The 144,179-nt window shown below is 40.0% G+C and overlaps 2 protein-coding genes across 2 annotated transcripts; both read right to left on the bottom strand.

The window, feature by feature from the left end:
- Positions 1 to 1,363: 1,363 nt before the first annotated feature.
- Positions 1,364 to 8,304, bottom strand: KCNE4 (potassium voltage-gated channel subfamily E regulatory subunit 4). Its single transcript, XM_076005977.1, has 3 exons — positions 8,060 to 8,304; positions 4,418 to 4,646; positions 1,364 to 3,892 (listed from the first exon to the last, which is right to left on the bottom strand). The coding sequence occupies exon 3, from the start codon at positions 3,867 to 3,869 to the stop codon at positions 3,360 to 3,362; it is 510 nt and encodes a 169-aa protein (XP_075862092.1). The 5' UTR covers positions 3,870 to 3,892; positions 4,418 to 4,646; positions 8,060 to 8,304; the 3' UTR covers positions 1,364 to 3,359.
- Positions 8,305 to 74,489: 66,185 nt separating this feature from the next.
- ACSL3 (acyl-CoA synthetase long chain family member 3) lies at positions 74,490 to 141,993 on the bottom strand. The gene is made up of 15 exons (XM_012741942.2): positions 141,704 to 141,993; positions 104,125 to 104,542; positions 97,267 to 97,444; positions 95,750 to 95,859; positions 94,402 to 94,540; positions 92,258 to 92,408; positions 90,825 to 90,948; positions 90,496 to 90,567; positions 89,104 to 89,243; positions 85,827 to 85,999; positions 83,758 to 83,832; positions 82,224 to 82,415; positions 80,756 to 80,870; positions 79,343 to 79,500; positions 74,490 to 75,238 (listed from the first exon to the last, which is right to left on the bottom strand). The coding sequence occupies exons 2-15, from the start codon at positions 104,500 to 104,502 to the stop codon at positions 75,081 to 75,083; spliced, it is 2,163 nt and encodes a 720-aa protein (XP_012597396.1). The 5' UTR covers positions 104,503 to 104,542; positions 141,704 to 141,993; the 3' UTR covers positions 74,490 to 75,080.
- Between the last annotated feature and the right edge of the window lie 2,186 nt (positions 141,994 to 144,179).

Raw genomic sequence — 144,179 nt, 5'->3', positions numbered from 1 at the left:
GAAAGGAATCTCGTTCTCTGTAACATCCCTGCCTGACTCTGACGTACAAAGGTGTAATTAGAACAGCATGCAGCAGGCAGGAGGAGACTTACCTCATCCCTAACATTTAAGTGCTTTGAAAATATGTTTCTAATATCTTAGGTGCACCGGGCCAAATTTCCTTCTCAGTTTTTCACATGCATGAGTAAATCCACACAGACGAAACCCCTGGGGCCTTACGTTCTGCTTAGAAGTTCTTTTTTTTTTTTTTCTTTAAAGAAAACAAATATTCCATTAAAACGACAAAGTGTACTCTGCATATTTTTAGGACAATTAGAGTTTAGAATTCCCTCTCCTTCCGCCCATGGTAAAAAAAAAAAAAAAATTATATTTTTTCTTAACTATTTCCTTACCAGGAATGACATTAAGCTGGGAAAACTCAAAAAGCTTTTTCATCTTTTAAAATATTCTTCTCAAACATATGTTCTCATGTAAAATTCTGGAATAAAATAAAATAATAATAGTAATCTTTTCATCTTAAATGGTCCAAGTACCAACTGGTGGATTGGCATGCTTGATATTACTTGAGGAGGATCCAGGCTCCCCTATACCATTTCCAGGTAAATAGTTAGATAGGTAGGTAGTTATTTGTGAACCTAATGGAAACATTTACTTGAAACAGAAAAGCCAAGCTCACAGAATACAGAAACGTAAAAGTAAGGAGACTTCCTACCATCTGTTGGATTAAAAAAAAATAAATGTGTTATGGGTTTTGGGAACTTTTCCTTAAGCACCTCTGACCATGTATGTGAAATCGTACAAGGAGAGGCAGCAGCAGGCTGGCCATGCCTCAGCCTGTGGGCAAGAGACGCAGCCAGACCAAGGGGGAGGAGACTGTCAGGAGGAGACTAGGAGACGAAGGAGAGTCAACCCCAACTCATGCACTTTTTGCTTCATCGTGTGCATAGGTTCATGTTGCTGTATATAAAACACGGTGCTGCTGGGGCCAACCTGTGGACAATATTTGCCAAGCCAACATGCAAATCAAACAATTTCTCGCAACCAGATTTGGAAGAACATCTTAGCAGCAGTTGCCATGTCATTTCACGTTCAAGTCCAAAGGCTCCACGGCCACCACGTTAAAAAAGAGAAGTGGATATAAGACTGTCTACAGCTTGTGTCCCATTCATTGCGAAGCATATAAAAGAATGTCAGAGCCAAGCCTCACTTTCCCCACGGTCCAGGCAAAAATAAGATATGCCTTCAGAAGAGTCTGCCTTGGAAAGTGAGCAAAATCCAGAGACGGCTTGGGGAAAGTGTCTATAATGTCTTAAAAATGAAGAAAATTATATGCAAGACTCAAAGAAAGAACTCATGATTTCCCAGGGAAAATGTGTTTATTTATTTAAATTAAAAAATGTTGTGAAAATTACAAACCGTTAAATACGAAAAGACAATTCTATACAACTCAATAGAACAAGAAGGAAGTATATACATCATTTTTTAATAGGTGCAGAGAGACTTGCACCAAACTTCAGAGTTAAGCAATGGAAAATGTGACAAGGCACATGTCCGTCGCAGTGAAGTTTCAGAATTCAAGTGATTCCAGGCAAGGGGCCAAATTTAACTTGGCTTCTTTCAACTTAAACAGCCCCCTTTGGAGTAAATCCACACTCTGAATTTTAAAGTGAACGGAGGGCTCTTTTTCCCCCAAACATAAATTTCCCCTAGCTCTGTGTCAACGCAGACTGATAAACCAGCCCCTACACTGTTAACCCTTCCATGGGAACAGTAGTTACTGCTGTGTCTCCAATCCATGCAAACAGAGTATGTTTTTCTATAAAAAAAAAAAACAAAAAAAATTTAATAGAATTAAAGTTGACCTTTCATTTCCTTGTCTTTAAGGGCCTAAGGGATCTACTGCAAAGCTGTTGACCACAGGAATACATGGAGACGTTGGCAAGCATTCCGGAGTGTTTTCTTTTAGGCATCTCTTTCCCTCAGCCGGGAATGTTAACATCCCACCAACCAGAGAATTTCGCAGATGCAAACGGAGGGCATTGAGCTTTTTGACTCAATCCTGGGAAAGCGACAGCAGGGGTTGGTTGGTGGTCCCCCTGCGTCCCCCAGTCACATGGGTTCTGACTCTCCAGCTGCTCCTTTAAATAAATCAGCAGATCCTTTTTCAGGCCCACTGGCCAATGGGGGAGTATTTGGTCCAAGCTTCCTCACACCAGGCTACGCAGGATTTATCGGAGTCCTGAAATCTAAGGACATCCTCCCAGCCCCCTGGGGATGGAGATGGTAGGGCGTCTCATGAAGGCAGGGAGCCCCTGGTCACACGCCCAGGACCACACAGCAAATGAGTGTCAGGGCTCGGGCTCAGGAAGCACAGAACTTGGACGCCAGCTTTGTGCAATCTCCGCCTGAGTATGCCCTTCTAGGTCTCAGCTACGTGACGAAATACCACATTGTGTCCTCTCCTAGCTCAGAAAACTAGGCTGGGAAAGGCAGCAGCAGCAGCAGAGCTAGCGGCTTGGCCTTGTTCAACCCCACCACTACTCCTTCTGGAAAGATCAGGAAGAGTCGCCCGGCACCGCTATTCAGAGTGCAGGTTAGATTCTGGGGAAACCCTTCCGATCAAAAGAACATCATGCCAGCGCACCATGCTGCACGGTCACAGGCCAGAGAGTTCAAAGTCACAGGTTAGACAAAAGGTTGAAATAGCAGATCATCTCTATAACCCCAGCCAATGTTAACAGTTGGTTTAAAAGCTGCTTTTTTTTTTTCTTACAGTGTGCAAATGGGCTGGTTCAGGTCTCCAGCTTTCTCCCATCAAAAATACTCCATCAAATATCCCCCTCTAATCCCAAAGAAGCTTGTAACCAGCTGTGAAGTAATGCCACAGGTACACAGTAGAGATACTTACAACCAATCAGATCTGGAAGAACAAAGCTCTAGGCAAATTAGCAAATCAAAACTAGCCCCTCAGCGTGCCCTCGGCATGTGGCAGCCCTGGGAACGGGCAGGTGCTGCCTGGAGTCACCCAGGGCGTCCAGTGAGAAAATGTGTGACAAGCACATCATCCGGCCAAATTCCAAACAGGAACCCCAGCACCCTGGCCCCAGCGTCAGTGTACACACTGCTCTGGTCTTCGGGGCTTTTTCAGGGGCGGGTCCAAACCGCTGCACGTCGTGGCCTCCTCGCTGCTGCTGGCTCAGGTGAGCCTTGTCCCCTCCCCAGCCCGACTCGGGGGCTTGCCGAGGGTCTCTTCAAAGTGGCAGCTGCACTGCAAAAGTGAAAGCAGACACTTGAAAACTGTCTTCCCTCTCTCTAAGGGTGCTGGCTGTCAGAGCCACCTCCGGACGCCCCGGGGGGTGCTAGGAATTCTGATGGATGTTCTCCGAGGACCCTTCGCTGCTTTCGTTGAGGGGGGTCTCCGAGGTCTCCTCCAGCTCATCGTCCGCCCCCTCCTCTTGGATGGGGAGGTGCATGTCGGGGGAGGAGGACTCGGAGCTGACGCTGTCGCCTTCCATGGAGCAGAGGGTGCAGGACAGCGCGGGCGCCACACTCTCCTGCAGCATGTTGAGCATCATGGGCACCTGCACCGCCCTCAGGCCCGACGCCACGGGCAGCGGCTTCATGGCCTCGCCCCACAGCCGCTCCTCGTCTTTGTACAACAGCAGGAGGCTGGACTTCTTCTCCCGCCTCTTGGATTTCATGTAGCCCAGCATGATTCCGATCAAGAAAATGCCGTAGAAGGACATGACGACCAGAACGTAGAAGTACTCGTTGCCGTGGCTGCCGCCGCCGGGCGCGAGGGACTCCAGGGGGCTGCTGGAGGCGGCGGTGCCCGGGTGCGTGCTGTTCAGCGGCTCCATCTTCAGCATCGAAGCGCTGCCCGCTGCAGGGTCTGGGGAGAAAGCCGCAGGTTAGGGCTGCCCCACAGGTCCACCCTACAGGGAGCAGGGCGGCACCAGGTTTGTGGGATTGCAATAACAAAAAAGCTTAAAAAAATGCATGGAAGAAATAGCCTAAGACGTCTCACCAAACAGCTAAGGGAGGTGAGCTACCAGGGCTTGGAGTGCATGGGGTGGGGGGAACAGGGCGGGAAAGTAAGAAGGACTTTCATTTTTTAGTGTATACATATCTGTCCTATTTGCATTTCATAAATTGAGCATGCATTACTTTGACAATTTTTTAAAAATTTAATATAACACAGGAGAGCATGGAGAAAATAAATAATAAAAATTAGAAGACACATTTTAACTGACGGAGCAAAGTCTACATTTTGCTTCTAAAAGAAAAGGATTTTTAATTCAAAGCAGTTTCCTTAGAACAAAGAAAAGAAACAAAAAGGAGAGAAAGGAAAACCTCATGTATTAACCGTTAGAAATTTCCCTCTTCCGAATGTTCTTTTTGAAGCAAAGTAACTTACCAAAGGCTGACAATTTGTCCCGAGTCCTGAATTCCTAAGTGGTCAAGTCCAAGAGAGTCCTTCTCCTGCGTCCGGCTCTGCGCTCTGACAACTCCGCTGCTGCAGCCGGGATATATAGTCTAGAAATGCATCGTCACGTGTTCCGGGAGGAAAATTTACAACAGAGGTCGGTCGTGGCAGAGTGAGCAGTGAACTCGAGCGCTGCAGTTCAACTCACTAAACTTTGCAGCTGTGAAAAGAAAAAGACTAAGAAGTGAGAGCTGCTCCTCGTGCCCCAGAGCTGAGCCAGAGTTCTCAGGTGCACTCGAAAATGAACAGAAAGAGGAGAAGGGAATATGCCACTCTGGAACCGTTCCTCCAAAGTCCACTCATTGAAAATGAATGCATGTTTCATCCCCGTCTTGGGGAGTGACCATTATGTGGTTGACAGGTTTTCAGAGGCAGTGGAATCCCATAATCTGGAGGGAAGACAGCTGGAAGCAAGTACAGGCTCCACAGTCAAGGAGCTAGGGCTTAAATTGCAGTTCTTCTGCTAACTATGCAAATGTGATGGAGCCTTCCTTCACCTTTGTGCACCTCACATCCCTGATTCATAAAACTGTGGTGCATGCGGGACTCTAGCAGGTAGAATTAGATGAACCATGTGGCCTTTTGAGTCCCCTTCTGCTTAACCATTCTAAGATTTAAGGCTGGCAGATGCAGGTTAGCCCTTTAAAAGCACAGGGAGAGGCTGGCGCGGTGGCTCATGCCTGTAATCCTAGCACTCTGGGAGGCCGAGGCAGGCGGATCGCTCGAGGTCAGGAGTTCGAAACCAGCCTGAGCAAGAGCGAGACCCCGTCTCTACTATAAATAGAAAGAAATTAATTGCCCAACTAATATATATAGAAAAAATGAGCTGGGCATGGTGACACATGCCTGTAGTCCCAGCTACTTGGGAGGCTGAGGCAGGAGGATTGCTTGAGCCCAGGAGTTTGAGGTTGCTGTGAGCGAGGCTGGCGCCACGGCACTCACTCTAGCCTGGGCAACAAAGCGAGACTTTGTCTCAAAAAAAAAAAAAAAAGCATAGAGAGATTCTAAGTGTCTTTCACCTCAGGGTCACAAACCTATTTTTTACAATAATTATTTGAAAAATCTTCCACATTCTCGTCAGTGGCCTGCAGGAAGTGGAAACGTGTCACAGTGAAAGACACTACCGGCGGGTTTCGCTCCATCCTACCACACACAGCTTCTCCTCTGAAGCGCCAGCCAGAGACCATTCCCTCTTCTCTTTGCTGTCCCGGGCAGGTCAGGTGAGGGGCAGCGCTCTTCCGGCGAGCCACCGTGCGCAGTTCAAGTTTTTAAAACCTAGGGAATCCCTGTGTTAAAACAGCTGCTGTGATCAAACCTGGAAGGGAAATCGGAGACTTTGATGTCTGCCCCTCTGTTCCCTGGGCTGCTTATTCTGAGAGGCTTCCATTCTGAGTGACAGGAAAGGGGAGGGATTCTCGGCCTCTGGTTGTCTGTGGCCTGCGACCGGAGGCCAGACTGTCCCGTGGGCCAACTCCACAGGAAACGCCCTCCTGGTTCTAGTGTTGTCAGATGGAAGCATGGGCATCCCTCTGACTGGTTTGGAGCAGACACAGCGCAGGCACTGGAACTTTCGCTGCTGCTACAAGAACCCACCTGGATCAGCACCCGAGACCCTAACTCTAACAGGACACCCACAGGAAAGGTCAGAAGATGCACACATGCTGATGTTTTTCCCACTGGCCCATTGACCTCATGGTCTGGGATCAAGAAATTTATGATATGGCACCATAAGTACCCCACTAGCACTGACGGATCAAGTGCCGACCATTCCGGCAACAATATCATCCTCAGGATGGAACTTTGCTGGCACCAATAGAGACACCCGCACAGTTGCGTCAATACTTAAAAAGCTCCTCAGCCACCTTGGCTATGATAAACTTGGGCTTTTCAACCTGTATCCATCCAGAGCACTGGAAGACTTCCATCTGCATGCCAGCCTACCACGGTGTGTCTGGAACACTAGGACGAGGCAGGCCTGTGAGATTGTTGACTCAGTATTGTTGGTTATGTCCCTTAGGACACATGAGATTAGCAACCCCCTGGGGATTGTCAAGCACAGCAAACTGGGAGCTTTGAAAAGGCAGAGAGGACGTGGGGAAAGGGGTTTCCAGATTCAAGGAGCAGGAAGTACAAAGCCTGGTGCCAGGAAGCCAGGCAGAGGCTGGAGTTTCAAACAAATCCCCAAATCTGAACCAGAAGTCCCCAAGGCAATGAAAGCAAGAAAAGACAGGGATGCAGAGACAGATCTAGAATGAAGTCCAAAGGACATAGCAGCAAGTCAGACACGTAGAGAGAACAAAATTCTTTGTAAGAAGCAGGGAGGAAACAGCCCAGGTGAAATTCTGCTGGGTGCCGGCTCAGAGTCACTGCTGCCTTCGATCCCCACTGCCTGCCTGCACCGGTGTATCTGCTGGGGTTAAATAAACTGGGGCCAGGAAAGCACTCAGCAAGGCATCTGGCAGAATGGGCGTGCCCAGCTTATGCTTTTTGTTGTCACTGTTGAGAGTGGCCCGCTGCTACCAAGGGCTTCGGGTTGCTTCCTGGTCCGCATGTGTGCTCCAGAATTTTTGTCACTGCCCTTTGCCCCTCTTGTCACTTAAGATGTGGGGCTTGTAACTTCATAACACAGAGCTCAATCTCCCACGCCCTCACGCATGACAGTATTTGAGAATGATGGCAGTGAATGATGGCATCAATAATGACGGGGACGGGAGAGCAGCTAGGATGTACAGTCTGTTGGGAGAGGATGGGAACACATAAGAGTTACTATAATGATTATATCTACTCTCACCCACAGTTTTAGGAGACAGAGTCGTCGACTGAGTACTAGTCACACACCAATCCAGTGAGGTAAGTGCTGTTATAATCGTTTCGTAGATAAGGAAACTGAAGGTTGGAAAGGCTAAGCAAGTCACTCAAGATCATGCCATTAGTCTTAGAGTTGGGACTTGACTCCAGGTCTGTGTAACCCCAAAGCCCTTTCTCTTTGCACTACCCTTTGTCTCACTGAATGGATCTGAGAAAGGAACTGAGAAAGGGTAGAGTGAAAGATGGGTATTTTACCCACTTTATCTGAGTCTTCCTAAAGCTTTTAAATATAAATATATATGTATATGTATATATATATATATATGTGAATTCTTTTTTTTTCTCATCCTCTGGTACCCTTTATTGACATCTGAAGATTAAGAGAAAAAAGGAAAGCAGGAACTTCAGCATATACTACTGTCTTCAGGAAAAAAATAAAATTAATGTTTTAGTAAGAAACTACCTAACCTTTTGTGCTGTAAGTGGTTTTCTGAACTTTCTGTAAGAATAGCTGATTACTACAAAAAGAAAGCACCAATATGTTCTCCCACCAACAGTGTTGACAATAGTCAATTTTCTGCATAGATTATGTCAGTCTTTTTTATGTTTGCCAATTTGGACAACAAATGATTTTTTTTTTTTTGCCAATCTCACCCTATATATGAATTCTTAAATAGCCGGATACTCAAACATAAATACAAGCATGCAATTACAAATGATTTCTTCTGAATTCATGCTATTTTAAGTATCAGAGGGTACACCAACCTCAGCATGTTCTGGAAGTTGTCAGTGGAGCAGTAATACTCTTCCTCTGTATTCATGTTATCCACAGTACAACAGTTTCTCTTTGCTCTTATGTACAGCTGCCTTCTGGTCTTGTTTTGATGTGTTTTCTTTTTCTTTTTTTTTTTCTCTGCTTGATCCTGACACACACTTTCTCCAGAGCTTTGAGTACTTTCATTTCCTGGTGACGTCATTTTTACCAGATGACCCAGGAGTCTCTGGCCACACATCTCTGAAATTATGTTAACAGCTTCTGTGACTAAACAAAGTCTGTGCTGGGATAATAGCACAGCCGCGAATCTCATCAGATGAAACCCAAGCCTGGAGTCCAGAAATCTGACCCGGTGCAGCCTCGCCCCCGCTACGTGACTGGCCTGGTTGCATCGTTTGTCTGCGTGTCAGCTTTAGCCACCCTCAGGCATGTCAAGGGTAGGACCACTAATGGTCTCAAGATCTCCAGAAATGTCCCATAATCCATCAGGCTGTCCCCCTCCTGAGCAGACCAGGCTGTGGGCCTAGCAGAGTATTGCAACATGAAACCCTCAGTACCCACCTCTGGTTTTGCTTTTCCCAGAAGCTCTTTCTGAAAAGTTGTGTCTGGGAACTGGAGTGGTAGGTCATCTCTTCTCAGGCTGAGTCACCCTCCCTGGACACATACTTTTTATCATTCCTGGCACTAGGAATAAAACAGGGCCGAGTATCTGCTAGGTGGCTAATAGGGCCCCCAGCCCCTCCCTATAGCACAGCTGTATCTCAGGGATGTGGCTATGAGCAGGTCCTGCTTAGACATCATCCAAAGGAGGTTAGGATGAAAGAATCAGAACTCCTGAAACTCAAGAGTAAATGTGGTATTAACCTTTGTTTAAACATTTTTCACCTGATATTTGTTTAACAAATACTGGCACAATCAGTACCTGATGTCTCTCAGGAACTTCTCTAAGACCTTTACAAATTTTATCTTATTTCATTCTCATTAAAAAAAAATCCATGAGATAAGCTCCATATGATGCCCACTTTACAGGTAAGGAAACTGAGGCACCGACTGGTCTGAGCAGCCCGCCCCAGCTCACACAGCTGGTACCTGTGGAGCCGGCCTAGAGCCCAGAGCTGAGAAGAGAAAGGAGAGGAAGGAAAGGAAAGACAGTGAAGGGAAACATTGCCTCTGCCTCCATGGACCTTATAGTTGGTTGGGGAGACAGACCTAAGAATCCAAAAATTCTATGTGTAAAGTTGCAAGAGTGACTAATATTACAAAAGAAAGGCAAAATAGTGCTTGGAAAGTCAATACTAGAGGGATTTGAACTCCTTAGAGAAAATCAGGGAGGGCTCCCTTGAGGAAGCGATTCTTGAGTTGGGACCTGAAGATTGAGTAGGAGTTAGCCAGAGGAGACAAGAAGGTAAGAGTTGAGGGCAGTGGTGATGTGCAGAAAGACCCTCTGGAGGAAGAAAGTAGGGAGGGCGGAGGGATGGCCAGAATGAGGAACTAAAAAGTCTGGGGGCATCTGCCGGGGCCGCAAGGGGTGCTGGGTAGAAGACAGAGCTGGAGAGGCCGACCGGGCCAGATGTCACCACCTGGGAGGCATGAGGACAGGAGACCAAGGAGGCAGAAGATAGCTAGCTCCTGGCCTCGAGGACCTAAGTACCAACTACAGAGAAAGCCGTGAGGCCGGGGCGAGCGAGTGAGAGTTCAGGACTGACCGGGTGCATAATTGCTGAGGACGCACGAAGTACAAGCTAAGGGTGCGCAAAGTCCAGACATGCCTGTGGCAGTTAGAGGGGCCAAGGAAACCAGAGTGAGCAGTTGATTGACTTAATGAGCATGTTTGCGAACTAACCCCTGGAACCTCGACTTTGCTTCCAAAATTCTTATCAAGTGTTCCAGACGATTTAAATAAAGCTCGCTAATGGATCTCAACCACAATTCTCAAGGGCTATCAGTGGTATGTTTGGAATAATTCCTCAAGACTTGGGCAAGGTGACACAGAACTCCCAGAAGCAATGAGACAAAAGGAACATGTCGGCGTGTGTAGTTTTAAAAGGAGGATGGCATGTCCAGGTGTCAGGAACTCAGGTCGGGTGACTATATGGCACAGAGGGTAAGGGCACAGGCTCCAAAGTCAGCCTGCCTGGGCCTGTCTTGGTTCTTTCTACTAGGTGTCTTCCTAGCTGTGTGACCACAGGCAAGTGTCTTAACCTCTCTGTGCCTCTATAAAAGAGGAGCAAGAGTACTTACCTCATAGGATTGACATGATGCAGAAATAAAATTATCCACTGTTGCACCTCCCATTTAGACTGATCCCCAAGACAAAAATGCAAAAATTACGAGCCCCTTTCCCACACCAAGGGTACAAAAAATAAGGAAAAAGTAGAGAATTTTTAAGAGAGAGTCATTGGTGTTTTCTCTTCCTTCTCGCAGGGAAGGGGTGAGGGGAGGGCTGCTTGCTCCTCAAGTTAAGGGAAGTGAGGGGAACGTCACAGAGATCCCCTGAGGGTCTCAGTGTCCCCTGCAGCCTGCAGCCTGCCGGGCACAGAGGACTGAGGCCAGACCCACGCCTGGGAAAATCTAAAAGGCAAGAAACTCTTCCTGGCCAGGGTTCTGGGGAGAGCTTGCCGAGCGAGGGCAGCCCGTGTGCCCACAGTCTGTCAGGGAAGAGACACAGAAGTGTTTCCCGTAGACCAGTGGCTGCCACGCAGGAGTGCAGGGGGGAGAGCCCAGACCTGGGCTACTTGCTAGTTCCTGTCCCCAAATGGCCAGCCCGGGGGCTGAGGCAGGGGATGCCTTCCCCACGTCGGAGGGAAGTTCCTGGAACTGGGTGGGAAGCCATGGCCCTGCCCACCAAGGGCGTCCAGCCTGCCCAGGCCCGAGCAGTAGGAAGGAGAAGAGAAAGAGCTTTAACTCTAAATGAACTTGAGAAGTTATGGCCGTCGCATGGGACTGGACATATTAATTGCCACACTGAGACTGTTTAGGGAAACTAAACAACCTGGGGAACTTTATTACCTAAGAGTGTCTAGAAAAGTTGTGTGTCTGCCCCAGAGTTTCATCACAGGGCGGGGAGATCACTGGCCCTAGAGAATGAGTGTGAGGAAGGAGTGGGACGCAAAGACAGGGCTGCTTCAGCAGGACGCCCTGCGAGCCCTGCTTGTTTATCATAACGCTTGCGCATGTAAGAGCTTGGATCAGCGCCGAGCACACAGCCAGCGTTCACTTATCATAAATATTAAACAATGTTTAAAAATGCAGAAAGACAACATTTGAGAAACCCATGCATTATCTATCTTAAGTTTAAGGACCACAAGTAGCAATCACTGTTTTATTCCCAGCACCTAGAATGGTACCTGGCCTATAGTAGACCATGTAAAAGAGAATTATTGATGGAAGAACAGAAAGCACGTGCTAAGCATTCTTTGCAGACTTTCAAATTTGATTTTCCCAAGAGCCCAATGAGGGCAAGTGTGAACCAAGCTTGGTGAGTGTGGAGAACGATGCCCAGAACGTAACTCGTCCTGGACACACAGCAGGAAGGAGCAGCACCGGGCGGCCCTCCCTGCCTCCTGTTCAAATCCCGCCATGCACGTTCTCCGTGTCTAGGACACACACTGCTTGTCATCACTGGCCACTTCCTCTGGCCCCAACTAAACAAGAGGTCAAGACGGGAAGAGGATGCTGAGGAAAGGCTCCGGGGTTCCCGCTCGGGAGGGCAGAACTGATACTCATTTTAAAAGAGGGTTTTGAAGGCTTGAAAATCTGTTCCTAAACCTTCTGCGTGCCAGCTGATGACACAGGACCCAACAAAAACTAATGTCCAGTTAGCTCCGACTCCTGCGCATCCCAAAGACAGGTGACTCAGAGAAGGGACGTACCTTGTGGATTTCAAGAGCATTTCTTAGCTTGGGTTGCCCTTCTGCAAAAACAGACTGAACTCCAGACGGCAGGAAGCGAGGATCTCCCTTCCTCTAGGGATTGACTTCCTGTCGCAGTGGTTTCCCGTCACCTTTCCCATTCATCTCCCTCAAGATGCGGAGCTGGGTCTACGGCACAGAGTGGCCCAAGGCTACGGGGCCACAAGCAGGTTCTCAGTGTCAGCCCAGCTGGGCAGGGAGAATGGTGGGGCCGCTCGGCAAGGAAGCTCGCCCCAGCGCCCTCATGCAGGCAGCATTTGCCTGGCAGGTCACACCTGGCTCCCGATGACATCAAAGCTGGCTCTTGACATAGCAAGGAAGCAATGATGAAAGTGGCACACTGCTTCCCACAGGTGACCAAGGGAAAAGGGAGGCCGGGACCCTGGGAGGTTGAGGCTGATACCAAGGGCCATGCAAGAGCCCTTGAGCCCAAAGAGAGCACGTCTTTCCCCTGAGCTTAAGAGAGAACTCAGCCCTGCACACTAGCAGGAAAGTGACATCAGAAATGCTGATCCGATCCGTGCTGGGCAGTGAGCATGAGGACAGGTGAAACTTCCCCCTTCTGCCCGGGTGGCTCCTGTGGGGTGAGGAAGCCACACAGTAAGTTGGTCATTGGTCATTAGTCAGACTCACAGCTTGGTGTCTCCAATTAATATTTCCATAAATGTCATGGTCCTGGCCCCATGCTCTGCCATGCTTAACCTCATTAATGACATATTTATTTGGCTTGTATTGGTTCATTTATTCATTTATTGATTCATTTATTCAAATAAACACACCTGTCATGTGATCCAAACCAATAGATATTTCATAAAATTAAAGGATCAGAACAACAACAACAAAATGATTGCAAAGAAAACAAGTCAAATAAAATAAAAACTGGTGTTGCACAACAGAGGTTGGTGTTGGGGCTTTGTCAGATCCTAGCTTCTTGGCTGAATAATACTGGCATCCTTTTTGAAAAGGACCAAATGTTTACCTACAATGGACCACACTCCAGGACCAAGGCTGCCACCTCCTTCGAGTGCTGGTTCACCGTATGCTGTGGCTGCATGACTAACAACACAGGCTCGACCCATGGAAAACCTGGCCCCCTAATGCAAGTCTCCTGGGAAAAGAACTATGGGGTCTTTTGAATAAGAAAAAAAATCTGAGCCTCATTCAAAACTGTGCACATTCTATGCCTTTGCTCTTATCTCTGGACATTTATCTTCTGTGAAGAAATATATCTATTCAAGTCCTCTGCCCATTTTTTAATTGAGTTGTTTCTCATTTTGTTATTGTGTTGTCAGAATTCTTTATGTATTCTAGATACTCTTATCGCGTATATGATTTGCAACATTTTTTCTCATTCTGTGAGTTGTCTTTTCACGGTTTTTGATAGTGTCCTTTGATAAACAAAAGTTTTTAATTTTGATGGAGTCCAGTTTATCTCTTTTTTCTTTTGTTGCTGTGCTTTTGGCATCATAACTAAGAAATTGTTGCTCAGTCCAACATCACAAAGATTTGAACCAATGTTTCCTTCTAAGCTTATATAGCTTTTACATTTAAAATGTAAATTTAAAATGTAAATTTTAGCTTTTACATTTAGTTCTTTGATACATTTTGAGCTAATTTTTGTATATGATTTGAGGTGTGAGTTCAACTTTATTTTTCTGCATGTGGCTGTCCAGTTGTCTCAACACCATTTGTTGAAAGACTATTCCTTTCCCCATTGAATGGTCTTGGTACTCTTGTGAAAAATCAATTGGCCATAGATATACAGGTTTATTTCTGGGCTCTCAATTCTATATCATTGGTCTGTATGTCTAGCTTTATTCCCATACCACATCATGTTGAATAATGTACCCTTGTAGTAAGTTTTGAAATCAGGAAGCATGAGTCATCCAACTTCATTTCTCCTTTTCAAGATTGTTTTGACTACTCTGGGTCCCTAAAAATTTCATATGAATTATAGCATCAGCTTGTCCATTTCTAAAAAAAGAAAGAAAAGAAAGGTGGTTGGAAGTTTGATAGAGATTATGTTGAATCTGTAGGTCAAATCGGGGGGTATTGTCATCTTAACAATATCAAGTCTCCTAATCCATGAACACAGAATCTTTCTCCATTTATTTGTAAGTTTGATTTCTTTCAGCAACGTTTTAAAGTTTTTAGTGTATAAGCCTTATAAGCGATTTGGTAAATATATCCCTAAGTATTTTATTCTTTGTGATGCTATGGTAAATGCAATTGCTTTCTTAATTTCATTTTCAGATTGTTCATTGCTTTTATATAGAAATATAATTGATTTTGTTGTATATTGTTCTCTTGTATCTAAAGAGAACCATGTTGAACTTGCTTATTAGTTCTAATAGTATTTTAGGGGATTCCTTCAAATTTTCTATATACAAAATTATGTCATCTGAAAATAGAAATAGTTTTACTTTTCCTTTTCTTTTTCCATAGAAGTCTCTACTCAGTTAGTTTAGTGATCAGGTGATGACTGGACAGATTTATTTTACTTAATCTACTAGAACCAATAAATTGCTTAGTCTTTGCCATGGAACTCACAGTGCATGTTCCGGCATATCTTCAACACTCAGATATCCAGGTTACAACTCTACCTTAGCCCTCACTTCCCCCTCACATACACCCTCAAGTTCAGGCAGATACGAGAGCGTAGGACCTACTCAGGTCATTCTGGGTATGCACCCACCTTTATGAACATGGGCAGCTGTCTGGATTCCCAGGAATATGTCAAACCTTTTCAAAGTTCCAGTGAATTTCTCATTTCTTGGTTTGTTTTTTTTTTCTTTTAAGCTTTTGTTTTTGATTTTCCTTGTTGAGTCTATTGTTTGCCCAATAGCTATCCATTGCCTCAGACAACCAACCTAATCAATTACCTCTAATTGTTTTTAACAATGTCCCTGGGTAAAAGGCTTTTCTCACTGGATAAGCTGTGAGTCAAGCAAATAAAGACAGCCTTATATACATTGTCTTCCAGGAAACTACCACAAAGGTAAAACAGTGACAATTCTTCAGGAATGAGGTTTTAAAGAAACTCGAATCCCAAGCTTCTTTCCTGCTGGTGGCAGATTTCAGTACAATTTCATCTTCAGGCTATGAATTTTCAAGGCTACAGCAGAGCCAAAGGCAGGAATGGGAATAGGGCAACTTAAAACACCATTAGAGCATCCCCTTTAAGGCATGGAAGGTGGCCACCCCAAAAGTGGGAGGGGACTAATGCATGCTGTAGTGTCTGAGCTTAGGGAGAAGGGGCGGACCCAGCAGAGCACACTCAGGGACCAGAGTCTGCATGCTTGGTCCCCCTCTCCCCCACTTTGGGGCCACTGCCAATATCTCAGACAAGTGTCTGGACAGGGGCAAGCCCCCTGTGAAGACCAGGGAGGAGTGCCATGCCACATGACTGCCGACTCCAGTTTCTCATGGGAAGCACAGTAGCAGCTCCAGGGCAGGCTGCCCTTTGCTTGAGGTGGTCACTGCACAGCCCAGACCTGGCTAGAATCTTGTGGGCCATCTAGTGGGATTGGCAATTGCCACTTATACTCCAGAACTTGTTCCCCAAAGCATTCCACATACTCCCCAGAGTTTGGCTGGGACTGGATGGCGAGACACAAGGGTGGAAGGAAGGAAACACCAATAGACCCACTTTGAGGCTGGACTGGGACACAGTAGAGCACCCCAAAGGATATAGGAAGAAAGGAAGAATGTCAAAGGAAACGTTGATGTTTGCAGCCTGGGTGAAAAGTTGGAAGGACATCTCATTTGGAAGATAATTGGTGTGTTCCCTTTGGGTACAAGTGCCCAGCAGTCCCCACATTGCCCAGAAAGCTCTCAAACAGCAGTGTTCCTCTGAGCTGCCATTTCCCTGGTTGCCAAACTGTCCACTCTGGAACACTGTCTCTGCACCCCTTCCCCTCCACACCCCACATCTCACCTTCTTTCAACTCTCAAGGCCTAATTCACCCTTCATACCACTTCTCCTCTTCCTTAGCCTATGGACATGTCCTCTTCTGCTCCTTGCAGGGCTTTGCTGATGGTTGATTTAGGGCTCTGAAGATGGGTAGCTATCTATTTTACAAAGCAGCATGTGGTATGTGTCTACCAGGCCATACACCCCTGACTATGCTCTTAGTCATGTTGCTTTCCCAGAGCTCTTAGCCCAGGGCCTGACTATATCCACAGTATTTATTTATTGACCTAATCGATGACTCAATATTCAAACACCTTCCTGGACAAAGAGCTTCCTCCAAGATGACTGGAATTGTCAGAGAGCTCTTATATCAGCCCAAAGCCGCATCCCTGGAACCTCTATTAGTCGCTGCTTTCTCCCTTTTGACCATCTTAGAATATTTTCCTCTGTCCTCACCCTGATAGGCCAACAAATATTTGACGTCAGGATCCATCCCCTGCTCCCCCCACCTCCAAAGCTCTTTTTTCCTCTTAAACATACTCATAGCCTACAAGGGACCACAATTTTGACTCCGTAACTAGACACTAGGGAAAAGGAAAATAAAAAAATAAAAAACAAAAAGGAAAAACTGAGTTCAAAGACAAGGAATGACTTGGATTGGTCTGAGGTTTGGACAGGATCCAGCTCTCTGACTCTGTGATTCATTCTCAGGGAAGAAAGACTCGATGCCATGGGATGCTCAGGGAAAGTAGTGGAACTCTTTCTCCCCTCCTAAGGGCACTGAGGAAAGACGTTCTGTAAGGGATCACAGCAGTCAGGTGATGCAGTTGAGGGTAGCTTTTCTGCACACCGATGCTTACATTAGTGGTGCTATCAGCAGAGACACGAGACCTCACGGAGGCAGGTGTTTTAATCAACAGACGAAGGGGGACTTGGAGGTCATCTGGTGCAGCCCTTTCCAAGGGCTGACGCCCAAAGAGAGGACATGAATTAGGCAGTTACCTACATGTCTGTTCATGGATCTAAATTTCCAGGTCACTAACTGAGCTCACATCTAGCCTTCCTGCAACTATATTTTCAGGCAAAAGGAGAACAGCCCCTCCTTCACCTGCTCCCCAATCTTCCCATCGTCACCACAGTACAGACGCTCCAGATTAAGCCAAGATATGCCTGAAATGATGTCATTACCTCCAGGAGCCACACAGTGGGCGCCCAGAGGTTGGCACAGGTTGTGGGGGTGCTCTAGTTTGCAGGTGGACAGATGGCTTCATGAATGTTAATTATGCTATTTTGATGTATAGCATATACATATGCATACCTCGTATATTTTAATATGTATCAAAAGCAATATTTTTCAAAGAGGGTGAAGGACAGGACGTGTGAGTGACTTTTATCTACATTCTTTCCTTAAAGCGAAGAGGAGAGAGGGAGGCAGAACAAAATCTCCCTGTTATAGTGTTCATAAGGGTTTGTCCAAGCAAAGAGGGGCATTTGGAGAAGTCTCTTCAAATAGTGTTTTTTGCTGCCATACAATATGGAAAATGACACCCAGACCCCTATGCAAGGGGTGAGCATATCTTTTGCATCTATTATTTAGTAAAATGTTTTTATGCTTCAGAGGTTAGTGATGTGCTTTGTAAGCCACAGCCAAATATTGCCATGTCTCCATCATGGTGACCAGAACACAGAGTGCTCATAGATCAGCCACAAACACAGGGTGGCTTTTCCTGACCTCTTGTGCCAATGCAGCTTCTCATTGCAGGGAGGGGAAGCAGGGAATTTGAGAGAAGAAAAAGCAGAGAGTAAAGCAGCACAGAAAGACGGAAGGTTGGAGGAAGAAACTCATCTAGGAAAAAAAAAAAGAAAACACATGGAATATTACATAGAAGTTAAACAGATACACTAGACATGCACGTGTCAAAAGAGACATCTCAAAACATATTAGACATTGGAAGCAAACCACAGAAAGATACATACGGTCTTATATTATTTATCTAAAGTTTATTCTGTAAGTTGTTGGTGTATATAGACGTAATAGTAAAAGTGTAAAATCTTACATAGGAGCAGCGATCGCCCAATCAGGCTGGTGGTTACTTCTCTGGAGGGCAGAAAGGAGGGAACAGAGAAAGGGAAGGAGACAAGAAAAGGATAGGAAGGGGGCTTCAGTCGGATATGTATGTTCTAGTTCTTAAGCTGGGAGGTGACAAAATATGTGTTTGCTATAGGATTGTACTTTTTTGTATGCCTGAACTATTTCACCACCAAAAAATCTAAGTGAAAGTTATCAGAAAAGAATTGGAGCATCTCTCACACTACTGCTTTCTTCCCTCTCCCTCTTCTCTCTCCTTCTATCTATCAGTCTGCATAAAGAGATGTAGATATATGCAGAAAGGATAGGATAAATAGACAGGTAGATAGAGTGACAGAGACAGGCAGATAGATAAGGATGGATGGATGGATGGATGGATGATGGATGGGTGGATGGATGGATGGATGATAGATGGGTGGATGATGGATGGGTGGGTTGATGGAGGATGGACGGATAGATGGATAGATGGAGGATGGATGGATAAATAGAGTCATTATTATGTGCCAAGTGCTTCTCATGAACTATCTTACTTAATCCTTACCATGACCCACCTTACAGATGAGACAACTGAGGCACAGAGAGCCTAAGCTCACAAAGCTATCAGGTGGCAGACCCCCAAATCAAGCCCAGGTGACTCTGACTCCAGCATTATGCCAATTCCCTGAACGATGATGCCACTTGAGATAAAAGGGCCAGGGAGCATATGAAGGTTAAATCCTTCCTTTACAAATCTGAGAGGCAGGAGAGCTTGAGAAAAGAGGAATAAGTAAATAAAAATAAATAATATGGACAAAAGAAGCTGTTCATTGGGCAGACAGGAAAACTGTCCCCCACGAGGCACCACTGTCCCTCTGCCTTCTGTCCACAGGTAAGGGAAGCTTCTGTCGCATGGAGACCTGGAGGACACCAGGTCTCTTCCCACACACAAAGAACTGCAGAGAGCAATGTATTTGTCAGCAGCTGTGCATTACAAATCTCTCCCGTTTTAACTCACATCAGTTGGTGCTTTGGCACCAAAACATAAATGCCTTCCTGCGTGTACAAACTCAAAGTCCTACAAACAGAGACAGGGCGAGTAGGGGAATTTTCTTAAGGAAAAGCCACTTTCCTGGTGGCAGAAGGAGTGATAAACTGTATTGCCCCCAAAGGCTCAGGATCTAACTCCATTATGGGCAGTGAGGCAGTGATTCAGTGGGAAACCTCACCACCCTGGTACCTTTGCATTTAGTTGTCTTTTTAAAAAACCAACAATGGCATGAAGTAGTTGAAGAGATAATTCATTATTAAAAAAATTTGATCTGAGACTGTTTCAAATAATTTTTAAAGTTCATATTCGTTGAAAATATTATAGGCTTATTCTTATTTGAAAATTGCATGTTTTCAAACAAGTCATTTAGGATTAAAACTCCAAAATACATGCTGTCTAACACATTGACTGCCACACACAAAAGAAAAACAGAAACTTTTCCTTGGGGCCACAGTGATTTATTGTGAAAGTAGAATAAAAACCTCGAGTATAATTTAAAGGTAAACATAAAGAGAAAAATTTTATTGACTACTATGCACTTAATCTATGTTTTTTGAATTAAATTGCCAATATTAATTGTAACGATAAATATATCAACAAGTAAGATTTTATATATGCTTCATGCGGTCCCAGGGTCAAAACTAGAGTGAGTTAAATACAACTCTCATGGCAGTTAATGTGTTAACCATCTGCTCTTAGCATTGAAGTTGAGGTTAAATGACACCATTTAACATTTAAATATTTGGAAACATGGCCAGGACTCATTGAGAAAAGCAAACATTCAGCTCCTCATTTCCTCTGACTAGCAGTTTGGAATGATTTTGTCTGTGCCTTTCCCGAAGAACAACATTTAATCACACCAGACAGATCAGTTCCCTTCAATGATTTCAATAACATAAGAAATGAAATGTATATTGCCAGAATATAAGTATTAGAGATGATCTAATCCAACAATTTCATTTTACAGAAAAGAAAACTGAGGCACAGAAAGAGGAAGTAATTCTGTTGGACCTGCATGAAAGAAGCTAAACCTTGCCTGTGCACATTCTCCTGCAGTGCTCTTGAAGACGAGGTTTTGCCCCAAGTAATAACCTGATTGGATGGATAGACATTTCTCCAAGCCTCAAAATATGTCATTTCCTTGGGAATTTTTTTGCCTGTTGCTTTGACTAAGGTCAACAATACCATCAAACTCTTTGGGCCTTAAGCAGTCAAAAAAATTACTTGCTTAGTTAGTGATTATCTAACAACCAAAGGTTTACTGTTGCTACTTGTGGCAAAGATAACTGTACACCAAAGATTTATGTTTTCTTCCCATTGCATGGAGTTTTTGTTGGGAAATGGCTGCCAGGCCAGGATGCTTGGTTGGGTCACGTGACTAGTTTTTAATCAATAGAATATGAACAAAAAGTGACAAGTGTCACACATCTGGGCCAATTATGGGTAAGAAGTCGGTGTGCTTTACCTGCAAAGTAGAAGGGAACTGATTCCCTGGATCACTGCATGGATGGCAAGAGGCCCCTTAACCCACTTTGGACTTTGTATGAATGAGCAGTAAGTTATAGTGTTACTACTGAGGTTTGGGAGTTTAGCTATGATAGCAACTTGCATTGTTACTAAAATGTGGATCAAATGAGAATGATCTCAAAAACATGGTCGAGTGTGGTGGCTCACACCTGTAATCCTAGCACTCTGGGAGGCCAAGGTGGGCGGATCATTCAAGGTCAGGAGTTCGAGACCAGCCTAAGCAAGAGCAAGACCCAGTCTCTACTAAATAGAAAGAAATTAATTGGCCAACTAAAAATATATAGAAAAAAATTAGCCAGGCATGGTGGCACATGCCTGTAGTCCCAGCTACCCGGGAGGCTGAGGCAGAAGAATTGTTTGGGCCCAGGAGTTTGAGGTTGCTATGAGCTATGATGATGCCACGGCACTCTAGCCCGGGCAACAGAGTGAGACTCTGTCTCAAAAAAACCATAAAAATATATCCCACGCCAGTAAATTATATGGAGACCCTGTCTGTATGCTCTGCTTGTTAATTAAGTGATGGGACTGCAGTTCTCAAAGTTATAACATCAGCACCGTCACCTAAGAAATAGCAACCATCCAACTTAGATCAGCCCCAGGAAAACTTCACACTAGCCAGTTTGGACCCTTCTACTGAGTCACCTAAGAGACAGTACCCAGATTGTATCAGCATAACAGCCCCAAAATAATTTCCACCATTTTCTTAAGTGGAATAAAGAATGTGGAGAATAACAAGACACACAAATCATTCTGCTTTAAATTTCAAGAAGTTCTCTAAACCCTCTGCTTTGCCCCACTAAATAATGAAAGGCTTGGCTAAAAATGCCCTTAACAAAAAATTTCTCCAGTTTTTCATGTCTAGACTTTGGTTCCTTCAACTTAGTCGAGCAGGTCACAATTCAGATCAGAAGGAAAAACGTCAAAAAGCCATTGAATTCACTTGGCACATAACCCACTAAGGAAATGGCTACGTCAATACAGCCCTTGCTCAAAGTCTTCTGTTTGCTCAGCTGTGCTTTTTAAAATTAAATATTAGCCCTAACTAGGTCCAATATTTACTATTCAGCCCCCATCCTGCTCACCTGAACTTGGGGTTCTTACTTGCAGAGAAGTAGGGTCAATGAATTAAATGCTTATGAGGTGCTGATACACATTTGAATTCAGGTGAGTCACCAAAAGTTTGGGGTTCAGAGACACTAACCTCAGTTACTTCAAGCCTCAGCTTACCTTGAAGCAAAGATGTAAAATATATCCTAGATCCCAAAAAGAATTTTTTTTTAAATTTTAAGTGTGGTTATTTTGAAAAGGAAATGCAAAGGTCAATCATAGAAACCTACTTTTTAAGTGGTGAAACACTTAAGGATGATCCAGTCCAGTGATTTTCAAACACTTTTTTTTTTTTTTTTTTTTTTTATCCCTGGAGCACCTATTTCTAAAGAGAGCTTACACAGAACCCAAATGAACAAAGTTAGCAAAATCTGCTGTAATTAAAACAGGGTTGGGGGTCCAAAATCCCTCTGCCCACTGACCCTCTTTCTCCTTGGTGTCCCTTAGGACTACTCTTCCAAACCCGTGGACTCCAAAGACCAGATTATGAAAACCACCAGTCTAGTTCAATCTTTTTACTTTATGTTACCAAGAAAGAAACTGAGGCACAGTGATGTGTTCATATTCACTTAGCAAGTTAGTGGCTGGGCCAGGCAGGACTAGAAATGAATTCTCCAGACTCCCAGTCCGGGACTCATTCCAGACACCAGGTTGCTTGTCTAGATGTGTTCATGTAATCTCTGGGTCTGTGAGTTTCCTGCCTATATTGGGAGAATTTCCAGAGACGTTTATCTTCAGGTTCTGAGGTCAACACATGCAGCCACCTCTGCTGCAAACACCCAGGACCCCCATGTAGAGCAATCTCAAGAACAATGGCCAGCACATCCTTGGATGGGGGCTCTCCACATGAGGTGGCAGACAGCCATGTCTGCAAGCTCCCCCATCCTCCCGAGCTGTCACGCCGGTCCTGTGAGCACAGAAGCACCAGTTCTGGGAGAGAGGGGGCTCCCCGAGATCATCTCTGTTCTGGAACAACTGCCCCGTTTTACGAATGAGAGCATTTATGTCTGGCACTTTAAAAACTGGCAAGTACTTTAGAGATATAAATAGAGATATAAATGTCCGGGAGGCCACATGGAACAGAAAGGGGGCTTCTCAGCGTGAGTATGCTGCATGGACCACCTGCAGTGGAATTACTAGGGGTACTTAGTAAAAATGTGGATTTCTAGATGGAGCACAAATCCACATTTTTACCAACCATCCCAGGCAACTCTTCTGCGTATGCCACTGGTATAGTGGAGACAGCATAGTCACTAACGGCAAGTAGACGTGTTCAAAACCCAGCTCTGCCATCCTCTAGGTGTGGGATGTTGGACCAAACCACTTAACCTCTCCCTGTCTTCCATGGCATGGCTGTGATATTCTAGGCGGTAGTGGTAGGCAAACTTCCGGTAAAATACCGAACTAGAGGAAGAAACTTCTATGCTGCCAAGAGGGTTCTCTGGCCCCTTCCCAAATGCACTGAGTCAGTTGCTTCAGGCCTCTGGGAGCAAAACAGAGGCCTTTGGGGCGCGATGACCTGCCTCCCCAGTCAATCACAGCCAGCTCCCTCCCAGAAGTCCAGGGATGGCTCCAAGGTTCTCATGGCCCTTGCTCAGTGTCATCTCTCTTGAGGCTACACTGGCAAAGTGAACTTCTGCACCATCCCTTTTATCCCCTTCTTGCTTCTTACCTCTAACTGCTTTTTAACAGTAAGGCATGCTCGTAAAGAGTAAAGCGCTAGACAAATGTAAACTGCTATTATGATTCCAGTAAGCCACGAAGGGGTTGCAGAGGCAGCTTACAACTCAGCTAGAGAGAAAAATCCACACTCAAGACAGAATGTAAAAAGGAAGCTGGTGCAGGGGTCCCTGTTGAAAAGAGTTGAGACAGGTCATCAATGCCACAGGCAAGACAGATATTTAATCATCCAAAGATGCTGTGGGTTAGGAAAGAGCTCCTGTGATCAGTGGGATGTGGATCTGCAGGGGAGGGGAGAAGGGAGGCAGCTGGCAAGGAGATCTGCGTGAACAAAGACTTGACTTTGGGACTAAGGCCCCACCTGCAAGGAGCAGATGTTCTCATCTGGGGAGTTGGGGGTGGGCTGAGAGCACCGGGGCAGAGAGTCACTCTGTGGGGTGAAGTCACTGGATAGCCTGGGTTCCTTTGAACAGGGCACCCAGCCCCTGCAAGCCTCTGTTTCCTCGTATATAAACTAGAAAAGCAATGGCACTAACGGACAGAGTTACGGTGGGAATTTTATGAACACATACACAGAGCACTTGGCAAAGGAACCTGTGAGTATTTCAGCCTGTAGGGAATGGAGGAGTCCCAGGAAATTAGATCTAAGCACAATGTGCTACTTGAAAGCAAAAATGTAGGAATAAACGTTTGAATTTGTTGGCCTGAAAATTGTGTAATTTTTCCATAATCTATTCATTTCATTTCTGGAGTTCTCCAAATATTGGTACTACTGTTCAGGAACAGCAGTAGGGACTCTTTCTTCTCTTCCATTGGCAATATATTAACCAAAAATTCCAACGGACTGTATTAACATAGGGGCCCCATTGTCAGCTCTTGGAGTGCCTTCAATGAGGTGGCACATGATGTTGGACGTTCATTCAGCAACGCTGGGAAAGGACAGCCCACCCTCCCACCTCCAGGAGGCAGGCTCGTGTAGCCCGTGGACAGTGGCTCTCAAATGTTGGTGCATTAAGAACAACTTTGTGGGTGTCTCAGTCTATTCCTGCTGCTATAACAAAACGCCACAAATCTGGTAATTTTTAAGTACTAGACATGTATTTCCTACAGCTCTGGAGGCTGGGAAGTCTAAGAGCAAGGTGCTGGCAGGCCGTGTCTGCAGATGGCCGTGCTGCATCCTCATGTGGCAGAAGTGGCAAACACTGTGTCCTCACCTGGTGAAGGTGGAAAGGCCAAAAAGAAGATCACACTGTGCCTCACGTGGCAGGTGTGCAGGAAAGAATGAACCCATTCCTCGAGCTCTTCCATAAAGGCCCTAATCCCATCCATGAGGGTTCTGTCCTTATGACTCAATCACCTCCTAAAAGCCTCACCCCAATACTATCGCACTGCCCATTAAGTTTCAACACACAAATTTTGGGGGACCACTCAGACCAAAGCAGTGGGAGGAGGAGGGTGTAGTTGTTTAAAACATAAGATTCTTGGGCCGCATCCCCAGAGGGTCTGATTCCCTTCCATGAAAAATTTACAATTGTTAAAAATATCCAAGTGTTCACGTACATCCTAATAAGGACTAATAACCAGAATTTACAAAGAACCAAGCAAATCAGCAAGAAAAAAACAAACAACTCTATTAAAAAGCAGGCAAAAGACATGAACAGAAGCTTCTCAAAAAGAGAAAGACAAATAGCTAATGAATATATGAAAAAAATGCTCAACATCACTAATCATCAGAGAAATGCAAATTAAAATCACAATGAAATATCACCTTGCCCCAGTCAGAATGGTTTTTATTAAAAGATCCAAAAAAGAATAGATGCTAGTGTAAATGTAGAGAGAAAGGAATGCTTATACGCTGTTGGTAGGACTTCAAGCTAGTATAACCTCTATGGAAAACAGTATAGAGATTGTTCAAAAAAACTAAAAGTAGACCTACCATTTGATCCAGCAATCCCACTATTGGGTATTTGCCTAAAGGAAAAGAAGTCATTTAATCAAAAAGACACCTGTACTAGAATGTTTATTACAGCACAATTCACAATTACAAAGATGTGGAATCAACCCAAGTGCCCATGAATTCATGAATGAATTAATAAAATGTGGTATATGTTTACCATGGAGTACTACTCAGCCATAAAAGAAGATGAATTAATACCTTTTGCAATGATCTGGATGGAATTGGAGACCATTCTCCTAAGTGAAGTATCTCAAGAATGGAAAAACAAACACATGTGTACTCACTATTATGCTGGAACTAACTGATGAGCACACATGTGCACAGAGGGAAGTAAGACTCAGTGGAAATCAACTGGGGGAGGGTGGAAAAAAGGAGGGTAAAAAAAACTGACCTAATGTGTGCTATGAGCACTATTTGGGTGATGGGCACACCTATTGCCTATAGCTGGGAGTCAGGCATTATAAAAGCGATCCATGTAACCTAAAACATTTGTACCCCCTTAATATTTTGAAATTTAAAAATATATTAAAAAAAAAAAACTTTAAGAAGCACTGCCATGTGCTGGGCACCTAGCAGAGCACTCAACACGTACAACAGCGCTAGAAACCTGTCGGTCCATTAACATGATTGAATTGGCTGGGAAAATGAAACAACATTCTTGGAAGTTTTCTAAAACATTATTTTCCTTTAAAGCAAAGGTTCTCACCCTGGGATCCATGAATCATTAGGAAGTTTATAAATGGATTTCAGGGAATGCATGAGTTCCCTGAAACCATAAGTAGTTTTTTACATGGATGTGTAGACCTTGCAATGAAGATTTATTGTTTTCCTCAGATGTGTGACCCAGGGAAAGTGAAGAACCACTAGCTTTGAGGCTAACGTATTAACTGTAAACCGTATAGATTTTCACCCATCAGACCTTCCAGGTAAACCTTTCCCTTGCTCATTTGCCCAGTGAAAGCAAACACACAAGGATTTAAGTCATTTATGGGATCCTGGTTCTCTCTTATTTGCAGAACCAAAGATGAAGAAAGACAAATGATCTGAGCCTGGTACTTCCTTTGACAGGTGAAGAAACAGAAATCCAGAAGGTGTCTTGCCCAAGATCATTCCAACTAGTAATCTATAGCGGCTGGAGGGGTCCTGACACCTTCCATTGTGCCACCTCATACCACTCCCTTGCCCCTCTGCCACCACTGAGATCCACCAGGTTAAAACAATTTTCTTTCTACTAAAATACAACTTAGGTGGCATGATTATATATCCCCATGGCATGGGATGATTCTAGTCCACATATCATTATTAATAGCATTTCCTTCCATTATCAAAAGTGCTCTATTTTCTATTTTACATGGTCACCTAAGGTTTGCTTAGGGATCTGATTATTAATACAATTTTCCCCATTCTCCCTTAGTGTTAAAAATTAATCTGCCTCTCAATCCTATTCTTCATGAATGCAATGATCCCTATGTTTGCACACTGGCTGTCCACAGGCCAGATACTACTTGGAGACGTACTGAGGGAGTGGGGGCTGTGTTTTAAAATTCTTCTAAATGATTGCATTCTTTGACATTTTTAATTTGAGAAATTTCGCCTGAAAGCCTGGATTGGGAGGATTCTCTTTAAATCTTAGATCTGCCGTCACTGAGATCACATTCAGCCATTGCTGTGCCCAGGCTTCCCAGCTCAACCCAGCCCTCACCAGGATCATGTGTTGTTTTTATTTTAACTGCCTGCTGTGATTTCTTACGTATCGCCTCTATACTAACTGCTGCTGTGGGCTTGTGAGCTTGTGGTTCCTACATTATATCTTTACATAACTTTACACAGATGTTGAATTGTGTCCCCCGCCAAAATTCATATACTGAAGTCCTGACCCCCATACCTCAGAATGTGAGCTGATTTGGAAGCAAGGCTATTGCAAATGCAATTAGTTAAGATGAGGTCACTAGGGTGGGCCCCTTGTCCAATATGACTCATGTCCTTAAAAAAACGGGAAACCTAGACACAGAGACATGCACATAGGAGAATGCCATGGATGTGAAGGTAGAAGTCGAGGAGATACATCTACAAGCCAAGGAACACCAAGGATTACGAGCAAACAGACCACCAGAAGCTGGGAGAGGCAGGGAGCAGATTCCCCCTCGGCCTCAGGAGGAGCCAGTCCTTTCCACACCTTGATTCAAACTTTAGCCTCCGAAGCTGTGAGGAAATAAATTTCTGTTGTTCAAGGCATCCAGCTTGTGGTGCTTTGTTACAGCAGCCCTTGCAAACTAATACACTGGTGTAATTTTACATAAATCTGTGATTCTCAGTTAGGGTCATCTTTGCCCAAAGGGGACATTTGGCAATGTCTGGAGACATATTTGATTGTCAAAACCTGGGAGGTAAGGATCCTGTTGTCATCTAGCGGGTGGAGTCTAAGGAAGCTACTAAACTTCCCACAACAGAGAATTATCTGGGTCCAATGGTGCTGAGGTTAGACACTGATATGGATGAATACCACAAAGGAGTTTTCCATGCTCCAGGCACTTGGGTTTTGCATGCATTAATTCATTTAATCTTCCCTAAATTCTACAACAGAAGATATTACCCCATTTTGCAGATTAGGAAACTGAGGCTGGGATGAAGAGAGTTTAATTCACTTCCCATCATTGGAACCCTGGTTTTTTGGCTCAGATACCTTGTTTCAGGTCTATGTCATGCAGCTATCCCAGCAGCTCAGTGGAATAAACTACAGGACAAATGTCCTTTCTTTCTCTGTGTCATTTTATCCCAGGGAGCACCTTCTAAAGCTCTCACACTTTGGTTCAGAAACTCTGAAAATGCTTATTGTAACCTTCCTTGTCACACTGACTGCAGCATGTTCTGTCTGGAACAAAGCATGGGGACTAAAAGGCATCAAGATCCTCTCCTGCGAAATGTCCAGGCTATTCACATAGCATGTCATAAAACTGGAAACTGGAGAAATGATTCCCAGGCTTTTAGCCTGCTGCACTCCTTCTTCATTCAAATTCTTGTAAAGTATATGAGAAGTGGCACAATTAACTGTAAATTGACACAGACTCCCCTCTCACCCCGGTTTCCCCTCAGTACTCTAGGGCACCGTGTCCCCGACATCACACAGGGGACACACTTATATGTAAATAACAGCTGCGGATGCTGGACTCTCAAAGGCAATCGGGAGAGTCCGCCTCTCAAAACAAGGGGAGGGACCTCTAATTTCGTGTCCAAGGGCTTCAAATCAGGGCTCTCCTGTGTGTCCCTTGCCTCTCGCTGCTTCCATTTCCTCCTCTGTAAAACAGGGACAGTAACAATACCAACAGCACCGTGGGGAAGGTTAAGTGGATTAATACAAGCAAGATTCTTGCAGTAGTGTTTGGCACTAGGAAGTGCTCAGCAAGTGTTGGCAACAACTGCTTTCTCCCTGGGTGACCTTGATTAGTTTTCTGATCTGTAAAATGGGAACAATACACACATAATCACTCCTCCACCTACATCAATAAATTGTGAGACTGAAGCGGAAAAATTGATTCAAAATAAATTTGTAAATTGCAAGTACTATACAAATGTCAATGGATTGGTGGCCTGGTTCTATGTAGGGGATGCAAATTGTGTCCTACCCAACAAATATACACGTTAGCAAAAAATTGATACCCAGTTCTACCTCTCAGTTCTCAGGTTAAGTCCTGAAATTCACCAGATGCATTCATCGTGGAGCCTGTCTGCTCTTTGAACCCAATGCTTCCACCTCCTGTCTTGGTCATGTCTCTGTCTGCCTTTAAGATGGGTTTTCCCGGTGCCCTCCCTGCCACTGGGCACTGCTCAGAGCCTCATCTGGCTACCCTGAGAGATTTCAGTAACTGTGAGTCTCAAGGAAAGGGTTACTGGGAGTCTTATTCCTTTCCTCTCAGAAAGCTCTATGAAAATATTCCTACCCTCCCCTGCATTTGCAAACTCCGTATATCATTAGTTTCCTCCACCTATAAATAAAGTTTTGATTCTCCGGATACCCTGCTTCACACTCAGCCCGGGGAAAACCATTTCAGTCCCTTGCAAAGTGCCAGATCCTCTTTCTGTTAAAACCCAAATAAAAACCTAAGCAGTCATGTGAGTAGCAGCAATCCACAGTTATATGCATCAAGCCCTTTGGCAATAATGGCGACTTCTTCTACCTAACATTGTTGATTAACTTTAGCAATAAACATGAGTTTAAAAAATCATATTTAAAAAAAAGATTGCAAAGATTGTTACCTCCCTCCACTGCTCTCTAAAAAGGCCTCCTCAGAAGAAGGGGGACCAGCAGCCTCCTAGTTTGGATAACCCAAGTTCTCTTCTGTAGCTGGTTCCTCGGGATATTTGCTTCTGTGAGAAAACACCATTGGGCTTTTAGTATGAGGCTCTCCCCAAAGACTCCAGAAATAGGGCAAGTGAAACTCGATCCCAGACTCCCAAGGATTCTATCAAAGGCACTCATCATTTTCTTTTAGAAAACCCCAACTCTCAAATCCCCATGAGCACCCAACTCAACCTTGGTTTTACCCTAACTCATGGTGAAGAAGAGATCGTTGCCCAGGGTTACTATTTGGAAAGAAAATAAGTGGAAGTTGGCACAGAAAAAATGCTTTCAAGGAAAACAAGATGCATCCGCTATTACACCATTTGTGCCTTCTGTCTTCTAGGTTGACCCTTCAAGAGAGGACCATGTAGAGTAAAGCTTTTATGACATCCGGCACGTTGCCCAGTTTCTTCTCACAGGACTCGGGCAGGGCTCTAGGGCCTGCTTGCAAACCAGGATTGCACTTCTCCATGGCTCTGGCCGTATCCGAGACAGTGATGGCCTGTTACTCTTTGCTGTGTCAGAACTTGGCAGCTTACAGCAGGATCACTGGAGGAGATGAAATCCCAGTTCTCATGTGCCTGTGCTAGGACTAGTTGGTATTTATCCAGATGTGCTAGAAATGTGTAGAAAAAGGAAAAAATTTAAAAGAACCCTTGGAAATGGAGAGCATAAGCTATGAACTAATCAGGAGGTAAAGCAAATGTAGGCTTCTCTACCTCTGTGTCCTTTTAGCCAATGTAATCTTTGGTTTGTGTAAGAGTGTGTAGTCCACAGACCATTACATTAGGGTTGGTCAGAATTTTTCTATATAGGACTGGCAATTGCCTCTCCTCCCATTAGCAGGTTAGACATAAATGAAGCCTGATAAACCGAAATCCAAAGGAAGACACAAGTCCAGCAGATGCATGTGTCCTGCCAGAGTGAAGAAGAGATGCCTCCCATCCTAACCGTGATCCAGAGAAAAGGGTGAGAGCACAGAGCAACTCTTCAATTCCATCAAATAAAGAGCCTGGCTAATATCAATGCATCTTCCTTTAGTACAGGGCTTGTTTGAGTTTCCTACTGCTAATAACAAACCACCCTAAGCAGTGGCTTCCCTCTCATGGTCTCAGGGTTGACTGGGCTCCACAACGCAGTTTTCACTCAGTGTCTTTCCATGGTTGCAATCAGAGATCATCTTGCAGCTTTGTGTACTTGCACAGCTGGTGCCTGGGCTGGGAAGAAAGAAACATCTGGGGGTGAAACAGCTGGTGCTTCCTGAGCGTCTCTCTCTACTCTAGGCTGTCTCTCTATGCAATCTCTCCCACGTGGCAGCTTTAGTGTAGCTCATTTTTCTTACACAATTGCTCAGAGCTCCAAAGGCATGGGGAAAGAGGGAGAGAGACAGAGACACAAAGAGTGACAGGAAGAGTGGATGCTTTGTTGCCTACTTTTTATGATCTAACCTTGAAAGTCTCGAAGGGGCACTTCCACTGCTTTCTATAGATAAGAAACGAGTCAGTTGATTAACACAATGGTGCTCACATGGCAGTAATATTCTCTAGGGATTGGGGGTTGGAGGGGTAAACTCACAATTATGGGACACCGTGTGCATTGTCGGAGGGGGGGAGAGGGAAGGGCATGCCTCTAACCCCTGCTAGGGATAGATAATGATATAAAATGTAACCAAAATGTTTGTACCCTCACAATATCCTGAAATTAAAAAAGAAAAAAGAAAAAAGAGATGAGTCATTAACCCAACCCATATTCAAGAAAAATTAGATCCACATTTTGATGGAAGAAGCATCAAATCATTTTGCAGGTAGGTTTTAAACTCACCAGAGTGATTTTTAACCCTGCCTATGCATCACAATCATCTGGGAAGCTTTTATACCCTCTGATGCCCAGGCCACACCCCAACTAAAGTGGAATTTGAGTGAAACCCGAGCATCAATTTCTTAACAACATGAACCCATGTTTAAGAACCACTGCTTTAGACAGTAAAGGGGATTCCTGTTTAACATGCAAAATAAACCCCACTTAAAACTTACCTCTAGTGATACCAAGCTAAACTCCCACTTTTTAACTCAGAAGACCCAATGCCTTCTGTTTGTCATAAATATTTTAAATGTCTTCTTTATGTCCGAATTAAAATTCTTAGGTAATATAAGTTGCTTATACACATAAATTCCAAAAATATCTACATCACATTAGCCTGACTAACATCAAATGCAAAATACAGAAAGGTAATTTGTACTAAAATAGTATAAATGTCATGAAGTAAAGGCTTGGGTTAGGCACGATACTACTCATAACATGGTCCGATGCTTGCACTACATGTAGAATCACTGTGAATGCAACAGCTACAAATGCAGACCGGCATCTGTTATGTGGGAGACGCAAATGCAACAAGCAGCTTTAACGCCATTGGCTTGATTTTCCGAAAATAAAGCAATCGTATCAGTTACCTAGGATGTCATAATAAAATACCACCCGTTGGGTGGCTTAAACAATAGCAATTTGTTTTCTCACAGTTCTGGAGGCTGGAAGTTTAAGATCAAGATGTGGATAGGTTCGGTTTCTTCCAAGGCCTCTCTCCTTGGCTTGCAGGCGGCTGCCCCCTCCCAGTGTTCCCACATGGTCACCTCACCGTGCACGCATGTGTCTGATGTCTCTTTGCCCACGTCCTAATCTCCTCTTCTTACAAGAACACCAGTCATGTTGGATAAAGGCCCAGCCTAATGACCCCATTTTAACCTAATCACCTTATCTTTAAAGAAATTAGTAACTCTTGTCTAAACCAAACAAAGGCATATGATCTTCCTTCAATTTTCAAGGTAATTTCATTCCTAGAAAATGTATCTTATTAAAACCATGCCCCCACCAACAACACCCACACTATTCTTAAATGTGCCTGAGTCCATTTGTGCTGCTATAACAAAATACCACAGACTGAGTTATTTACAAACAATACAAATGTACATCCTATGGTCCTGGAGGCTGGGAAGTCCTAGATCAAGGCAACAGCAGAACTGGCGTCTGATAAGGGCCCGATCCCTGCTTCCAAGGTGACACCTTGTTGCTGCATCCTCTGAGGGGATGACCACTGTGCCCTCACATAGCCAAAGGGACAAAAGGACAAGAGAGCTTTTGATCTCAAGCCCTTTTATAAGGGTGCTAATCTCATTCGTGAGGAGGAGCCTTCATGACTTAATCACCTCCCTAAGGCCGTATCTCATAATACTGGTGCATTAGAGATTAAGCTTCAACATAAATTTTGGAGGGGATACCATCATTCAAAGAATAGCATCATGAAAAACAGGGCTAGATTCAAGCCTTAGCTCACTGAAAACAGATTTTACACATATACGAATGGCCCATTGGACAACTGACAGTTGTGCAGGTTGAGAGATCATTTATTCGTGCAGCACTGTTGGGTATTGGAACAGTCGGTCACCACCGGCTTCTCCCCACTAATTGCCAGTAACACCACTTCCATTACTGCGACACCCAAAATGTTCCCTAGAGGGCAGAACTGGCCCCTTTGAGAATGTTCGATTTAAACGAACCCAACGCTTAATCATAACACACATATTTCTCTTGTCAGAGAAAATCACCACCCCCTATTTTATTTGCTAGGTTTTTATTTTTGTTAATAGATTTTCTAAAATTGGGGACAAACTGTTACTGTATTTGATACTTAAGCTTGACCGCAGGGCTATCTGACATGCTTGAAATTACCCAAGTACAAGAAGGATTCCAAACAAAAGTTGCTTTGGTTATTATGCTGTTCCAAATTAGCCAAGCCAATGATCCTGTCAGTTGGTCCAATAATCTGTCTAAAGCCAATAGCATGCAAGAAGGGAGTAGAATTTTTCCCCTTGTTACACATTCTGGAGAAAAGAAAAGCCAAAACTAAATTTGCCGTTGATCAAATCTCCTAAAAATGTTTCAACAGGGATTGTCTACCTTGAATTCAATGTGGCAGGTGCACACGTGTTCGAGAAAGAATAAGGAGCAACATAGGAAAAGGTGTTGCTTAGCTAACAGCGTTACTGTGCCAAGAGTCCCAGAACTAGCTGGTGGTGGAGCCACGTGTCCAGCCCAGGTCTGTGTGACACCAAGAACCTGCTCTCTGCCACCACCCAACTTCACGAGGATGGGATGTCCAGGAAAAGGCCAAAAGCAAGAGCAAAAAAACACCACTGTGGAAAGCCCAGCATTTCTCCAGCAAACCACTGGGTCTCTCTTAGCAGTGGAACTGGAAAGGGATGGTCCCTTCTAGCAGTTCACACTCCATCAGCTTTACAATTCGATTTACCGTGGATGAGGCCAAATTTCAGTCATATTATCAATGTCTGATTCCAGGGGGAGAAGGTATAAAACATACATGATTAAATAATTGGACTAAACCTAAACTTAAAGCATTGAAAAATGTTGACTACACTATTGCTTTAATGGTTAGATAGTAAATGGTCTGGAAATTGACATTATTGTGCCCCATCTCTTCCCGTCTCCAGTGCACAAAAGAGTTCGCTCTGCTGAGTCTTTTGGGAAATGCCAAGGTAATGCTACTTTTGCACAACCAGAGGCAATGCTGTCCCACATTGTGTGGTGCTGTCCACCAAGATCCTGTCTCTTCTGGCTCTCAGCATCCAGGCATTTCTTCCATGGGGAGAGGGGAGAATGGGGCTAAAATCTTAATTTTGTTACCTCGTTTTAGCTGATTTTCCTTTGATCACTTTGAACTATTAATTCTTTTATTGCATGAGAGAAATTGTTTATGATCATGTCTCCACATTAAAAAATAACAGATACCCTCCAAAATATTAGGTAGAATAGTTTCCATGGCCAATGTGAATCATAGTACAAACGTTTACAGTAATGGTTCAGCACATATTTTTGAAAGAATGGACAGATGATATGTATTAAACCATGTATGGCTAAATGACCTGAAAAAGTCAATATGGTCACGAACAGGGCTAGAGTTTCATCTAAACATCATCTTCTAGGGGACAGAAACTGGGGGCTTTATTTTGGCTATTGCTTTCAAAGCCATGCATTTTGGGTAATCCTTTTAAATGTAATCATTATTTATATTTTGAATTATTAAATGATACTCAAGGGTTTTACTGTGGCAAGAAGAGACAATGCTCATAACACATTAAAGGCATGTTCCAATACATTGTATTCTGTAATTTCATCCTGAAATCCCAGTCCCCCGTGTAGATTCTGTCCCTGTGGTATTGAGAAGGCCGTAACCGTGTAGGATTAAAGAACAGGCTCTTTGCCAGTGGTGTGTATTCATGGCTCTCAGAGACCCAGTAGGTTTTCCGGTGACCTTGTACCAGAGGATCACTTTGTTCACATACTAGGCAGTATATATTACAAATGCTATAGGAATTCAAAGATAGCAATTAAATGTAATTGAATTTAACTAATCCCTTTTTCCCTCCCACTTCCATATTTGCGGAACACATTTAGGGACGCCTTCCATAATACATTAGATCATGCAGGCATGATTCATTCATCTGGTCAACGTCATGACCAAAAATACCAAAAAATGTACAATTAGAACCCAATCATTGTCGTCATAATGTACTCAAACTATTATGACAATTTTACGACAGCCAAATGGAATTTGAAGGGTGCAACTACTCTTCCTTTCAGGCCATTTCTATTACGCACCACCCCATTGATTATTTGTCAACTGATTTAGAGGAATTGTTGAAAATAATTTTATAACCTTCCCTTAGACCACCAAGAAATTGAACAAAAAAAAGGAAATATAATGGCTCATTTGTGGGCCTAATGCCCACAGATTTGCAAGATTTTTAAAAATCATTCTTCTACTCAGCATGCATGTACTCAGCTGCTATGTCCCCTGCATGAGATTTTATATCAAACATCAAAAGATGAATAGTGTATATCCACCAAGAAACTCACAGCTGAGCAAGAGAGACATTATACAACAGCCTATAACGTAATGCTAATTGTCCAGTACAGTAGCAGCTAGCCACATGCTACCACTGGACACTTGCAATGTAGCCAGTCAGAACTGACGTGTGCTGTGAATGTTTCACACACTCCAGATTTCAAACAGTTCTTTGAAAAAAAAAAAAAGGAAGTAATATATCTCATTAATAAGTTTTACATTGATTATATGTTTGTGATGGTTAATTTTATGTGTCGACTAATGGGGCCATATGGTAACCAGACATGTGGTCAAACACTACCCTAGGTGTTTCCGTGAGAGTGTCTGAGAATGAGATCAACATTCAAAGGGGTAGACCGAGCAGCAGATTGCCCTCCATAATGCAGGTGGGCCTTGGCCAGCAAGTTGATGGCCTGAATAGAACAACAATCTCACCACCCCCCACCAAGAAAGAGAGAGTTCTTCCTACCTGGTGGCCTTTGTCTTAGTCTATTCAGGTGGCTAAAACAGAATTCCATGGCCTGGGTGGCTTACAAACAATGCAGATTTATTTCTCATAGTTCTGGAGACCGAGAAGTCCAAGATCAAAGCACCAGCAGATTCAGTGTCTGGGGAGAACTTGCTGCCTGGCCCATGGGTGGCTGCCTTGTCCCTGTGTCCTCACATGGTGGAAGGGGCTAGAGAGCTCTCCAGGGCCCCTTTTATAAGGGGACTAATCACCTATCATAGGACCTACCTCTTAATACCATCACATTGGGAGTTATGACTTCAACATGTGAACTTGGGTGGGGACACAACCATTCCATCTATAGCAGCCTTCAGACTACAACTGAAACATCACCCCTCCCTGCGTCTCGAGCCTTCCAGCCCTTGAATTCAGAAGGGCAAGTTTCCCTCCCCAGGATAATGCTCATTTTCTATCTGCTAAGTGTACCTACTTTCATTTAACGAATGAGCAACAATAAAATTATGGAGATTCCCACTCATTTTCAGATTCTGTTGAATTGGCACCGTTTTACGTACAAATTCTTTCCGGCTTTTCCCATTCATCCCTGAGTGCACTGAGGATGTCCTGGCAACAGCTTGCTCAGCCGTCTCACACGCACTTCCTCTGACAGAGGCCCTCCTTTTTTCTCATGCCGTGCTACGGTTGAAAAAAAGCAGTCCACGTGCCCCGGCCCTAGACTTGAATTGCTCATCTCCCTTCCGCTTTCCTTTTGCACAAAGGCCACTGAAGTCTCTTCTGTGATTCCTCTCTTGTTTACATAACAGCTGCTTCAGTCCTCTGTCATGTTTTCATTTTCCCTTGGGGTGGAAAATGCTGCTCTCCTCAGGATTCATGAGAAAAAATGAGGAGTAGAGTTCAATTAGCACTCCTCAGAGGCAAACACTGAAGTGTTCGCAGTGAGGAGCAAGAGGTGAAGCTAGTGGAAACGTTAGTGGAGGCTGAGGAAGGAGACTGGAGAGCAACACCACAACAACAGTGTGGCCCAATAAAGGACGCTAGAGAGAGAAAGGAAAAGATTTGCTTTTGTTGTGAAAGAAATTTGTAGACGAAAGCAGATAAAAACCACAAGGCAGCCACTGGCCACAGACATTAAATTAAGAATGCTCACTGGTTTTTCTTAATCAGATTGTGTCTTTGTTGCTAAAGTCTACAGGGTGATTAGTGGCATCTTAACAGTATTCACAGGAGCCTTCAGAGTAGAGCCTCTTGGAAAGTCATGCACAGCAAAAGATGAAATTGAGTAATAAAGAGAGACATTCAGATTCCAGACATCCCAGTCTATGACTCAAGTAGTGAGACAGCATGGTCTGCTCATAAGGAGAGAGAGGGGATTCCATTCTCTAAAGCTGTGCTCCCACAGACTGGTACTGGTCCGTGGCCTGTTGGAACCAGGCTGCACAGCGGGAGATGAGTGCTGGGTGAGCAAGCAAAGCTTCATCTGCATTTACAGCCGCTCCCCACTGCTCACATCAGAGCTCCGTCTCTTGTCAGGTCGGCGGCTGCATTAGATTCTCATAGGAGCTCGAACCCTACTGTAAACTGCGCATGCGAGGGACCTAGGCTGCACGCTCCTTATGAGAATTTGTCTGAAACCATCACACCCTGCACCCCGGGCCATGGAAAAACTGTCTTCCATGAAACCAGTCCCTGGTGCCAAAAAGGTTGGGGATCGCTGCTCTAAAGCACACACTCAAAAGTATTCAGTGTCATCTCCTGACCAGCCAGCGCATTCTGAAAAACTGGCGCAGAATGGGAAACTGGAAACTACCTCCATCAGTCAGGTTTTGTTTGTTGCAAGCAGCAGAACTTGACTCTGGCTATTATTAAGTGAACAAAAAGAAAAATAATGAAAGGCTAATGAATAACTCACAGAAATTAAGGAAAAGCAAAGAGATCAAAATTCAAAAAAGCCAGGAATCAGGGAAGCTCTGGAGATGCAGGTAGCAGGAACCAGAAGACAGTCTGTTCAGGGCACTGCCATCAGGATTCATCAGTTCAGCCATATCATCCGGATTAGTCCATGTGACATGCACATTCTAGGGAGAGAGCATCTTACCAGTTTACCTTAGATTACTCATTCACCTCTTATCCGGGGAAGACAGGAATCCTTGACCGACAGTCCCCTCAAGCCTGCAAGTGGCAAACACAGTGTAGCTGAGTCCTCCAAAGGGAGGGTGCTGGGCAGGCAAAAGCACCAGGCATCCTGTGCCGATCCTGTGCCCTTCCTCTGTGCACACCCTCCACTGACCGATCCTCCCATCTAAAACCCACCCACCCTCGTGGTCCTACCTTCAGGCCACTTTCTCCCAGAAGCATCCTCTGGATGCTCCAACCCTATTAGCCTGTTTCTCTTCCAAACACAAACAACACAAGTAGTCATTCACATAATCATTTATTCAACAAATATTTTTGAGTCTTCACGATGTGCCAGGTACTCTACGAGGTGCCCATTCTTTGGAACATCCTGATTTTTTTCTCTGTGATGGCCCAGGCATAACCTGATCATATTTGGGAGCTCAAGCAAAACTTTACAGCATTTATCGGTCATTCATCAGTCTTGTCTTTGATCCCTTGGGTAGGTGTCATCTTCGAGCCAAATGCTACAACCTAGATAAATGTTCTGAAGTTGGTTTAATAACCTATATCACAAGACTACTGAAAAAGCCAGAGTACTTAGACATACTTGTGTATCTATTCTAAGTGATATAAAGCAGTGACCCCGAAGTTTCATGTAATTTGTAGTTCTTTCTAATTTGTAGTAATTTGTAGTTCCTCCTTCAATAAACAAATACCGAGTGAATATCTGTTTTTGTATAAATAAAGACATATTTTGCTAAGCAGAGCAGATATTCAGTAGCACACACTAGCACGACCGTGCCAGTCATCAAAACAGTGGAAACTCCCATGCTGGTGGGTAGTCAGTCACTGTCCCCAGCCTCCAGTGTCCCATCACCATCCCTGCATGGCCCCTGCCATCCTCACTCCTATGGCCCCTCCCCGAGGACCCCACTCTCCCACGATCCAGTGACCAAGGTTAATCCCTGGTGCAAGACCTTGCTTCAGCCCATGTCATCTCTGTTGATAAATATTTTTAATATCACCCTGATTCTAAGAACATTGATAGATACGAAAATAGGCAGGGTCTGTCCTTAGAGAACTTATGGATGGAATACTATTCAGCAATAAAAAGGAACAAAGTGAATAAATCTCAAAAATGTCATGTTGAGCAAAAGAAGCCAGACATGAAAGAATACTGTATGCTTCCATTTGTATGAAGTTCTAGATCAGAAAAAAACTGACTATGATCATATAACTCAGAAGAGCAGTTGCCTGAGGTGGACTAGGGGAGGCAGGTATTGACTAGAAAGGGGAACGAGGAAATTTCCCAAAGTAATGGAAATGTTTTATAGTTCAATTAGGGTGGCTTAAAATCTATGCATTTGATTATATATAAATTATAACTCAATAAAGAGTTTACAGTCCAGTAAGGAAGCTGATGCCTCCAAATATCAACCTAACACCAGTCGAAAAAGCTTAAGTCCCAGAAAAGAGGCACAGCTGGAGTGGAGCCTTCATAGCCAAGTGGCTAAGACCATCCTCTCTTGGGGTGCACAGCACTGCCTGGCTTTGAACCGGACTGTAGGCAAGTTATTTTAGCCCCCTCAGCTTTCTCTCTGCAAACTGGTGACAATCATAGCAACTACCTAAGAGGTGTTGCAAAGATCAAATGAGTTATCCGTCTAAAGTACTAATGATTAGAACCTTTGGCACACAGCAAGTACACAACAAATGTTCACTATTAATAAAATTATTGGACTCCAGAAGAGAAGGTTCTGTCCCGCTGAGGGGACAATGAAGAGGTAGCCTTTGAGCTGAGTTTTGTAGAATTGCTTGTAAGATGTGGATATGGGCAGATGGAAGAAAATTACATCCATGTGCGTTCACCTCACTACTCCAATTCTTCAAGAATTATCTTGTGTCGCTTCCTCCAAAAAGCCTGACGTAACCCCTTGGCTGTACTAGGGCCCTCCGTACACAGTCACAGGGCAGCGCATACTCTCTCGGACTGCACTTATCACATCTGTATTTAATTAATAAATTAATCAATTATTACTTAAGAATTTATTTCACATGTATCAGCCTTCTCTAGTAGACTAGAAGCTCCATGGAACTGCGGGCTCACTTTCATATCCCCAGGCGCTGTGACAGACACTTGCAAAATTATTCATTGTTAATATACGAGTAAATAATAAAGACATTATTTATTTTATGTAAATAAAGTTATCCTTTTACTCCTTTCAACTCAATTCAGAGTTTGTTTATTTGAGGAACTGGTAGCCTGGGAGTCCTCCCTGGGTTTAAGTACTGGCTACTGGCTCTACAGATATACCCTTGGGCAAGTTAGTTCACCTCTTCACACTTCGGTCTCCTGCAGGTAGAATAGGGCAGTAAGAGATCCACCTGCATAGATGTGTTGTGAATAATAAAAACAGAATTCTTGGGAAGCATTTTACCCTGTGTCTATCACAAAGCAAGTGCTCAAAAAATGGTAGCATCATTATCATTCCCTTTGCTCAACCTATAGAGTAACATGACTCCACCAGAGATATTGTTATGGTAAATATATGAAAATGCATCAAAACACTCAGGCCTGGCTGGGCGCGGTGGCTCAAGCCTGTAATCCTAGCTCTCTGGGAGGCCGAGGCGGGCGGATTGCTCGAGGTCGGGAGTTCGAAACCAGCCTGAGCAAGAGCGAGACCCCGTCTCTACTATAAATAGAAAGAAACTAATTGGCCAACTAATATATATAGAAAAAATTAGCCGGGCATTGTGGCACATGCCTGTAGTCCCAGCTACTTGGGAGGCTGAGACAGAAGGATCGCTTGAGCCCAGGAGTTTGAGGTTGCTGTGAGCTGGGCTGACGCCACAGCACTCACTCTAGCCTGGACAACAAAGCAAGACTCTGTCTCAAAAAAAAAAAAAAAAAAAAAAAAAAACACTCAGGCCTGATTAAGTGGATTGTTCACTTGTCATCCAACTCCACAACTGGCAAGAGTGTGGGATACGAGTAAGTTATGTTTGTCTCTGTTGTATACACCTTGTCTAAAGATGCATTGCGAAAAAATCTATTCCAATACCAACCATTTTAGCTTCCTTTTCCAACACCAAGATAGTGTTTTCTAAATTCTTCCCCATAGTGAGTTTTGCAAAAGTGTTTTAGCATTTACAGAAATCTTGCACCGACTCTATCTCATTTGACGTTTAGATTGACCTCATTTTTCAATATGAGATTAGAAGATGAGAAAAGATGATAAAGTCTGCCCCAGGCCACAAAGAGAGTAAGGAGTTGAACTAGGATTCCAAATCCAAGTCTTCCAACTCCAAGCCTAATATTCTTTTAGCCTAGATGTAACTTCCAGGAAATGCCTGCAGCAGGGTCCTAAAGAATAAGTGACATTTCTGAGTGTCTTTGTTAGGCTGATGAAGCCCAGTGCCTGATTTCTTCTGACCCCAGGTCTAAACTCTAGGGAAATCAAGTAGCCTCAGATTTTACAATTAAATGAGCACAGCCTGAAGCTCAAGATTTTAATTAGTCATTGGCCTAGCATGAATTTTCTGGAGTGACACCTCAGGTGAGAAAAATCAAATCAACAGGAAATAAATATCACTGGAAAAAACTCCCACATTGAAGAAGCAGTGAAATAGCCTGCCACCTTAGTAAAGAGAATGCATTCTGGAAGAAAAATAAAATCCTAGATGTAAAAGCCCCCAAAGTTTGAATATATGAGATCATCCAAACAATTGCTAGACTCTGTTTCCATTTTTTCCTTCTGTATCAAGTTCTATTCATATTCAATAAGGCAGTGTAAAAAAATATATATATATACATATATATATTCAATAAGGCAGGATAATATATATATATATATGCATGCAAATGTAATTGTAAGAGTAGTTTTTACCTTAATAAAGATACTGAACTCTTAAGTGTAGAAATATTAATAAATGTAAAAGTACCTAGCACTATTCAAGGTACATATGGGTACTCAATAAATGCTTGCTAACCTTGAATCTGCTGAAATTTCTTTTTGAGTGACTTTTAGCTTTTCACAACAAGCACCAAGACAAGCTTTTCTCCTGACCCTACTACGATACTAAATATACCTTAATGCAGAGCTCTTTTGAAACCCTATTTCTTTGCGTAAGGATTTCTGACACATCAAAATATCATTAAACAGAGTTTCAAAGTCAAATAATAGGACTACTTTTTCACCACAAACCCTAGAGAAATAAAACTGCAAACAACACATTAGCAAGGCTGAGAAAAAAACATGTTGAGAGCTGTCCAAAACATTTTGTCACTATTTAAAATTTTCTCTTGCATGCTTTCCCTCTAAATATTGCAAGAAAAAAATTAGTGGCTTTGCACATAAATATGTCTAAGGCCACAGGCTCAAATGTCATGCATGGAAACATTGACAAGCTCCCTCTCTTCGAAAGGAGTATTTTTCCCCCAGAGCTGCCAGTCTGAGTAAATGCCACAATTTTAAAATGAAGTCTGTTTTTTTTTCTTCCACATCCAAAATGTCTTTATTTGCACCTTAGAAATGCTGATGTCAATTGCCTTACAAATTCCTCCCCAAAAAAGCAATTCCAATTAATTGTAGTTGACAAGATTGTCGCATCTCTAATAATGGTAGGCACAGAGCTTGTCAGCACAGGGTCTGTTGCCATAGCTACCTGTAAGGTATGACAACAACTGTAGCTCCAGAAATTAAAGTGTCAAGGAAAACAGAGTGACTGCATATCACTTAGCTAAATGATCCCACATGGTGCCTTAGCTGATTATTAGAGAGGGATACTATATTCCTTCAGGTAAAGCTAATAATCAAGTGAAATAGCCTCTGAGAAATAGGGTTTTCTGAGTGTTTTCTCTCCTAGTCCCCAACAGACTGATAAAATGATCCCTTGATAACACTTAAAAGCTATTTTTCAAACTTTGCTTTTTGAAAAGTTTAAGAATGCAATATCACAGTAATTGCCCAATTGAATCACTTTAGACCTCATAATACCTGCTATAGCCACCACCAAAGAGGTAAAAGCACAGTTGATAAGTGAGTTGTCCTATCTAGGTAGCAAGCAACCAAATTGATCTTGTTCCTTAAATGGCTGGTTTTACTCTAAAATAGTTGTGGAGGGAATCAATCTAAACTGTATATTTCACTATCTAAGTGTATATTTTTCTATCTTAAATGAATTGGCTGATCAAGTTGTTTGAACTGTCTATACATATAGATGTGTCCACCATTTAAAGATTCCTGTCAGAACTTACCGAACACTCCATCTCCCCTCCCATCAAAGTATAAAGTTGGGAATCAGACATAATGGATTTAAGATTGACCCCACTTGTTTGAGATGAATCACACAGAGCCATTCTCAGCTCCTTGGAGGCTCTTGGAAGGTAAGCAGGCACAATAAAGAGTCAAATCTCTTTAGGGAAACACTGCTAACTTTATTATTTATGAAGGAGAAGAGTTAAAGCTTAATGAAATGAAAAATAACGCTCTCCCTATACAAGCCTTAGATTGTGGTGTTAAAAAGAAAGGCACCCTCATATTATGTACCTTCTGTGGTAAGGGATTCTGAGAAGGCAACCACCACTCCTGCCAGGGGAGATTAAACTGGAATTGTAAGATCCAGCATCTTTCCATCCACTCACTCCACTTGTGTTATCTTGCCCTTCCTGCCCTGGGGCTGAGTGTGAGGAAATCCACCTGTAGCGTTCATCTTACACTTTCGATAGAGCTCACAAAACAGAGGCGGGCCCAAGGGGACTCACACAAGCAACAGCAGATTTCCCAGAGAAAGAAGGTTGAGGACTGAGCACAGTGGGATTTGGAGGGAGCTGGAAAGACTGAGAGATTGAGCAGTAAGAACGGGAGAGCATCTACAACGGAGCAGCTCTTTCCAAAGACCCTCCCCAACCCCTGGAAGGTACAAGAGATCTAAATAGTCAGAAAAAAACAAACAAAACTTCCAGTTTTCCTAATCTGTAGTGTTATTAGATATTTACCCAACCCTGTGTCAAAAGAGATGCTTAAACTTCTATCATTTTTCAGATTATATTCCATCTAGAAAAAGTGGCACAGAGGTTAGGTGCTCTACCCCGCGGGGCGCTGGCTAAGATGGCGCCACCCTCCCTCATGTGGGCGGCAAGGCAGAAACGTCTGCAGAGCAGCCAGGCCCTCGCCCCAAGCATCAGATGGACTAGAACACATTTCCCCTGATTCCCTCCTCGTCTCGCCCTTTATGGAACAGCAAGGAGCATTCCAGTAAACATTCTATTAGCCCGACAAGCCCAGGTTACACCTACATAAAAAGATTTAATGAAAAGAAAATATTGTGCTGAAACTCAACTAAAAGAAAAACAGTATGTCATATAAAATGGGACGTCTTAGAGCCTTCGTTTGCTCCATCGACCTTCTCTCCTTTCTCTCACTCGCCCCGTGAAAACAGCTGGAAAGGGAAAGCTATTGATTCAAATTGAAAAGACAAGTCTTAAATTTCCAGATGAAAAAGAGATTTCCCTTTTTCTTTTTCTTTTTTTTTTTTTCTTTTTTTTTGAGACAGAGTCTCGCTTGTTGACCAGGCTAGAGTGAGTGCCGTGGCGTCAGCCTAGCTCACAGCAACCTCAAACTCCTGGGCTCAAGCAATCCTTCTGCCTCAGCCTCCCGAGTAGCTGGGACTACAGGCATGCGCCACCATGCCCGGCTAATTTTATATATATATTAGTTGGCCAATTAATTTCTTTCTATTTATAGTAGAGACGGGGTCTTGCTCAGGTTGGTTTCGAACTCCTGACCTCGAGCAATCCGCCCGCCTCAGCCTCCCAGAGTGCTAGGATTACAGGCGTGAGCCACCGCGCCCGGCTTGATTTCCCTTTTTCTTATCATGAATCCTCCTTCTCTCTTCTCCCACAATACCTTGCCTATCGTTTTTACACACATTCCTCTTTCTTAACTTTGTTTCTTGTTATTATTTTAGAGTGTATTGCCTCCTGTTTTTCATCTCCTAGTCTTCTTTCTTCTAGTTCTCTTTTGCAGCCAGGAGCTTATTTTATTCCACAAAAGCACCACAGCTGTCATTCCAATGTGTTTTAGTACCAGGAGAGAACAAAGCACCATTTGCCACTTCAGGGATAAATCTAAATGGTAATATCATTTGATAATAAGTATGTGCATATGTGTGCATGTTTGTATGTGTGTGTTAAAACTCAGTTTTACTTTGGGTAAATTAACCTGGATTATAAATTCCACAGATGTTGTATTTTCAACACCTATAAAATAAAATACTCAGGTATAAACCTAACAAAACAACACCTATAACATAGGTGTTGAAAATACAACACATAGTATATGCTCAATAAACATTTGTTGAACAAATAAATAAATGAATGTTGACTAATTTGCACTTTTAGGAATTAAAATGATAAGGCTTGAAGATGTCAAAGAGACCTTTGAAGATATGAAAGGTCTTTTAATCTCATATTCTCTAGTTAGTCTTCAATTGGAACAAGCAATTACCTTAGGATCACAATTTTTTCTGATTAAAAGAAGTAACAGGAGATTACAGTTCCATTTAATCTCACAGATTGCATCATACTTAAATGTGAAAAACTGAGCAATTTCCTCTCAGGTCAGAAAGAAGGCAAAGATGTCCATTTTCAGTGCTTTATTCAACATTGCACTGGAAGTTCCAGAAACTGCAATAAGTCAAGAAAAAGAAATAAAGGGAATACAGATTGGAAAAGAAGAAATAAAACCGTCCCTATTCACATACAACATAACTGTCTACATAGACAATCCCAAGAAATTTACAAAAAAAAGCTCCTAGAACTAACAAATTATGTTAGCAAGCTTGCAGGATATATAGCCAACATACAAAAATCAACCGCATTTCTATATACTAGCAATAAACTATTAGAAAGAAAAATTTTTAAAAGATTAAAGTTTATAATAGCTCAACCAAAATAAAATACTCAGGTGTAAACCTAACAAAACATGCACATGCCTATGTGTTAATAACTACTAAGTGCTGATGAAATAAACCAAAAAAAGACCAAATAAATAGAAAAATACATAACGTTCATGGACTGGAAAGCTCAAGATAGGTAAAATGTCAATTCTACCCAAATTTTCTATTGGTTTAATACAATTTGTACCAAAATTCCAGAAGGTGTTTTTGTATATATAAACAAGTTTACACTAAATTTATATGGAAAGTCAAAGGAACTAGAATAGCCAAAATATTTTTGAAAAAAGGTCAAATTTGGAGAATTCAGACTACTTCATTTTAAGACTTGAAATGCAACAATCAAGATAGTTGATTATGGCTTAAGAATAGAAATATAAATCAAGGAAACAGATAGTCCAGACAGACCCACACATACATGATCTATTGATTTTCCATGAAAGTGTCAAGATAATTTAATGGGGAGTGGGTAGTTTCCCCAAAAATATGGCGCTGGAATAACTGGATATACATATAGGAAAACACACACACACACACGTTGAACATTTCCTCACATTGTATGAAAAATTAACTCAAAATAGATCATTTTGATCAAGGTAAAAGCTTAAGACTTAAAAAAAAATGAGAAGGAATCTTTATAACTTGAAGGTAGACAGAGATTTCTTAAACAGGACACAAAATCACTAACACATAAGAGAAAAATTTTAAAAATTGAACTTCATCAAAATTTTAAATTTCTGTTCTTTGAGAGACACTATTACGCAAGCCATTTCTTTGGAGAGATATTTCCAATGCAAATAGCTGACAAAGAACTTATACACAGAATATACATTTAAAAACAAAAAAGACCACATAGGCCAATTATGGTAAGATACTCTGATTTTTAAAATGAACAGAGGAGCCAGGGCACAGTGGCTCAGGCCTGTAACCCCAACACTTTGGGATTGCTCGAGACCAGGAATTCAAGACCAGCCTGGGCAACATAGCAAAACCCCATCTCTACAAAAAAATAATAATAATTAGCCAGGCCTGGTGGCATGTACCTGTAGTCCCACCTATTTGGCAGGCTGACCAGGATGATCTCTTGAGCCCAGGAGTTGGAAGTTGCAGTGAGCTGTGAGTGCACCACTACACTCCAGTCTGGGCGACAGAGCAAGACCCTGTCTCTAAAAAAATGCTAATTAAGTAAAAAATAAAAATATAATGAGCAGAAGATTTGAACAGACACGTCACAAAAGAAGATACACAGATTGTCAAAAACATGTCTAACATCACTAGAGACCGGGAAAACGCAAATTAGATTTTAAAAAGATACCACTACACACCCACTAAAATAGCTAAAATTAGAAGGACCATTGAGGAAGATGTACAGCAGGTGCAACTCTCACACATTGTTGGTGGGAATGGAAATGGTACAACAACATCGAAAATGGTTTGGCATTTTCAATTAAATAAATAGTTGTCATACGACCCAGCAATTCTACTCCTTATGGTTTACCCAAGAAAAATAAAAACATATATTTACAAAAAGACTTATACATAAATATTTGTAGCAGCTTTATTTGGGACAGCCCAATCAATAGGTGAATGCATAAACAAATTATGGCATATTCATACAATGGAATACTACTCAGCAATATAAAGGAATAAGTTACTGATACACACACAATGTCATAGATAAATTTTGAAAACATCATGCTAAGCAAAAGAGACCAGATTAGAAAGAGTGCAAATGGTATAATTGTATTTATATCGAATTGTAGAACAAAGAAAAATAACCTATGTCGACAAAAAGAAGATCAATAATTGCATGGGGCTGGGAGATGAGGAATCACCTGGAAAAGGGCATGAGGCAGTTCTTTAGGATGATGGAAATGTGCTAAAATATATCATAATTTGAGTGGTATTTGCCAAAACTCATTTAACTGCACATTTAAAATGAGTGCATTTTATTTTGTGAAAATTATACATTAATAAAGTGGATTTTAAAACTTTTTAAACCTATACTTCTCTAAGAGGGTAATGTTTTCCTTCTCCTCTCCGATCAGTAACGTTACATTAAAACAGAGAGCCATTATAAGAAATGCATTGCTTCACCTTCTGAATTAGGTAGCGTATCTTTAGTTCAGTTGCTGTGTCCAGGAGCACAAATGGTGGAAATCTGTGCCTCTCAGTCCAGCACACGTATCTGCTTTTCTCTATTTGGTCTCTGGTGGGACAGAAAGGCTTTCTCTGGATGGTGGTACAGTGGACTTTGGATTAGTGTGCTTCCAGCACTAAGACCAATGCAAGATTCCTTCTCAGAAAAATGGAAGAACTCCAAAGAAAGACGGGTCTAGTTCAGGTCACAGGCTCTCACCTGCACCATCAAAGTGGTCAGGAGGATGAGAATTATGATTAGCCAGACCTGCACTGCGTGGCTTAAAGAAGGGGGGGACAAGGCACTGTGATTGGTGGTCCCACCAGAATCGCAAGTCTAAGACACGAGAGGTTTAGTACCTCAGCCAAGGTGTGCAGTGCTGGACATTCTAAACCCACAGATGTCCACCACATCTTCCAAGAGAAAGGGCTCCCACAGTAATTGGAATATGGGAATATAAAGGAAAGATGGAAGGCCCAGATTCCTCAGGAAACCCCACCCCAGAAATAGACAGGAGAGAAATTCTTTGGGGCCAAGAATCAATGTTTTTGTTTTTCATCTACAAAAATCAAAGATAGTTCAAGGGAATAGTATTCTTTTCAAACTGATAAAATCTATTGGGGTGAAAAACATACATACACAAACATACACTCAATTCTACGTATGCATAATACGTTCATAAAAACTAGCATATCATTGTGATTTGGTGCCTCATATTTAGCGAGTCTAATATTTTTGTTTCTATGAATATTTCTCAGCTGCCTGGGATACCCTGGAAGTTTCTAGTCTCATTTCCCTAGTGGTTCTTTGTCAGAGAATGTAACAGAAAAGGAAATCAAAAGCCCTTATTTTCATCAGCTGACACTGGAGGGACAGCAAAGGAATGACAGACTGAGGCTGGCAACCAGCCCCTTTTCTCACAGAGGAAAATTACCAGAACTCTCTGCAGAGTGACTAAGAGCGGCCAACAGTGCTGCCTGGTGTTCTCTTCTCATCTGAGACTGAGCAGACGCAGCTTTGCAAGCGAGATGGCGAAAGAAGCCAGGATTCCGCCCTGAGGCAGAACAGGCCACCTCCGCCCAGGTGGTCTTCCCACCATATCCCTGGACATTTGACAGATGGTGTGAGATGCTAATCGGCAAAACCACCTCGGAAGCTTCCTGGAACAGCTGCAGCTCTGAAAGTCAGCAGAACGGCTCTCGTGATTTGGGTGGGTGTCAGCTTTTTCATGATACGGCTGGGGAGACAGAAGCTCCCAAGTTCCCTGCTGGCTTCCCCAGGCATCTGGCAGATTTGATCAGTATCGAGGCACATCCCTGACCCTGCCTTCCACGTAGCTGGTCTAGGACTGCAGAACTGCCAAGACTCATGGGACTCCCAGGACAGAAAACAGGCAAAAAACAAAACTCAACTGAAATGCTATATTGTAGGGATAACAGAGATCTCAATTTATGCTTTATGTTAAAGTTATGAGCCACATGAGGATGAAGACCCTCTGATGTATTCCCTGCTGCCTTCCAGCTCCTACCAGAAAAACTGGTTCATACGCAAGTGCTCCAAACACATTCAATGAATGAATGAATGAAACACTGCCTACTTTCCCTCCATACCAACCTTAATCATGAAAAAAGCTGGGCTGTGTGTATTTCCACTGAATCCCAGCTTCTGATGTACTAAAGCCCAGGGAAATACGATCTTTTGTCTATGTATAGCTATTTAGATGACGAAAGTAGAATGTGGTCTGGTCAGAATGTCATACTAATTGGAGATTTTGAGTCTAGTGACCCCACAGATACATTATACATTTGAATATTTTAATATTCAATTCTTATTTTCCCTTTGTGAGAAAGAGCCTGAGCCATCTCTAGGAAAGAGCAAATGAGGACAATTTCACCAAGACCCCACTCTGGGGAAGAAGGTTCTTGAGGCACCAGTGAAAGGAGGAAACAGGAAACCGTCAACCAGCAGCTGAACCAGAACTGCTGTCTGACGGTCCCTAAAATGCAGCTAACAGTACCCTCTGAGCACCCTCATCCACTGTCTTCTTACAAACCCCTCAGGTTGCTTGTTATCTCTTTCTGGTACCTTCCCTCAGGAGTACTTCTCCTTATCAGCTATGCTTCCTGATGTTAATGCTTTCACTGCAGTGAGCAAACCTACCCTGGACATTTTCTTTAACCAGTTTTTGTCCATATTGCAATTTCAGGTGACGTATGGTCCCTTTCCCTCACCTTTACCCCTTTGGAGTTACGGCCCTCAAAGGAGAGCCAGTGGTCTGGATATTCTAGGACAGAGAAGAAGAACCACGCTAAGCCTTTAGCCCCTTTCTAAAATCTCCTTCCACTGAGGTTGCCTCTACTTTCAGAGCTAAACACGGGAGCAGGAATTTCTGGAAAGATAATTATCAGTCACATAGGCAGCCAGCCCTCTGTGTGCCCTGGCCTCCCCCACGACATTCTCGTCTTAAGGCCAGAGAACGCTTCAGAGTATTAATACCTTTTCCAGACTATATTTTTATTATTAAGGGTAAAAGCACATAGCTCCAGTTCTTTCCCCAACCCTGCTTCCCCATGGTTAAGCTGGTCAGCAGCACTATTGCTCACTCATGGACAGGGATGGCTACTCAGTCCTGGCACTTAGGAAAGCCAGCATCTGTCTACATGGCTGCCAAGCACTGGCAAGACACTGGACACTGAGCTCTCAAGCAAATGAGTCTTTGGTGGAAGACAATTAGCCTGGCTCTGGGCTCGGGAGCAAGGGAAGGCAGAATGGGCCCCAAATGCCTATTGGGGTTGCTGTGGATTTTTCTGGTCATCTTCAGCTGAACAGGCTGAAAGGGAAGGTTCCTAAGTGCTGTGAGGGAGAATGAAAAGGAAAACAAACAGAATGAAGAGACAGCTGGAGTGTGGATGCTCAGAGTTCCCTCTGAACTTTGTACAGGGAGACCTCACATGTTCTCCCCTCCCTTCTCGGAAGCAGGGACAGAGACGCTGCCCTGCCACATGGCCAGACTGGGAACCCAAGCTCACTTTTTGAAAACCCGTGGGGACTTTCCTCTCTGGAGCTGGACGTGATCTACTAACAAAAGGCAGGGTAGCCTTGTTTTCACTTCCCATCTGTCGTGACTATCACTCTCTGCGTTCCAGTCTCTTCTGTCCCTTCATGGCTCTGTTCTCAGCCCTTCGCCCCATTCTCTCCAAAGAAAATGGGAAAAGAATTCTCAGGAGAGGAGAAAAAGGATAACTTTCTCATCACAGAAATAAACTTTTGGTGTTTATACTTCGAGATTATCTTAAATAACATATGTGTTTTCACTCATTCAATAACTCTATACTCAACCTTATGCAGAATATATCAAAGTGAACTGAGTACAAACCCTGTTATCCTAGGTCTCCCAGTGGTATAATAATTTATGTGTCTTAAGGTTTTCATACAGATGAAATCGAAGTATTACAGGAATACAGTGAAATAAACTCTGAATTGTCTCTAGAGATATCAAAGAAGGCTTCTTGGAAGAAGTGACATTTGACTGGCTCTTAAATGATGAATAGTAATTCTATAGCCAGACAAAAAATGAAAGAGCTTATGAGGCTAAAGCAAAAATCATCTTAAAAGACAAGAAACAAAAAAATAACTTGTGTACTCGGGAAGCTGCATTCAGCAGCAATATTAGAAACAGCACAAGTAGATAAAAGACAGGGCAAGGAGGGTCCTATACTCTATATTTAGTGGTTTGGACATTGTCACATGGAATTTAGGGAAGTTTAAGTGATTTGATTTAACACATTAACTTCCATGTGAGTTATATTTAACTCGGGCTAGTTTTGAGCCCAGGGCCCCGTGAAGCATATGTAACTCACACGTCTCTTTAGCTTGGGAGGCCTGAGAACTATTTTTCAAGTTGCATATAACTCACACACAGAAAACAATAAATAAAAAAAAAATTTCATTAAATTAAGATAGCTTTGTTTTTATGGTTTTCATTTTATTTTTGTAATAAAACACATGGCCCCAAAGAAAAAAAATGTTCCTAGTGTTGTAGTCAATGTGTTAAGTTAGGAAGCATCATGATCAAATTTGCTTATTGAAAGGTCACTCTGGCTACAGTGCCTGGGATAATGCAACTGGGCTAAGGCAGAGGCAGGAAAACTAACAAGGAAGTTACTCAAAGTCCAGGCAAGAGATGGTGAGGGCATGAACGAAGGCAATGGCATGGGCTTGAAGAAGAGGGCTTCTTATTATTTATCACTCCGTTCCCAAGGTGACATTTTTTTCCTGCTTGATATTATAATGTGGAATCAGACAAGAGAATACCTGTGTCTAAGGCAGGGACTGTGGGTTTTCTTTGCTTTTCTTTATTAAAAACTTTCTTACCATTGTTACCATAATGTCTTTTACAACATCCCATCAAGGCTTCCTGCTTTGTCCTTCTCTGGGCTCTGCATATAGCACTGTAGTCAGATGTCCTGGATTTGTACCCCAGTTTTGTCATTTACTCCTGAAGGGCCATGGCAAGGTCCCTAATCTTGTATGCAATGAACCGTTGTCACATACTAGGTTCTAAATGAAGCGTCTGATATCATTAAAGTGTCTCATTTAAAACTCAGGAAAAAAAAAAAAAAAAAAAACTTTCTTGTCCTGAGCCTGAACTAAGCTCTCCCACACAAAGTGAGTGATGGTGGTGGTTGTGGTGGTGGTGGTGCTGAATGTAGTTGTTGACGATGATGATGGTGATGACAATGACAACCCACTTAGAATATGAGAGCAGACTTCAAACTACCATAATTAATATTTGCTATGGGCTGAATGTTTGTGTCCCCCCAAATTTCAGATGTTGAAACTTAACGCCCAAGGTGATGGTATTAAGAGGTAGGGCCTTTGGGAGGTGACTAGGTCATGAGGGCTCTGACTTCGCCAATGGGATTAGTGGCCACATAGCAAAAGCTTGAGGGAGGCTGTGTGCCCCTTCTGCCACATGAGACACATAAAAGCACCATCTCCGAGGACAGGCCCTCCCCAGACACCGAATCTGCTGGTGCCTTGCTCGCGGGCTTCCCAGCCTCCAGAACTGTGAGCAGCAAACTTCTATTGTTCATAAACTACCCAGTCTAAGGCATTTTGCTGTAACAGCCTTAACTGACTACGACAAGATTGAACACCTATTATTCCTTCAAAAGGTTTGAGGTTGTATCTTTAGAAATAAAGACATCATTATTGATTGAGGCTAGTCTTGGCTTCAAATAGGGGATACTTCCAGGTCTGCTAAACCTGCAAACCAACGAACAGAAACACCCACCGTGTTTATGATGTTGGAACTTAAACACAGAGCAAGAGGTTTCCTCCTGTGCCTTCCTGTTGGCATCCCTTCTTCTCTCTACCACTCCAACCACAGCCTTGGTCCCCTCTACTGCCTTTACCCCTCTCACTGAACTGTCACCAAATTTCCCACACTTTCCGGCAGCCCTGGCACATGCTGTTTCTAGTTTAGAGTCTTTTCCTCTTTCTACTCTGCCTTGGAAACTTCAGCTCATGTCTCCATTTCTAGCTCAAAGTTCATTCTGCCCCTTTGCAATCTTCTCTGTTCCCAGAGTGGACTTGGGTGTTCAATATTCCATGTGTTCATAACTGTGTTATAGGGCTTAGATGTTAAGTTGAAAGAAAAAACAGTAACTGAAATAAAGAACAAATAAATGAGAAAAATACAAGAAAAACAGGAAGATAGCAATACAACAAACAATGAAGTACAGATAAAGAAGTTAATGTCCAGTAATTAAGAACCAGGACAAAATGACTTGCGTGTGTACATTTTTCTAGAAAGGGAATCCATAGCCCATCAGATTATCAAAAAGCTTGAGAAATAAAGTATTTGGGAAAATATCTGTTATACACAAAATGAGAAAGAGTTAACATAAAACATTCTAAAACAGGGTGAAATACTTTAATGTATTTCAGTTCAGTTTTGTTATTCAATCACATTTATGTATTAACAAAGAATAGAAATAGTAAATATAAATACATCAAATAAAAAGCAGTTTTTAACTCAAGGAGGAATAATAATTATAAAAGAATGAGTTCTGATCTCAAAGCAGACAAAGCCATACAAAATATTCAAGATCTAATAGGGTATGACTTTAGGTATACTTAAGTGTTGTATGGTCCCAGCAAAATGAAAGGTTTGAAAACGTCTAAAGTATATAAAATTCCATTTCTTAGGATCCCATAAAATTCAAAGACCTAAACATAGAAGAGGAAAGACACGCACATATGATAAGAGCTTATCAGCCGAGTGGGAACTGTGGACAGAAAAATTAAGTGTATAACTTGCACTCAAGGAAGTACATGAAGTGAACATTCCCCTTGTAAAGTCAAGGAATCATTGACATTACAACATAAATAAATTAGCAATATTATCAAGGTCACAAGCAAGAATACAGATAGCCTCCTGGCCTAATTTTGTGCTGCCAATAATGTTAATTGCAACAAAACAGGCATCAACTGCCCAAGGTCCTTGATCTTGGACTTCCCAGCCAGGGAATATGAGCTCTACAGGTTCAGGGCATGGAGTCAAGTCAAAACAGCCAGTCTCTTCTGGCTGTTTTCTCCAACACCCAGAAAACACATTTCTACCATTGCCTTTTTAGAGTACGAACATAGGCTTTCAGGCCAACAGCAAATTTCAATCAACATACCCAGTGCAGCAGCAGAATGGGCCCACAGAGAGGAAGTCTGGAGAAAGAGCAGTCTTGCACCTAGGCAGACTGATTCTTGTGAAATTCTCCTGGCCACCCTCATGGATAGAATCTCCTTCTGAGTCAGCCATGCACTACGAACCAGAGACCCATGATCCACAAAACTTAGATGAAAAATGCAACCAAAGATGAGCTGCACTCTTCTGCAAAACACAGATACCTCTGAAGTCTAGAAGGGAATCCCTCATTTTTATTTCCCTGTGGTGGCTTTATCCTAGAATACAAGAGTATGTGCCCCTGAGACATATGACTGATCAATATCGAATCTCAAAGAACTACATGGAAACACAGGACAAGAAACTACAGAACTACTGGTGTGCCCTGAAAACTGTGGGGCTGCAGATACTAACTGCAAAGTGAGGACTGTTGAAGTTGTCCAGCTGCAGTTGTTGCTGCCCACCAGGTAGGGCCTCCTGCCCGCCTCCTACCTTGATCTTTCAAGTTTCTCTTACAGTAACTGTGAAGAATTACAATCCTTAGAAAGTTATAATTTTAGCCAAATGAAAATATGGATATGAATGGGTGGTGGTTTGTACAAGAACAGAAAGGGGGATAATGAGGAAAGCAGGGCCCCGGAGTCAAAAGAAATTTATATTATATATTCCTAAAACTTAACGATGCTGATAAAAAAGACCTGTGATTTTCTTTGAAAATATATTTTTTGGAAATATATTTTTCAGAAATATATATTTTACCTGCATTTACTGCTTTTGCTTTCAAAATGCATATTTGAGTACCCTTTATAAAAGTTTAATGGGACCCCCTTGCTATAGATGTTTTCAATCTTTAAAATAAAAAAATATATATTTAATAAACATATATTTAAATCTTTAAAATAAAAATATACAAATAAAGCCTGAGTTCAAACTAAGATGGCCTTGGCTACAGGGTTTCCAAGTATCTGTGGCCATGTTAGGACCTTTGAGCACAAGTCCATCTTCTCATGTCTGGGGTGCACCAAGCCAGAGCAGCTAAGCTCCTGCTACTCCTTTCCACTCGATACTCACCCGGATGGGCCCCCTTCTTCAGGTTGCACCATCGTGTAGATCCTTGTCACTCAAATGTGCTCAGACCCGAAGCAGCTCCCCTTGTGAGCTTATAAGAAATGCAGACTCTCAGGCCCCACCCCAGACCTACCAGATCAGAATCTGTATTTTTCTAAGATCTCCAAGTGATTCCTGTGCATATTTGCCTGTGCGGAGTCCTAGTGTAGAATACACACTCAAGGTCACAAAGCTAGTAATCCCCGATTCCCTCTAGGCACGTGGACTCAGAGCTCCACCCCCTGTCCACACCCACGTCATTGCTCTGGCCCGTGAGACAAAAGCAGGCCAGACGTAGTGAAAATAGCAGCAGCTCTACCCACATCTGTAACCAGCTGATGAAGCTGTGGAATGGCCAGCTGGATAATACCATGCTGAAAGTTCAAGGGTGCAGAGAGTCAGAATCACAAGTTGGCTTCGAAGAGAAGGCTATCACTGCTGTATGGGAAGGGACTTCCCTCTGCCACACAGAAATGGCTCAAGGCTGTGATGCAAGGTGGCCCGAGCTCTCCAAAAAGGCATTTTCACCTTTAAAGCACTTTGCTAAGAGGGAAAATCAAAGTTGATATCCTCCTCGAATGAAGCACTCAGATCTACTGGGAGTCCCAAAACAAAGGCATGATGCTAAGTATTTCTCCTCCTCTCCTTCTCACCCTTAAGAGAAGACTGAGCAAGGTCAAGTTTTTAAGGGGGCAGGTAGAGGGGAGGCAGGCGGTGGGAGGTGACGGGTGGAGGAGTGCTAGGAAAGGGCCGCTGAGAACACTGCAGACAGGAGCCAGCGGCAGAAGCCAGAGGAAGTGGTTTTTGCAAAAGATTGCTAAGAGCAACAAAGGTTCTGGGAAAACCGAGGATGCCGTGGGAAGGTGAGTGAACCAGAACTCACAATGTGTCCTCCTTGAGATCAGAAGATGTCTACTCATGGTGACTTTTTAAATCGAAGCCCTGATAGATAAACAAGGCTTTAAAATCTTAAAAATCTTCATTTTCATCAGAATGCAGCCTAATCCTCTTGCAAGCAGACATCTTGTCATGGCTTCAGGACTCTCACTTTCCTCGACTTCAAAGCACAGATGTCAGGTTTCCAAAACAGGCAAGTCTATCTTCGGGATGTGAAGGATAAACAAGAGCAGAAAGAGTTGAAAGACACAGTCTGGGTCTGTCGCAAATGCGCGTTGTTTGTGAGAGGCGCTGAGGTTGCACCAGTTCTGCCAGGTCATGTGTGGGAAACAAAGTGACTACACCCAGAGCAAGAGGCTGAAGTGCCCTCCACCTGCCAAACGGGTAGCTTCTGGGTCACAGCAGAAATAGACCTTGAAAAGAGCTTTCAGAAGTTACTTCCTCTTGGATCCTGGGGTTCAAAGATGTGGATGATGCAGCCAGTGGTAGAAAACTAGCTGACAGAGTTGCTTCCTTTAATCCAAGCTTTTAGATTCGTTTAATATGGGAAACTCTCTCTAATCTTACAACAAAGAGATTTACTTAAAGTCTTTTTGAAAAAATCCCTTAAATTAATGTCTGAGCCACAAGACCATAAACAGAAACATGCTACATTCAAGAAACTATTATAGATTTGTCTTTTGTTTTATCTTGTTTGGTTTGGTTGGCTTTTTATCCTTCACTCTCAATTTTTGTCCTGTTTTCAATTTAAATTTTTATTGGTAGTTTGTTTAGGAAAAGACTAAAGCGTTCTCGTTCTACAGAGGAAGCTGAGGGCAGGTTCTTTCTCTCCAGCATTGGGTGCCTCACCCTGTGGACACAGACTGAGCAGATAGGAGTGAAAAAGAGACGGGGGCTCCCAGGCACCTGGGGACACCCTTAGACACACAGGGAAGAAGATGAGGGTCTCGGGGCAGGAGAGAAAATGGGCTCCTCATCACCCCTCAGACGGAGTCCAGGACACTCTTTGAAGCTGAGTTAGGCGGAGAGGCGAGAGCTGGGTTGGAAGTCGTCCCAGAAGCCTTTGAACACTGCAGAAGCTGCTTCAGATATTCCCCAGGGAGAGCGGCGTCTCACGACGGCCAGCTTCCCTGGTCAGGGAGGAGCTGGCGCTTCCCGCGGGGACACACGCATGCGCAGTGGCTGGAAAGCAGCTCTGCTGGGTCAGGCTGCCCCGCAGAGAAAGCTGGCACGATACTCTGTTTATTTATTTTTTCCAGCTTTATTGAGGTATAATTGACAAATAAAAATGGTATCAGCTTAAGATGTACCACACGATGATTTGCTATATTGCATATATTATGAAATGATTACCACAATCAAGTTAGTACACACATCTGTCACTTACCTACTACTATTTGGGGGGGGGGGTCAAGAAGAAACAAATCAGTAGGTGGAAGAGACACCTGCACTCCCACGTTCATTGCAGCACTATTCACAGTAGCCAAGGTATGGCAACAACCCAAGTGTCCATTGACAGATGAGACTGTGGGATATACACAACACTCACAATTGAATGTTATTCAGCCCTTAAAAAGAAGGAAATCCTGCCATTTGCAATAATATGGGTGAACCCGGAAGACATCATGCTAAGCGAAACAAGTCACACAGAGAAAGACAAATACCGCACGATCTCACTCATAAGTGGAATCCGAAAAGTTGAACTCACAGAAGCAGAGTAGACTGGTGGTTACCAGGGGCCGGGGGTAGAGGAAATGGGGAGACATTGGTCAAAGGTCTTTAAAGAGCGAACTGGATGCAGACAAGGCTGCTAGGCGGTTACCGGTTAAGATGCCTGTGCACAAACAACTGTTCAAACTTCTCAAGTCATATCACTCAAAAACAATCACATTGTTTTAACTTAAAACATAGCATTTGCTTCTAAACTCTAACTTTTGCACTATGACAAAATGATATCATCTTGTTTTCCATTTAAAACCTACAATCTTCAGTGACTTATGGGAAATGTTGGTGTCCAAGGAAGAAAAGCTAATTACAGAGACCCAGACACCCCAGAGGGGTAGGGGCTGGTTTCCCAGGAGCGACGATCCATGCAGAACACTAGGAGTAAAACTTAGACCACCTGGGTGTCATGAGACCTGACTTCCAGTGCAGTTTTTCCATTAGCCGCAATGAGACTTTAGTCATTTAATCTCCTAGGAGAACCGTCTCATTTGCTCAACATCCAACACACATATTTTGAGGCCTAAATACTTTCCTAGGTACAACAAACTGAGGTGGCTTCCAACCTTTCCGGGTATAAAAGACTGTGTCGTCACACCACAAAATTTCCAAAACCTGTCTACATGAATGCCATCATACTTTTCCTATTGCTTCATTTTAGCACCTATCTAAATGGCAGAAAGCAATGGATTCAATGATACTTTTAATACATGTATATTTACTAATTAGAAGAGCATCTATGCAGATCACAAAAGTAGGAGTAAATACATTTGCAAGACGTAGTATTCGTGTGGCCTAAATGCCTGGTACACAGACACATCCACGGTTCCTCACAGAAATTTAAAATTTCCAGGAACACAAGGTCCCATCTCTGCTCAAAGCAGGCAGTGTGAGTCTAGGTGTCCAACCATTCAGCAAACACCAAGGCGCTGGACACTGTGACGTAGACATTGTTTTCTTTCAGGAAAACAATCTCCCCACAATGTTAACATACTATCGTACTCAAAGAGTCATCTGGCAGGAAACAATTCTGGCTATACTTTAACCACCAAAGACTCATCACTGCCAGAGATAGTCTTAAAATCCTCAAACTCCCTTGGAATTCCCAAGCCAATAGAGTCAGCAGATTTGGTATTATTTATATATCTATCTGTAATTGTCCTCTTCCCCCTACTGCAGTTCTCATGCTTAGGAGACACAGCTATCAGTAGGGAGGATCTGAAATCCCCTCAGTTAAAAAGAACAAGTAACTGATACACTTAACATGGGTGAATCTCATAAAGTTCAATGGAAGAAATTCAACACAAAGGATTACATACCGTGTGATTCCATTCATAAGAAGTTCAAAAGTAAGCAAAGCCGGCCGGGCATGGTGGCCCACGCCTGTAATCCTAGCACTCTGGGAGGCCGAGGCGGGTGAATTGTTTGAGCTCCGGAGTTCGAGACTAGCCTGAGCAAGAGCGAAACCCCGTCTCTATTAAAAATAGAAAGAAATTAGCTGGAGAACTAAAAATATAGAGAAAAAATGAGCCAGGCATGGTGGCGCATGCCTGTAGTCCCAGCTACTCGGGAGGCTGAGGCAGAAGGATTGCTTGAGCCCAGGAGATTGAGGTTACTGTGAGCTAGGCTGACGCCACGGCACTCACTCTAGCCTGAGCAACAGAGTGAGACTCTGTCTCAACAACAACAACAAAAAAAGGAAACAAGGATTTATGCTGCAGACTATGTAAGCAAAGCACATCTGTGGTGAAGCATCAAGTCTTCATTCAAGGAAACTTGAATGGCATGTCCTGTCACTGCTGTCAGAACCCAGAATCCATGGCCATTCTTCCAGGCCCCTCACAAATACCCACCCTGTGGCCTGTTTCTGCCAACAACTGTCACTACTCTGCACTAGACAACGGCTGTCCTTCGGGGCCACCAGGCCAAAGGCAGAGAAGAAAGGAGCTGGACGAAGCCTGGGCAATACTGATAAACCACCTACCGGTATGTGAAACAACTTGGATTTTTCAACATTTGTTCACTTGTAGGAAAGAATTAGAATCAGCTTGGCTTTAGGTTTAATAGTGGATTAGTGCCATGCTGGAGAAGAGTTTCAAAAGCAGGGGCTTCTGCAGTGCGTCTGAAAAACGTTGCTTGTGTGAAAACGCCATTTTCTTCTCTTAATTTCTATAGCACTTTGGTGGAAATTGTTCTTAAGAAATCCCTCATATTCTTCCTCGTGCTTATTTTGTGTACTTTTCTTCACCTTAGATTTTCAGCACCCTGAGGACAGAAAAATGGGTTTTTTTCACCTTGCGTCTTCTCATTCCCCAGTGACGGCACACAGCTGGGAGAACGGAGCAGGCGTCCCCTCCTCCTCCTCGGCTGTGGGGAGGGACCTTGGAGGGTGAGGTCCGCGTCGCATCATCCATCGTACCTAATCGCATTGTCCTGAGCCTGAGCGTTGCCCCTTCTCTGACAGACGTAAAAGTAAATTGTTTAAAATTCAGGAAGACATGTCAGAGAAACAGAGACTAGGCGAAGACAGCCCTGTGGCAATAAACTGCAGACAGAGAAGGACAGAGACAGAGAGGTTCGGAAGGAGAAAGACAAGGTCGCCTTGCCCTCGGGTCTCATTAAGTGGAAATAACAGTTATAGGAGAGGAACATCTTTAAAGACATTTGGAAGTTTCCTGAGTGATCATGAAATTGCTGGTGGCACTGTGAGGTTTTCAAAATACACGGAGCGTGGCCTCGGAGAGCAACTGGATTGGCAATTAGGACAATGCACTGGCGTGGAGCTTTTCTTCCCTTCTTTAGCTCTGAGTCACAAGCTGCTGATTAAGAAATCAGCGACATGTCGGGGACTCGATGTTACCTGGTGGGCTAAAGCTCTTGGTGGTGATGACTCATAATATTGGTGTGTTCAAGATTTCATCTTTAACTTGATTTCCTGGGATGACTAGATGATAAACAACAAGATGGTTTATTTTATTCTTTGAGAGATCTTTTATATGGGGATATGGGTAATGCAGTAGAGCAAGAGAAATAAAGAGTTTTATCCTCTTGCGTTCTCCCTCCACCCCCAACCCAACAACAGCCATGTTGAGGCCAGTGGTCTTCACATACAGAGGGCTGTTCCCGGTAAGATGTGCACGAATCTATACTGGACAGGCCCCACCTGCACCCAACATCCTTGACGTGCAGTGACTGTGTCACAAGGTCCTGCAGGGCAGCATGGCAAAGATGTTTTGGGAACATGAACTCAGGGTCAAGCAGACCTTTTTTGACTTCTGCCTCTGCCCCTTACTAGCCTCAAGCAAGCATCTTAACCCCTCTGAGCCTCAGTTGCACTCAATAATTGTACCTACCTCATATGATTGTTGAGAAAATTAAATGAGATAAGGTATGCAAAGGCTCCTTGGAGTGTCTAGTTCCTGATGAAGAGCTAACAGAAATCAGCTAATCTTACCATTATTTTTATTAGCCTCTGAAAATGTCTTATGACTTAACCATCTGTCTTTACAGGGTATGAACCACTTTTCATTACTCCATCCAGGGAGAGAAGACAGGATTCCTCTCAATGAAGGAACACCACAAATGAGCTGGTCATATGAACTGATTTCTACCTGCATGCTTAGAAGAAAACTCTTTGATGGAGGCTAGTTAGGACCTGGCATGGAGCCACTAAGATCCTACAGAGGAGACACTCATTGTACATCATTGTATATGTGTGGTTCCAAAGCAAGTTAAGATCTTTGAAGAGTGGTGATCCATTTGTCTTGTTCTTTCTGTGGCTAGCATAGAAGGATCTCTTGGATTGCTACTGGGACATTGGCATAAAAATAGGAGGGGGCAGACACAGGGCAGTCAGTCCCTCTTCAATCTGACTTTGCATAATTGTTCACATAAAAGGGATGGAGCAGCGGTGGCCATTCACTGTGAAACTCTTGGCCTTTCCCATCCCTGATGAATAGAGTTATCCATCCCTGCTTACCAGGGACACTCTGGAGAGGGCACAAAGCATGAAGTCACTATCACTTCATGTGAATGACAAACACTCATCAATATATACAAACTACTTGGGCAAGCAGAATCTCGGTTGCCGGTTCTGGTCTGGACCCTACCCAGGGTCCTTCTCCAGGGCATCACAGACCAAAGTACTGGAGGACAGTGCTCATTGCCAAGACAAAATGGAAGGAGAAAAAGAGGAAGAAAAAAAAATTGCCGCATGCCCAATGAACATCTCCTTAAAATAAAAAGTCAAAAATCCATTTTTCTCAGCTACATATCAGCTTGGATCTTACCATCTTCATTTAGATGCCAAACTCTTTGCTTTTAAAAAATGGAGAGGTCAAGTTCACAAAGTTTACAGAATCTCTTCCTTGTCTTAGACCTGGAACTTCTTCATTTCTAGTCAAGTGGAGCAAGTAATTCCCAAATGGCAATGTTGAGTCCTGGGGCTAGTAAGAATCCCTTGGGGGACTTTTGCAAATTGCAGGTGGTGCCTTGTGCGCACCCCACGTGGACTGACCCAGAATCTCTAGTGTGAGTCCGTCCCTTGGAGCATCACTGATGATTGTCATGGGCAACCTGCCCTGGAACCCCTGGGATAGGCCATTTGCATGCCCAGGTTTACAGGGCCCGCATCTGAGTGTCTTGTTCATAAATTCGTGCTTTTCCTTATAACTTGCCATCAGCAAGCCTGCCCAGCAAGTTCCCAAAGGATAACGTGACACTGACAACCTGTCCCCTCTACTTGCCCAGCGTTTCCCCCCTGCTCCTCTGCTGGGAAACTGCCTTCCTCCTTCCAAAGTCCTAACACTTCCTATTAAATTACCCTCTACTTTGAGCTGTTTCTGAATCTCCCCCCTCTCAAAGTAGAATCAAGATCAAGCTGAAGACATTTTTTGGTTGAGATTCTTATATAAACAACTCGAGTTTGTCCTCTGGACATATTGGCTAAACAGCCAGAAAAAGAATCCCAGAAAAATAATCACTCCAATAAGTGCTTAGTAAAACCGAATAAGACCAAGGAGTAGATGCTTTAAAAAAATGTTGTATTTCAATTCTCTGTGTGTGTGTACATGTGTGTGTCTGTGTGTGTGAGTGTGTGTGTGTTGGAAGAAAGGAAAGATTTTTCAAATCAAATTTAAGCAAAGCAATAGATTAATTTTATATTCCAATGGGGGAAAAGCAATCTGATCTTGTATGTGGAAACCAGGGGAAAGACTAGTTTCTCATTTATCATTTTGAAAAGAGGCCAGGGGCAGGAAGGTGGGAGGAGAGGGGGGAAGAGGAGCAGGTTTCTTTTCTTAATCAGTTTTTAAATGGTGTAACATATATTGTCATGCCTAAATCTCCCTAAGTAATGTATTTTGGAGAAAAATCCATTTAACCTCCCTCTAGTCTTCCTTTGCTGGGAAGACAGATGTCATGGAAACCAGGCCTGTGCCTAAAGCAAGAGGTGGTGAAAATGATACAAGTATTTCCACGACTATTTCCACGACTCCGGAAGGAGACGTTGATCTCTGCACAGGGACATTTGTCAAGCGTCAGGAATTTTTCTTGGGCTAAGCTGCCTTCCCACCTACCCCAGCTACTCTCTGTCAATGCTCGACCCAACCTTCCGAGTTCAATTCAAAAGTGTCAGCCCCTCCAGAAGCTTCCTCTGCCCCCAGTTAGAAGACAGCCTCCTTCTATGGCACTTGAGCTCTCAGGCCTGAGTTGGAGCAGTGGTTCTCAACCCCTGGAGGTGATTTTGCCTTTCCAGAGACTCATGGCAATGTCTGGAGACATTTTTGGTTGTCACAAGTGGGAGGGAGATGCTACCGACATTTGGAGGGTAGAAGACAGGGAAGCTGCTAAGCAGCCTACAATGCACAGGGCGGCCCTGGACAACAGGATTACCCAGCCCCGACCGTGAAGGTAAGGCAGAGAAGCTTCCTGACGGGGATTCACTGCTTGCCCAGCTGCAGCGGTTGACACGGCTGCCCTCTCCCTCCTCCCCAGCTTTTTTCTTCCTTGGTTTCCAAGACACCACACTCTCAAGGCTCGGGTATTCTGCAACCTCACGGCCCACCCTCTTCCGTCACCAGTGCTGTCCCTGCCTCACCTCCCGACCTCTAAACATTGGAGGGTCCTTGGTATTTAACCTCTCCTCTCCCCAACCTCCCTCTCGTCAACAGACCTGCTACTCTCAAATTTACTTCTCAGCCTGGACCCTGCCCCAGAATTCTAGATTCACAGCTCTAAACAGCTGCACTTGGACGTCTCAAAGGCATCCCAAACTCAGCGTCTCCAAGACTGAGCTCCTGCTCTTTCCCCCAAAAACCTGCTCCTCCAACTCATCTCAGTTCATGGCGATTCCATCCGCCCTGTTGCTCAGGGCAATAACCTTGCAGTCATCCTTGACCCCTCTCTTCCTCTCAAACATTCAATCACTCAACCATCAAGTCTACTGGCTCCAAAGAGAAGCAAAATCTTTCCACTTCTCTCCACCTCCACCGCTGTGCCCCTGGCCCGGCCACCGCCATCTTTCCCACAGAGCCTGGCAGTCATCACCTGGCTGGTCTCCTTGCTCCTGCCTGTGTCCCCTTCTCAATGCAGGAGCCACAATGAGCCTCAGCAAATGCCAAGTCGGGTCATGCTGCACCTCCCTTCAGAACCCTCAGTGGCTTCCGTCAATCCCAAGGCAAAGGCCAAGGGCCCCATACAGTCCTACAAGGTTTTATGTGCTCCCTCTGCTTAAATCCCACTCTTCCTCCAGGGGGGTCTCCTGACCCTTAACCTGCTCCCCCTCCACTCTGCCTGGTGGCCTCCTTGGTCTTCCCTGAGTCCTCCAGGCACCTTCCAACCTCAGGGCCTTTGCCTCTGCTGTGCCTTCTGCCCAGCACGGTCTTCCCCTAAGTCCCCGTGGCCCGTGGCTTAGGGGACTTAGATCAACCCATCAACCCTTCAGATCCTCGCTCGCGACGAGGGTTAGTCCTCCCCTGCCCGCTTTTCACATTCCTCCCATGTCACGCTCCCAGGGGGCTGCAAGCTCTCTAGAGGCTGAGCTTGCTCTCTTACAGTCTCCGCAGCACGGCAGGTGACAGCCGTCCACAGGAAGGCCGGACGTGCCGGACGCCCAGGTGGACGGACGCACACGGCCTCCTGCTCGGGCCTCCGCCTGTGCCTCCCCGTGGGTCGGGTCGCTCGCCCGGGGCCGGGCACTGTACGCGCAGCCTCTGTACACCTTTGTCAGTTCATTTAGTTTATTAGGAACTCAATCACTTTTTAATTGAATATGCAATCGGAATGCTTAAAATATCAGAAGTATCTTCACCACGCAGAAGGCCTCATCCTGCTCTCCAAGCAGGTCTGTCCCTTTCCCAGGAGGCTGGCAGAGGCCACACGTCCCCACTGAGCGGCGCCGCGCGGAGGGCGGCGGTGAGCAGGGCTTCTGCGCCATCTCGTGGAAGGCCTGGGAACTACACCGTGTCCCCACGTGTGTTCCCATGCTTCTGTTAACTTGTGTCTCCTCCCCAGCCCAAAAAGCATACCTTACCCCCTCTCCTCACCAGACCTCCACTTCCCAAAGGCCCTTGGCTGGGAGTGGTTTAAGCTGGTGATTCTCACTCTTTTTCAGGAATAAAAAAGTCTTTCTGGTGGCTGCCTGGCATTTGACTTCTCCCAGACTGTCCTTTTCTTTGCAGAGTCCTTCAGTTCAACTCCCTAAATCAGGAAGCCCCGTGGGTAAGAGCAGCCGTCAGTGTCCAAAGGGGATTGTCATAAGAGGTACACTTTCAGCGGCACAGTGGGAGGCCAGCCCGCCCTCAGCTCACAAAACCCAACGCCCCCTAACCTGTTGCAAGTCCTGTAATCTGCCTTGTATTCCACTGTCAGAACCGGGTTGTAGATGTAAATGTTCCTGGGAGAGGAACGGCTTGATTTCTGATCATACCGACCCAGATGACCAACAGCCAGCCTACACGATGGAGCTGGAGGGCGAGGCCAGAGGAGAAGGGCCACCCACCACAAGAAGGGAAGGGACAAACCCGCACACCAAGGAGCAGGCCCGTGACAGAGAAAGGTCAGCTGAGCTCCAGGTTCAACTTCACACACGTGACAATTCCCCTGCTATTCACCCAGCCCTGCATGGTGCGAGCTCCCTGACTCCCCTCTGAGTGTCAGGGATTGAGGCTAGAGGGAAGGGCCCAGATCAGTCTTCATTTGTGAGAATTCAACATTCCAATAATGTATACAGAGATTCTATCACTCTCAAAACCTTCAAGCCATAGCAACTACAGCCACCAGAGGCTGCCTGAGAAAAGATGCAGAAATAGAACCATGATTTGTGATTAGCGGATGAGTTCTTTGAAAGAAGTATGCACTGCACTCCAGCCTGGGCAACAAAGCAAAGCCTCTAGTCTCTAAAACAAACAAACAAACAAACAAACAAAAGACATTCTGATACATGCTACCACATGGATGAATCTTGGAAATATCCATGCTAAGTGAGATAAGCCAGACACAGAAGGACAAATATTGTATGATTCCACTAAGGTACTTAGAAAAGGCAAATTCGTTGCACAGAGACAAAAAGTAGAACAGAGGTTACTAGGATCTATAGGGAGGAAGGAATGGTGAGTTAGTGTTTAATGAGTGCAGAGTTTAACTTTGAGATGATGAAAAACTCTGGAAATGGATTGTGGAGATGGTCACACAACATTGTGAATGTACTGAATGCCACTGAATTGTACATTTAAAAAAGATTAAAATGGTAAATTTTATGTTCCACAATAATAAATAGATCAATAGATAAATAATAGATAGATGGAAAATAGTGCTGAGTTACTATTCAAAGTCATGTCATTCTTAGCCCTAAAAAAAAAAAAATCAGTGTTTCTCCTACTGTTAATATATTATCTAGGCTGGGCGTGGTGCCTCACGCCTGTAATCCTAGCACTCTGGGAGGCCAAGGCGGGAGGATCGCTCATGGTCAGGAGTTCAAAACCAGCCTGAGCAAGAGCGAGACCCCATCTCTACTAAAAATAGAAAGAAATTAATTGGCCAACTAAAAATATATAGAAAAAATTAGCGGGGCATGGTGGCGCATGCCTGTAGTCCCAGCTACTCAGGAGGCTGAGGCAGGAGGAGGATTGCCTGAACCCAGGAGTTTGAGGTTGCTCTGAGCTAGGCTGACACCACAGCACTCCACCCAGGGCAAAGAGTGAGACTCTGTCTCAAAAAAAAAAAAAAAAAAAATTAAATATTTTCTAATTCTAAATTTGTTGAACTGTATATTTATTAAAATTTACTTGTGCAAAAAGTATGTTGGGTAGATGTGGTGAGTTAATTGGGGTAGTTTATTGATTATTGAAGCACAAAAAGAAAAAAACATTATAATCAATTCTCCCAAATACACCTTACAAAGCAGAAGAGAATTCTCCAGCTTCCCCCTGAGCCGATGCCACCCTGGACCAGCTCTCACCCCCACCAGACCTCAGCGGGGCAGGCAGCTTTTCTTCTGTAGCTCGATGAGAGAAGTCTCCGTGTTGTACTTTTTTCTTTTCCATTTACAGTGTGGAAGATTGGCTTTATTTCTTCCAGTTTTAATTGAGATGGAACATTCCAAGGCCAAGAAAATGTCACGCATTAGCTGATGAGTAAGCTAGACATCATGGGAATGACAGTTACGGGACACAGCTATTTGCCAAAAATGTGACCTATGGGACTTAAGGACCATGTCACGCTGCTCTGTTGGGTGGTTTTTATTTGGACGAGCTGAAATCACCAGTTTGGTTTACTTTTGAACAGAAAAATGTCCGGAGTATACTAGAGTATGCGTGGTGGTGGTGGAGGGGTGGGAGAGACACGTGCAGATGTGCACATCCACGTGCTCACGGCCACAGGGAAGGACGGAAAGAATGTCCCTTGTAATTTGCAGAGAACTCTGGAAATTACAAGAGGAAATAACCTATTTTCCCCAGCAAACAAACAGAAAAGGGACAATGAAATGCCCAAGTTATGTTTTTTAGCTAGAAGGAAAGTAAGCCAAGAGGACTATACCTTTGAAGACAAGTTACAGAATATGAATGTCTCCGCATAGGGCACTTACTCTATTTTCTCATCTTTTCCAGATCCTGCAGAAGTGCATAGTCAAGACTGAAAATATGAAAGGCCATAAAATAGAGATACAAATGGCTCTCTGGATGTTTGAGTCAGTCCTATGAGAAATCACGTTTGTGAGGACAGCCAAAAACGTGAAACACTAAGAGCAGTGGTAGAGCTTACATGTAGAAGCCAACTCCAGTGATAAACATTAATTAAGTACCGACCACATAAAAGATATTGGGCTAGTTGCCATACAATAAATGAAGGTTAAAACATGATTCCTGCCCATTGTAGATTATACCCTATTTGTACATTTTTTTAAAAATCTGGGCCGGGCGCGGTGGCTCACGCCTGTAATCCTAGCTCTCTGGGAGGCCGAGGCGGGCGGATTGCTCAAGATCAGGAGTTCAAAACCAGCCTGAGCAAGAGCGAGACCCCATCTCTACTATAAATAGAAAGAAATTAATTGGCCAACTGATATATATATATATAAATAATTAGCCGGGCATGGTGGCGCATGCCTGTAGTCCCAGCTACTCGGGAGGCTGAGGCAGGAGGATCGCTCGAGCCCAGGAGTTTGAGGTTGCTGTGAGCTAGGCTGACGCCACAGCACTCACACTAGCCTGGGCAACAAAGCCAGACTCTGTCTCAAAAAAAAAAAAAAAAAAAAGAAATAGCCAGAATGGCTGGAGTCTCAAGAACAGGGTCATTATGTTGCCCACTCTAAGCCAAAGTTAGCAAAACTCCATTCTAAGAACACGGGAGTCTTCGTGCCCTGGGGTCCCCTGAAGTCAAGGGGAGAGCAGCCCCACGGTGGGGCGGGGAGGCTGATGGACCACGAGGTCTGTCTCTCTCATCACCAGACATAGTGCTAGAGGCGCAGCACATTGCTGGGTTGTCAGAGCCAGATATTTTATACAGGACCCCTTCCCATGCGCCCCCCTTCCTTTCCCACCTGGCCTGAACCCCCTGTCCTTCCTGGCTTCCCATTAAAGGTATTCTTCGATCTCACTCAGACCTTTAGTCTTCAACATACTCTTGTTCTCAGATTCATTCTAGGTACTCTGAGAGATGACAAGGCCCAGAAAGAATATGGCCATGAGCATTGACAAAGTGGCAAGGCTACAAAGAGTACTGGGGCTGTAATAGGCTTTTATACACAAAAGCTTTGAAAGCTGGAGCATAGAGTTATTTAGACGACACAGCGGTAGGTTTTTAATTGAAGTATTTTGGTGAAGACTACAGAACTTTGCATTTATCATAGAACAAATCTTTCACAGCTGTGTCTTCTAACAGCTATGAATTTTTTTTCTGCATGGGAAGTTGGGAGTGGTACACACCCTCCCTGTGAACCTCCATCCTCTGCCTCTCGCACCTTTTTTTCTTAGTATGACTATGATCATTAAGAAAAATCAAAGTGAGTGACTTACATGCTACATGTTTCACGGGGTAGTACAGACTCTTCAGAAAGAAAAAAAAAGTTTGTGGCATTTAAAACATCAATAGATGTAAGGCACATAAACAAAAGTTTTCTGGGGTCCTCAATACTTTTGTCAATTTCTCTCAGAGCATAAAGGAGTCCTGAGACCAAAAGGTTTCAGAACTGCTACTTTAATCAACATATGAAAAATCGTACAGCTAAGAAATCCTACGATCATATAGTATTGATAAAGTATCTGAAGTCCCTAAAATCTTCTCAGCATGTGAGAGTTCATACAAGTTTAAAAAAATAAATAACAGCAAAAACAACCACCTATGAATGTGAAGAAAGTGGGAAAATTTTGAGCCATGACACACCCTTTAGTTAACAGCAAAGAATTCACACTGGAGAAACTCCACAAACGTGGTCAATGCGGAGACATCTTTACGCGTAGCTTGCCCCTGACTGAACGTGAAGGAACTCGCGCTGGCAAGAGCCCTGCGAAGGCAGACGGTGTAGCTCATCTGTAGGTGTATTAACATCTCGTCCCTCTCAACATAAGAGGACACATTCCAGATTGGAAACCTGTAAACGCACTAAATACGGAAAAACTTTCAACATCAAAAAATTCATACTAAAGAGAAACTGTTTTTATAAAAGTAATCTGTGCAGAAAAATCTTCACGCTGAGATCCCCTTTTATAGAATAACCAAAAGGTCACACAGGAGAATAACCTTTCTTCACACAGAACTGAGAGCTAATCTAAAAAGGAATCACCAGACAGGAGAAGTTGCTTCTGAATCAATTGAATCCCACTCAAAGGCAACGTAACTTAAAGGGATCACTAAGTGCACGAATGGGGAAGGCTTTGCTGACACAAATGTGCATTATAATTTTAACATTTTAATTCACTCAAAAGCAGTTACTGGACGCCTACTCCGGGGGACACGCATGCTCCACATTAAGGCACTTGGTTTACGAAAGTGATTCTGATATGGACAGGCTCTTGCAGCCTTCATGCTTGCATGTGGACCAATCAGAAGGGAATCAGAGTATTTTGTCAGCTTGAAGAAAATGTATTTTATTACTAAAATCAGGCTATATATCTGTATATAACCTGATTTTATGTTGTGTCATAAAAACCTTTCCATGACAATATAGACCTGCCTCATGCTAACTCACTTATGTGGTGTGGTAGAAATATTAAGCTACCAATGTTTAATAAAAGAATAATCTGACCAAATTCAATAAAGAGAAATAAGGCGCAATTATTGGTTTAAGTTAAGGCAAAACACACAGAAGCTGCCAGATGTTTATGTAAAAATAAATACCTGGTTTTGTTAGTTACAGGACTGCATACAAAGACATACTTTCTATAAAAGTGTAAGTTAGTATAAAGTTACATACACCCAGCTTTGCCAGAAACAAACACTGACTGGCAAAGGCAGGGAGAGGTTAGTTTCTGAGATACCACGGTATGATAAAACTTTTCTTTCCACAGTCATTGGATTAAATGTTAGCAAAGAATTTGTATATTTTACTGCTGCTACGATGCAGATTCTCATCCACGAATTTTGATGTCAAATTTTAACTGACCTTCAGTGAATATTTTAAGTGTAGAAAATTTTATCAGCACTGCCCTTCAAATGCTGACAGCACAGCCTTCTGTGCAGTCAAAACCAAAAGGGAGGAATGAAAAACGAGGAAATTCAGAAAGGATTAGGGCAAAGTTCGAATACAAGAATGGTAGGAAATCAAAGAGATTAGTAACAGTTTCTAGAATAAAAAAATTCCCTTCAAATAGATGGCTAGGGCAGGGACAGGGAAGAAAATTCCTCAAACTACTTTTTCAATACAAATTTCAGGAATGTCAATTAAGGTTTAATTTTTATGAGGAGAGATCTTCTTTAAAAACAACAACAAAAAACCATTAGTTTTAATATGAGAAACTTTTTTACATATCTTTATTTTTCAAACTTTCATGTCCAGTTACAAAAAAATAGTCCATACCATGTAGCTATGTAGCTTCTTTATGATGCACACATTTTCAAGCAGAAAACAGCAATAACCAAGAATACATTGGAAACGAACTCACAGTAAATAACCAATTTTACATGTAGAAAGGATGCATTACATTTCAGTGTGGCCCAATACGTACACTGTTGAAAAGTGGATCCCCTTTAGAACATCACAGATGTACATAATTCTTACTAAAAAAGGAACCCACAGAGATTTTTAAAAATTTGTTAAAGTTGTAGCATAGGGACTTATTATTTAAAAACTGTAAAGTCTTGAGTATTTTAGTGGCAAACAAAAAGTTATTCCGGGTTAGTCTATTTTTAAATATTGCTGAAAAAATTACAAGCTTTAGAGAACATCGTGGATATAAACTCCGCTATTTAAAAGCAAAGCAGTATTTAGAAAGTAGATACCACTTTCAGTTTTGTTGTGTCAGCAAAAACTTCTTAATGACCTTTAAGCTAAGATAAATATCGGAGGGTGGGTGGATGGAAGGAGTGGAAGGAGGAATGGAGGTGACCACAGTCTATGTGCTATAAACTGCTAAACTTGCTGTAGTATGAAATGTTTAAGAATTCTTCATATACCTGGTTCTTAGGAACCATTCTGTTAGGATCCACATCCTATTTTCAGATATGCATATTAGATTTAGTAATTTACTTTGAAATTCCTTAAAAGTGTCCTCCCCAAATATCTTGTTAAACAAACCAGTATTTCTTATATAACAGAATTATTAGTAATTGTTGCATGGTTTCCTTCAATTTTTTCTTCTTGAAAGCAGTATTAAAGGTGTTTTTGTTATTCGCTCAAGATTTTTTTGGCTTAGAGAGAAATTTGTTTGAAATGGGACTCTACTTATTTAATTTCATGTTCTACTGTGGCATTTGATACCGGCATCTGCTATTTTAGGACTGAAAGGAATTGTAAACTTTTATCATGTGAGAAGCAAAGGGAACTAGATATAGGTTAAACCAGCCTCATTAGATGTTTCTGGAAAAGCAGCAACTTTTACTCTGAACCGGTGATAAGCTACATATTCATCTGACATTATTTCAAGTCACAATTATCAGTATCTCTCCTGTGGAGCAATAAAGCTTTTCTTTCTAAATACCTTTGTTTGATCATTTGAAAGCAAATAATTATTGTAAAGACAAAGCATCAGAAACAAATTCTCTCCACCTACCCTGATTTAATTTTTAAATCACAGCATCTTGATATGGAGAAGTTCCATTTACTTTCTTTCATATTTCTATTTCTTTTTGGCAGTTATCTCAACTATTATTAAAATTTAAACTATGACAAGAGAAAAGCATTTAAACATAATACAAATATACAAGAATTCAAGAAAAGATGAACACAAAATAAACACTACATTGCAATGTCTCCAGATATGTTTGTGATGTGACCAAAACCTACACGGTCCTGGCTCCTCTCAGCATCCCACTATCTTACCCAGACTTATGTCTGCATCTTTTTATATATATGAATGATGCCTTTTGATGCCTAAAGTAACTGAGAATCAAGAAAATAACTAGTCTGACATGAAAAAATGTGGTGCCTATGATTTTTTAAGTCCTGATTTGAGCACATCTTAATTGGAGCAATATTACTCTTGATAATCCAGAATTAACAAAAGACGAGCAATACATATGAAAAGACTATGTATCATACAATGTTTTTGAATCACAAATAACTCCTACACTGACATAAAAACCCACAAATTAAATCTTAACTCACCCCATTGTAAAGTTAATTAAATTCTCATGTATCTTAGTGAGAAAGTCAGTATCAAACACATTGTGTAGAAAGATTACGACAGAAAGAATAAGGTGCTTTTTTAATAAGCTACCACCCTTGACAATCCTTCTCTCTCACTTACTCATACACACACCATCCCCTCAGTGTAAACTATTAAAAAAAAAAATCCTAATTTTGAAATGATATATATGATTAAATATCTAGACTAAAAGTAGAATAATATCTTGGAGTAGAATTTTTCATGACTGTGTTCATAAATATAGACAATGCAGTGTATACATGGTCAATGAAATAAAGAATAACTTTCTAACTTTTGTTTTTTAAATTCTACCCTAAGTTTCAGAATTGCTTCCATTTAATTTAGATATATTCCTAGTTTCAACAGCTAAATAGAAGACACTGAACATTTTGATAGTAAGCTACTGGAGACTAATTATCAACGGGTGCTACACTTGCTGTGTTTATCTCTGTTACTATTAAACCATAAAACCCTCTACTCCTATTTTGTTTCATGCAGCACCAACCAAACTTCATTTTTTTCCTAATAAAAAATAAATATATAAAGAAGACACTGACAGGCATATATTCACAAGATCTCAATTTCTTAAAACATAAGTACGGGTATATTTATTTCTCTCAAATGCATACAAGACAGTAATTACACAGCAACAAATCTTTTGTTCAACAATGATTTGATTCATAAGCATTTGAAATTTACATAATTTCACATTAATACCCTTGTATTTTTAAATACAGTTAAGTAAAAAAGCCCCCCAAATAACCAATTCTTATATTTCCTATTTATCCCTCTATACATCCAAACTTTAAAAAGTTACAAACTGAACATTATACAGAACATATAAATCATGTTTAAAAACTTGAGGTTTTAAAATCACTGTTTCCCCAATATGATTCGGAAAAATTCTCATACTGACAAGTACAGTCATAGGTGGTAAAGAAAATTGGAGGAGGAGAAAAAGAAAGAAGAGACAGACACAAGTTTGCTGTCTTAATATTTTACTAATCCTGTCAGTTAAAAATGGTGATGTTATGAGAAATAACATTTTAGATTTAATATGAGGAATGGAGTGTGCCCCACAGTTTGAGACAGGCATTTCAAGTATGTTCCTATTTGATCTGAGCTCACTGTAGCAAACAGATGCCAAAAGAGAATAATTACTTTCTTCCATACATTCGCTCAATGTCCGCCTGGTAATGTGTTTTAAGCTCTTTGCGTTTCAACTTGAAGGCATCTGTCACCAGACCAGTTTCAGGGGTCCATGGTTCAGGGCTCAAACGAATTTTTACTGGAATTTCAAACTTTTCCAGACTTGCTAAAATTATTAAAAGAAAAAAAAAAAAAAAAAAGCAAAGGCATTAAAAGTATACAGTGAATAAATAGTGTAACTTTCCCAGTCTCTGAGTACCTATTCAAAATGCACAACCAACAAAAGGTCCATAAATTTCATTTCTAAGCAATCTATTCCTCATGCTCGCTTCAGCAGCACATGTACTAAAATTGGAATACAGAGATTAGCATTTTTAAATAATAAATAAGCAATCTATCCCTCAAAAATACTAGCATAAGTAAAAAAAGATGTATTCTCATGTATTCAATAGCAAAAAACTATTTAACAAATCCCCACCAATAGCAGAATGAGTTAAATACAATATAGGTATAAAATGGGATAAACTTTTGTCATTAAAGTGAGTTAGATTTATACAGGTATCTAATATAGTCATGCAATGCTTAAAGAGAAAAGATATATCCTGGAGTCAGACGTGCTACCATTGCACCATGAGGTCAGTCGAGAAAAGATATATTCTGCATTGTTTGGTGATTTCGTCGTCATGTGAACATCACAGTGAACTTACAAAAACCTAAATGGGATAGCCCACTACACACCTAGGCTGTAGGGAGGGTATAGCCTATTGCTCGTGCACTACAAACCTGTACAGAATATTACTCTGCTGAATACTGTAGGCAATTGCAACACAACGGTATTTGTGTATCTAAACATATCTAAGCATATAAAAGGTAGTGTAAGAATCTGGTATTATAATCTTATGGGCCCACTGTCACATATGAAGTCCGTCATTGACCGAAATGTTGTTATGCAATGCATAACTGTATATTGATAGGTAAAAAAAAAAAAAAAAAGTTACAGCACAGGCTAGATAAATTTAAATACATCTAGATGTACAGGACGAGGAAAATACACACGGAGCTGAAAACCATGCACTTCTAAGGACAGGGATCTAGGAGAAAGTAAAAGAGAAAATTTTGCTTTTTCCTTTACCCCTATTTGTTTTCCTTGAATTTATTATAAAGAGTATAATTATTTCAGAAATTTAAAAAATCATAAAGTTTAAAGAGAATCTTGTCATTAAAGACTGTAAGCTGTAAGCTATGTGGAGATAGGATTCTTGCTCACTATTGTGTTCCTAACACACTGCCAGTAGATTCCTATTAAGACAAATGGAGGGAGGAAGGGAGGAAAGGAAAGCATCTGGGAGATGTTAAGAGGAAGATGTACTTTTGTAAAAGCGTATGCCCTTAGTAGGACTGACTTACTTTTCAAGTATTCATTCAACAAATACTTACTGAAAAAAATGACTAAGTGTAAAGTGCCATACTATATACATTCTTAAAAAATACAAAAAGGAGGCCGGGCGCGGTGGCTCAAGCCTGTAATCCTAGCACTCTGGGAGGCCGAGGCGGGCGGATTGCTCGAGGTCAGGAGTTCGAAACCAGCCTGAGCAAGAGCAAGACCCCATCTTTACTATAAATAGAAAGAAATTAATTGGCCAACTAATATATATATATATAAAATTAGCCGGGCATGGTGGCACATGCCTGTAGTCCCAGCTACTCGGGAGGCTGAGGCAGAAGGATTGCTTGAGCCCAGGAGTTTGAGGTTGCTGTGAGCTAGGCTGACGCCACGGCACTCACTCTAGCCTGTGCAACAAAGTGAGACTCTGTCTCAAAAAAAAAAAAAAAAAAAAATACAAAAAGGAACAAATAGTTGCTGCTCTCAAGCAGCATGCAATCTAAAAAGAAAACACAGGTGAACACCTCACCATAACAGCATAAAAAAGAAATGTGCTGAGAAGCAGATGTCAGTAAAGGAAAACCCAGTCCCTCCTTCCCCCACAGAGACACAGATTTAACAAATATACAGACCTATTTATTGGCTGTGTAAGAAGTTTGGAAACCAGTTAAGAGGTTCCTGCACTCCAGGACAGTATGAAACCAATTGCATCAAAGTCTGGTAGAAAAATATGCAGCATTCGCTTGCTAGAGCCCCTCCCCTCAGCACAGTGCAGAGTAATAGGGAAGAAAACCCAGACTTCTGATTACCCCTTGGAAAAGAAAAGAAGAGGAACAGAGATGTAATGTTCTGACTTCTGGGGTGTGAGAGACTGGTTTCTATCTAGCCTGAATTTAATGCACTGAAAGGAATAGGGCACCACATTGGAGTCTGTCAAGGACAAAGGTGACAAAATATACCAGAGGCTACAATATCACAAATAGACACTAGGTGGCACGCCAGTGCCATAGCTTATTTCATCACCAGTGAGGCCACAGTATCACAGGCACCAGGGCAAGTTTCTGAGTTGAAACTGGCAAACCTCTTCAATTATATTATACCCACAGACCCAGACCATACAACCCCAGAAAAGGCTTGAAATGGCGCCAGAATCTAGCAGCGCTGATTGGAGAAAGAATTCCCAATACAAAACCAGACCACAAAGACTGAGAAAGGTAGATGATTGTCCAAATGCTAAAGTCCCAACAAAAATTAAGACATAATAATGAAATAGAAAAACATGGTCTGTCAAAAAGATCAAATCTCCAGAAACCAATCCCCAAAAAATGGAGATATATGAATTACCAAAGAATTCAAAACAAGTTACTTGAGCAGGTGAAGGAGGGGATCTGTGAACTCAAAGATAGGACTCTTGAAATTACTAAGATAGAAGAGTAAAAAGAAAAAAAAAATCAAGAAAAATGAAAAGAGCCTAAGAAATCTATGGGACACTATCAAGTGAAAAAAAACATTTATTATAGGAGTTCCAGAAGGAAAAGAAAGAGAAAAGGGCAGATAGCCTATTTGAAGAAATAATGGCCAAAAACTTCCTATATCTGAGGAGGGAAATGGAAGTACAAATTTAAAAAGCTCAAAGAGCTCCACTAGGATAAATCTAAACAGAACCACACCAAGATATATTCATAATCAAGCTGACAAAAGCCACAAAATAATCTTGAAAGCAGCAAGAGAAAAATGAGTCATCACATACAAAAGAGCCCCCACTGAACTATCAGCAGGAAGCCTAAAGGTTACAAAGGAGAGGGATGATACATTCCAAATACGAAAAGAAAATACACACACACACATACAGCCAACCAAGAATACTATAACCTATTAAGACTTTCCCTGACAAACAAAAGTTGAGGGAGTTTATCATTACTAGACCTGCCCTACAAAAAAGGTTGAAGGGAGTCCTTCAAGTTGAAACAAAAGGACAATAAACAGTAACATAAAACCATAAAAAACTGCAAAACTCCTTGGGGTAAAGTTTAACAAATAGGAAAATACACAGCTCTGAAGTAATGTAATGTAGATGCATAAATCACATTTAAATCAGGTATGGAATTTAAAAAACAAAGGCATAAAAAGTAATTATAAATCTATGTTAATGGATATACAATAAAAAAGGTGATTGGTGTCATCGATAACAATGGAAGGGGCAGGAATGTCAAGTAGAGTTTTTATATGAGATGGAAGTTAAGCTGGTGTCAGTTTAAAACATTGTTAAAACTTCAAGATGTTTTATCTAATTGCATTGGTAACCACAAAGAAAGCATCTTTTTTTACATTTGCTTAAAATGTAAATTTACATTTTTCATAACCTTATATGACATACCGAAGTAGAATAAAAATGTATGCTTGTATTATACTTAATACTGACAAATCAAAAAACATAGCTGTTTTTATTAAAGCTATATTATTAAACTAGTCTTGAACCAAAAGAAAAAACAGGTATAGGACATTAGTACAATCAAGTACCTGTACCCTAACATTGTATAAAGTTCCAAAATGAGTTCTGGATGGTTCATTGAGGGCTACTGTACCAGGAAACTGAGCAGGAACAGCTGAGATAAGGAGAGAAAGGGCCAACCCAGAAAACAAAAGCTGCAGAGATGAGACCATTCAATATACATGTAAGTCAGTTTGGTGGGAGCAGATGATCTGTGTTTCCTAGAGAGGGGGGCTTGACTGGGGAACTGGTTAAATATGTATCCTTCCATCTACCAGTGGTAGAAACGGTTTCTGAGCACAAAGTGTTGTGCTCTAAGCCTTGTAACAGGTTAAATGGATGTAACTACTCTCTTCCCATCTCAGTTCTTAGAATCAGTTTAACAGAACACTCACCTGAAATAGCAGCTTCAGAAAGTACTTTAAGTACCTCATTTTCCATTTCACAACTGTTACACAGCTCCTCCCAAGTCCCTTCAAGTCCTTTCTTTCGAGCTAGCTCTGTTAGCTCCTTTTGATTTGGCACAACAAATCCAATGACATAAGAATGATAACTGAAATATACAAAGGACAACTTAGATAAGGAAGGAAATGGTATACTATGTTAACTACAGTTACTGATTACAACGACAGTAATTAACTCTTGACTATTTTTAAAAAACACGTGCCACATTTGGTACTAGCATACTTATATCATGCAACAGCTAGTTTTGCTGTCTGATTCACACATAGTATGCTCTAGTGCTTTGGCAGAGTCCATCGTTAAATAAACCTCAATCTCCCATTCCATGATAAATTTCAAAAAAACATAACTATTATGAACAGTGCCATGTATACATGTTTTAAAAGAAACTTACGAATATTACAAAATTCATCTTTAAAAAAATCAGTAATTCATGGCAACATGAATTAAATAAAACTAAAATATAATTAAAAACTAAAGAATCAAAATAATCTGATTATATTCATTTTTGCTTTTGTTACCACAAGAACTTGTTTATAGAGGAACACTGAGTATGCCCAATGAAGACAGATATTTTTTTTAAAGACTATAAAACAATAACTTAAAAAATGGCAGCTGCACAGGAAGAGAAGGATAGTTCTGGTCACCATCATGTAAGTATAATCCAAAACCATAACATCACTAAGGAAAATACTAAATGGCTAATTGAAGGGCAGAATCATTTATAAATCAATGTAGTTCATTTTTAACTTGGGCTGTACCCAAAAGCCTGTTTTTAAATTGGTTTTTCTGATACAAGATTTTCAATAATCGTCAATTGCTGTAAACAGGTTCTCAGCTGCCTCTGTGGCATCATGGGCTAGAGATGCTATGTATTAAGCCACAGTGTAACTCTGCTTAAGGTGGGAGCCCATAACCCTGCCCAGGGTCCTAAGTAGACTCAAGTTCAGAGCAGAGAAGTACTGAACAGTGTACTGCTCACTGATATTTCTTTACTCCCCTTTCCCCTGCAGGGGTTCTGTGAAGCATCCCATGCAGAGAGACAGGTAGCTAGGGATACCAAAGCTGCAGGAAGGAAGATTTTATTTTCTTTACCTCCCAGCCACACAGGACACTGCAGCAAGATATAAAGTAGAAAACAGGGATATAGAGAAAGATGATGAGGGGAAGCATTACAAGGAATGAGTTAGCTAATGGCTATAATGAGGAGGAGACTGTTCCCAGTGATAACATTAAAGAAGGATGAGTTCTTGGAGTAATTTTACAAACAATGTCCATACGGGGAAGAAATCCCTATGACACACCAAATGTTTTAAGTAAAAGTAGCATGAATTCCACTTTCTTACCTATTTGCATATGCACAGATATTATCTATTAGTGGAAGATTCTTCAAAGCTGCCTCTACTTTCCCAAGAGAAACATATTCTCCTGCTTGTAGTTTTACAAGGTCCTTTTTACGATCTGTGCAAAACAAAGGTGGGAAGAGGAAAACATTGAGAAGAATAGTATCAATAATACCTTTAACACATATAAATACTGGCCATTCCCTACATAATTTGCTATCAGATTATTTAAAACTTTATTAAATTAAGCATTAATTGTTATGCTAAAATTAAAAGTACATAATAAAATTAGGCCCTGATTTTTGTACTATTAAATATATTCTCTTAAGAGAAAAACAATTAGCTTCTGCTTAAGGGACTCTGGCATCAGGGCTTCAGGTATGTGCTACTGAGTAAATATGATCCTAGTATCCATTAATACCAGGCAGGTTAAGAAGATACTCAATGCCATCTGTAAGCTCACATTCTATCTGGAGAGATGTATAATGCAAAAACATACTACCGCAATACAATATGGTAGTGCTAAGGGTTAAGACTCTCCAAACTAGATTTGGAAAGAATTCCTACAAGAAAGCCCTGAGCTACACATTAAGGGAAGAGTGAGAGGCAGCCAAGCAGCAGCACAGCACTGGCAAGGGTTAGAAACATGTTGGTTCAAATGTCAGCGGCATAGAGTAGGAGGGAAACAACTGAAGATGGACGTGGAGAGGTGAACAGCAGTCATGTAACAGAGACACCCTGGACTGAGCTAGGAGCCATTAAAAGGTCTACAGTAAGAAAGTGATCCAGTAAAAACAGTGTTTAGTAATCACACAGTAGAAGGGAGAGAGTATGTTTAAGTGGCATCAAGCACAGCAACAGAGAGGAATTTCACAACAGAGTGGCAGAAGGTGCAGGCCTGAGCTACAATCATTGCAAAGAGGGACAGAGAAAAAGAGAAGAGTATGAATTCAATCAGTGGGATGTGAAATAGCTTTAGGAGCTGACTGAAGAGAAGAGTCACCTCTTCCCAGGTTTCTAGGTAGCATGACCGGGGTAGAAATGTCGTTAACTGAAAAAAAGGGGAGAAGAGGAAGGTATTTTTCATCCCATATAGGTCACAGTATTTGAGCTGCCTGGCTTTCCATCATTCTCTTGGGCAAGGCAAGGACAGGAGAGCCCCATCCATAATCTCTAGGCATCAAAAAATTCACAAAAATGAGTATTTCCAATACAAGCAAGAAACAAATAACTAAGTGTAATTTAAAATACCACTGTTATTGAACCATTTTTGAGACCTCATAACATGTCAAGACTCAAATTCCACAGTCCACATTAAACATTTTTATATTCCAGGTTTGATGCAACAGCCCATACCAACATTACATAAAGATATACTTACATTATTAAACATCTTTTCTAAATACATTGTACCTCTTGCATAAAACTATTTAAGAAATGTTCACTTTAGAAAAATTATTAGATGGCTCACCAATAATCTTTAAACAACCATCAGGATCAAATTCTCCAATATCTCCAGTACAGAGCCACCTCTGTCCATTTTCATCTTCAAAGAAATCAGCGTTTGTTTTTGCTTCATTTTTGTAGTATCCCATTGTCACATTTTGGCCACCAATAAGAATTTCCCCCCTAGGGTGTGGTTTATCCGTATTAAAGTATCCACCTAATAAATAATAATTCTGAGTTAATTCAATATTTTAATCCCTATATGCAACATGAAAATTTGAAACTATTAGTTTCTAAAAAAGGACATCTTATTTTAATCCAATTAGAGCTTCCCAAAGGAAGCAAGGCAGACACTAGGAATGAACAAAGTTTATCAATTTAAAACCAGGTGCAAAATTTCAGTTGCTTAACCATAAGCATTTATGCCTTTAAGCTACTACCTCAAGAAAAAAATCACACTTTAAAATACAACATCTGGCTAGGAATGGTAGTTCATGGCTATAATTCCAGCACTTTGAGACGCTGAGGCAAGAGGATTGCTTGAGGCCAGGAGCCCAAGACTAGCCTGGGCAACATAGTAATACCCTGTCTCATAAAAAATTAAAAAATTAGCTGGACATGGTGGCATATGTCTATAGTCCCAGCTATGCAGAAGGCTGAGGCAGGAAGATCGCTTGACCTCAGGAGTTCAAGGCCGCAGTGAAGCTATGAATCCCGCCACTGCACTTCAGCCTAGGTGAGAGAGGAAAAACCCTGTCTCAGGAAAAAAAAAAAGAATGCAACATCCTCCACTCATTGTATACAATAAATACAAATATTACAGAGGTAAATTGTTTAAAATATTCTATAGAGTTTTAAATATCATAGTAATAAACTGATACAAGTATTAAGACATGCATTTAACAACAGAACAAATCTCCAAAAGCATAAACTTATTGAACATTTCTAAAGATAATTGAAAAATGACATTTGAGTCTTAGAATCTTTATCTTTACTTTAAAGGTACATCCCAAAACTCATAGATAATTTGTAAATTTTAATAGGATCAAATGAATTTTTAAAAAGTGACTAGTATTTTAAATGGCATAAGCAACAGACTTTTAAGGACTTTTAAGGAAAATTTCCCTGTGATAATTCCAGGTTAAAGCCCTCAGGGAAAAGGAAAAACATGTAAAAATCCTCAGCTTCAGAGAATAAATTGTCTAATTTTGCTTTTACAAAACAAAGTTATGATCACTCCTAACTTATCGACATTATTCATTTAGCACATTTCTCAAGTTTTTGCCATAAGTCTTATTTGCGTGTATATAATAAAATAATAGGCAAAATAAAAACAAAAACAACAATGGTTCTAATTCTTCAGAACCATCATTGAAATGAATAAAACAAATGCAATTCATGTCGTTCTAAATAAAAAAACATCTACTATAAAAAACAACAATGAGAACTCTGGCTGTTTATATTGTGAAATAAGATAAAGGACATGAAGTACAATTCTAATTTTAAAAAGTTTCAAAATTTTAATATTAATTATAAAAATGCTATGTGGTTAAATTTACCTTCCTCCCAGTTCTTTAATTTGATTTCACAGCAAACTAATGGTGCTCCCACTCTGCCAGTATTGTAGTCCCACACTAAGATATAAACAAGGGAAAAAAAGGATTTGAGAAAAGTAGTTAATAAACTGCTTCATTTTTCTAAACTACCAAAAATGATGATTCATCCCAAAGCTCAGATATCCTAAGAGAATCCTTAAAATAAGTCACAAACTAGTGAACTGCACAATTGTACTGTTTGGTTCACAATGAGTTTTTCTAAAACCTGAATTAATTATTACCATTAAAAAAAATCAGGAAATTTTACATATAAATGTGAACTCTCCAGTAATGACAGGCCAACATTTCAGACACAGCAACAACTGTTCAGTTCCCCTAGAATCCTCACCCGTCACACTTCCTTACATCGGGGCCACTTCACTCATTTAAGTAGCTACTCATAAGTTTGTAGTCCCTACATTTTTTTTTTTTTTTTGAAACAAAGTCTCACTCTGTTGCCCAGGCTAGAGTGCCATGGTGTCAACCTACCTCACAGCAACCTCAAAGTCCTGGGCTCAAGCGATCCTTCTGCCTCAGCCTCCCGAGTAGCTGGGACTACAGGCATGCGCCACCATGCCCGGCTAATTTTTTCTATATATATTAGTTGGCCAATTCATTTCTTTCTATTTTTAGTAGAGACAGGGTCTCGCTCTTGCTCAGGCTGGTTTTGAACTCCTGACCTTGAGCGATCCTTCCACCTTGGCCCCCCAGAGTGCCAGGATTACAAGCGTGAGCCACCACACCCAGCCTGTAGTCCCCACCTTAAAAGATGATGCAGCACAATGGTTTATGCCTATTCCACTTTCTTATCATGCCTCACAGCTTTGCAGTACAAAAATACCTTTCCAATCTTCCCACATACAACCATTTCAAAGAAAGATCTCTGCAGCCTCCCTCACATCAGCTTGTGCTATCACACCCTATCTAAAATTAATACAGTAATAGCTCAGAACCAGGCTGGAGAGTAAGATCCTTGTTAGCTTTCAAGGATCTGAAGGAAGAACCCTCCACTATTACGAATTACTACTGCATTATGTTTCCTCTTCAAACATCATTCAAATATCAAAAGTGAAAGGCTAATATTGAACACTTCAAAGACCTTTATTTAAAACAGTTACTGATTAATCACACATTTAATTTGAATCTTAAAAATAGAAGAAATTAAGGATCCTCAGATGAAATAAACCACACATGCATGTATTTAAGCTTGCTTATTTCTTGCAAAACAAGACTTAGAAGTAGCTTTGAAAAATATATAATATATAGAGAACATAACTGAAAAGCAGAAAAATAAAATAATGCAAAATAAATCTGGCATAAGAATGGTACACAGAAGCACTCAAAATAATAAGGAAAAACGATCACTTAAAAGGTTTAGTATCTATCAGTATTTACAAAATATGAGTAGGAGAAGGATACATAGCTTTATCTACTTGTGGAAGCAAAGTAACTTTCTTCTATAAAAGAGACACAGGAAGCACTATGTAATTCATCTGGAAACCAGGTGGCTGAGATGGATCCCCTCCTCAACCATGTTGCCATGATAACTTTGGTAATAATATTCTCTAGACCTGAATCTAGTTTCTCTCTACACTTTCCCAGATCCCCATAAACTTACCTATACAACTAGACAAAGACACCTTACTTTTTCTACATTAAAAAAAACTAATGTGAGAAAATAAACATATACAAAATGGTCAATGCTTGTTACTAAAGCTTCTTTTCTAGAACACTAAAAGTTTTTAATATTACATATTATAGTTTAATATAAAACTAAAAGCTTTTAATATTACATATTATAGTTTAATATAAAACTACTCTAGATGAACTATTAACCATAGATGCACCTAATACACTCTTAAAAATTGTTATAATATCAATAATCACAGAACCTAGAATTAACCATTATTCTGCTACACAAACACCTTAATTACTCTTCTCCTATATATCTGCAGGAAAAAGCTCCTACCAAAAAGTGCCTGGAGTTGCACCCCAGCCACTGGTGGACGCTCCATTTCATGGACAACACTAACCTTCTGTAATTGTTCCAGCCCCAGCAGATTCAGTAAGTCCATATCCCTGACCAACAGGACAGCAGAAACAGATATTCATGAATCGCTGCGTGGTTGCAGAAAGTGGAGCACCGCCACACAAGAGAATCCGAATATTTCCACCTAGCAAGCTTCGAACTTTCCGGAAAACAAAGCTAAAGAAAAAAATTAAATAGAGAATCACAGAATTTTAAGACTAAATGAGATTTTCCAAATCATTTAGACTAATCTCCCAATTTTGATATGTGAGATTTTCAGATTAAGCGACTTATCCAAGGTCTCACAGCCCATCTGGAAGATTCTCTTGACCCATTACTTAAATCTTAATTTTTAGAATTTCAGCAAGATGAAAAATATATAGTTTCCTCTTATGAACTTTCCAAGGCCAGGCACGGTAGCTCATATCTATAATCCTAGCATTCTGGGAGGACAACGTGGGAGGGTTGCTTGAGGTCAGGAGTTCGAGACCAGCCTGAGCAAGAGCCAGACCAAACTTCTACAAAAAATAGAAAAATTAGGCAGGCATGGTGGTGCATTGCCTGTAGCCCAGCTACTCAGAAGGATGAGGCAAGAGAATTGCTTGAGCCCAGGAGTTTGAGATTTCAGTGAGCTCAACGATGCCACTGTACTCTAGCCCAGGTAACAGAGTGAGAGAGACACTGTCTCAAAAAAAAAAAAAAAAACCCAGAACTTTTCAACTAGTATTTGAATTAGAAAACTATCAGGTTTAATTTTGCATAATGATAGAAAACCCTTTGCTTATGGCCAGAGCAATTAGTTTTATATCATTATTTATATACCATATATATCATTAATATAATACATATTATGTATTAATACTAAATAATCCTGTATCTATCTATATTGAAGTCAAATTATTTTTTGCTTTAACTTACTTCATTAGAAATGTGTACATATTTATATCATCAATCTAGCTGTTTTTAAAGTTTCACTAATTCAAACTTTGAAGCGTTTGTTTTAAAAAAACTAATAAATTATCCATGAGGCATTAAAAAAAAAATTTAGACATCTAATTGATATGTTTCTAACAATACACTAATAAAAAAAAACTGCATACTACCTTGATCAAAAAAGGCAGAGGATTCTTTAAAAACAAACAAAAAATTCAAAAACCGTGAAAACTAAATGGCGATCATTTAAATAAATAATATTAACAGACTTTCTAAAGCCAGTATTTAGTCATCCCTCAGTATCTGGTCCTGCAGATACCAAAATCCTTGGATGCCCAAGTCCCTTATATAAAACTGCATATATGCACGTAATGTACACACATCCTCCCATATACTTTAAATCACCTCTACATTACTTATATCACCTAATACAATGTATTAGGGTTGGTGCAAAAGTAATTGTGGTTTTAGCACTGTTGAAATTTGCTGTTTGATACTGGAATACATTCTTAAATAAATGTGGTTATGTTATATATATCAATTTAATGCACATTCCTCCCTTTACTTTTTTTTGCTAATGACATATTACTTGCTATTTTATATTTATTTTAGACTATAGAAATGATGTTAGACACAAAGCAAATTCCAGCAATTTTCTTATTCCAGTTCAAAATGGGTCATAAGGCAGCAGAGACAACTAACAACATCAACACATTAGGTTCAGGAACTGCTAACAAACGTACAGTGCAGTGGTGGTTCAAGAAGTTTTGCAAAGGAGTCAAGAGCCTTGGAGATGAGGAGCGCAGTGGCTGGCCATTAGAAGATGACAATGACTGATTGAGAGCAATCATCGAAACCGATCCTCTTACAACTACACAAGAAGTTGCCAAAGAACTCAATGTCGACTATTTGGTTGTTTGGCAAATTGGAAAGGTGAAAAAGCCCTAAGTGAGCTGATTAAAAATTAAAAAAAAATCATCATTTTGAAGTGTCATCTTCTCTTCTTGCATGCAACAATGAACCATTTCTCGATAGGATTGTGACATAGAATGGAAAGTGGATTTTATAAGACTCGAGAAGACCAGCTCAGTGGTTGGACTGAGACACCATCTCCAAAGCACTTCCCAAAGGCAAAGTTGCACCCAAAAGAGATCATGGTCACTGTTTGGAGGTCTGCTGCCAGTCTGATCCACTACAGCACTCTGAAACCCATTACATCTAAGATGTTCAGCAAATCGATGAGATGCCTGCAAACTGCAATGCCTGCAGCAGCAATGATCAACAGAAAGATCCCAGCTCTTCTCCACAATGCTCAACCACACGTTGTACAACCAACGCTTCAAAAGTTGAACAAAATCAGGCTACAAAGTTTTGCCTCATCCACCATATTCACCTGACCTCTCATCAACCAACTACCACTTCAAGCATCTCAACAACTTTTTGCATGGAAAACACTTCCACAACCAGCAGGATGCACAAAATGTCTTCCAAGAGTTCGTCAAATCCCAAAGCACCAATTTTCATGCTACAGAATAAACAAACTTATTTCTTGTTGGCAAAAATGTGTTGACTATAATGGTTCCTATTTTGATTAATAGATGTGTTTGAGCCTAGTTTTAATGATTTAAAATTTACAGTCTGAAACTGCAACTACTTTTGCACCAACCTAATAAATCCTATGTAAGTTACTATACTATATTATTTTTATTGTTACTTTTTATTGTTTTTCCCCCTGAATATTTTCAATTCAAGGTTGGTTAAATCCTCAGATGCAGAACACAGATATGGACAGCTGACTGTATATCACACTAAAGAGACAAACAAAGAAAGACAGGAAAAAAAAATTATAAAGCTCTAAATGATATGAATCATCTGAAAACTATATTAGTATTCTCATAACAAATAATTTGAATATCATACTTTCATTTTCTAATTCCTAAACTATTTTATAACAAAACCATAAATCTATGTATTCCATTAACACTACAAAACTACAGGTCTGGAATAAAAGTGGTCACTTAAAACTTTACATACAAAACATTTAATTGTATTTGATTACCGTTTAATATTCATACTGAAATAAATTCCAAAGCAAAGAGAAGCTATTTCTCAACCAAGTGTCCACAGAAGATATAAGCACACTATTAAATAACAGCAAAATTATAAATAAAAAAAATTTTTAAATGACATTGCATTTCTTAAATTGCTCACATTCTTATGCAGGATGGATTTTTAAAGAGTCCCTTTGAGTTTTTAAAATAAATTTATTTCTTATAATTAACTGGGCTATTAATATGAACTAAATGATTAAATTATCAAGGGGAGGGAGTAAGGGAGTCTTTATTTACCTGTCACACAATGGAGTACTACGTCCTTTTGAGATCTGTTCCATTTTGTAATTATAGGCCAGAATAAACAGATTTCGTTGAAAACTACTCATTTCATTCACTTTATTCATGACATTTTTGTAGATCCGATCCATGATTTCCTTGATGTATAAAAATGAGTTAATATAGTTAATATCAGCTGTCTTATACATCCAAATCTTAACAGATTAATACTTCTATCAATATTAAGGCATTTTAAAAGATGTACTCTATCAGGGTAAAAGTTTTAAAACAGAAGCAAAATTAGTTTAAAATGAGGTTTCTATAAAAGCAAGTTTTAATGGCTGAGATATGTCTAGATATTCATAAGAATAGTAAGAAAAAAAAACTTAGGAATATACCATTATTGATTCTTTATATTACTTTGTTTATCATATTTATTCTGATCTAAAAATTAAACTCAAAAATGAAATGAACTACTTAAAATGGTTTTTTAAGATCTCCTAACTTTATCTTATAAAGATATAGAGAACCATATTTGTCGCTCGCAAAAAGAACACAAGAATTTTTTGGTTTGTTTTCTTTGGCTGTTGTCTTTTAATGCTATATCCAGGAAATTGTCCTTGTCAGCACTGCATTTTGTTTGCTAGGTCCATTACTATGAAGTATACTTTCACAATTTAACGTAATTTTTCTCCTACAATTTTAAATTATTTGTAATTTTTAAGTGAACTAAGAATTTAAAGTAGGATACTACTTAGGAAACTATAATTATAAAAACTCTAAAACTACTGATCATTTATTTATATCTGACTTTGGAATAACTATGTAGTTTATGCTTGATGTAAGCACTCAAGTGTCTGACAATTCTAAACACTTTCTAACAAACTCAGAAAGCCTACATTAATTAGCAGGAGCCAGAAAACTACTGCTGTCTTATTTCTATAATCTCATTCGCAGGCCTCTCTATGACATCAGGATGCATAGTACTTCTCACATAACTCAAAGTTGCTCCAGCTTGTCTGTTACTTTTTTTGGTATAGACCAGACTTTCCCTGAGGACTCAGGAGGTTAATTATATAATTTGCTTAGAAGGAGGTGATCTCAAACCTTCCCTGCTATCTCCTGCTGGGCTTTAGGTTTCCATAAATCAGCAAACAGATATAATGATTTTTATTTAATAAGAAGCTATTTTTAAAAAGGGGCTGATAATTTCATATGGAAGCTAAAACTGAATGTTTAGTAAGAATAAAGCTAAAACAAGATTGAATAAATCCTGTAAAACTTAAGGAAATATCAATAATCAATACGGAATAAATCCTACATAATTACCTTATCAATAATATCTTTTTCACTAGCATTTTGTAGATGATACTTTTTAGTACTCAATATTAAATAATGGTCAATTCTTACCGGAACAGCTGCCATCAGTGTTGGTTTCAACATGGATGTATCCCCTTTACTTCCTTTTTTTATTTTTGAAGACTATAAAATAGAGAGAAAAAGTGATGCACATAAAGTGATCTTTATTTTAAAAGTTCAATGGAATTCTTAGATCAAAAAGTATATTATAAATTCATCATTCTAATGTACTTATATTCTAAGAAGCATTTAAAGGGCAAGAGCATATTTTAAAATGATTATCTGTCATCCTTACAATATACTATGATACTGACTGAAAAAAAAGTGTTAAAAATAATTATGATTTTTTTAGTATTTCAAGTCACAGACATTTAATTTACCTGATCTGCTAAAGTCTGTGGTGAAGAGTAGCCAATGCGGCATCCGTGAGAAAGACAAACAAGCTCAGCACTTAATTCTAGAACATGAGCCAGAGGCAAATATCCAATGTATACATCTTCCTCTCTAAAAGAAAAGGGAGATATAAGAAGCAAAGGTCAGATGCTATCTCTGTCAAAAATGACCATAATGGGAGCAAGCTTGAAGGCACACAAAAGGGCCCTCAGAGAATTGTTTTTGCTGGTGGAGTGTATGCGTGTGTTCGTGTTAAAGAGAGAAAGAAACAGACAGACATTGGGGATAGTAAAAACAAAAAAGAAAACTAAAGCTCAATCTAAAACTGAGAAGGCAGGCACTCTCAGGAAAGAGTTCTGTTTTCAGGTCCTACTTGAAGGCACTCACAAATTATGAGTGCTTTGCAAAGTGCGAAGGCAGAAGAAATAGGAGTTTGGAAAAAATAAAAAATGAAGAGTTCTTTTGAAGAACAAATGAAATCATCTGAGGAGGAAAACATCTTTAGATCTAATATACTACCAACCAGAAGAGTCCAAACAGAATCCACAACTCTCTGCCAGAAATTTTACAGAAGGGACTCCTGTTCTGGGAGTTGGATTAAATAATAAATTATATCTTAATATAGAAGAAAATGTGTATGTATATATTTCAAGAAGTACCCCCACACCCAAAATATGGAAGGCAACTGAGGCAAACCTATAAAGAAACTGTTGCTCTTAATTTTTTCTGAAATGTATAAAGACATAAGAAAAATTTCCCCATTCCCAAATTCAATCCCACAGTAACTGTGTGTGTGTGTGTGTGTGTGTGTGTGTGTGTGTGTGTGTGTGTGTGTGTAATTTCTATGCATAAAGGCATCAAACATATCTAACCACTGCAACACGTCAGTCATCAGAATACTGATCTCATTTCTGGGAATGTTTCCTTGACCAACTTCCATTTGGTTTCCTCTATCAGTCTGTTTCCAACTCTACTTTTACCCTCCCCTGCTACCATTGAAGTTTGTTTTGCAAAGAAAAGGTAGAGATTGAATACAGAAGCTCAATAAATACTTACCAGATTATCTGTTCACCTGAATTATATTTAGATATAAAAATAACTATAGAGGCAACAATGCCCAGCTGATTAAGATAATTTTAATTAAAAGCCTTACAACTATAAACACAGTTAAAATTTACACTTTATGAACTTCCATACCAGTGGTTCTTAAAAAAAAATTAAAATTTAATAAAGTATCAACTTTACTTTAAACCTCAAATTATAACCCTTTTGCAATTAATTTTAATATACTTTTTAAAATGAAATGTTTACTATAAACAGTCTCTGAAGAAGTAATTAACCATACTACTAAAATGACACAAATGTTAACATTATAACAGAAAAATATTGAACTACTCAATGTTATTTCACTATGACATACCCCAGTCCTGGAATCCTTTCTGCCATCCCAGTTATGCCAGCAATAATGTTACTATGCGAGATCATGACTCCTTTTGGAAGTCCTGTGGATCCACTTGTGTACATGATTACCGCAACATCTGAGGGCAATGGTTTGCTATGAGTTTGGTTTTCTGTATTGAAGGAAAAAAACAACCAAGCACACTTTTGAGAAATTCAGCCACATCACCAATTTTTTTTAATAATCATTTATTTGTGAACTCAATTAAACAAATATTAATTGACCTCATAAAGAGGTTAACAAAACACATCAAGTCCTTGCACATGAGGGAGATACACCTATTGGGATAGACAAACAGATTAATCTACTAAGAAAAATGAAGCAAGACAAAGTGAGAAGATTATAGTACATATTATTTAGATGGAAAAACCAGGGAAATCCTCTCTGTAGAGTTGTTACTTTAGCAAAGACCTGAATAAAGTGAGAAAAGGAGCCATAAAAACCCTGGAATTGGGAGAAGAGTATTCCAAGTAGAAGGAAATAGCAAGTGCAAAGGCCCTAAAGTAGGAACGTGTTTGGCATATCTAAAGACCAGCAAAGAGTGTGGCTAGAATGGAGCGTGCAAGAAGATGACAAGGTGAAGTAGCTGCCAGGAACACACATAGGGCCTCAAAGGCCATCCTAAGAACTTTGGATTTCACTCTGGATGAAAAGCAATGTTGTTTTGAATAGGGGCATGTCATCATCTGTGACAAGGATCGCTTTGCCTACTATGCCCCTACCTAACTTTAGTAAGGGGAAAAAGGAATTACGGAGACAAAAGGCCATCCCAGTAATTCAACTAAGAAATAAGGATAGCTTGGACAGAGTACCTAGATATCTGCTAAAAACTATTCACTGTTTCATAGTGGCAAAGTTAACTTGGTTACACTCAGAACCCTAGATTAAAAGATAATGTAACCCATTTGCAATCATAAGATTACAAGCCTAAGGACAGCAACCAACATGCTATAGAGGTGGCACAGCAGAAAGACAAAGAGAAATAAGTCATGGATGACATTTTTGATGTGTGAACTACTCTCAGAACTACCCTCCATGTCAACTTCTAAGTGTGAAAAAATTCTTTAAACATGTTCCTAAGAGACTACCCTTTCTCTCCTAATCATCCAGATATACTCTTTAAGAAAAATTGTTTTCATTTGGAAGTCTTGCTTCCAAATCTGTCATTCACTCCTTCAACTCACAGCACATCCTGGAAACGGTAATCCTTATGTCATCTCACCTCCACGCATCAGGTCCTGCCGTACCCCGCCAAGATCTCCTTTTCCTTATCTTCTATGAACCACACACTATATGTTTTCTTCTTTCCTCTATGATTAGATCTCAGTAATCTTTGGGGCCACCCATTCCCTGTGGGGGACCTCACCCACTCCCACTGCTTCTAGCTTCCAAAACTCTTAACTCCAAACTTAACTCCAGAGTAGTAGACTTGTATATGCCACTGCTCACTAGATACCTACATATGAATATCCCATCAGCACCTAAAATTCAACATAACCAAATTATGTCAGTATAACCCTGTCCCTGAGCCCAGTGATTACTTGTAGTTAATCACTACGTTTCCAACTACAGAGGAAATACAGTTCCAGCATCCCAGCAGTTTCTGCAATATCTCTAAATACTTGTATACTTTCTAACATTTTTTGACACTTATTTGAGAATAGGAACTTCTAGAGTCACCATGCCTATTCTAGTTGAAGGATAAGGTTGATCCTTCTGGAAAGGGAACAAGAAAAAAGAGGCCTCCAAGTTTAGCCACTCTACCTGTTAATATTGACAGGTAATTCACATAGGAAAAGTTTAATGTCATTATTTATAAACAAACTTTAAACCATCCAAAATGATCACAAAAAGGAAACAAGAAAAATGAATAATGCTAAAGTATTTTAAATTAATTTCAAATGCTACTTTAGAATACTTATATTTCCTTAGACCTTTCTTTAAAGGCTAAATAAAAGTAGACCTAGAGGGACCTACTTCCCCAACTTACGGTCTAGAAAACTGATGTGTCACTTGATCTAACATTAGGATCAAAACTCGGGCATAATTCTGGAGAACACAGTCATTGGAGAGCTCCCATAAGGCAATAGCAAATTGTGACATACCCATGCTGGCCTTAGCTCCCAGAGCCTGCACTGCAGCCATGGTATGCACAATGACACCCTTAGGGAACTCGGACCAGCTTGGTGGCTTCCCATCAACAGTGATGATGTGCCGTAGGCGTGGAACCAAAGAAACTATATCCTAGAAATACACAAACATTCATCATGTTCATTATTTTTCAAACAGTTAAGCAAATAATTCAGGACTAAGAAAAGTAGCTTACCATATTAAGTGAATTATTGAAGTAATTTCTTAAAAACGCAAGAGGAAAGGGTGCACTGGCATAACTTCACTATTTTCACATGAAAACATACTGGGTCTGAATTAATTACAATTTTACAGCATTAGATTTTCTCTGTCTACCCCTGTCTTTGGTAAAATTCTCATCATCAAGAGTACTGTCTTACAAAATGGGCATATGAACACAGGCTGCCTGAACTAGAGAGAAACCAAAGGCCCCTTGTGTTTTCTAGAGCCTAAATAAAAACATATGGGGAAAGGTGGAGGGAATTCACATGTAAACTTGTTTTTAAAAGAACAGCCCAGATATAGGGAGTTTTCTAAAGACTGAAGAAACCTCTTTTTACCATAATTTCATGAAATATCTCCTTTAAACTTACAAATAATTCAGAAAACTCATAATTACTAAATACCTCAGAAACAAAATAAAGGAATTACTAGTTTAAAATATAACCCAATATTACAAAATTACTAAAAGTGGACTAGAAAATAGATGAGCACAATGTAAAAAAAATAGCTGTAATTCCTTCAATTTAGACAGAGGCATATTAACAATTAATTTATAACTCTGGACTACTTATATATGAATACACATGAAGTCTACTTTTTATTTTCTAAAGGAAAGAAATAAAGCATGACATTCTTTTTGCTTTTGTTTTTTTTTTTTTGAGAACAGAGTCTCACTACTCTGTTGCCCCGGCTAGAGTGCTGTGGTGTCAGCCTAGCTCACAGCAACCTCAAATTCCTGGGCTCAGGTGATCCTCCTGCTTCAGCCTTCTGAGTAGCTGGGACTACAGGCCTGTGCCACCATGCCTGGGTAATTTTTATATATATATATATATATATATATATATAAATCTTTAGTTGTCCAGCTAATTTCTTTCTATTTTTTTAGTACAGACGGGGTCTTGCTCTTGCTCAGGCTGGTCTCAAACTCTTGAGCTCAATCTGCCCGCCTGGCCTCCCAGGGTAAGTATGTATGATGTTTTTAAAAGTTTACAAAGATATTAGGTCTGAGAAGTCATAAAAGAACTAAATATCAATAATCAGGCTCATGACACTGGAAAATTCTAAACCATCAGACAGTTATAAAGTAACTACAGTCCTCACCTTCAACTTTGTTTGCAAGAGTTCTTTACTAGTAATGATGTTGGTCACCTCTGTTTCATTTAATCCATGAACAATTGCTGGACCTCCAAGCGTAGCATATAATGTAACAACTACAAGGAAAAGCAGCATCAAGTCAAATATTCAAACATTTCATGAACTACTACCATATATCAACAAAGCCTCTGAAAATGGATGTGAATCACAATGGAGTATTCTGAACTCTATATTGTTAAATCCACAGTCTGTAAGAAGCAGTGTTGTGTTTTTAAAAATCTTAATACACTAATCAACAGTATATCCACTCACCCTCCCCTAATTTCCTCAAGATTTCCAATATTTCAAAGTAAGATTTTTAAAATTTTATTTCACCTACAGATGTTACTCTGAGAACTATCATGCTGGGAAGGAATTATAAGTGATTTCTAAAATTTCAAAATCTTAATTGTTGGCTACTTGGTACAATGTGAAAAAAGATTCAAAGGTAGCTTGAGAATTAATGTGGAATTGCAGGACACACTGATCACCGACACTTTGAAGGCACTTGCAGCCCCAGGTTCCTCTAGGAGCTATAAAAAAATTATTTTTAAATTATTTATAATAAAAAAGAAAAAATTATTTAAAAATTATTTATAATAAAAAAGTGTGAAAAAGAACATGTACTAATAAGAGGACACACTGAATGTCAAATTTAAATCATATGTCAAGAAAGGAGCATAAACCAGTGGCAGCACTGCTTATTCTAAAGCAGAAATATCTAAAAAAAAAACTCTTAGAAATGCTAAAATTAAATAATATTAATAATAATATGGATTTTTATTTACTTTCTATATAATTCAAAAAAGTTAGATATATAAAACGACTTCTGAAAATTCTTTTAAAGCTTCTCAAAAGAAGCATAATGTAAATACCAACCTATGAAACAAATATGGTATGCATGTTTAAAAGAAAAAGGCATTTACAGCAAGAAATCTGATGAAACTGTATTTCTGTTTCATTTGAAGGCTGAGACAACAGTCACAATTACCATCACATTTTGGCACCAAGATCTCCGAACTTAAGGTTCCAGGACTATCTTGCGATTAGATTGAGCCATCGTAATTACCACCCAAATAATTGCATTAAAATTCTCTATTGTCTAAGCTAACAGCTTGAAGTTCACCAGGTTTGAGTATGTAAGTGTTTTACACAACTGCTATTACTGTCAGAAGTGACATAACAAAATGACAGTAATTTCAAAAGAGGATTCCTGAGAAATGGTAGCAGAGCAATGAGCCCTTAGTGTAGGTCTAGTTCCCCAAACTTGGAAAGTCCCCTATGAATAGGTTCAAATCCCCTCACTACATTGACTGGCACAACCTTTTCCAAAATAAACCCAAAATTCCAAGTCATAACAAAGAGTTCCCCACTAATTGGACACAACGTGAAAATTAACATCAGAATTCTAACCTCTTAGGATTGAAGTATTATAATAAAAAGCTTTAAGTCCATTCTTTTAGAAGATAAGAAAGCCTACGTACGCTGAAAATTATACATAAAACACGCCTGTGCAGCAATCATCCACTCGGCCCTGGTCTCACAGAAGATAGCAATGTTGGTCTTCGGTTTCTGACCCAACAGCTGTAGGCCATTTCCAAAATTAAAAGCTCGAACGAAGACATCCTCATAGGAGAGCCAATTATAGTTTCCAAGAATAACCTGATAAAAAAATACAATTATTTTTTAATATGACCAAAATATTAATTTACAGAAAGAAACCAGAATATGTTCCAAAATTTATGACAAAAATAGAAAGTTATGTTTGCATAGTTATTTTTTACTAATAAAAAGCTAGAAATTGAGTTTAAAGTAAAAAATCTAGTTTAAAAATTAGTTATTTTATGATATCTCAAATCTCATACTAAATCTTTAAACATAAGCATTTTTTTATTTCTTTTTGGTTTTCAAAAATATTCAGAGTTTGATGAGATATTAAAGGTCAACTTCTTGGCCAAATGGTCATATACTAATAACTCACTTAGAGATTTAATTTACTTAAATGATTTACACGTTAATTTAAAATTTAACCTAGTATCAAGTACTACTGATAACAAAAATTTTTCTTTCCCTCTACTCAGGAATGCCCAGATTTCATTAGTACAATATGATGCATAAAGAGAAACTGGCCCTACCCAAGTAAAGAAGTGTTTGTGGCTGTTCAATTTGAATTACTGTATCAAAGTTTGGATAAGCAAAGCAAACAAGTCTACATAACCAGGTGGGGACTTGTTACATTATTCATCAAAGTCCCCCTCTGTTCATGTCTTAAATGCTCACTGGTACCCTCAGGCTTCCAACATTTTGTATTTATCAGAAATACAGGTAACATCAAGTGTGCATTAATCACAACCCTCTTTTAAAGCAACATATTTTTGCCTTTAGGAATTTTCTTCAACATATAGACAAGACCACAAATTCCCAATTACATACAGATTGAATAAAAGGCTCCTCTCTCTGCAAAAATATATAGATAATTCCTAATGTGGCTGTGTCAGTAATATATGTCTCAAACACCTTAAAATCTGACCATATTCATTTCTGAAAATGCAAGCAAAATTCAAGAGCTTCCTAAAAAGAGATTGGATGAAGATAAAAAATAGAAAAAGGATAAATGCTGCCCTCTAGTGTCCTATTCAATGATGGATTTAAGAAATAAATTCTTAATTTTAATGGATAAGGCAACTGTATATAAGATGATACTTATTTAACTTTAGCGGTCCCAAACTCTCACCTTGCTCTGCACCCCCACGAAATGCTCAGCACGAGGAGCTCCAATGACTTCAAAAGGAGCTCTGTGGGGGTGAGAAGACAGATGAGAATTTGGCCAAAACGTGCAGGAACCGGATTACAATTATTAAGAATTTTACACTCCAAAGAATGAGCTACCTTCTAGATTCTAGAATCTAAATGACTGGCTTTATAAATTTCAAGGAATATGTGTGCTCTGAAAAGTAATTTGATATATAATCCAAATGTGTAAACTTGTGCAATGATGCCACCATGTGGCAAAGAAATCAAGCCATGAGTTTAATTCAAGAATAAGGTTTCCTCATATATAAAAAAACAACATATAAACCAAAATCGGAATTTCACTACCATAATTCTTTAAACCACTGAATCTTCTAGTAATTATCTTTCTCATAAAGATTACATTAGAGGACCCTCCACTGCATAATTTTATCCAATTTGTGCTGAAACAAGTTTCTAATCCTAACTTTGGGCCTATGGTTTGACCTAACCCAAGATTAAACTCATTTATTTATTCCCTGTCTATACTGTTGAACACTGCTACAAGAAAAACACCCAACCTTATTAAATACAGGAACATAGACCTCACCACCCCACAATCCTATTATACTTCCCTGGTATATTCATTTTCTCACTCTCTGAAATAGCTTTAAAACTTTCTCTCTACTCAAATACCCTCCATCCTTCCTTCTTTGTTTCTAGAAGATGATCCTGTCTCATACTAAAACCTCTGTAAGCACTTACACTGTTACTTTCACTATTTGGGATAGAAATATTTCAAAATTATATACTTTCCTGTCTTCAACAAAGTACACTTGATTTCATTTAACCTTTCTCTCTGCAACTGCAGATCACTATGAACACATTATTGTAAGAGAGCCAAAGAGAGTGAAAATATTCAAGAGACCTGGATGTTTGTTAATAATTAAGATAATGATGAGGGCAGCTAACCTTTACTAGTGATTACTATGTGCTATGTATTTTGCAAACATTACTAACTTATTAAATTCTCTTTGTAACTGTAAAACTATTAACCCTATTTTACAGATGAAAATACTGAGGCATAGAGAAAGTATAACTTGCTCAAAATCATACAACTAATACATGATGGAACTGTAATGTCAACCCAGGCAAACTCATTCCAGAGTTTAAGTACAAAATCACAATGCTTCAACTGCACTATCACAAAAGGAGCCAGGATCTTATTAAACAGGTGAGGTGGCCTGATTAACAACTATAGAAATATTTTAACTGCTGTGTGTGAGTGTATTATAGCAGAGGGCAAGAGTGGAAGCAGGAAGACATGTAAAACAAAAAAACAAAGGGGGGGGGAAGAGTTGGGGGCTGTAAGGGGAATAAATCAGATACTCCTGCTTTTGTGGTTTGAGCAATTTGGTACATGGTAGTTCTTGTAACAGATAGGATGACAGGGAAAGAAAGAAACAGTTTGGAAGGGGAAACCAAGAGAATAGTAATGTAATAACCACACTACAAATACTGGCCAAGAAATCGACCATTATTCTTTATATAAATTATGATATAAATGTCCTAATAAATCAGAAAATAAACATTATATATATGCAAATAGTAAACAATGTGACAGTGGAATAAAAATAACACAAAAACAGGCATTTAGAGGAAAATAAAACTAAGTCAACTTACAAGGACAGAAATAAATATTTCTATTAACTTTTTAGATCAATTTTGAGGGAATGTCATAGTGAAATCTTCTCTAAGCACTATGATTACCTAATCCCATTTATTCTCTTCTCTCTAATCTGTGTAAAATCTATAAGAAAAAAATTAAAAATGTTTGATAGCTCACAATATATTTGAACCACCCTGCGCTCTTTTCTGTTTCTGCTTTTTATTCTTTGCTAACTTTGTTTGATTTCACATATATTTTAAAGTTGTTCTGAAATCCAATCGTTTCACTATTCTACATTTCAATAAGACATGAATGCAATGCACTTATTGCTAGGAAGGCTGGAATCAAATGATACTGACACATAATCCAGGTTTTAACTCTGCTACAGTTTTAAAAAACCATATGAAACTTAAAAAGATGAGACAGTAGTCCTTAAGGCCTGCCAGGTGCCTTGTGCTTCTCTGTGCCCCATGAGAGAGTCCCATTTTGGTGAAGCTGGTGGCCCCTCAATCCTGGGCATAATTAGAGAAGAATCATCACAACTGCCTTTTCTTCTGCTTATCTTCCTTTGGGAGCTCAAAACAGACTGTTAGGATAAGACAAAACAAAACTTCAAAGTTCATTAATTGCAATAAGGTTTGTGCATCTTTGCTTCAGATACAAAGATACATTCTCAGATACATTTGGGGGTTAATCCTCAAAAGTCTGCCCCTCAAAAAAATTTAGATATTGCTACATCATTAGCTTTCCTATCCAACTGAAGATTATCTTCAAATATGGAAACTATTCAATGACAATACACTTCAAAAATGTCTTCTGACCTCCCTCCTGAGCTTGATCTCCTAGAGCTCCCACCTGAGCTTGAGTAGGCAGTAAGGACAGACGTCCAACAGCTTAATCCAACAGTTGTGAAAAGCTCCTCTTTTTAATATCCTATCACAGTAGATGTCATACAATGGGTCTAACAAGAGACCAACAGAGGAAAGGAAAAAAAGGAGAGCCTAGCCTGTTTAGCATGCAGCTGAGATACCTACTCTCCAGTCTGCAGATTCCTGCCACAGAGGACCTGCAACAGAGGACCAACAGAAACTCAAGTCTTAGCTAGCCTACCAGTGGTACTGCACACTTTCTTCTGGAGTAAGGCCAAGAGAAAACATATTTGTCATTTATTATACACAAAGCCTAAAAATTCTACTTTCCCAATGGACCTAATTTTGGACAAGAAAAATATAACATGTTTCCACGTCAGAGTCTGGATATAGCCTTCTGAACTAAGCTTGATGAACCACAAATGCCAATTTGATCAATAATGCTAACAGTAGGCAGATCTTCTGACATATGGAAACTGCCTATACAAAATAAAACCTCAGAATAATATGCTATAAACGGAAAACGTTGCTGACTAAAAACAGTTTGTCTCACCTGTTAAATTCTATGAGTTCAAATATTTCATACTTGGTTGAATAATCAACGAATACAAAGGCACCATGGTCAGGCATGGCACAGCCACATACACTTAGACACACATAGGAAGAAAAAAAATTTTCCTTGTGTCCATCCTAGCTCCTGTATAGACTATATTTAGGGAACATCTATGATAGCTCTAGGATTTTATTTTATTTATTTTATTTTATTAACCACATGTGTTATACTGACACATGAATTAATTAAGAAGAAATTTCATATTCACTACACAAGCTTTTTTCCTTTTTATATAATAAGGAACTAGTTTGCTGCTGTATGTACTGAATGATGACTAAAAGTACAAGTCACATATAATATATGTGAGATAATGGAGAAAAATTAAGCTTCCTGTAAAATAAGACTTCTATTATGTACACTTAGACTAAAAGTAAGAAAACCTAAACTTTGAATTGAAATATATTAGATCAAAAGACAAAAATGAATACCTTTCAGATATGCTATAAGGAACATAGAGAAGGCAGAAGAGTTGAAAACTTAAGCACACAAAAATGTAGTGTTTTCAGTACTAACAGATCTCTCAAAGACAAACTCAAGGATAGTGTACCATAAAAAGCATCCACTAAATATGACAAAAGCTGACTTCGTTATGATAAAATGGTTTGCAAATTATAAACTATAGGCTAGAGAAGAACACGCGTAACAACATGATTTCACTTTCTAGAAATGTGCTTTATGTCCAGTTAGATCTCAAGTTTTAATTAAGTAGCAAAAAATTCAATTTTTTCTAAGACAGCAAAATATGCCTTATAAGTAAGGTGACCATACAACTTTATCCAAACAAGGGCACTTTTGAGCTTGTCTGGAGGCCCTACTAATGTCAGAATAACAGGTATAAATCAGGACTGTTCCAGGCAAAACAAGACATATGTCACTTTACTTAAAGGCAAGGAAATTTATAGATCCTATTGTTGAGTTAAAATGTTTATAGTTTCTAGGAATTACTGACATCAACTTGCTTGTCATTTCCTTTATGTTTAGAGGAAAATGGCACAGGGAATTTGTATGGTAAGTTGCAAATTAATGGGCCATGAAAGAGGTTAAGCAACATCGCCCTGGCCCTCCAGTAACAAGAGGAGCTCTGAGTTTTTCATTCCACAGTTGTGGTTTGGATTCCCCTTCAAGATCTGAGAGTTTCATCGTGGCTGACAGAAAAAAGGCAGTTGGGGGGGTCAAGATATAGTTAGGATTGGATAAGAGAAAAACAACTTTGCCTAAAAAGGTATTAAACCTATAACATAACCAAACTATCAACCAACTACAGATCGTGCTGCCTCTAAAAAACACTTTATCTTTCATTTTTACCTACCAGAGTTTTAAAAACTGCTTATAAGAAAGCCACGAACCCAAGTTCAAAAGTAACATTTTTATGCCATTTCTACACTATCATTCATAGTAAAGTCCTATTCCATGATGTAAGTCCTTATGTACTCACTGATATAATTTTCCCCACTGAATTCCCAAGAATATAATATAGTAATAATACAGTAACATAACAATGAATGCTAGAGCATTTACATTAGGTAACCACAAACTGTTCTAAGCACATTACAGATGTGTGCAAACACACTCAATTAATCCTTACAAGAACTCTGCAAGCTGTGATTAGTTAAGGATTATGAGTTCTGGAGTCAGAAGGCCTGGGTTGTGGTCTCAGCTCCAGAGAACAAATATAAACAAATTAGCCAGGTATGGTGTCACATATCTGTAATCCCCAGTTACTTGGGAGGCTGAGGCAGGGGGATCACTTGAGCCCAGGAATTTGAGGCTGCAGTGCACTATGATCATGCCACTACACTCTAGCCCGGACTACCGAGCATGACCTTGCCTCTTAAAAAAATAAATAAATAAATCACTTTTCCAAAGTCACAAAGCTAGTAAGCGGCAAATCCAAGATTCAAACCCACAGTCTTGGTCTGGAGTCCAGGCTCTTAATCATTGTTACGCTGCCTCTATAGACATCATCATGTCCTCTGTTTCAAATTAACACTGGCAGGTTCCTCTATATTTGTGAAGAGAAATTTCTTTAAGAACCACACAATTGCCACGACCAAATTACCAGGACATTAAGCACCCACTGCAACCCACATCAAAATCAAAAACAACAGATCACACCCCAAAACTCAGAGCCATTTTAAGCACCTAGGTGCTTCTGGAAACCAAAGAATATGGTTTCATGCCCAAAACTGCCCTAGACATTCTATTCCAAGACCTGGCAGATGTGCAGGTTCAGAAGAGCCTCACAACAGTAGTGCTCTCAATGTCTTTCTGAAAATTCAGAACAAATCAGTGCTGATAAGTACAGAAAGAGATTAGAGCACAGTCTAGTCCCCTTTCTATACTGTTTCTCCTGCAACATCAACAAATTCCAATAAAAGCAGGCTATGCCTGTCTTTTGCTATCATTTCGAAGAGTATACTTTGTTTAGAGGGAATTCAAAGGCAATGAAAGATTATCTTACCTTTTTAAAAATTTTTCCATTTGGTTGTACTTCATCTTCCTCATTTAAAATTTCACGTGTTCCCAAGAGACTTTTGTTCTTAAATTTGTTTTTTGCATACACAAAAACTTTATCTAATGTATCACATCCAGGGTACAATACTGAAGCCAAAGCATCCAAACTATTAACAGATCTGTATGCAGATTCAGGTTTTGAATTTATAGCCTTTGCTTTAATTTTGTTTGATTTTTCTTTTCTTGACTCAGAGAAAAAATAAAATGGAATGTATGTTAAAATAGTATAAAGTGATATTATAAAATGTATGAAATATAAAAGAATGGGGTTGATGGTATGTTTTAGCTTCATGGTAGATGGTTTTGAAGATACGTGGTTATTCATGTGTGCTCAAAAAGTAGAATTAATAGATTTCAGCAAGAATCTAGAAGGAAGAAAAAGAAAAATATTAGTTCAAAATAATTTTAAAATAACTTTAAAGAAAAATTCTTCATACTACATAGGCAAATTATTATTTTTTCAATCAGGCAGAAGCTGGTATACCAGTCCCTTGCAATGTCTTGGTATTTCTAAGAGACTCATTTGTACCATATCTATTAACAATGGAATTACACGGGAAAGTTCTACACCATACCATAAACAGGTGACCTTTCCAACCTAATCCCAAGTATCCACAAACATTTCCCAGTAGTAAAAAGGAAGCAAGCCACAAGAGGAGGAAAAAATAAGAGGCAAAAAAATTACCCATTTCCTATTCTTTAGCATCTCACTGCATTAGGGATGGCAAATACTTTGAATATATGTCACATGCTTCTCTCTCTGGGCCCTAGCAGCCATTGCTAAATAATCTGTATTCTTTCCCTGTGAGCCCCATTCTTACCCTAGGCAGCAATAACCAACTGGAGTAGGCAAACACATAAAATTCATTTTCTACAGTTGCTCTAGATCTTTTTCAATTTAGGCAGGTTACATTATGAAGCAAGAAGGTAGTAAAATTTGGTCATTCTGTACTTTGCATTCATCAGATTTATTAAAAAGATGTTAGATACTATTCTAAGAAGTGGAGACTTAACAGTGAACAAAACAGCCTAAGTCCCACTCTCAAGGAACCTACACATTCAATGGGAGAGATACAAGCAAATATATATATGTATGTATGTATGCATGCATACATGCAAGGTGGTGATAAATGCTGACGTGGTCTCCAGGGTACTACAAAATATATTATCAAAGAAAACAAAGTGACTTGGGCAAAGCTGGAAAGAAGCTCTACCATGTAGGTAGTCAGAGAGAGTATCAAGGGCAAGTGATATCTGAACAGAGACTCATAAGGAAGAGAGAAAGTGTGTCAGGTACCTATGCTGGGGGAAAAAGTATGCCGTACTGCTGCTAGATTTTTGGCATAAAGGTCATGGGGAGCCATTGAAGGTTGTACAGTAAAATGACAAAATGAAAGCAAATGGTCTTGCTACTTTTAGGACATGAAAGTTGCAAAGAATAAATGCATCCTAAAACCCCAGGAGAATGACATTATCTAAGTACTCTCCCCAAAATGTAATTTTTCATGTTTGCATTTTGAAATAAAAATATGATTAAAAAAACTATATTCACAGATGATATGATTGTGTATACAGAAAATCCTAAGGAATTCACTAAAAAACTAAAGAAATTAATACAAACAGTTCAGCAAGATTGTAGGATACAAGATTGTGATTACTGTGATATAATAAGAAATATATTTTTGGTCTTTATTCCTGGTTTCTGGCACAGAGCTCCTAAAAGCTTTGGATTTTTGAGCAATGGGACTAAGAAGAAAGTCTTTGCTGATTAATAATAAGCCCCTTTCAACCATACCTGAGATTTTACTGAGGTGACTCTTAGAGGATGGGGGCTGCTACCTAAAGGAACTAACCATATGATTAGAAGATTGGAACTTTCAGCCCCGTCCCCCAACATATGAGGAGAGAGCATGGAGACTGAGCTAATCACCAATGACCAAAGATTTAATCAATCATGCCCATATAACAGGACCTCCATAAAAACCCTAAATCACCATCCACATGCTGGAGGGTGTCACACTCCCACTCCACAGGAACAGAAGCTCCTATACTCCAGACAGTTCCAGACCTCACCCCCTGTACCTCTTCATCTGCCTGTTCAACTGAACTGTCCATTGTATCCTTTATAATAAACTGGTAATAGTAAATAAAGTATTCCTGAGTTCATTATAGCAAATTATCACACTTGAGGAGGTTGTAGAAAAAACCCAATTTGTAGCGAAGTCAGACACAAGTGTGAGTAATCTAGGGACCCCCTACTTACAAGTGGCATCTGATATGGGGGGGCATCCTTGTGAGACTGAGCCCTTAACCTGTGGGATTTGTGACAACTCTGGATAGTTATTCTAAGAACTGAATTAAATTATACCCAGTTGGTCTCCAGAGAAATGGAGAATTGCTTGGTGTCACACATTTAGTGTCAGAAGAGTTGTGACTAGAGAAAGAGTTGTGACTAGAGAAATAGTTTCTTCCGTTACAGATGAATACAGAAAAATCAACTGTATTTCTATGGACTAGCAATGAATAATCAGAAAATGAAATTACAAAAACAATTATATTTACAATACCATCAGACACAATACTTAGGAACAGATACAACGAAAAGTGCAAAACTTATACTCTGAAAACCATAAAACACGGTTGAAAGATATTAAAGAAGACCTAAATAAAAAGAAAAGCATCCCTGTTCGTAGAGAAGACTTAATGTTTAAATGGCCAGGCACAGTGGCTCAAGCCTGTAATCCTAGCACTTTGGGAGGCTGAGGTGGGAGGATCGCTTGAGGCCAGGAGTTCAAGAATCAAGGTCCCCCTAACCTTGTCTTGCTCTCCCCCCCTCCCCAAGCTCAGGAAGAGATTCTGAAATTTCCTCATCTAAGAAATCTTCTTAAGAAATGCAACTGTCTTATACAGATGGCCAATAGGTATATGAAAAAACGCTCAACATCATTAGCCATCAAAGAAATGCGAATCAAAACTACCATAAGATACCATCTCACACCAGTTAAAATGGCTTTTATCAAAAAGACAGGCAATAATGAATGCTGTTGAGGATGTGGTAGAAAAGGGAACCCTTATAAACTGTTTGTGGGAATGTAAATTAGCATAACCACCATGAAGAACAGTATGGAAGTACCTGAAAAAACTAAAAATAAAACTACCATATGATCCAGCAACCCCACTTTTGGGTATATACTCAAAGAAGGAGAATTCAGTGTATCAAAAAGATATCTGCACTCCCATGTTTACTGTAGCACTATTCACAATAACCAAGATATGGAATCAACCATTGATTGTCCATCAATGGATGAACAAAGAAATTGTGGTGCATATACACGATGGAATATTATGTAGCCACAAAAAGAATGAAATCCTGCCATTTGCAACATGGATGGAAATAGAGAACATTTTGGTAAGTGAAATAAGCCAAGCACAGAAAGACAAATCTCACACATTCTCACTCATATGTGATAGCTAAATATTAAAAACAATTGATCTCATGGAGACAGAGAGCAGAAGGATGGTTACCAGAGCCTGGGAGGGGTAATGGGGAGAGGGGAATAAAGTGGGGTGGTTAATGGTTGCAAAAATATAATTAGTTAGAATGAACAATATTTGATAGCACAACAAAGTGTAACAACCATAGTTAGAGTGTACTTTAAAATAACTAAGAGTGGAATTGGAATGTTCCTAACACAAAGAAATGATAAAAGGCATGAGGTGATGGATACCCAATTACCAATTACTCTAATTTGATTAATTCACATTGTATGTGTATATTAAAACATCATATTACATGTACCCTATAAAGACATACAACTATTATATACCCATAATAATTGAAAAGGAAAAAGAAAAAAAATAAATGTAATTGTCTTAAGACTCCCCCTTCATTAGGAATCTCATCAAATAACCAGCAAAGATCAAGCACCCAAAAAGAAGAGAGACCAGGAATCATCACAATGCCCAGAAAAACTTTCCATCTATTCTTCAGAGGGCAGCTGAGTTTACCTGGAGTATTTCATTTGTATAATAAGACAACCTATGTTCTAGTGCCTTTCTACCCACATTGGCCTATTCATTTCCCCATTTCTCTCTCCTCTATGAAAAAAAAAAAAAAAAAAAGCATTTAAGCCTCAACCATCTGGCCCTGCTTTGAATTTATATTTTCTATGACTCCCATACACACACGTGCACATAATAAATTTGTTATGCTTTTCTCTTGTTAATATGTTATTGTTATAGGGTGTAGGTCACAACCCTTTATTATTGGAAGGAAAGGGATCACCCCATTATTGCCCCTAAATAATCCTTATCATACTCTCAAGCAGAACTGGTACGCTGATCCTAAAATTCACATGGATAGCCAAAGTACCCAGAACCACCAAAGCAATCTTGAAAAAGAACAAAGGTGGAGGACTCCTGTATCTTGATTTAAAACTTTCTATTAATACAAAGCAACAATAATCAAGGCAGTGTAGTACTGGCAAAAGAACAGACATACAGACCAATGGAACAGATATAAGAGTCCAGAAATAAATCCTTGTAATACTGACAAGTGAATTTCAACAGGGTAGCAAGAGAATTCAATAGGAAAAGAACAAGTCTTTTCAATGAATGGTGCTGCAACAACTGACTATGAACATGTAATAAAGTTGGACCCCTGCCTTATATCATACAAAGAACTAAGTCAAAATGGATCATAGGCCTAAATGTAAGAGCCACAACTATAAAACTTCTAGTTAGTATTAATCACTGAGTACAAATAGTGTTTCAGGAATAGTACAGTAACAGGTGGAGGCTACTTCATACATTTTCTGACAAATCTTCTTGAACCAAATAGTAATCTGTCATGATCTTAAAGGCTGAGGACAAGTGGAAGGGAGGAAAGGTGTTGGGAAGTAGGGGTGGGGATGGAGCCATTTTGAAGAAATAACACCATATAATTTGAGCAAACATCAAAAGCAGCATGTGTTCAATAAATAATAAGCAAACCAGCAGAGCAAGGTGGGGTGAGAAGATGAGAAAAATCAAACTGTTGTGCCCTTTTTGATACTAGCAAAAGGAATTTAGTTTGCATTCTAATGTACACAAATACAGTTTGAGAAAATAACTATACGTAAAAGATAATGTGAAGGCAGCAGAAGCTAGAAGCAAGTCAATTAAATAAAAGACCATACCGATGAAATAATTCTTTACTCCTAGTAAAGAATTACTCCTAGCCAGCAGCTTCTCAGAGTGGCAAAGGTTGCAGTTGTTCCTCTAGTCCTTCCTAAGAACTACAGTCTGTGTCTGCCTCATAGAGTGTGGGTAGTTTCTGTATCTAAATACCGAACAGAACTACGTCATGAATTAGAGTAGTGGCAATGCAAAACGAGAAAATGGGTTTTGGTGCCTTCAACTCAGATATAAAAGTAGTGAAAGAATTGGTCAGTGTCTGGATGGTTAGTGGAAAGGAGATGAATAGTCTTGAAAATAAGGGTTTAAGATGTCTGTGAGTCATCCAAATATACATAAACTGCAAAAGCTGAGAGAACAAGAAACACAAATTTTGGAGCCATAATGAGATGAAAAATGAGAATGCCCAAAGAAAACACATGGGAAATCTCTAAGATCAAGTGCAAGGACAGAAAACTTGGGGATGACACCAACCCACAGGACCGAGGGGAGGCAATCCCACTGAGGAGACCAATAAAGCAGGAGTACTAGGAGAGGGCAGTGTTACAAAAGCCAAGGAAGGGAAAGACATGGATTAGGTGTTCAATAATGTCAAGTGCAGCCTAGATACACCAGCCACATTTAATTAAGACATTTAACTTTCCAAAATGTTCTATTTAAAGTTCATGAATTTGGCCAATAGCATATTTCCTAAAGGGGCTGTGAAAAATCTAGAGAATGAGGAAAATTAGTTCTTCAAAAAATACTTTTTTTATGTTACCACATCCTAACATGAGTATAACTTTTAAAAAGTAAACCTAACCAGTTAAATCTGTCTATCTTTTCTTTCACAGCTTGTAGATTTCCAATCTACTTTAAGGAGGCCTTACCCATCCAAATGTTAAACTAATGGTCATCTTTATTTTTTCTAGTATTTGTCTAATTTTTACAACTAGATCTTTAATCAATAAGTTTATTTTTGCGTATTGCATGAAGGTGAAAGCTAATTTCTTTCCTCTCAGATGAAGTGCCTGAATTGTTTATTAAATAAAGTATACTTTTTCCAATTAACAAAAATGTCACCTTCATTAATAACTTCTCATTCACACTTGGATATGTATCTAGTGCTTTCCTAATACCATACTACTCCAAATATAGATTTACAACAATGTTTCTCCAATGTGGTCCATGGGCCAATCATATCAGAGTTACCTCTGAGGTTATTTGAGATTACTCAGACATACCTCCCTCCCCACCTTCCTTACTGCCCCAGTATTGCAGACGGCTGATACACTGATGTCAATATATTTCCCTTAACTTGTAATCAAGATTTAAGTGAAGCCATACCAATTTTCATCCAACAGTTTCACCAAAAAAAGACTGCAATATCCAGAGTCCGCCAAAGAAAGTAATCAGAATTTTTTTTAAAATACACACACCTTTTATAATCCCACATTTGGAACTCTATTCACAGAAAAGCAGGCGCATATTAAGCACATATAATGGCTGCACACATGTATGTACAAAGTAAATCGTACACTTAAAGATAACTACAGTGGCAAATTGTTTATTTCACCACAAAAAATAAAAATTAAAAAAAAGATGAGCCTGAGAATTAATCATTGGATTTGACAATATGAAGGTCTCTGTTGACCTTGGAAAGCACTGTGTTAAGGAACAAAGCTCAAATGAAGAGAGTTCAAGAAAGAATAGGAGGCCAGGCACGGTGGCTCACACCTGTAATCCTAGCACTCTGGGAGGCCTAGGCGAGAGGATCCTTTGCTCTCAGGAGATTGAGACCAGCCTGAGCAAGACTGAGACCTCGTCTCTACTAAAATAGAAAGAAATTAGCTGGACAACTAAAAAAATATATATATACAAAAACAATTAACCAGGCATGGTGGCACATGCCTGCAGTCCCAGCTACTAAGGAGGCTGAGGAAGGAGGGTCACTTGAGCCCAGGAGTTTAGGTTGCCATGAGCTAGGCTGACATCATGGCACTTTAGCCAAGGCAACAGAGTGAGACTCTGTCTCCAAAAAAAAAAAACAAAACAGTGGTTCTCACTCTTTCTTAGTGAAGTAAAGACAAAGGATTTTTTCTAAATCTCCAAATATTAACATAATCTTTAAACAACTTTGAAGATTTCAACTCTGACCCCACATTTTTTACTGCTATATGACATTGCAATGATTCTAGGCTGAAATACAGATTAATCTGTGCAAGTACTTCTTTAACACTACAATAAAATGGTCAAGAAATTCTAGACAGGAAAGTCAATTAAAGACATTAGAAGACTTAGTCATATTACCATCTGGATTAGATGAAGTTTCAATTTACAACTAGCAAGTTTTATGAGGAAATAATAATTTGGTATTTTCTTTTTAAGAAAACAAGCTTGTATGTATTCTAACCTTAAAAAATGAAATTTTGGCACCAAAGATACATATTGAAAGAGAAGGAGGGACATTTAACAAGTCTTTCCCATGAATATATTTAAATTTAAAAGCAGTTTAACGGAACCAAATAACTTAAAATTTCAGTTATCCACTGTAACTTTTAAACTTTTTCAGTCCTTTGATTGTGACAGTTGAAAAAAATAGGAGGACTCTTGAGAATTCTCCTTAAACTGCAAATACAATCCCCTTGATTTCCCCAAACCTGATTGAGACACATTAAAAAAAAAACCTACTTTTATTCCCTCTTCTAGATAAAAATCCATAGGAAACAAAAATTGGACATGGGAATATATACTTTTTTCAGTTTGATACAGAACAGAAATTTTAAACATACACATACACACACACATACACTAGTCTCAACTCTGCCACCAATTACTATAAGATCTTGACCAGGTCACTAAATCTTCATTTGTTCAACATTAATATCAATGTATTAATAATTCAACTGCATCAAATTTAAGACTATATTTTACTGATGCATAAGGGCTCCAAAATCAATTTAGGAATATGGACAGCTATCAAAGAAACAATGAAGATTTAACCAACCTGAGGAATTCTGTCTTCTATACAAAGTACTCTGTAGGAAAAGGAGAGAGGGGGGGGAGGGAGGGAGGGAGGGAAGAGAGAGAAGGAAGAGGGAGGGAGGGAGGAAGGAAAAGGAAGGAAGAAAGAAATCACTCAATGAGAAGATTTCTAAGATCCATTTCAAATCAGATCAAATTAAATCCATGGTGAGCAAATGAATAGGTGCAAGAAAAAGATGATGGGGAAAGACTTCCACTCCTTTCCTCTCTGCCTCTCAAGCGGGAAGGCACACCACTGCACCTGGCTTTTCATTTTTCAGTCACGTGAATGTACTACCTTAACAACAACAACAAAAAATACTATTTAACATACAGTCTAAGGACAATATAATACAGATGATCTGACAATGTGCTGGTGTTTGACAGACTGATCCAACAAAGATGGGATAGGCTCAGACCTGAGTTAAGTTTCCAGACAAGTAAAGGAGAACTAACTGCTTCAAACTACCACCACCATCATCCCCCGCACACACTTACATCAGTTTATATGCATTGGGCACAATCTGTTTTCATGTATTCATCCTGACCTCCTGCATCCTATCCACACAGCTGAAAGAACTCCAGAGATAAGGAAACTGTCAGATGATGCTTCCTTAAGCAGCTAACAATACTTCTTACACACTGAAATACCCCTTCACTCTTACTAAGACTGCCAGATTTAACAAACTCAAATTCAATTTTAACTGGGTGCCTTACATTTTATATGGCAACTTAACTACCATCCCCAATCTACCACAAAGTGTTACAATTAATTAGTATGACCAACCGTCCAGCTTTGCCTGGGACTGCAGGGTTTCCCAGGACACAAGACTTTCAGTACTAGAAACCTGGGACTAGGAAACTCCCAGGCAAACCAGGAAGAACTGGTCACCCTACAATTAATCATCTCATGGAGTCAGCAAACTAATTGTAGCCTGGGCTCTACCACTAGTTCAGTTTTATCTTTTTTTATGAAATAACCTTTTTGTACTTTATTTCCCATATAAGTCATCATTTATTTAATGCACAAAATTAAAGTAAGGATAAAATGTGAAATGTAGTAGATATAAATAGCTTTAGGAAAAAACAGGGGTTATTATAAAAGCTAGTTATTAGTATAGGCAGTTTGGGTACAAAGTTTTGTTTCATGAAGTTTCAAAGCATACAGGTACTTGTTTTTATTTACATGCTTTATATGATCTATTGAAAGTGCTATTATTTGTAACATTAGTTTGACTACATTAAAAATATTCAATAGACTAGCTCCTTCTAGAACTGTAACGATAAACTCTGAGTTTGATGCTGGCTACTCATTTAATCACTGTGTAACTTGGGGGACAAGTCCCTAATCCTCCAGCTTCAGATTCAACTGTAAAACTGGAGTGACAATAATTAATACCTCATGAAACTTCTGTTAGGAACCAACAGGAAAGTGGGTAAAGGTCCTCTACTTGAACTGCAAAATACAATGCATGTCTTAATAGTACTTTGAATTCTGTTGTTTATACAAACCTATGTATACAAGTTGAGCATCCCAAATCTGAAAATCCAAAATCCAAAATCCAAAAAGTTCCAAAATCCAAAACTTTATGCTCAATGGAAATGCTCATTGGAGCATTTAAGATTTCAGATTTTCAGTTTTGGGATGCTCAACTAGTAAGTATATGCAAATATTCCAAGATCCAAAAGAAATACAAAATTCAAAACAAGCATTCAATCCCAAGCATTTCAGATAAGGGACACTCAAACCTGTACCAATATTTTTATTTTATCATGATTATTTCTTATACCCCGATTATGAAAATACTAAAGTCAAAACTTTACTCTTAATGAAACCTTTGGCTATGGAGGCAAACAGACTGAGTTTGACACTGGGCTCAACCGCTTACTAAATATTGCCTTAGAAAAATTATATTTCTCAGTCTCAGATTCCTCATCTGCAAAAAGGAAGAGACTACATGCATTATAAGATTATTATGAGGATTAAATAGAATATGGAAATTATGTAATGCATGCCTCCTACAAATACTCAAATCTCAGCTATTTTCATCATTACTAATTCATGTTTACTACATTTAAGGTTTTAAGGTTAGAAGAGGCTAAAATCATAAGACTATTCATGAAGTCCCTTATGATACAAAACACTAAGCAAAAAGAATATTAATGATACTTAACACATCTTGCATTTGGCATTGGTATCAATCCATTTAGCATCCCTAGCTAGCTAGTTAGTTTTGGAGCTCTTACTCCATGAGAGATCATTACAAATTTATTTTTCCTTAAGATAACATACACACTATGAATACTTTTTCCTGTGTCTAGTATTTCATAATCTTTCTATTATATCCTAAAGAAGTTTTCTCTATACAGAAGCATCACTTTGTATATTAGAATTTTGTTCAAGTTTGATTCATTAAAAGGGAACAGGAAGGAATGACATGTTTCATTGCTATTATCCAAATGAAAGGACAGAGAAACTAGATCCTAGAAGCCCTAGTCAGTATCATTATCTTGATATACTTATTAGTATTACTAACTGGCCAAGACCTTGACACTATTAAGACAGTATTGAATAGAACTCTTTACCCTTTGGGTATTATCCTTATGTATTCCAGTTATTTCCTATAAAATGGTTAATGATAGCCAGTTATATAAGTTGTTTCCGAAAAACATGAACTATTAGATTATATAATGACATCAACCTGGGTAAGTTAATGCTTGAGGGTCTTAATAATTCCAACTCAATCCAGCCAAGTACTACATTTAGTATTACATGAACCTATACCTAGGAGAGTAAACAGACGCCTAATTTTTAAGTAAAGGTTGTTTCAGTTGGATTAACAAATGCATTTTGAATTTACCCGTTTTCTTCCCCAGGGTGAAATAAAAATTAAAGAAAATTCAAAGGCCAGAGGCAAAATAAAATATTAGCAAAAGTAAATATACTTATAATGAGCAAAATAAAGCATGCATGACTGAGAGAAGATGGCTCTTCAGGTAAGTTTAGCCTCTGAGAATGTAAAAGGATTAAAGTTTCTAAATTAAGATTTTCAAGATGATTTTAAAATGCTTATTCCATTTATGAATAAGAACAAAAATAGCTTAGAATAATTTTGTAATCTAAGTCTATCTACCCAGAATACTTTCTCTTTTAATTTCAAGAATTATATATTGTTTACTAAGATGCTCTGGGTGTTTCTTTTTCTCTTCCTCCATTCCCCTCTCCACTCCCCAAAGCCTAGTTTCTTATTTATATTTTGGGCAGATCAGTTAAAAACAAACTTAAGAAAAATCAAATGTACATAATTAGAACTTGTATGTTGTAGAAATGCATATAACTACAGAATAAATTACCTGCATCACAACTGACATTACATTACTTTCATTTGTACTACCTAAAAGTTAGATAGCTAAGAATAAGGCTTAAACACGCAATTACTTCTTCATTCGATATTTAGTATTATATTATTATTTTATTCATATATTATTCATTTTTATTTTTCCTTTTTAAATTTTTTACATACAGTATTTTCTTCTTCCCACAAATTCTCAATTATTTTACCACTAAAAAAGCTTTTCCTAAACAACATGTTTCAAAATCAAAACTACTAAGATAAACAGTTGTCTTCCCTCTCCTCACTTTCATTCTCTGGTGTGTCATTTTCTGGCCTCTACAGCTTTTCCATAAGTGTTCAAAATCTAGATTACACTTTAAAAATAGAAAGCACAGGAAAAAAAGATCCACCTCAAATAGCTATGAGAAATATGGGGCCCAACTCTAAGAAACCTTTTCTTGTTAAACCAAGAGAGTAGCTGACCTGCTGCTGTCCCCATCTCCTTCCATACTTCTAATCTAGGTCACTTTCACATACAAACAAAAATATTCTGAATAATTTCTCTACATTGGGCTATATAGATATAATACAAAATTTTCTGCTACCATCTGAATATGAAACACGGGATCATCAAGATAAGCAACTAAGTCTAGAAAGCCATCAAAACTTGTCTAACCTATAAAATATTTAAATATGAATTTATATCATCAATATAACTAAACATCAAGAAAAAATGAGAGTAATGAACTTGCTACAAACCCATAACAGATTCAAAATATTAAATAATAGCTGTAATAGAAGTTTAAATTTACTAATACATAATTCTATTTGTTAATGTTCTCTTTCAAATTCTATGTCATTTTTAGATGGACTCCTGAAAGCAAGAAAATGAATATAAAATACTACAATCAAAATTTGCTGCCCAAAATTTTTTAAGGAATTTAAAATACTTTAACCCACAATCACACAAAGGACATGTACACATGTGAATCATCTTCAGTTTTCACATCCTTTCTTAAGTCACAGGACTTCTACTCATGGGCAATTCCTAACTGTGAAAGGATTAGGTTTTAAGTTTCAGAATTCAAGACGCTGGGTTCCTAAGTAGTTCATGACATGTCTTTTACTTCATTGTATAGTTAACCTATATAACATGATTATAAGTTTTCTTCCCCTTTTTAGGTACCTGGCCAAGCTAGGCAAAATGATAACAGAGAAAGTTACCTTTATCATGGTACCATAGTGCTTTCCCCCATTCACCACGCTCCTACCTCCAGTTTCTGATGTCTTTCTCCATCCTCCTCAAGTGTCCTAAGTGCCCTATGTTGAGCAAAAGTAAATGTACTACAGCAATTTTTCACTTAGTAATATGCATTTCAGTTTCTTCCATGTCTTGTCATGACTTCATAGCTCATTTATTTGTAGCATTGACTCTGTTCCATTGTCTGGATGTACCACAGTTTATTTATCCATTACCCACTGAAACAACATGTTGGTTGCTTCCTAGTTTTGGCAATTGTGAATAAAGCTGCTATAAACATTCATGTGCAGTGTTTTTTGTTGTTGTTGTTTTGTTTTTTGGTGAATATGTTTTCATCTCTTTTGGGTAAGTACCAGGGAGCATATGTTAAGAGCGTGTTTAGTTTGATAAGACACTGCCACACTTCCAAAGTGGCTGTACCATTTTACATTCCCACCAGCAGTGAATGAGAGCTGCTTTTGTTCCACATCCTTGCCAGCATTTGGTGTTAGTGTTTTGGATTTTCTGTTGTTTTAAACCACCAACTTTGTGGTGGTTTGTTGCAGCAGCCCTACGAAATAAATGCAGTCCCCTCATTGCCACTGTGAGCATATGTTGCAGAAAGTGGTTGAGACATCATCCAGGTCTTTGAAAAGTCGCCTAATTTTTATGTAGGAGAATGACATGATCAGATCTCTGTTTCATAATGTTAAATTTGGTGCCAATGTTGAGAATTTATTGGTGGAAAAAATAAATTAGAAACAGGAAAACCACTTAAAAACTAAAAATCCAGACAGAAGATAAAATTCTGAATTACCAGATATTTGTGAAAAACTATCACTATGAAAGAAGGAGACAAAAACAAACAGCTGTGAAAAGGTATCTCAATGAAACCAGATAATGTAGGAAATGGGAGAAATTGCTAAATATGTGTATGCAATTAATATTCTTAAAAAGATGAGAGGCTACTGCATCTATGAAATAAGAATCGGATGCTATATAGAAGAAATAAAAACAAGAAAAAGCTCTTAGACATTAATACCAGCTGAAATTAATAAGTCAATACAAGTATCAGAAAATGAAGTTGAGAATATTTCCCAGAAAAAAAAGCAAAAACAGGCTGGGCACGGTGGCTCACACCTGTAATCCTAGCACTCTGAGAGGCGGATCATTTGAGCTCAGAAGCTTGAGACCAGCCTGAGCAAGAATGAGACCTGTCTCTACTAAAAATAGAAATTAGCTGGACAACTGAAAAAAAAAAAAAATATATATATATATATATATATATATATATATATATGAAGAGGAGGGGAGGGGAGGAAAAACATCTTTATCCTGTAACTCTATGGATCCAAAAAAGAAAAGAAAAGCAACTGACTCATTTTTTAAAATACGGTGTCAATCCAAGAGATACAAGTTCCACTACAAGGAGTTCCAGAAAGGAAGGAAAAAAAATAAAAGTGGCAGAATTACTGAAGCCTTCTACAATAAAATATCCCAGAGCTGATACACACTAGTCCAGTTTGAAAGGCTAAGTAAATGAATGAGTGAAAAAATAACTGACCTCTAGACAGTCTTGTAAATTCTCAGAGCACAAGGTGTAAAAATAGCCTAAAAGCTTCTAAAAAAACAAAAAGCAGGTCATCTACAAACAAGGTAATAATTCTACAACTGATCAACAAATTAGGATAATTTTCAGAGTAAAAGGAGGTGCTGTTAAAGGTGTAATTTGGGAGTATTCCAGACAAATCAGGATGTATGGTCACCTTTCTTACAAGAGAAGTAAGAATCATACTGCCATCAGATATCTCAGCAACATGGGAAGCTGGGGCAGCTACGAACAATACCTTAGATGTTTTGGGGAAATTTGCTAAGAAATTAACTTTAAAAAGTCCTAGACTATATGCATATAGTCCCTTTGATACAAGTTTTAAAAGACAAATATTTTTAAAGCCAAAATTGATCAGAAGTTTTGTAATCTATTTTACAAGAGCTAGTTAATATTAATACAGTGCTGATCCCAAAACCTTACATACTACACAGGACAATCTCTTTAATGAGTATGAAAAAAATATCCTAAAATATCAGCACATCTAATCCAGCGGAGTTAAAAGAATAACATACCATAACCAAGCATGATTTATTTACTCTGAGTACAGAGATCTTTCACCATTAGAACTTTATTACTATCATTCTCTATGTTAACAAACTAAGTGGGAGGGGAAAAGTGTGATCATGTGAGTATATGCGTTTTTTTTTTTTAAGTACTTAAGGAAAGTAAATATCAATTACTAACTTTTAAAGGAACTTCTTACTCAGAAACAAAAGTAACTTCTTTAACTTAAAAAAAAGTGTATTTATCAGAAACCAACAGTAAACATCACACTGAAAAGCAATTTCCATTCAAGTAAGGAACAAGACAATGAGGCTAACTATGATCATGATTATTGTACATCGTTAAGAAGGCTCTACCTCTGTGCTACCCAATGCAGTAACCATTAGCCACAAGTGCTACTGAGCATCTGAAATGTGGCTAGTCCAAATAGAGATATGCTCTAAATATAAAATAAACATGGAATTCCAAAGACTTAGTATTTTAAAAAATGTAAAATAGCTCAATAAGTTTTATATTTATTATGTATTGGAAATGATAATTATTTTGGATGTATTAAAATCAACTGCCTGCTAGAAATTTAAAATTACTCCCATTTATGGCTCTCAATGCATTTCTTTTGGGCAGCACTGCAGTCTAGCCAATGCAATGACTTTTTAAAAAAGTATAAATACTGAATAAGAAGAAACAGAATCATCACTGCGTGCAGAAAAGTGGTTGTCTGACAAGAAATTCCAAAAGAATCACCTGAAAAACAGACAATCAGAGGGAGAATTCACTAAGATAACTGGATACTAAGTAAATAATAAAATTTGATAGCTTTCCTATATACTATTAATAACCACTTAGAAAATGAAATGGAAAAAAATCTGAATCATAATAGCAAAAGCTACTTTAAAACACAGTCATGTTATACAACACCCATATTTAAGAGTGTGTGTGTATAAAATTCTATTAATAGACACTAAAAAAACCTGAATATATAGAAAGACAGACTTATTCCTGGGTGGGAAGGATAAATACAACTCTGCCAAAATTAACCTGTAAACCAAATGCAATCCCCCAATCAAAATCCTAGTAGTATTTTTCTTACTTAATTATTTTATATGGTTACTTGATAGATTAAGTAGGTTACTTGATAGAGTTAGGCTCCAAACAGCTAAAAATGTAGATTTAAGAGGCATCACTGACTCTATTCATATAACATGAAATCCCTCAGAAACAGTACATCAGTTATACAACAAAGGATTAAGGACAGACACTAGAAGAACCAGGAAGAAAGGCAGAGGAAACAAGAGTAGTGTCCTAGAACCAGTGTCAAAGGCTATAGAGACGGCAACAAGTGGTAATGTCATTGAAATACAGCAAGCAGTAAACCTGGCCTAAAACAATCCATCACTGTCTTGCTGTATCATATAATTTTTTAAGTTGTATTTGTATATATTACTGAACTAGCTAGTTTTTCAAGTACATATTTATCAAAAGTCTATTCTTTAGGAACTCCTGAGTTCCCAGGAATAGGATATGCTAGTCATTCTGATGTGGTATTGTTGACCTTCCAAAATGTTTCTAGTACTATGCTCAAATCTTTCAACTCAATTTAATAAACCCTCAGTGTCTCATAGCCATTACTGTGCTAGGTAGCAGAGATTGATTCATTCGCTCAATAAATATGAGTGTCTCCTATATGCCAGGCACTGGGTGTGTAATAGTGAATAAAATACAAATATCCCTGCCCTCATAAAGGTTTATTTCTAGTGGAAAGATAAATTAAACAAACCTACTCTCCCTTAAGGAGTCCAAAAGAAACATTGTGTTCTTGACTTAACTAAGAAAGACAGCAAATTCACAATTATTTCATAAAGCTATTGTAATTAATAACAAGAAACAAAAACTATTATTAATCACCTATAGTTAACATAAACATGCCTGTACTGTGGCACCGTATCACATAAATAAACCTTGTTAACTTAAACACACATACAGTCAGCTCCCAATTATTGCTGGATAAATTATCCATGCATCAAGGGCAATTCCCTAATACTGACTCATGTTTCTGGGTGGTATCCTATCCAAATTTCTACCATGTAATCTTCTAACACATGATATAGTGTAAGAATATACAGGCATTGCACATACCAATTTTACTACGTCCACCATTTTCCAAATGAACTTGCAGAAATAAGCTCCCTAAATCCAATTCCCTTCAATTCATTTGCCACAGCCACTAACCAAACTCAATTCATCTCTAAAACTGCCCCCAAGCTATTAATAATAAGCCTCCAATCATGGGCCTACCCTTCCTCTATTAGATCATGGTCTCTAAACTTTTAAGGATCTCAAAAGCCCCCTTTGTAAATAAAAACTGTTGGCATTCCAATCATGTGTACCTTAATATTGTATACATGTACTACTGCTCTAGTATACTGTAAACATTATATTTCGTGCACAAAACATAGAAATTTTTTAAAAATAAAAGAATTTCTACCATTTTCCTCCACCACGCCAGCGAGTGGTTGCATGTATACCCTGGAGTATTATGTACCCTGCAAAGAAGACATCATTCTATCTTAAAGAAACTGAAGCTGAGAGGTTAAATTTTCTGTGGTCACGAACTATATAGGATGAGGTAGAGCCAGATTCAAGGGTTCAAGCAACAGTGTAGTCACTGTGCTCAAGCTCTTCATACCTCTTCTCTACCAATCTCTTTACTTATACTTGGGGTACTATGATCTCCCTCTCTGACCTCCCCACCTCACCCCCTACAACCAGCCACTGCTTCCCACAACCGCCCCCCACCTCAGGATGGAGAGAAGAGGTATTCTTTTTATGCCTCAGAAAGTGGTTTACAAACTAACCATTTTTAATTTCTAAGAGTGCTATTCAGTCTAAGCAAACATCAGTCTCCACACTAGGCCTAGTTTCAGAGTAAATGATGAACACAAAATCTTAGAATATCAACTGTGAGCATGTTACAAAATAATGATTCCATATAACAAGGCCCGTGTGGTATAATTTAAATTAGTTTGAGCATATTAATTCTGTTAACATTAAAACTGAGCCAAATACAGTTCTAAGATTAATTCATTCTGGTTTCCGATATGGAACTAAAGTAAACTCCTTGCTTCATCTTAGAAAGAAGTCAACTACTCCACCACTCCCCACCCTCAAACAGCAGATATCAAGTCTAGAGATCAAGTCAGCTTCCAACAGGAAGAGAAGGAATCTCTGTTTAGTTTTCCAGTAAGAAAGCCAGCATCTGACCTGGCGTGGTGGCTCACACCTGTAATCCTAGCACTCTGGGAGGCCGAGGCTGGAGGATCGCTCAAGGTCAGTTCGAGACCAGCCTGAGCAAGAGCGAGACCCCGTCTCCACTAAAAATAGAAAAAAATTAATTGGCCAACTAAAACTACATAGAAAAAAATTAGCTGGGCATGGTAGCACATGCCTGTAGTCCCAGCTACTCGGGAGGCTGAGGCAGAAGGATTGCTTGAGCCCAGGAGTTTGAGGTTGCTGTGCGCTAAGCTGACGCCATTGGGGCACTCTAGCCCAGGCAACAGAGCTAGACTGTCTCCAAAAAAGAAAGAAAGAAAAAAAAAGAAAGCCAGAATCAAGGTCCAGAATAAGGATCCCTGCAATCCCAATAAATGTAAAATAAGTAAACAAAAATATGAAGCTTTTGTGGTTGAAAAGGAACTTTTCATAATCTTGGCCAAAATGATATTGAATACTCTATAATCCAGAAACATTAATGTAGAAAACTAAAAACTGCTATATGCCTAAAAATAAATAAATAAATCTATAAATATGCTTTTCTTCTTTTTTTTTTTTTTAAAGAGATAAGGTCTTGCTCTGTCACCAAGGATGGAGTGCAGTGGTACAGTCCTAGCTCACTGCAGCTCTGAACTCCTGGGCTTAAGCGATCCTCCTGCCTCAGCCTCCTGGGTAGCTGGGACTACAGACACCACCACTAGGCCAGCCTGCTTTTCAGTATCAATATAAAACAGTTCAGATTTACATAACAGACCCTGAGTAATAAAGTGAGCCTGCCTTCAGTTTCCCCCACATTCCATGTATTTTCTTGCCCTGTCCCTTTATGGTTGTATTCCCCCTGAGTTCTATCTCCAACCCCCTGCTAACTCAGAAAAACTCTAATCCATCTTTGACTGAATTCTCTACCACCTATTTTCACCTCTTTCCTTTCTTTTCCCCTTCTCCACCAAGAAGGCTGGGTTGGATGTCGTTTGAACTTCCAAAAGCACATCAGGCATACCATTAACATAACTTACTGCAACTGCATTTTGACTTTACTTTCTGTGTCCCTGCAACAGACTATGAGCTTCTTGAAGCAAAGACTGTTTTATTTTTTTGCTTTCCTGAATTGTAGCCAAGTAGGTGATACATAGCAGGTATTAATATATACTTTAATAAATGCTAGTTTATATTAAATACTTTAAATAAGTATGGGGAAAATACTTTAAAGCCAGAAAGTAACAATTAGCACCTGCTCAAATATCTGTTGAGAAAGGCTATCTCTTAAAAGAAGATGCCTCCTCAATAAATCATCTCCCTCAGTACACAGACATTTCTTTCTAAAATATGTCATAAAATTTGCCATGAGGTCAAAGTTACAAAACTTATTCCAATCATTTTCTAGGAACCAGAACCAGAAGTAAACGAATACAGAATGTGGTACAAATCAACCAGTAAAAAGCCAATCTATAGTTTACTAACTAAAAATCCATATTTCAACTGACTATACAGATCAGCTCACTATTATCTTGACCTGAATCATCCCTAAAGGATATGAGAGGTTCCTCCCTCCAGCCCACCACTCTTTAAGGCTTTTTATTCAAAGAAAACCTCATTCATGGCTGGGCACCATGGCTCACGCCTGTAATCCTAGCACTCTGGGAGGCCGAGGCGGGCAGATTGCTCGAGGTCAGGAGTTCAAAACCAGCCTGAGCAAGAGCCAGACCCTGTCTCTACTATAAATAGAAAGAAATTAATTGGCCAACTAATATATATAGAAAAAATTTGCCAGGCATGGTGGCGCATGCCTGTAGTCCCAGCTACTCAGGAGGCTGAGGCAGAAGGATTGCTTGAGCCCAGGAGTTTGAGGTTGCTGAGAGCTAGGCTGACACCACAACACTCACTCTAGCCTGGGCAACAGAGCAAGACTCTGTCTCAAAAAAAAAAAAAAAAGAAAAAAGAAAACCTCATTCCCTCCCTCCCCAACTGTCTTGATTTTATCAGTGATAGGGACAACAGAAATTCTGAGGGACATTGTGTTATATGAACTAATATACCTCAGACAGCTGGAGGGAGAAATTTTTAGTGAAAAAATAATAACAAGTAGATTAACTGAGCATTTAATATGTGCCAGGCACTATTTTAATCACTTTGCACACATTATCTTTAACATTAACAGGTTATATGTAACACAAAGAAAGATAAACTAGAAGCTAAATTTTTATAACTATTCCTAACTTTAACTCACCATTCAAATTTTCACATAAATGAAAATTTTACATTCTTCATTAATTTTAATTATAAACACATAAAAGTACATCTTTAAATAAAAAACTTTAAATCTAGAAAATTTTTGTTCTTCAAATCCTTCAGCACGATATATCTAATGAACAAAAATTATTGCTTATTATTTAAATGAGATCTAGATTAAGACTGGTTTAACTAAAATAAATAGGTGGCTAAGAAATTCCCCAAAAAATCATACAAAATACTATTAATATGAAATAACATCTTTCTCCTGGTTTTCAGTAAATGTGAATACAGGTGCAATGTAAAGATACTCTCATAAACTGCCAGAGGGCACAAAAACCTCTCTGGAAAACAATTTTGTGATTTTTAATGAGAGCCTTTAAATTTTTCATAGCTTTTGACCCAACGATTCAACTTCCGTGAATATTTAATGAAGAAAAACAAATTTGCTTGAGGATTTCCATCAGTTATTTATAAAAAGGAAAAACAAAAATAAGCAAATATCTAATAATTGGGAGATGGTCAAATACATTATGATATGTACATATAGTTATTATACAACCACTAAAAATATTTTCAAAGAACATCTAATAACACAGAAATTGCCCATGATATAATGATAAATGAGAAAAAGTAGGTTAAGTATTAAATATACACAATATATTTCCGCTTTTGTTAAAACACAAGCAGAGATATCAACACTGAAAGTACTTCAGCATTGGCTAAATCTAGAATGCAGAATTTATGCTTTTATGTATTTTACAAATTTTTTCACTTAACATGTTAGAATTAAGAAAAGCTTTAAGCAAATATGTAAGTGCATTATAATTTCTACAAATATATGTAGAAACGGTACTAACATCCCTCAAACACTAGGCAGGTTTATGATATTTTAAACAAGAAACTTAACAGTAAATCCAGAGAATAAAGATATCAGTTTAAAATATTTCTGTTCAAAACACACAACTCTATGGAATTATGAAATATTACTAATCTAGCTGAAAATTTTCCTATTGGCCTTAACTCAACATGTGAGCAATACCAAAATTAACATAATACATTAGAATTAGGTATATTGTTATAAGTGTTTACAGATGCCTTAATACTGCTAAAGACCATTTTGGTAAATTGTAACATTCCTAATCATACAATTCAAACCACAAAAAGAAAAAAGTTAACTGCTTCCATATTTTATTAGAAAAATTTAAACTTTTTCTAGTAACTGAGTACCAAAGAATCATACTGACTTGATACAGATATTGCTAGCTAGTTGGCATAGGCAAGCCTCCAAGTTCCCTAATCTTCCCAGTCCCCTCTCAACAGATGGCTTTTAAGAGAAGAGAGGGCTTTATTTGTATTCCTGTCTAATGCATGCTGTGGTCGCTGTCTACCTTTGCATCCAGCTTCATCTCAGAGGACCTCTGCATGAACTCCCACCCCTTTAACCTTAGTGTGCATTTTTCCCCAAAGCTAAGTCTCCACCCCCACCCCAGAGTGCTTCAAGCGTTGGCCTAGAAAGCTGTCCACTCACTCCCACCTCCACACCACTATCCCCCTGCACCTGGGTTCAATGCCACTTGCTTAGAGAAGTCTCCCCAGACAGTTTCCCTAAACTTTCTCCTCACAACTTATTGGCGTTGTAATTAAACAATTATCTGTGGAATTGCTTTATGTCCATCTTCCCACTCTATGGGCCAGGGATGGCCCCTATCTGTCTCATTCATCACTCTATCCTTGGTGTCCAATAGCACGGTACCTGGTAGCAGCAGCCATCACATACATGAATGGACGGATGAATTACAAATGTTAAAAACAACAGGCTTCATCCCAGGGATGCAGGGATGGTTCAACATACATAAATCTATAAATGCAATTCACCACATAAACAGAAAAAAAACAAAGACCACATGATTCTTTCAATAGATGCAGAAAAAGCTTTTGACAAAATTCAACACCCCTTCATGATATGAACACTTAATAAAATAGGCATAGAAGGAACATATCTAAAAATGATACAAGCCATATATGACAGACCCATAGCCAACATCATACTGAATGGGGAAAAATTGAAAGCATTCCCACTTAGAACTGGAACCAGACAAGGCTGTCCACTATTTCCACTTCTATTCAACATAGTGCTGGAAGTCCTGGCTACAGCAAGCAGACAAGAAAGTGGAATTAAAGGTATCCAAATAGGGGCAGAAGAGATCAAACTTTCACTGTTTGCTGATGATATGATATTATATTTAGAAAACCCCAAAGATTCAACCAAGAAACTCCTGGAACAGATAAATGAATTTAGTAAAGTCTCAGGATACAAAATCAATACACAGAAATCAGAGGCATTCATATACGCCAACAACAATCAAAGTGAGAACCAAATCAAAGACTCAATTCCCTTCACAATAGGAACAAAGAAATTAAAGTACCTAGGAATATACTTGACCAAGGAGGTAAAAGACCTCTACAAGGAGAACTATGAAACACTGAAGAAGGAAATAGCAGAGGATGTAAACAGATGGAAATCCATTCCATGCTCGTGGGTCAGCAGACTCAACATCATTAAAATGTCTATACTACCCAAACTGATCTACAGATTCAATGCAATACCTATTAAAATCCCATCAGCATTCTTCACAGATATAGAAAAAATAATTTTATGCTTCGTATGGAATCAGAGAAGATCCCGAATATCAAAAGCAATCCTAGGCAACAAAAATAAAATGGGAGGTATCAATATGCCAGATATCAAACTACACTACAAAGCTGCAGTAATTAAAACAATCTGGTATTGGCACAAAAATAAGAATATTGACCAGTGGGACAGATCTGAGAATCCTGATATAAAACCATCCTCATATAGCCATCTAATCTTTGACAAAGCAGACAAAAACATACACTGGGGAAAAGAATCCCTTTTAAATAAATGGTGCTGGGAAAACTGGATAGCCACTTGTAGAAGGCTGAAGCAGGACCCACGCCTTTCACCTCTCACAAAAATCAACTCAGGCTGGATAACAGACTTAAACCTAAGGCATGAAACTATTAGAATCCTAGAGGAAAATGTTGGAAACACTCTCCTAGACATTGGCCTAGGCAAAGAGTTTATGAAGAAGTTCCCAAAGGCAATCACAGCAGCAACAAAAATAAATAAATGGGACATGATCAAACTGAAAAGCTTCTGCACAGCCGAAGAAATAGTCATGAAAGTAAACAGACAACCTACAGAATGGGAGAAATTTTTGCATCCTACGCATCTGATAAGGGGCTGATAACTAGAATCTACTTAGAACTCATGAAAATCAGTAAGAAAAAAATCAAATAACCCTATTAAAAAGTGGGCAAAGGACTTGAACAGAAACTTCTCTAAAGACGACAGAAGAATGGCCAACAAACATATGAAAAAATGCTCAACATCTCTAATCATCAGGGAAATGCAAATCAAAACCACAATAAGGTATCACTTAACTCCAGTGAGAATGGCCTTTATCAAAAAGTCTCCAAACAACAGATGCAGGCATGGATGTGGAGAGAGAGGAACACTCCTACACTGCTGGTGGGACTGCAAACTAGTTCAACCTCTGCGGAAAGCAATATGGAGATACCTTAAAGCGATACAAGTGAGTCTACCATTTGATCCAGCAATCCCATTGCTGGGCATCTACCCAAAAGATCCAATGACACTCTACAAAAAAAGACACCTGCACACGAATGTTTATAGCAGCACAATTCATAATTGCAAGGCTGTGGAAACAGCCCAAGTGCCCATCAATCCAAGAATGGATTAATAAAATGTGGTATATGTATACCATGGAATACTATTCAGCTCTAAGAAACAATGGTGATATAGCACATCTTATATTTTCCTGGTTAGAGCTGGAACCCATACTACTAAGTGAAGTATCCCAAGAATGGAAAAACAAGCACCACATATACTCACCAGCAAACTGGTATTAACTGAGCAGCACCTAAATGGACACATAGGTACTACAGTAATTGGGTATTGGGCAGGTAGGAGGCGGGAGGAGGGCGGCTATATACATACATAATGAGTGAGATGTGCACCATCTGGGGGATGGTCACGCTGGAAACTCAGACTTGTGGGCATTTTTTGAAACCTTAAAATTTGTACCCCCGTAATATGCCGAAAGAAAAAAAAAAAAAGAAAAGAATAAAAAAAAATAAAAATTTAATTGTGGTATATGTATACCATGGAGTACTACTCAGCTTTAAGAAACAATGATGATATAGCACCTCTTGTATTTTCCTGGATAGAGCTGGAACCCATTCTACTAAGTGAAGTATCTCAAGAATGGAAAAACAAGCACCACAGGTACTCACCAGCAAACTGGTATTAACGGATCAACACCTAAGTGGACATACAGGAGTAACAGTCGGGAGGGTGGGAGGGGGGAGGAGGGGATGAGTATATACAACCACAACGAGTAAGATGTGCAACGTTTGGGGGATGGTCACACTTGAAGCTCTTATACAAGGGGGGGGGGGGCATGGGCAATATATGTAACCTTAACACTTGTACCCCCATAATACGCTAAAATAAAAAAATTTTAAAAAAGAATAACAATTTATTTAAATAAATTTTCCAAGATATTTTAATTTTCTATAAAAATTACATAACTTTCTTAGTATCATTATCTGTATTATAAACTTAGCACACTTGTATTCTAAATTTTGAACATCTCCCTGTTGAACATCTGCTCAGCCTGTTTTTCCATGGGATTATACCTTTCTATAGTGATTATATTCACCAAAAACAAAGGGGGTTGGTGAGAAATGTCACAAGAGCAGCAGCTTTACTTTTTAGCAGTGACCCAAACTGGACAAGTAACGCAGAGAAGCAAAAAAGTAACATTACATATCTGTGGTCCCAACAAAACAAGATTCCTATCACAAAGAAACTAATTCAAGCCTTAAAAATGAACAAACAAAATGAGAATGAACTATTAAAGCCCATGACCCCACACCCACTGGTCCCACTCTCTCACCCCATTTTGGCTACCAACTCCCTCTGGCCTCACTTGTCCCAGGCAGCCTGGTCCCAGGGAACTAACTTTTCAGAGATGGTTTCTGTGGCAACCAGATGGAAAGCTCCTGAGCATTTACTATCCTAAAGCTCTCAAATAGGACCTCTTCCTGCAGATTCACTGCACTTTCTATACTCCTGTCCTCAAGGCTGCTGGCTGGAGAGTTATCCAACCAGGACTAACCTCACAGGTTTGTGAGACCCAGCGTTAGCTGGGGCCTCCCTAGACAATGCCTAGTGGGTTCCTAGTGACAATTACTCTATGCATCTTTCAACTGACTTCTTACCATATTCTACAGAGCTCTAAACCCAGAACTTTGCCACTCTCCTTCACTCCTCAATCTAACCCTCACCAACCCACCCAGACACCCCCTCCTCTAGCTTTCTTTGAGATCCCAGCTAACCCACTTCAAATTCTTAAAAATAATAACTTTTTAAAACTAAATTCTCCTTTCCACCTCAGTAAGCAGTACTCTTCCACTGTCACTCAACCTTTCACCTTTCCCAGGTTAGATGGAAAGCTAAATCCTGACATTCACAGAACACTGCTCAAAACTTCAAAGCACTGCCCTTTCCTTTATCCTCCATAGAGCTGAGTGGCTGCCAAGTCCTGATGATTCTATCTCCTCTGTCATCCATCCCCTTCCACCCATTCTCACTGTTACTTTGGCAGTTTAAGTCCTTACTCCTGTCACCTGGCAGATTTCAACTGTCTCCTTAATTACTCCCTGCCTCTAATCCCTGCTCCCCCTCCCACATTAATACATCCTGCAACTACACTGCAGTGTGACTGTCACTCCTTTACAACCCAAATTTTACCACCTCAATCTTCTACTCGATCGTCTTAATTTCTTCCTCATTGTCCAAAAGAAAAGAAAAAGTAAAACAATAATTCCAAACTCCTCTGCCAAGCATGTAAGGCCCTCCACAACTTAAAGTCAGCTTACTTTTCAACTCTCACCTCCCAATTCTCTACTTCACACTCTATACTCAAGTATGCATCTCTCTGTCCCCCTTTCCTGTCTTTGCTTACTCTGCCTGTTAGCTCTATCTGGAATGGCCTTCCTTGTTTTACATATACCCAAATTCTAGTAATTTCTTTTTTTTTTCTGTGAGATAGAGTCTCACTCTTGCCCGGGCTAGAGTGCTGTGGCGTCAGCCTAGCTCACAACAACCTCAAACTCCTGGGCTCAAGCAATCCTTTTTTTGCCTCAGCCTCCCAAGTAGCTGAGACTACAGGCACATGCCACCATGCCTGGCTAATTTTTTCTATTTTTAGTTGTTTGGCTAATTTTCTTTCTATTTATAGTAGAGACGGGATCTCGCTCTTGCTCAGGCTGGTCTCAAACTCATGAGCTCAAGCAATCCTCCCACCTCGGCCTCCCAGACTGCTAGGATTACAGGCGTGAGCCACTGCGCCCGGCCCAAATTCTAGTAATTTCTTAACGTCTAAACTGATAAGGCATTCTCTGATAACCAAACTTCCACCGACCCCAACTCCAGCCTGAACTTCTCTATCCATCCACTGAACCCTCAGAACACTCATTTTCCTTTGCAATTAATTATTTGTGAATTTATCAGATATCTCAAAATGGAATGCCTGTAAGGTCCTGACATCAGAGAGAGGGTCTGTCCCATCTCTGGCTCCATCTATTTACTGTCCACTGCCCCTGAGATAGTTTCTGAGAATCTTATTTACTGAGATGTCTAAAGAGGAAGAGACCCACGCAAATACTCCCAGTGAATTTCACGTAGTAAACACATAATGAACACACAAAGGGAAATGCACAAAGCTAACACTAATCAAAGACACCTAAGAAAAATACGGCATAGGTAACAAAATCCTGAACCAAGTAAAAGGAAGAGGTAGAAAGGGAGGGGAAAAAAAGAACAGTGGTGGAGAAGCAGGGCTTTTTGTTTGTTTTCTTTTTCTTTTGTTACTTTTGGGTTCTTTTTTTTTTGAGCAAGAAAAGATTACACACAAGAAAACTGAGGTCCAGTCAGGCAGGGCGCGGTGGCTCATGCCTATAATCCTAGCACTCTGAGAGGCTGAGGTGGGTGGACTGCTTGATCTCAGGAGTTCGAAACCAGCCTGAGCAAGAGCAAGACCACGTCTCTACTAAGAATAGAAAAAATAGCCAGTCGTGGTGGTGCATGCCTGTGGTTCCAGCTACTAAAGAGGCTGAGGCAGGAGGATAGCTCAAGTTCAGGAGTTGGAGGTTGCTGTGAGCTAGGCTGACAGGACACCAAGGTACTTGCCAGCCTATCCGCCCCAGCCCCAGCCCCACCCCCAACAGAGTAAAACTCTGTCTCAAAAAAAAAAAGGGGGCAGAAGACAGGTCTGGTCAGACTAAACAGCAAGGTCAATGCCACACGTTGAGTCACAACAGCAGGGATACAAACTCTGACCAGATCCCCAGTGCTCTTCCTAAAACATCTCAAGAGCTCATGTTGCTCTCTGTACTTGCTAGCTGCTTGGTCTCCCTTCTTATTTTCTAGAACCTTGTATTCATTCAACAAGTACTTTTTGAGTTGAGTAAGTAAATAAATGAGTTTATGCAAGGACTTAATTATTTTTCTACTCCAAGTCTCTATTCCTCCTTTCCCCACAGGATATGATTATCCTCAGCTTCTTTAGTCCTCCTAAGCAGTTGATGGTTTAATTTTACTGGTCAATTCTGCTCTTCCAAACTCCATTGCTCCCGGACATCCAATTTCAGTACCTTCCTCACACTCAACTCTTTCTTCGATTCCAACATTAGTCTCATTTTGTTTAGTTGACCTTTCCTTAGCTACTTTGGCCAAACATGACCTCTTTTTCCTCCACATTGCTCATTTAACATTTATACCTTCACATAGTTTGAAAACTCTTATCCTTAAGGAATTAATATTTGCTAGCCCCCTTTAAGTGATATTTTTATTAATATAATGGGTTTGCTAACATGCTGGATTCAGAATGTTTTGTTATCATTTACCAAAAAACTACTTCTAAAGGATGAGGAAAGAGGAAAAAAGGAAAAACAGAAGAGAGAAGACAGGAAAAAAGGAAATTAAGAGAGAAGACAGAGGAAGAGACATGAAGAAAGCAACTAACACAGGAGGTCAACTGTGTGTCCGGAACTACTACTATCAAGTTGCCTCCCTCAATTTTCATGATAACCCTGTGAAGTGTGAATTAAAATCATTATGTTACAGAAATTGAAATGGAAAGCCAAGAAAGGTTAAGAAACTAGCTCAAATTTAACCTATCAAGTTTTACACATCGATGGTAATCGTTCCTTCTCCACTCGACAACACGAGTTAATGACATACGACAATATATTTAGAAACATGACTGACTCAAGGTGATATTTCAAAAACTCCTTAAAACTAACAAAAATAGACCCTGAATAGTTATCTGAATTAGAATTTCACCATGTCAACTTTCAATATGCTTTATATATATTTCCAAGAAAAGTAAAGCAAAATATAAATCCCAAGTTATTGCTGTTGTATTACATATATACTATTAACAAAATCTAGTTAATGTCCCTTAACTTACAGTTTTCTACTATATACAATATCTTTTCCCAATCACCATTAACAGAGGTTATATAACATTAGACATTTCCCTGAGGTATATGAGTATACATGAAAATAATCATGCTGCTTCAAAAAAGAAAGTAATAGTGAGATGCTGTATACTCTAAAAATAAATAAAATAAAAATAGTCAATATTTATTGAGTACTGACTATATGCCTGATATTTAAATCTTACAACAATCAACAGATTCTCTTATTGCCTCTATTTTACAGATGAAGAAACTGATACACATCTAAGTTAAACAGACTGTCCAACATCACACAGCTAATAATAAATAGAGCAAGAATTCTAAGCAATCCTATCTCCAAGTCCATGTTCCTATCCAGTACATTTTAAAGAAAAATACTTAAAGGAAACAAGCATAAAATACAGATCTGGCTAAATCAAAAGTATATTTTTAAGAAAGAAACATTTCCCAAGAGAGGCCGGGCGCGGTGGCTCACGTCTGCAATCCTAGCACTCTGGGAGGCCGAGGCGGGCGGATTGCTAGAGGTCAGGAGTTCAAAACCAGCCTGAGCAAGAGCAAGATCCACCTCTACTATAAATAAATAAATTGGCCAACTAATATATATATAGAAAAAAATTAGCTGAGCATGGTGGCGTATGCCTGTAGTCCCAGCTACTCAAGAGGCTGAGGCAGTAAGGTCGCTTGAGCCCAGGAGTTTGAGGTTGCTGTGAGCTAGGCTGACACCACAGCACTCACTTTAGCCTGGGCAACAAAGCAAGACTCTGTCTCACAAAAAAAAAAAAAAAAAAAAAAAAAAAAAAAAGAAAGAAACATTTCCCAAGAGAAAGGGCACATGTGAATTATCCCTACAGTCATTTATAGAATTAGAACTGAAATAATATTAGATATATACCTACAAAATATCTGCTAAGCTATATTTTAAGATATTTTTATTTAAAAAAATAAAAACAAAGAACATAAAACAAGGTTAACTAAAATAAAGGTTACTAAAAACAGCCTTAGAAAAAGTGCCCATGGTAATTCTGTATTGTAAGAATAACAGATAAAGGTACTTTAGGTCAAGTAATGAAAAAATTAGAGGAATACCAAGACAAGAATGCAAAGAACAGGGCTGGGCACGGAGGCTCACACCTGTAATCCTAGCCTGTAATCCTAGCACTCTGGGAGGCCAAGGTGGGAGGATCGCTCAAGGTCAGGAGTTCAAGACTAGCCTGATCAAGAGCAAAACCCCGTCTCTACTAAAAATAGAAAGAAATTAGACAGCTAAAAATATATAGAAAAAATTAGCCAGGCATGGTGATGCATACCTGTGGTCCCAGCTACTTGGGGGCTGAGGCAGAAGGATTGCATGAGCCCAGGAGTTTGAGGTTGCTGTGAGCTAGGCTGATACCACGGCACTCTAGCCTGGGCAACAGAGTGAGACTCTGTCTCACAAAAAAAAAATGCAAAGAACAAAGAAAATGGAGCACAGGTTAACCAGTGACAGAAATGGAATTAGATAAACATAGGCTTGTGCTCAAGATATTTTTAAGAACCAAAAAAAAAAAAAAAAACAAACAACCTAAAAGTCTACCAACAGAGGGAAAATAAATGTGGTATAGCCCCAAAATGTAATACCATGTCACAGTAAAAATAAATGAACTAAATTGACATGTACCCACACTGCTGAAATTCAACTCATGAACCACATTGATAAGTGACACTGAGTGAAGGGAAAAGTATGCTGGACAAGAATATACAGAGTACCATCTATATAAATTTTAAAATATATAAAACAATACACTGTATTGTTTTCCAATGCATAGAAATGCATAGGAATAATAAACACCAAATTCAGAGCAGTGGTTAACTCAAAGATATGGGATAAAGAAGTAGTTTCTTTAACTGGATTAAATGCTATGAAATATTATTCACACATATAGAAAGCATGTCTATATTCTACTTAAAAGAGAGAAAAGAAAATGGAATTGGCAGCCAGGCGTGGTGGCTCCCACCTGAGGCGGGAGGATTGCATGAGCTCAGGAGTTCCAGACTAGCCTCGGCAAGAGCCAGACCCCATCTCTGCTAAAAATAGAGAAAAAAATAGCCAAGCATCATGTCAGGTACCTGTAATCCCAGCTACTTGAGAGACTGAGGCAGGAAGATCGCTTAAGCCCAGTAGTTTGAGGTTGCAGTGAGCTATGATCATGCCACTGCACCCTAGATGGGGCAACAAAGCAAGACTCTGTCGCTGAAAATAAATAAATAAAATGTTTTAAAAAAAGAGAGTGGAATTAGCATTCCATTTTTTACTGCATCCCAAATTCCTTTATATTCCTGATCCAAAAGAGAACTCTGAAAGGGCAATGATAATGATTCATGTGAAAGAAGGTTAAAGGAGAATGTATCCTAAAATACTCAGGTTGAAGTACAAGAAGAAAATTCTAGCTAAATTCTCTTAATTTAGTTTGTTATTTCTTTTGTTTTCCTCCCTGTAAAAATCAGGGGTTTTATTTGGGGCAGTAACTATACGTAATTAAAACAGACGTAAATATTAGCACTAAATGTCATCACAGCTCCTTTCCAGAAACAATTATGCCTCCAGAGGTTAATATGAACTTCGAGCCAACTGTCACCCCAGAGAGGAGATGCAGTGCCCAGGGTTAAGAACATGGACTCTAGAATGAAAGTGCCTGGGATGAAATCCAGCACACATTCAAGCAAGTTACTTAAGTTCCCCTGTGCTTCGGTTTCCTCATCTGTAAAAATAAAAGAACCTATCTCATAAGACTGATAAGAAAATTAGAACAGCACCAAACCACAGGATGCTGTTAAGATGTTAGCTATTATCCTTATTCCAAAAACCATTCATTAGCTTAGAAAAAGAAAACCTAAGTTTTGTATCAAAAGAATATAACTAAGTTCAATTACTTTCTGTATCAAATAGGAGACAGAAAAGTTGACCGTGACAGAACCAGGGGAAAATGGCCAGCTTTTCACCTCTTTAGCAATCAATGTTAGGATAGTAAGATAAGCTTTATTAAAATTTTTCTAATAATATTCTTTGATACTGTTATAACATCTCCGATTCATACATACACACAGTCCAAATTCAAGGTAAAACATTATATTCCCTGGCTCCCTTTTCACCTGGCAAAACTTTAATTCATCTTGGAAAACCTGGCTCAGCTATCACCTCCATGCATGTACCCTTTTTCCTCCTTTACTCTATGCCTACTTTTCTACTTCTATATTTCTTAGCTGCTTCCCCTGAAGTACTGATTAGTACTACCATACTGTAATGTATCTGCTCATATGCCTTCTTCCCTTATGCTATACTGTAAGGTTTGTTCAAACACCTCCTTCCTTTAGTGAACAGTGAGCTCTTTGAGAGCAGGAATTCTCTATTACTCAATTCCAGATTTCCAGTGCCTTGCTAGATAGGCTAAATACATAAATGAATGATCCCATATATCCTTCACAAACAAGTAGAAGCCTGTATTTAGAGGTGACTTATCCAAAAGGTTAAATATCTTCAATTCTAAGCAAAAATTAGCAGATCAACTGAGCCTACTGGATCATCAAATTCTTTATCCCTCAAAACGGGGAACATGAAAAACATGTAAGGAAACATATTCCAATAATAACAGAAGCCAAAACTTTAAATAAAAAGAATTAAGGCACTTAAAATGTTGGGAAAACAGAAGCAGTCTGAAAGCTTTTAGTTACAAAACCAAAAATTAGCAAGTAGAGAAGGAATCACAAGATTTAACATTTATAATGTCTCCTTTTTCAGAAGAGAGATAAACTATAATCAAAAGTTAGATGAAAATATATACCCTTCTGAGGGATGAAATCAAAACTAAAGCATATATTAAATCAATTTCACACAATGCTATTGTAGTGGAGTTTTCTAAAAGACTATGTCATAAATCAGCTAAAACTGGGCTGATTTTTAGAAATTTATCAGTTCTTAAGAATTTTTTGGAATGTGCTTAGGGTCCCATGGTAAGTTACAGGCCTGTCTTCTGTTACTGCAGACCGGTGTCCCCCCTCACAGCTAAAACACAAGCCTCACTTGTGTTCTGGATCCCATCTGCTCCCATCCTCTCAGGAACTTTGCACAAACCCTCTTTTAGTCTTTACTCAACTTCTCCCTCTCCACTGAGCCTTCCCATCAGTGCTTAAACATACTGAAATCAAAACTCTTGGGAACAATAGTTTAAGTAACTTGTACTTGCTGTCTCCTCCCTCTTTCCACCCCTGCCACCAGATCACCATCTCTTTCAAACGTCACCAATGACCTTCATGACTTTCATGTTACTGAATCTAATGGACTGTTCTCAATTCTCCTCTCACAGGAGCATCTCAGACTATAAACCGCTTCCTCCTGCAGGACAGCTGCTTCTGGCTGTCCTCTCATTTTTCTGGCCACTTTTCCTGTCTCCTTTGCAAGCTCAAATTCCTCTACCCAACTCCACCTATTCTTATTTAATAGCCTCTCCATAGGCGATCTCACTCATGCCTATGGTTTTAGCTCTCACCTCTAAATTGAGGGCTCCAAAATGGAAATGTCCACCCCAATTCTGAGCACTAAACCAGTACCTCAAAAGAGGTCTCAAAGTCAGCTCCAAAAGAACATTTCCTAAACTAAAGCCATGCTCTCCCCATGTAAAAAACCTAGTTCTCTCCTAGTAAGCCCCAGCTCAGTGAATAGCACATAATACTCCTTTAGCTGCACGAGGCTGAAACCTAGTACTTGACATCATCTTTTCCCACCCCATATACTATTTATCATCATGTCTTGATAATTTTATATCTAAAATCATCATTTTCTCAATATTTCTGACTCATTGTATAAGGATCTTAAAAGCATCAAATCAGCCAATATATGACATGGTACACTGAAAAAAGAAAAAAGCTTAAATTTGAATATTAGTATTCATTAAACTGAAATCTCCTTGAAAGCAAAAACTTTGTCAAGTTCATCTTTTTATTTATTCAACATGGTAAACCCAGGACAGTTCTTTGCGTTGTGTGCAGATGGCATTCAATAAATACATTGCAATGAATTATTTGTATTAGCTTCATACGTGTTCAACTGAAATATTTAGGTATTTAACAGTTTATAATTCCCAATATAGAAATCAATAAACAATGTTCTAAGAGGTGAAAATTTTAAGTTACATCACCCTGTAAAATGTAAACCAAAATGGATAAAGTTTTGACAATTGGCCAGGCGTGGTGGCTCACACCTATAATCCTAGCACTTTGGGATGCTGGGGGAGCGGTTATCGTTTGAGCTCAGGAGTTCAAGACTAGCCTGATCAAGAGCAAAACTCCATCTCTACTAAAAATATAGAAAGAAATTAGCAAGACAACTAAAAATATATATATATAAAATTAGCTGGGCATGGTGGCGCATGCCTGTAGTCCCAGCTACTCAGGAGGCTGAGGTAGTAGGATTGCTTGAGCCCAGAAGTTTGAGGTTGCTGTGAGCTAGGCTGATGCCAAGGCACTCTAGCCCAGGCAACATAGTGAGACTCTGTCTCGAAAAAAGAAAAAAAAAGTTTTGATAATTACTATCCTGCTTATCTAAAATTTACAAAGCCTGTAACCTTTGGCCTAGCTTTTCAAAAAAATAAAATCGTAATTCTATCTTCAAGACCAAATGTCACAGAGTCTTGCTTCCCAAATGTTCATCTTGAGAGGGGAACACGTAGTAAGTATTATAGGAATATTTAAGCTTTAAGTACCCTGAAGGCAGACAGATTGACTGCTAGAAAAAGTTCCCTATCTCATTTCCCTATCTGGCTCTGTGAGCGGGAGTGACATTTTGGGTAGGAACAGACACTGTGAACTGAAAAGAATTATTGTTGCTCTAAAGTTCTCAAACTTTTGCATTATACACACTTAATTATGGCCTCAGAATTCAAGGCTGTCATCTAGAAAAAATCTCATCACATCAATTCAAAAAAGATCCCTCTACTAGATTCCTATCTAAATCACAATCCTGCTTATAATCTTCATTCAAAAAATACTTTTCGCCGGGCGTGGTGGCTCACGCCTGTAATCCTAGCACTTTGGGAGGCCGAGGAGGGCGGATTGCTCAAGGTCAGGAGTTCGAAACCAGCCTGAGCGAGACCCCGTCTCTACCAAAAATAGAAATAAATTAATTGACCAACTAAAAATATATATACAAAAAAAAAATTAGCCAGGCATGGTGGCGCATGCCTGTAGTCCCAGCTACTCGGGAGGCTGAGGCAGTAGGATCGCTGAGCCCCGGAGATTGAGGTTGCTGTGAGCCAGGCTGACGCCACGGCACTCACTCTAGCCTGGGCAACAAAGTGAGACTCTGTCTCAAAAAAAAAAAAAAATACTTTTCATTCATTGCATTTATCAAAACGTGTAATTATGTTTATCTGAATGATCATTTGCTTCTTGTCTGTTTCCTCCATAAGGGCAGGGATTACATCAATTCTATTCACTGCTATATTCCCAGCATCCCCCGACTCTACTCCCTGGCCCCAGAGTAGAAAAAGGATGATCTTCCCTTTATAATTTGGTCATCCTTCACTTCTCCCATCTTTCCTTTCTTCCTTCAAGGAGGACATTTTAGACTCACAGAATATTTGAGCTTTAAGTCACCCAAGCCGAACACAAATCCAGAAACTGAGATCCAAAGATAGTAGGTGACTTCTCACCTTGACCCTTAGGTCCAATGGAACATTCTGCTCTATACCCAACAACACTGCCATGCTACAGAAACACCACTTTTTATACAAGAGAGAAACCAGGTGCCTGGCACAATGGCTCAAGCCTGTAATCCTAGCACTTTGAGAGGCCGAGGCAAGAGGTGGAAAGATTGCTTGAGGCTAAGAGTTCAAAACCAGCCTGAGCAAGAGCCAAACCCCATCTCTACAAAAAGTAGAAAAATTAGCTGGGCAAAGTGGCACATGCCCAAAGTCCCAGCTACTCAGAAGGCTTATGCAGGAGGACTGCTTGAACCCAGGAGTTTGAGGTTGCTGTGGAACTATGATGACACCACTGCATTCTAGCCCCGGGAACAGAGCCAGAGCAAGACCCTGTCTCACAAGGAGGGGGGGGGAGAAGAAGAAGAGGAGAGAAACCAGGAAAAGTCTAAAGAGAAAATGCATGCCAGAGTAATAAGAGAAGCCTTACTGATCCCTAAGTGTAAGGACTGCGCAGAAAACAAAAGAATAAAGTCTGCGTAACAGACTCCCGTGTCATCCACCTCTCCTCTATAACAACCTTCTGAGACACTTCAGGAGCAACTCAGCAGCACCCTTAACTCTCAGAACTAATACGAGGATACATAATAGGATGTGATGATTATGAAAGAAGGTAACATCAAACCACGGCTCTCCTGTCCACCCAGACTAAAATTCACTGTGAAAACTATTCAGCCAGCCACCGAGGAGAGGCAGCATAATATTAGTGGTTAGATGTAAGAGCTCGGGATTTAGACAGGCCTGTCTGAATCCCAGCTTCTTGTCTTAACTAGCTGAGATCTGAGGCAAGTTAAGGTGTTCAAACTGCAGTTTCTCCCGTTGTAAAATGGGAATAACCTCTACCCTAGAGGACTGTTAACACTGTAAAGACAATGTGCGCAAAGCTCTTAGAACAGCGCCGTGACATGTAATAAAGGCTCAATAAATGCCAGCTATTTGTCATTTTATTCAGCTATAATCTCATTCACAAAACCTATTCTCTCTCTAGCTTCCACATAATTTTAAAGACGTGGTTCTACTCTTTCCATTTTTGAGGGCCCTCATATACAATAGCTTAGAGCACATTTCCTAATACTAGACTCCCTGGGCAAACCAGTTAAATCTGTGCCTCGGGCTCCTCATGTGAAACGGGGCCTGATAATACCTACCCCACAGGATTGCCGGTAGTAAGCTCTCCCTAAGTGTTACACATCCTATCTCTGGCGTCTAATTGAAACGCACTTAGGGAAAAACAAACTTACAAACTCTCAACCCCAGACATCAGTCTAAATCCCAATCCCACCACCACAGACACGGTCCAGAACGTACAGCTAAGGTCGACCCACCTCACACACGCAATTTCTTGTCACGCCATGCAGCAACAGACAGTCCTGCCCCTCCGAGCATGGGTTTCCCTCCCACGGACACCTCACTCAGTGCCCGGGCCGCGCGAGAGCCCGTCTAATTCCAGCGGCCGGCCCCCACCCGCGCCCGCCCCCAGAGCGCCCGGGGGACCCGGTGCATCCTTCCTCCCCGGGACCGCGCGGCGCTGGCACCGCCCCACGCCGCTCGGGCTGCGGCTCCCCCGCTCGCGTGGGCCCTGCGGCCGAGGCCCCACGTCAGCCGGGACCCGCCGCGGCCGCCTCCCACCCTTCCCGCTGCTTCTCCCAGCGCCGCGGCCGCCTGCGCGCACACCCCCGGGGCCACGCTGGGCGGCGACGCGGGGCCCCGGGCCCCCAGGCTCGCCGCGTCCTGTTCCCAGGCCCGGGCGACCCTCGGGCCCAGCCGAGCCGCATGCGGAGGCCGCGCCGCCAACCGGCCCCCGCCGCTCCCACACCCGGCGCCGCACTCACCGCGACGCCGGGGCCCGGGTTCCTCCGGCCTCGGGCCCACGCAGGCCTGGCTGAGCCCCAGAGCATCCACGCCCCGCGCCGCCTCTTGGGGACCCTGGCGCAGCCGTCGCGGTCGCACTGCGAGGGGACGACCGTCTGCTGCCGAGTCCGCCCCGGCAACGGCAGCGTCGCTCCCCGGCGCCGGCAGGCCAGCGTCTGTTGAGCCGAACCGCCCGGGACGCGCACCCCCGGCCGGCACTCGTTGCATATGCAGAGAGGACGCCGCCCATTGGCCCGCGGGCGGTGGCGCGTGCGGGGCTGGGCCTATCGAATTCGGGCCGGGGAGCGCGGCGCTGGCGGCCCGGGGCGGGGCGGGGTTACTACGGGTCATTCCGCGGAGACGCGGCGGCCGGGACTCGGCCGCAGCCGGCGCGGGGCGGGGACCCGGTCGGCGGGGAGGGACAGACTGCGGCCGGTGGGGGAGGGGAGCAGTTATCTGCGGCCGCAACGTGGGAGGAGAGGCCACTCCAGCCGGGGCTGCAGGAGGGCCGTCCCTCTAGGAGGAAAGACCACCCCCAGCCCCCGAAAAAGAGAACTGCAAACGCACCGCTATTGCTGTAATGTATGAATCTCAATATAGATTATGAAATTATATGCATAGTCGTTTTCATTTTTTACTAGATTAGATTAGCTCTGTTCGTGCACCAATTTCTGTCAAATCGTGCAAAATGAAATTACTCTTGGAAATGGCTGAGGTGGGAAGAGGCTCAAGAACTCAAAGTATGTTCATTATTATTTCTCGTTTTGGCCTCACTTTCACCCAGTGTATAACCCAATTTCCCTTAAATGCACTCACTATACGAAATTGATATTTCTTCTCAAAAAATAAAGTTTACTCCAAATTGTTGCTTTTGAACGTTCTTCTTAGGTAGCTAAAGTGTTTGTGTATTTTAAAGAGTTTGCCATTGTATCTCATTTTGGACACTGCACAAGGGAAAAAAGCCACCCCACGTAAGTAGACTGCCTCCCCACAAACAAAACATAAACACACACGCACACACCAAAACACAAATGAATAAAATAACAACTACTGTGTACTATAAGAAGGAAGACTTTTATTATCCTAATAGTAGCAGGGTTGGGCTCTTTTATTTTTTAACCCAACATATTGTTTATTTTGAACTTTTCCTTAAGTAGGTGAAAGGTTGCCTGCATGAGCCAGCCTCAGGCTTTAAAAGCAGGGACTCACTTCTCAGGAGAATCTCAAAATCAGGAAGCTGCCAGAACTTGAACTAGGTGGAGCGATGATGCACAGAACAAAGAAAGCTCATTCACCTTGGGCACAGGCCAATTTAGTTACCTCAAGGAATGGATACCTGACTCAGGCAACCTGTTCTCCCACAACAAAATATGGCATGTCAATTGCCAGTTAATCTGTTGAAATGTTATCAAAGGATACACCCTGAAGATAAGTGGAATATAGAATTCCTTATCTGAAAAGACCTTCACGGTTGTGCAGAAGGAAGCATGCTTTAGAAGTGGTAGTTCCGGAACCCCAAAAAGCCTCTAGAAAAACCGAGTAACTTCCAACAGAGGAAAACTAATATTGAACTCTTTTTTCCAGCAATAAGCCTAAAACAGACTAGTAGAATTCCAGCAACATCTTTCTTCATTATGTCTTTCTATATTATGGAATATATGTTATATGTTAGGGACATGTGTTTATATTTAAAAGAAAATATTCCTGGGAATTAAAATTCTAAATTCTTCTCTGTTTAACACTTAAGCTAAACAGAAATAAATGTACAGCCATACCTCAGAGATATTGCAAGTTTGGTTCCAAGTCACACGAATTTTTTTGTTTCCAATGCATATCAAAGTTGTGTTTACACTACCATAGTCTATTAAGTGTGCATTAGCATTATGTCTTCAAAAAGTACATACCTTAATTTAAAAATACTTTATTGCTAAAACATGGTAACATATCTTCTAAGCCTTCAGTGAATCATAATCTTTTTGCTGGTGGAGGGTCTTGCATCAGCGTTGATGGCTGCTGACTGATGAAGGTGGTGCTTGCTGAAGGTTGGGGTTGCTGTGGCAATTTCTTACAATAAGGTAACATTGATATTTGCTGCATAGATTGACTCTTCCTTTTACGAAAGATTTCCTTGTAGAATGAAATGCTGGATTTTTTTCTTTTTCTTTACACATACCAAACCGTGCAATACTATTTGATAGCATTTTAGAAACAGTAGAACTTCTTTCAAAATTGGAGTCAGTCCTCTCAACCCCTGCCACTGCTTTATCCACTAAATTTTTGTAATAATCTAAATCCTTTGTTGTGATTTTAATAATGTTCATACCACTTTTACTAGGAATAGAGTCCATCTCGAGAGACCACTTTCTTTGCTCATCCATAAGAAGCAACTCCTTATCCATTCAAGTTTTATCATGAGATTGCAGCAATTCAGTTGCTTCTTCAAGCTCCACTTCTACT

The sequence above is a fragment of the Microcebus murinus genome, chromosome 8, assembly GCF_040939455.1.
Source record: "Microcebus murinus isolate Inina chromosome 8, M.murinus_Inina_mat1.0, whole genome shotgun sequence".
NCBI lineage: Eukaryota > Metazoa > Chordata > Mammalia > Primates > Cheirogaleidae > Microcebus > Microcebus murinus.
This window is presented reverse-complemented; position numbering and strand designations above follow the sequence as displayed.

Excerpts from the sequence above, each read along its gene's own strand:
- ACSL3 (XM_012741942.2), bottom strand. The coding sequence starts at position 104,502 with ATGAATAACCACGTATCTTCAAAACCATCTACCATGAAGCTAAAACAT. Across the intron at positions 90,568-90,824 it reads CACAGACTTTAGCAGATCAG|TCTTCAAAAATAAAAAAAGG; the intron begins GTAAATTAAATG and ends TCTATTTTATAG. Across the intron at positions 83,833-85,826 it reads GGCTGGAACAATTACAGAAG|TGTGGGACTACAATACTGGC; the intron begins GTTAGTGTTGTC and ends TTTATATCTTAG.
- KCNE4 (XM_076005977.1), bottom strand. The coding sequence starts at position 3,869 with ATGCTGAAGATGGAGCCGCTGAACAGCACGCACCCGGGCACCGCCGCC.